This window comes from Anastrepha obliqua, chromosome 2 (assembly GCF_027943255.1).
Source record: "Anastrepha obliqua isolate idAnaObli1 chromosome 2, idAnaObli1_1.0, whole genome shotgun sequence".
Classification (NCBI taxonomy): domain Eukaryota; kingdom Metazoa; phylum Arthropoda; class Insecta; order Diptera; family Tephritidae; genus Anastrepha; species Anastrepha obliqua.
Window position 1 is genome coordinate 58,050,394 of NC_072893.1, and position 144,179 is coordinate 58,194,572.

At 35.7% G+C, this 144,179-nt stretch overlaps 5 protein-coding genes across 5 annotated transcripts; 2 read left to right on the forward strand and 3 right to left on the reverse strand.

Moving 5' to 3' along the window:
• Nucleotides 1-3,890: 3,890 nt before the first annotated feature.
• On the forward strand, nt 3,891-42,252 carry LOC129239464 (dynein regulatory complex subunit 4). The gene is made up of 5 exons (XM_054874966.1): nt 3,891-4,319; nt 27,284-27,326; nt 38,261-38,425; nt 38,579-38,882; nt 41,162-42,252. The coding sequence occupies exons 1-5, from the start codon at nt 4,317-4,319 to the stop codon at nt 42,078-42,080; spliced, it is 1,434 nt and encodes a 477-aa protein (XP_054730941.1). The 5' UTR covers nt 3,891-4,316; the 3' UTR covers nt 42,081-42,252.
• A 5,008-nt stretch (nt 42,253-47,260) lies between these two features.
• On the reverse strand, nt 47,261-53,405 carry LOC129237248 (RNA-binding protein Ro60). Its single transcript, XM_054871841.1, has 7 exons — nt 53,124-53,405; nt 52,780-53,010; nt 51,873-52,709; nt 51,681-51,813; nt 51,343-51,530; nt 51,096-51,274; nt 47,261-50,901 (listed from the first exon to the last, which is right to left on the reverse strand). The coding sequence occupies exons 2-7, from the start codon at nt 52,981-52,983 to the stop codon at nt 50,760-50,762; spliced, it is 1,683 nt and encodes a 560-aa protein (XP_054727816.1). The 5' UTR covers nt 52,984-53,010; nt 53,124-53,405; the 3' UTR covers nt 47,261-50,759.
• A 5,015-nt stretch (nt 53,406-58,420) lies between these two features.
• On the forward strand, nt 58,421-59,673 carry LOC129239407 (uncharacterized). The gene is made up of 3 exons (XM_054874874.1): nt 58,421-58,530; nt 58,591-58,668; nt 58,743-59,673. Exons 1-3 carry the CDS (start codon nt 58,525-58,527, stop codon nt 59,400-59,402), a joined length of 744 nt encoding a protein of 247 aa, XP_054730849.1. The 5' UTR covers nt 58,421-58,524; the 3' UTR covers nt 59,403-59,673.
• An 18,018-nt stretch (nt 59,674-77,691) lies between these two features.
• Nucleotides 77,692-79,573, reverse strand: LOC129237348 (probable serine/threonine-protein kinase dyrk1). Its single transcript, XM_054872033.1, has one exon. The coding sequence runs from the start codon at nt 79,563-79,565 to the stop codon at nt 78,348-78,350; it is 1,218 nt and encodes a 405-aa protein (XP_054728008.1). The 5' UTR covers nt 79,566-79,573; the 3' UTR covers nt 77,692-78,347.
• Nucleotides 79,574-79,769: 196 nt separating this feature from the next.
• Nucleotides 79,770-95,071, reverse strand: LOC129237347 (voltage-gated potassium channel subunit beta-2). Its single transcript, XM_054872032.1, has 7 exons — nt 94,151-95,071; nt 83,830-83,900; nt 82,661-82,979; nt 80,779-80,906; nt 80,327-80,673; nt 79,953-80,171; nt 79,770-79,886 (listed from the first exon to the last, which is right to left on the reverse strand). The coding sequence occupies exons 1-7, from the start codon at nt 94,858-94,860 to the stop codon at nt 79,785-79,787; spliced, it is 1,896 nt and encodes a 631-aa protein (XP_054728007.1). The 5' UTR covers nt 94,861-95,071; the 3' UTR covers nt 79,770-79,784.
• Between the last annotated feature and the right edge of the window lie 49,108 nt (nt 95,072-144,179).

Genomic DNA, 144,179 nt, shown 5'->3' on the forward strand with positions numbered 1-144,179 from the left:
AAGATACAAAATATTTAATAACTTGTAAGTTAAAACAAAATGAATTTCAATACTAAGGAAAAGTTACTAGACATCAGATAATATACGTACTTGAGAGCTCGTCTAGAGACATTGTACGACACATCATTAATATACTAATACTATTGTTTATTGTAGTACTTAATAATATTAATTGATAATAAATAAACAAATATAAAAAAAAAAAAGCAGTTTGTTTACCAAATGCCTAAGCTTGTTTTATGACGTTTAGGTAAAAAAAAACTCAAACATTTTAAACTTTTATGAGAAATGTTTAGTCAGAAATTTTTCTACAATTTCTATACATTTTTCCTTACGTACATCTTTAAAAATTAAATTTCACAAAACAAAAACAAAAAGCTTTACTTCAACGTAGCAGAAAAAGTATTCGTACATTGTATTCGTATTTATATTTAACAAAAAAAGTAAGGTGTTAGTAATTTGTGGGATAACCTTTCCATTTGAAAGCCTCCGCAAGTCGATGTGGTATGGAATGGACCAATTTAGAAGTATCCTCTTTGGTAATTTTGCTCCATTCATTAATTATTACGTTTTTAAGCATTTCCTTCAAAGTTATGCTGTGCTGACGGATCCTGCTCTCCAGTAAATCCCACAAATACTCAATGGAATTGAGGTCTGGGGATTGGGGCGGTGCGCGAAATTGGTGATTTGTGTTACACAGCAACCAGAGCTTAACATTATATGCCGTTTCCAAATTTCTGGATGTTTGTTAACATATTCGTTTGCAAAATCAATGCGTTTTTTGCTGTTGATTTCGGATATGTACGGTTTTCTATATGCTACACGTCCGCGATACCCATATTTTTTAATTCTTTTAATTACAGTATCGTCTGCCTTTGCTTGCCAAAGGAATTGGAAATATTTTTACGTATTTGAGAAGCCGTAATTCAAGGATTATTTTCCAGTCATTGCAATATGGTTCGTTAGCTTGCTAGGTCGACCGGAACGTGGTTTTGACACAATTGAACTAGTTATATTGTATGTTTGCACGACATACTGCACAGAAGAGTGATTTCTTCCTATGATTTGCCCAATTTCGCGGAAAGATTTGCCTTCTCTCGCCAACACTAATTTCCTTAGTTTTTAGGGCTATCGCTATTTCTTGTACACAAAATCTTTAAAATAACTCCAAAGTAATGTAGGCACAGCAAAATCAATTACAAACTAAAAAAATCCCGTTATTGGGTATGAATATGCCACTACATACTGCGGGGAATCTCTGTTTTCATGTGTACGGAAACTTTTTCTGCTTCGTTGAAATGAAGTTTTTTATTTTTGTTTTGTAAAATTTAATTTTTAAATATGTACTTAGGAAAAAATTTATAGAAAACATAGAAAACTTACTGACTAAACATTTCTCATAAAAGTTTAAAATGTTTTAGTTTTTTTAGTTTAGTTTTGCTTTCATTTCTTTGTGACGGATACTTTTTCTGGCAAGTGTATGGGATATTATGCTGGGGAATAAGCTCGTACCATTTATTTAAACAACCAACAATAATTATATCAATAAGTTAATCAATTATAAAGGATTTTCTGATAAGAGGTGTTATTTTGATATTCAAAGAAAAATGCTATTTTTTAATATAAATGATCGGATGTTTATTTCATTCTAAAAAGGAAGGTATGCCGTTAATAGTGGAAAATAACAACAGGCAAATAACCATCACGACCACGCTTACAGGACAATATCCTTTTCAAGAAATTTTCCATAACCGAATTGCAAAGTGGCTGCCCCATATCCTCGATAGCCTCACGAATTCCGTCTTTGAGGTCTTGAATCGACCCTGGGTTGTTGGTGTAGGCCTTCTCTTTCACGTGGCTCCGAAGAAAAAAGTCACAAGGTGTTGAATCACAAGATCTCGGTGGCCAATTGTGATCACCTCTTCGAGAGATAACATGGTCTGGAAACGTTTCCCGTAAATGATCAATGGTTTCGTTGCTTGTGTGGCACGTAGCGCCGTCTTGTTGAAAATAAACGTTGTCCAGATCAATACCATCCAATTCCGACCATAAACAATCGTTAATCATCTCTCGATAGCGCAATCCATTCACCTGAAACACCTGTTATTGGAAAACCCTTTATATTCCCACTTCTCGACCAATTTGTTAATGTCGTTCCGCCAAAAATCGCCTGATCTGGTGTCAAAAAAGTTGTTGAGCCAGTTTTTAAGCACCTCTTTGTTATCGAAAGTAACGCCCTTCATATGGTTTGACAGAGAGCGGAAAAGATGGTAATCGGTTGGTGCACGGTCCGGAGAGTACGGCGGATGCTGAAGGGCCTCCCATTCGAGCTCTTGGAGTGCGGCTTTGACGACTTGTACGACGTGGAGGCGTATGTTTTGACCATGTCGATCAGGCCTTTTCAGTCGAATAGTCTCATTCTTTTGGAGCATTTTCCAGTCTCCCTCCCAGTCCCACCAAACACATGGCGTCTTTGGATGAAGATCCGGCTTGACTCTCGGCTTTGGTGTATCTCCTGAAGCCTATCACTTTTTTCTTTGCTTCATATTAATGTATAGGCACCATTTCTCATCTTCCTTCACGATTCGGTGCAATAAGCGTTGTTTATGACCACGTGTTGCTCGATGGCGAGATGCTGAGAAGCAATTTGAAGTCTACTTTCTGTGCTTTTTTCGTTGAGTTCGTGAGGCACCAAAGCTTCCAATTTTCTGGTAAATCTCATTGAATGACAGTGATTGAGAATCGTTTTATGACCACAGTTTATTTTTTCCGCCATATCGCGACTGGTTTGGCGACCATTCACCTCCAAAAGTGATTGCAGATGTTCTTCATCGAATTCAGAAAGCTTTCTGGTTTGGCAACTGTTCTCCTTCAAAAGTGATTTGAGACGTTCTTCATCAAATTCAGAAGGCCTTCTGCTGTGAGTCGTGTCATCGACATTAAAGTTGCCATTTTTGAACTTTGCACACCATTTCCGTGCTGTAGACTCGCCTGTGACACCTTCTCCATACGCGTCGCAAATGTCTTGGGCCACTTCAACAGCTTTTTGACCTCGCTGAAAAGCAAAGAAGAGCAGGTGTCGAAAATGTTGATTTTTGTCTCCTGGGTATTCCATTTCTAAGCCTCACAACAAATAAAAAATTAAATAACTTAAAAATACAATTAACATAATTTTGTAGAGCAGAACGAGTTCTATAGAATGAATATTTACCCTTTGCCAAACAGCAAGTAAATCGTTGTAAAATAAAAAAAATATATATAAGAACGCTATGAACTTATTACTCAACCCAATATATTAATAATTATATATACACGAGTACACCAATAATACTCTGTTAGATTTTTCCCGAAACTCTACTTCAATTTGTGTTGTTCTATAAACGGATAGACCTACAACTTTATGACTTCTCCGAATGACAAATGTTTTTTAGATGCTTAGAAATATATTTCATACTACCTGAGTGAAAAATCAGACTAATTCGCGATTTGTTGAACTCAGCCTAAATCGGCCTCTACAAGTCACTTAAGAAAAGTAAGAAGAAAATATCAAGTTTTAAAAAATATATCAATCAATTAAAAAACTTTAGCCATCGTAAAAGTGATAAAAGTTAAATTGCCTTTTTTCATATATTACTTACTTGCAATTTTCTTAGATAATGATTTCTCTTAAAATTAGATATTTTGTGATTTCGGTAATCTACTTTTATTCCAATTGATTCGTGTCTTAGTCTTCAGCAATAGAAGCATTCCAACCCAGTATTTAATATTCAACTATGAAATCATTGTTTTAATTATTTTGCAAATTATTGCATTCAAATCACCCTGTTCAGAAAACTTGGTTTGCTGCCCTGCATTAACGATCTAACAAATAATTTATTCCACAAATAAACAAAAGTCAAATCGAACAGCTGCGATGAAATATTGAAAAATAAACAACAACTGCTTGGATACCAATTTGTTTACCACTGTTAACTTCCACAAACAATTACAGAAAAGTCAAATAGTGGGAAAAAATGTATTTTCTATTTTGATAAACCATTTTTGAAGCTTCGAAAAATTTGTAAAAATATGATAAATAATTTCTAAAGAAAGCTGCTTTGTAAACATATATAAATACAACGATTGTTAGAAAGTGTCTGCGAAATATTCGAATACGAATCAGCAAAAAATAAAATTACATACTAAAAAATTTCACATAAATCGAAAAAGACAGTTTTAGCGAAATCGAGGAAGGATTTGGAAAATTTTCAATACAAAAAATAAAGCTTGAAGACAGTAAAAAAAAAACAGTAAACGTACAAAGAAAGTGATACAAAATGGTAAGCCCGATTTCAAATATATAAACATTTGCAAGTATGATTATAAAATTGTTAGGGATAAATTGAATAAAGTTACAAAAAATGGCAACATTTAGTAGTATTAATTAATTGATAGCTGATAATACTGGATCACAAATTTCAACTTTTTTTCTGCACCAGAGACGCCGTTATGAAATTCCTATGTAAAATCACCGTTTGATTCCGAAAATCAAGGTTATTTTTTATTCTATGGTAACGTTTTTGAGATATTTACGAATTACCGTTATTTCAAAAAAAAAAAAAATTGGGCCCACTTAATCATATATATCTCGAAAACGAATTGAGCGATTCCAAAACCGTTTAAAGCTTTTAAAAGGTAATAAAATTTCCTATAAACTGTGTGTAAAACACTTTTTGCTAGGCCCTGCAGATTCAAAGATAACGAACTATCATAACGGATTTTTTAAATTTTTTTAGTAAAAATATAAAAAAAATTGTACTTTGAGAGAAAGGATCTCGAAAACTTTTTACTTTTTCGTGTATTTTTTGTTTTCACTCTAAGCTCTGTTTTATTACAAAAAAAATAAACTTTGATTAAACAAAATCGATGAACTAATACAAAAGTTACAAGCATTCAAGTAAATATATCCATATAGTAAAACTTAAGTACCCTACAAATAGTAGCATATGTACATATGATTCTGTCATATGTACATATGATTCTTAAACTATCTATTTAGGCGACATATGAAATTTATTACACCAATGAAGAGGAGGGAACCAACTTGCCATTCAACGGACTGCTATATTTGTACTACAAAAGTATTTGGGGTTGGAAAGTCAAGAAAAGTAACCTATGCGAGCGTATCTACAGTGTCATTACCAGAACTAAATTCAACGGAAGCTACATTGCCAGAATCAAATTTAACTTTAGTTTCGGCTCCAGTTTCATTGTCAACAGCAGTATCTGATTACGCGGCATCATGTTGTACTGAATTGCAAACGGAAAACGAAAGAAACCCTTTGTCACAAGCACAACTCAATGATTGGATAAGGGATTTGGAATTGTCAAAAGAAAAGGCCAAACTACACGCCTCTCGTATGCAACAATTTAAATTTGTTTCATCCGGTGTTAAGGTAACATATTATATGACTCGTCACGAACAATTCTCCCAGTACTATACGAAGAAGGACAGTGTTTGTTATTGCAAAAACATTGCTGGTCTATTTAAACAGTTTGGTGAACCATATGATTCAAAAGAGTGGCGATTGTTCATAGACGGCAATTAATTAAGTTTAAAGGCCGTATTATTGCATATTGGCAATCAAAAGCCATCTATCCCGATCGCGCATGCAGTAAATGCGAAGGAAACATATGAGACAATGCAAAAATTGCTTGAATTAATTAAATACGAAGAACATGATTGGAAAATATGTACCGATCTAAAAGTCGTTGGAAAGCTATGTGGTCTACAACCTGGATACACAAAATACTGTTGCTTTCTATGCAAATGAGATAGCCGAGCACGTCAAGACCACTACATCATAAAGGATTGGCCAGAACGAATCGCGTTTCAAGTTGGGGTGCATAACATAAAATACTCATACTCCGCTCCACATCAAGCTCGGCCTTATCAAAAACTTTGTCAAGGCTTTGGACAAAGAAGGCGAAGCTTTTCATTATTTGAAAACAATCTTTCCACAGATTTCAGAAGCAAAAATAAAGGAAGGGATTTTTGTGGGGCCGCAAATAAGGAAAATAATGGTCAATACCCATTTCAAAGAACTATTGTCACCAGTGGAGGCAGCGGCGTGGGACTCTTTTGAAAAGGTCGTTACTTCTTTTTTAGGCAAACACAAAAGTCCTTCGAGCTGATAGAGAACGATTTAATCAAAAACAATGCGGAAATGGGTAAATAAAAAACACATATAAGACCGTTATATATACAATATATATATATATGTATATAAGACCGTTTTCTCAGTTAACTTTAAAACTAAACAAAAAATTTTAAAGCAAATTTTTAAATTTACATGAGAATATATAGCTCTTAATCTAAATTTATTGCCCTGCTCCGAACAAACAAGAACGACCAAAATTTGTTCTGAATTGGAAGATTAACCCAGCCTAAGAAAATTATATGCTAATGTGTCACTTACGTATTTATCTAATTCCTTTTTTAATTTTCTTTCAGGAGTAAATATGTCTTTAAAAATTCATTTTATGCACTCCCATTTAAATTTTTTCCCGCAAAATCTTGGCGACGAAAGTGACGAGCATGGCGAAAGGTTTCACCAGCAAATGAAAATGATTGAAAGTCGGTATCAAGGATTCTGGGATGTCGCTATGATGGGTGACTACTGTTGGTTTCTCATAAGAGAAACCGATCCTTATATAAATAAGCGTCAAAACAAGACACATAACTTTTTCAATTATAAAATAAGATCATAGAGTTAAGACAGAATACATACAGTACATATGCTATTATTTGTAGGATACTTAAGTTTTACTATATGGATATATTTACTTGAATGCTTGTAACTTTTGTATTAGTTCATCGATTTTGTTTAATCAAAGTTTATTTTTTTTGTAATAAAACAGAGCTTAGAGTGAAAACAAAAAATACACGAAAAAGTAAAAAGTTTTCGAGATCCTTTCTCTCAAAGTACAATTTTTTTTATATTTTTACTAAAAAAATTTAAAAAATCCGTTATGATAGTTCGTTATCTTTGAATCTGCAGGGCCTAGCAAAAAGTGTTTTACACATAGTTTATAGGAAATTTTATTACCTTTTAAAAGCTTTAAACGGTTTTGGAATCGCTCAATTCGTTTTCGAGATATATATGATTAAGTGGGCCGAATTTTTTTTTTTTTTGAAATAACGGTAATTCGTAAATATCTCAAAAACGTTACCATAGAATAAAAAATAACCTTGATTTTCGGAATCAGACGGTGATTTTACATAGGAATTTCATAACGGTGTCTCTGGTGCATTTTGGCTGTAAACCAGTGTAACCAACGATGGTAAATAATGTCATAAAAAATAGATTTTCTTCCTTTTTGGTGTGTACATTTACATAGAAGTGAACGGCTGAGCATGATTCAATAATAAAAGGTTTGCTCAGTAAGCAGCCTTCTCATTCCCTCTTGACAAATCGGCTCCCTTAGCAAGACACTGGGTTGTTAACTCTAGACATTTTTAGCAAAAGTGGAAGAAATGTAAAATTTGTAGGAAAAACATTTCGTTTTCAAAAGGGTGTATAAGCACTTGCTCGGTATGTGAATAACCAAGACGGTATGGAAAACATACTGACATACAGTTTAAATCAGGATATCACAAAGCATCGTTTTGGGGCAATGAACGTGAAAGATGGACGTTTTAACAATTTGAGTCCAATGCCTTTCAAATACAGGTGGGGAAAGTACTTACTGCGTTGCTTTAAAGATACATAAGTTACCAACAAGAGCTCATTTAGCAATATGTAACTAATCATAGCCTCCTGATGGCAGATGGCTTTCTATGAGGAGTTTTTTCATGGCAGAAATACACTCGGAGGTGTGCCATTGCCTGTCGAGGAGCCTCTGCTATTACGAGTACAAACAACATTTTCTATCATTTGGTGTTTCATGCCCGTGGTAGTTTGTCAAGTAGTTAGGAATGAATAATCGCGACTTGGGGGTCAAAACTCCAAACTTACATGGGCATAGCATAGTAAAGCAAGGCGCAAGGAATTCATTAGGGCTATACTGCTTAGGTAATATAATAGCTTCATATTGGTAAAACTTCCCAACTTCGTAATCAGTTTTCAATTTAAAAATTAATTCACAAAATATCAATCTGGGTTTAACCAACTTTTGCTAACCTTTTTGTGAATTATTATTCCTGGCAATTTCCGTTTGTATCCTTTATAATTTAGGTAAAAATAAAACGTTTTTTGCTACCATTTTTACCAAAAAGGTATTTAATTTTTCCACCATCTACGCCCTTCTTAAATGCGACCTTTTGTAAGGGAGTGTCAAAATTCTAATGTCACAAGTGATCAAACCTTTAATAATTGAATCATGCGGCTGAGTGCGAAAACTTGATGAAAAATTGTGACTTAAAAAATGAATATTGTACATATACATATGTATATACAACAATTTTGTTGGATATAGAATAGAGCTATTTTTTTTTATGTAAAATTACCAATAAGATGCTAAGCAGATTTTAGAAAATCATAGAAAACTATTATTGTTATTGTCATCAATAGTCATCCTTTCTTTTATCTTCCATTGGAGTATAGGGCCTCATTGTTATTGTTAAAGCATAAAATCCCAAAACACTTATATCTCAATCAAAATTAGTGTCACTCTTGAACTCAGGTATGCATTCTGTCAAAAGAGTAACGATAATTGATAATTTGAAAAGCTTATTTAAAGATATTGTCAAAATTCCTTTCGCAGCTAAGACTGCGATGCTCTCCTCTTTACTAACAAGTTCAAGCACGATCTGTGGTAAAGTTTGTTTACTGTTCGCATTTTACAAAGAAGAAAAATATCGAAATGGAATTTCGTTAACCTTAACATCCTTAATAATCAGGTCTCGCTGATTTGGGTACCAGGACATGAAGGACACGAAGTAAACGAGAAGACAGACTTTAATGCCAAAAAAGTGGCAGAAGGGCTATTTATTGGATCAACCCCATTTTTCGGCTTTAACAAAAATAATATAAAACAGGAAACCAAAAAATGGATCCAAACAAAAATCATAAAACACTAGAACGGCACAAGCGGACTTAAGCACTCCAAAAAGTTGTTCAACTTGAATGCCAATAGAGCAAAATCGGCTCTAACCCTAGATAAAAAGGGCTCAGATTACTCCGTGGAGCGCTTACAGGTCACTTTGCCTGTAATAAACACTTTAACACAATAGGGTTATGTAGTAAAAGATCATGCAGGTTCTGTTGTGATGAAGAGGAGCTTATGAAACACTTAATCACCTACTGTGAGGCATTATACCACAGGAGACACAGAATCCTAGGCTCGTAACTACTAGAGGAGGAAGACTTTCAATTGATCCCTCCTAAGGAGCTGGTTCGATTCCTTGGTATACTAAATAAATAATTATAATTAAGTAATTAGGGGCGCGCAATAGATCAATCTGGTTGCAGTGCATAAAGGCCTTAGCCTAACCCGTACAACCATTACCATTACCATTAAGTTAACATCTATAAAGTATAAGAAATGTTGTTAAATCATCATTTAAGTTTAAGAGAGATACCCGCATAATTTTTTGTGCCTCTTGAATCATTTCGTGCCATGTTACATGTTTTTTTATTGGGCATGAAACTCATTGACACTCGACTAGTTCCGAAATACCTAAGAATTGAAAAGCGTAAAGATCGTTGAAGATGTAATAAAACAAGTCACTACCAATCCAACATACATAAAACGCATTATATGGTAACTTGCTAATTCCAAAGTTATATCAATAACTTGTTATTATATAAGTTAATTAAAATTTAAAAAATATATGGTAACTGGTGATGGCGACAACGCCGAATTGATTTTGCTCGAGAGCACATAACCTAAACTCAAAATCAGTGACGTTATATTGTATTCAGCGATGAAATGAAAATAAATAGCATTGGTGCAGGTGGTAGAAAGTACGTGCGGCGGTCGAAACTTCTAGCATTCCCCCAAGTTCGTCTCACCAAACATAAAGCACGGGGAGGCTCAATAATGGTGTGGGACTGCTTTTCTTGGAACGGTGTTAGGCCAATTCATTATATTGAAGGTAATCTGAATGCGGCCAAGTACATTCAGTTGCATCAAAATGTAATGCTACTATATGCGGAAGAGAATTTACTTGTGATTACCAACAAGACAATTATTCGAAGCACACTTCTCGTATGGCAAAACAGTTTTTCGAAGACACAATCACTGTTCTGGATTGGGCAGCTTCGAGTGCCGACTTAAATCCAATACAACATCTTTGCAAACATGCAAACCAGTTAAAAAGCTTTGGAATGGCATTTTTCAATTCAGACGAAACTAAAAACACGACGACAAAGTCGACCAAAATTGAATGTAACGTTTATTGTCTTAGTTTACAAATAATGAATAATTTGGCCAGACCATCCAATTCATATCTAAACTAGTTTTCACGATATCGACCTTTGGATCAAAGTTAAAAAGTTAAATTATAAAACTTTCTAATATTTGGGGAATGCGTAAACCGATCCGGTGCTAATATAAAGATTCATAACGCAAACTTATTATACTAAACAATTTGTTAGGAGGAAAATCAACAAAATCACAAAATTCGATTCTGTGGTGGGAGTGATTTACTGGAGGATTTTTTTTTTTCATTTATACGAGTATCTTCCATTTTTTCTAGAAATCTATTAACACTCGAAAATCACTCTTATTCTTTTTTTAGAATAATAACCGAAAATTTTCATAGTTTTGGAAAAAGTATTGTTTTTTTAATTAAATTGTATATCTTGAAAGAATTTATTTTCAATGCAAAAAAAGAGGCAAACACAGAAATAAGGAATTTTCATTACCTCTAATTTGATATATCATTTTTTAGAAAATAAAAATTTTCTTTTTCCTTTATTCCTTAATCGTTATAAGGTGATATCTCGAAAACTGCATGACAAATAAAAAAATTTGTAGATTCTCGGACTCAATTCCCGATTTTGGATGGTGTGATTCTTGAGTTTTTTCTTTTGGCTGCAAACTAGTGTCATCGCGTTGTTGCTCATCCAGAATTCTTGTCAGAGATAAATAAAAAGTGATAAACAAAGATTATCTGATGAGCAAAATTTTCTGAGGAAGCAAAATCGTCGAAAAAAGTATGAGTTTTGAGAAAATAATTCACGAATTTTGCACCATCGTAACGCATCAACCCACAGGGCCCCCGACATGAACAATTTTTTCCTCAAGAACTGGAAAAGTACATGGAACAACCAAAATAAAGCACCAACAGATTTTTGTCTTTTCCGAAAATTCAAATGAATACTTTTGAACTACTCATTTTCAGTCGATACAAGGCATAAAATGATGCAATGACTGACAGGCAATTGACCTCCTTGAGCACCGCTCCATGTTTTCACAGACAACGGAAATGTTCCCAGCCAATCTGGCGTTACTTTGACGTAAGAGCCAGTCGCCTTGTATTTGACCACTAAACGTTGTAGAGGCACTTTGAAGGGCGGCAACGTTTCTCGTAAAATGTATGCAACAGAAGCAATGGCAGTAACGGGAAGTTCATCTAAACGATCCCTAATTTTGATAATGAAATTTTTTCAGTTGCACGTCCTACTCAATTTCGTAACTTGCCATGGTGATTTAGCGTCAGTGAGTGAACAATAAATACCAAATACCACAACTACATGGGCGCCACAGGTTAGATCGACCCGTCTCTATTGAGAAACCCCCTTATACTCATGTTACCACACAGATTACCAGTCGCTGCGCAAATGGTTAAAGGCGATTATCTGCTGCAACAATGCATCATTAGCACAACAACTGCGTAGCGACATTTCACCAAAAAAAGCAAATGCTGCACGCGATAAGCACTTCGACGACAAGCAACGTGCGATGCGCCAATGCGACGATATATCGACCATCACTTTATCATCCGCCACCGTCTTGCCTTGTTGCATAAGGCGCGCCATAGCGATTGTAGCAATTTTTCAACAGCAGCCGCCTTCACCACTACATACAAACATACATTATACTAGTGTATGTAAATATATACACATACACATGCAAAAGCACAAGCCCAAGCATAGTCGGCGTTTTAAGTCGAAAATATGCAACCAATGCGTTACAACAACAACAGCAGCAACAACAAAATTTATAACCAAAAATATGAAAATATTTATGAAATCAAGCCAACGAGTGCCGCACACTCAAACACACTTTGCTGGCGCTAGCGTTGCGATTTTGTTGTTTTGGTTTTATTTATGAAATTTTCACTGCTTTCGCCGTTATTTTCGCCGGCTAACGAAAGCAACTCCTGCACCAACAGCAGCACACAATTTTTGTGGATTATGAAAAGGAAAGGATTGTGGAAAAAGGCTGCACGGGTGGCGAGCTTGTTGCTTGAACGCAGATTTTTTGAATAATTTGCACTCATAAAATATACAATAAGCCAACAGCTGTTGCGAAATTGTTTTGAAAGCCGCGTCATCATATTATATAAATACTTTAAATACGCGAACACAATGAGTAAATATGAAGGAGTCCATGGTCCAGTTAAAGAACTTTTGGTAATACGCTTTAACAGCCAAATACTCATATACAACGAATAAAAGAAGGGATTTGGTTATGGAAGAGATAAAGAGGCTAACACCAGGGAATGGTCATACTATTCCAAAAAATGTTGCTAGTGAATTGCTTTATATTGGCAGAATATGAGAGGGGTGTAGAGAGTTGCTTAAACACCAAGTCTGACATTCTTGAAGGACTCCAGCTGCTGTTGATACAGTGCTTTAGCAAGAATTATAAGTTCCCATTGTTCTACGTTTTACAAAGTAAAATTTTTTGGCAAGCTATTTTGTGCTAAGGATCAGAATTGGTCACACATTTGGATTTTAAAGTGCGACGCCTTAAGCTCAAATAAATATAAGATATTTTAAACAATAAAAGCCAACCATGTTCCAATCATTTTAACACATAACAAATTTTTTTTTGCTGAAGGTGTTGGTGTTTTCTTTCACATAAAAAACATGTTGAGCATTCGTTATATGATTACCAGCAAAACAAAAACAAATTATCAAAAATCAAGGCGATTACTATTATTATTGATTGACTGTTTGTGCACTGCGACCTGAAGAGATCTATTGTGCAACCATGTAGCCTAGTCAAATAGTTCTAGGCTGTTAATAAATCCTAAAATATATACATATGCATATATAATTGGCCCGTACACCCTTATTGGGTGTTTGGCCGAGCTCCTCCTCCTATTTGTGGTGTGCGTCTTGATATTGTTCCACAAATGGAGGGACCTACAGTTTCAAGCCGACTCCGAACAGCAGATATTTTTATGAGGAGCTTTTTCATGGCAGATATACAATCGGAGATTTGCCATTGCCTGCCGAGGGGCGACCGCTATTAGAAAAATGTTTTTATTAATTTTGGTTTCACCGAGATTCGAACCAACGTTCTCTCTGTGAATTCCGAATGGTAATCACGCACCAACCCATTCGGCTATGGCAGCCGCCTAAAATGCTGTAGGCTTAATTTCTACCAGGAGGTTTGGATCTATAGCCCCATTTCCCACGAAATTTAGTCTGTGTCGTGCCACTGCTGAGCAGTCGCATAGAACGTGTTCTGCTGTGTCTTGTGCCTCTTTGCAGAGTTTACAGGAATCGTTTTCTATCGCACCTATGTATTTCATGTGATAATTAAGTTTACAGTGTCCTGTTAGTAGTTCAGTGTAAAGTTGTATATCCTTTCTGCTTAGGCTAAGGATTGCTTCTGCCTTTATCCCTTCCAAATCTATGAGTCTTTTCGATTTCCGCATGCCCAATTGGGCTCTCCAGTAATCGATTAGGCCTCGTTGTTCCTGCTCATGCAGAAACGCATTTTTGAAGCTGTTATTTACCCCGCAGAAAGGTTCAGGACCTATGAAGGGAGTGTTTGCCACCATTTTCGCTAAAGAGTCCGCAATTTCATTCTCTTCGTGCCCCTCATGACCCGGAACCCACATCAAGGCAACAAAATTTCTTGATGCTAGCGTGTTGAGGATTTTAAAACATTTCCAGACCAACCTTGATTGGAAAGCGATTTTAGAGTTGCTTGACTGTCAGAGAGAATGCTAATGTTGGCACCGCGCGTGCCTCTCCGTAGACATTCTCTGGCACACAGCTCTAAGGCGTGGACCTCCGCCTGGAAAATGGAAGTGGATTTTCCTATTGCAATTGGCGCTTGGCTCTACCGTTTTCCTTTTTGGACTCATCAGTAAACCAGAACTCTGCGCTTTGTTTTAAGGATATTTTATTGTTTCTCCACGCTGAACGCTCACTAATGACCACTTTGAATTTCCTGGAGAATTCTTATTTCCTTTCCCTCTTTTCGTGGACTATCAGGCACGGAGAGTTCAGGATTGAGCCCAGAATTTTTACATGTCCTGTAAATTGCCTTCTTTGAGATGGAAAAAATTAGGAAGCCTTAGAGCTGCACTGAGCTGACTGCCGTCCCTTTGGCTACAAGATATAGTGGAATGATTCCAGTGATCATTCCTAAAGCCGCGGAGGGGCAGATTCACATCCCTTTATGCTCAGATAGTATATTCTGTATACCTTGTTAAGTGTTATCTGAGTCTTAGTTTAGTCTAGTTTTGGCCACCTTACGATAGAGGCATAGGTGATCATTGGCACTATTATTGTCTTATAAGACCATGCCATCATCTTTGGCCGCAGACCCAATGTTTCCCCGTAAAGCCTTTGGCATCCGTATATTGCTCTCAAGGCTTTATTTGTAATGTGCGATAAGAGATTTTTCCAGGTCAAGGCAATTGAAAAGTGTCAAATTTTGATGGAAATTTGTTGAATTTTTTAGAGGGGCCAGCATACATTTATTGTAATATTGCATGAATATTTGGTCATCAAATGTGTGCTCGTTGGGTACCGCATAATTTGACTGTTGCCCAAAAACTGACTTGTGTCGATTGGTGTAACGAATTGTTAAAGAAATCAGCCGCGGAGTTTTGAACCTATGCACTTCCAAATGGTAGTCACACACAAACCCATTCGGCTAAGGCGGCGCGCCGATAAAAATAAAATACAATCTTATTATAAATTTGCGTACTTTAAATACTTTTAAATATATTAGGAGGTTGAATTAGTTTTAAAGGTGACACACAGATGGCGCTATTTATCACTTTATCGCGTTGGCAATACTGAATATATATTCATGACAAAGCCTCATCCCTAGGCTTTGTTTATCAGTATCTGTCATTTCGCTGAAGTATAAACAACGCAGTGTTTTCATGCTCCGAGTATGTCAACTTTCGTGCCGTCGAAACGCAATTTGCGGGAAGCTTTGCTTTTCTGCTTCAATTTGAAAAAAAATACAGCCCAAGCCCGTGAATTGCTGCAGGAGGCCTACCCAGACCATACTCCGTCGATTTCAACATGTGAGTACTGGTTTCGACGATTCAAAAGTGGTGATTTTCACACCGAAGACAAGGAGCGTCTTGGCCAGCCCAAAAAGTTCGAGGACGCGGAATTGGGGGAATTGGTAAACGAGGACTCGTGCCAAACCCAAGAAGAGCTTGCTGAATCATTGGGCGTTGATAAATCAACCGTTTGCAAGCGTCTAAAAGCGATGGGAATGATCCAAAAGCAAGGACATTGGGTCCCGTACGAGTTGAAGCTGCGCGACGTCGAACGGCGATTTTTTACGTGCGAATTGCTGATCGAGCGACAAAATCGGAAGGGTTTTTTGCATCGGGTGGTGACTGGCGACGAAAAATGGATCCACTACGATAACCCAAAACGCAAAAAATCATGGGGTTTGCCCGGCCACGCATCAACGTCGACGGCCAAGCAGAATATTCACGGCAAGAAAATCATGCTCTGCATTTGGTGGGATCAGGTCGGCGTCGTATATTTTGAGCTGCTCCAACCGGGCGAAACAATCACGGGGGATCGTTACCGACTGCAATTGATGCGTTTAAGCCGGGCATTGAAAGAAAAACGGCCGGAAACGGTAAAAAGGCACGACAAGGTTATTTTGCAACATGACAACGCTCGGCCGCATGTTGCTCAACCTGTCAAAAAATACCTTGGAACGCTTGGCTGGGAAGTGTTACCCCACCCGCCGTATAGTCCAGACACAGCTCCCTCCGATTATCATTTGTTTCGGCATATTAGTCTCGATTTGGCGGACCAGCGGTTCTCATCGTACGAGGCTACCAAAATATGGGTTGAGTCATGGATAGCCAAGCAGCGGCCAGAATTTTGGAGAAACGGCATCCGGAAATTGCCCGAAAGATGGACGAAAGTTGTAGCTAGCGATGGCCAATACTTCGAATAAAATATTTTGTACCGTTTTTTCACAATAAAGCCCCAAATCTTCGAAAAAAACCTTTAAAACTAATTCAACCTCCCAATAAATCACTAGAATCTTTATCCAAAATTAACAACATTATGTCCATTGGGCAGGCGCCTCGGCGGCGTATGTTATCTTTCTAAGATTAACACATGCATTACGATTCGCGGCTTAAGTTGATTAATCTGATTAATCTAGAAAAGCGGAGAACAATTCTTTAAATTTCATTCATTTTCAGTGTTATTAATAGTACAATACCATTGACTGTCCGGCTCACAAAGAAGTCTTTGCATTTTTTACGCTTTTTATGAGGCAAAGTTTGATACAGGATTTGCGAATTGTCACGTTTCGCTCGTGCACTTTGTCTAATTCGAAACTGCTGTTTTTTTAAATAGCTCAAATTTTGTAAATGTTTTCCAGAAAAGCGAGGCTGAGCAGTCTCAACCGTCTTCTATACAGAGCCTTGCACCTGCATAGAAGGTCTTCGCCTGTCTCTTCCTCTTCTATATCCTTATCCTGACAACTTCTACAATAATCATTGGATGGTGCCCCTAATCTACTGGCATACCTTCCGATTAGACAATGTCCAGATGGGACACCTGCTGCGGTTCTTAGATCTCTTCTACTTAATTTAAGTAAACTATTTGTGCGACCCATGTTCTGTTCGGGTCACGTTTGTCTACTGATAACTGTTTCCAGTTGGAATTAGCAACAATAATGGTGTGTCTGTCCTTTTACTGACTAATCTGGAGCCAAGAGCCCAATTTAGTTAACTCATCTGCCTTACAGTTATTTTTAATGATACTGTGTCCAGACAACCAGAGTAGATTAATACATAAAAAAATACTGTGCAAGTATTCTTAATAATTTGTAACACTCTTTTAATGTGTTAGACGAGTGTTCACATGATAGGAGTGATTTCAGAGCTGTCTGACTTTCGGAGTAAATGAAGATCTCTCTAACTGTGAACACGCCTTTATTTAGCACTTAAGACTGCCAAGACTGACTTGGAATACTATGCAATAATCAGGCAAGTGAAAGTATATATTTGTGCCTATAGTTTCCGAATATGCGCCACCTCCCATTCGATCATAGAGTTTTGAGCCGTAAAACGGAGACTTTTCTATTGTCTTCTACACCATTTTTGCAGTTCTCTCTAGACGGCAAATGGATTGTATATATAAGACCTGTTGAGGTACCGAACTCAAAGCTTTATAACACAGCGAAAGTGCCCAGAATTGATTGTCATATTATTAATTTAATAAGAAAACATATCCAGCGTTGCCTACACAATACCAAAAACATATTAATAAGAGCGTTTTACTACGAAAGCGACGATTATTTCTCACTAGCTATTTCTAATGGATTTGCACCTGCCGAATCCTTCCTATACCTCGACAAAAATGGCTTTATACAAAACGAAAACCACACGCCAATAATATATCACATATTCAGAAGAGCGAACAATAAAATAATCACATCAAAAACACTTAATGCAAATAATAAACGTTTTGATACATATATTTCAAGCTGCGACAAAATCGAATCCACCCTTACTATTAAAAACTGTTGGTGGTTAACAAATGACACGCAACACTAATTCATACCACCTTTCTAGTCTGACTACCTTCTTTTACTACTTTTAAGCCTTTTATTATAAAAAATAATCTATGCATCGTTTTTGTTCCCTTTTTCCCTGCATCAAAGATACAAAATATTTAATAACTTGTAAGTTAAAACAAAATGAATTTCAATACTAAGGAAAAGTTACTAGACATCAGATAATATACGTACTTGAGAGCTCGTCTAGAGACATTGTACGACACATCATTAATATACTAATACTATTGTTTATTGTAGTACTTAATAATATTAATTGATAATAAATAAACAAATATAAAAAAAAAAAAAACCTGTTGAGGTACGTATTCACGGTGTCACAAAAATTAGTGGTATTGGGAATACCAGAAAATCCGAAGTATACGCCAGTGTCTCTGGTTGTTTGTCTTGGTTCCTCCCAACAGATGATTCCCTCTATCTTAGCACCGCTTTGGTGGCTAGTTCTCTGCAATATATGTATGTAGGTCAATTGGTAATAAATGCAACACCACATTTAAAGCCGCAATTGGCGTTATTTTGAGCGCTCCAGTATTACTTAAACTTGTCGCCCTTTGAATACTATCTAGCCTCTTGATTGAAGTTTTCTTATCTAGGGTTGGCCACCAGACTAGAAATCGAAAGGTAGTAATTGGTCTAACAATGGCTGTATATAGCCAGTGACCTCTTTTGGGAGCTAAACCCCATTTCAAACCTTCAGCTTCCTTACATAAGTGGGGCGCCGTAGCAGCTTTCTTTACTTCGTTAGGAACATTCAGCTTCCATGAAAGTTTCCTATCAAGAGTTAAACCTAGGTTGCTTACCTTGCCACCTACCGGCAGAATAGTTCCGTTGAGCGTCGGAACCCGAAGGGCGAGAATTTTATGTTTCCTTATAAGCAACACTGGTTCCGTTTTTTTTTTTGTTTTAGGCTTAAACTACACGTTTTGGTCCAGGTATCTGTGTATTTCAAGGTTATTCGCATTATAGTACGAGTGTAGGAGATTTATGGAGGATGGTTCCATATGCAGAAGTGTCCAGGACGATTCTTCTACATATGATACAAGCAGCTTGGGATTAGCACAAGTATCCTGGGTAGCTACCGAAAACCCGATACTTGTCGTCCGAATGGATACAAACGCTCCGAGTCTGAAATAATTCGATGCGGTACCAGGTAGTGGTAGCAGAGGAAGAAGAAAGCCTCCTCTGCGTTGGAAAGATCAGGTGGAGAAGGACTTGGCTTCACTTGGTATGTCGAACTAGCGCACGAGAAAAACACGACTGGCACGCTTTGTTAAACTCGCCCAAAATCACGTAAGCGGTTATCGCGGCAGTTAAGAAGAAGAAGTAGGAGATTTATAAAATTCATATTATGAGACTACAGGAATTTGATACAAGAAAAAAATTAGTTTTCGTTTGATGCTAGCCTACAACCTTAAAAGATCAAATTAAGGCAGGAAGTGAAATTTCTTGCTCGTTTGAAGCGCCGAAGCATCTACGATTGGGTTCTGCAAAGTTTTTATGTTCGTATTGAAAATTCCCATACTTTCAGTAGGCTTGCATGCGAGTCTCAATGCATTGTTTGTTTTTGAACGGGGCTTACTTTTCAAGTTATGGAACTGAAAATAGTTGGCGCAATGCCCAAAATGCTCCTACTAAAGCTATATGACAACATATTGTCTACCATTCCATCGCCATATGCAATCCGTATTCGCCATTATACTTACGTATGTACTCATTCGCTTTCGCCTCGGACCTGCAAGCGAGCGATTCAACAATTTAAAAGAAATGAAAGTGAGCTTTCCGTACTTTTCCAGCAATAACAAAAATTTTATTTTATTAATTTTACTGTTTATTTCCTTCCTCATAAGTAGAAGCTTACCTTTACTTACATACTTACACATACATACGTATTTTCCCTTTACATATTTTCTCATTCGCCGAAAGTTAAGTGCTTTATACACTCCGTCGTTTTTGTTCATACCTCTTAAGGCTGCTAGCCGTTTATGGTGCATGCAACACGTGCATACATGTATTATATAATATTAGTGAATTCGTAGCAGAAAGAGCATGTCAACCTCTCATAAAGGTAAAGGCTAGAGCCTGTCCTCTGATGCATTTCAATTATTGCATTTCTCATAATCGATGGCTGGTGGCGTAAACGGCGGTGAAAGTTCCTTCTTCGCATACAGTCGACTACATACAGTGCGTCAAATAACTATAGCACCAGGGCTTATTAACGACTTTCGACTTTTCGATGAAAATGTTATTTTTTTTCTATAAAAACCATGTGAATAATCTAAGCTTCAAACTTTGCGCAAATAAAAACCCAAATCTACAAGATTTCAACATAATTTTAACCTTTTTATTAATAATTAAAAAAATTTAGGTACGCATTTTTATAGCTCATTGAATTTTATTCCAATAAATATAGAGCGGCTCAAAATTCTCATTGATTTATGGTAATTTTTCCCCCCAATTAAAATATTATATTAATAAAAAATGTTGAATTCGTTGAATTTTCTTGAATTTTTCTGAAAGTTTGAAACTTTAATGTATATGGTTTTTATTCATGCCCATCTATGTTTTTGTGATACAATAACGAAAATGATTTAACATAAAAATAATTCCGAATATTTCAATAATAATCATTGTACGCAGACTTCCACTACAGGGTGTATGTACTCATATACTAGTGCTTTTGTGTGGGTGTATATTAGGGCGGGTCGATTTAAAAATCGCTCATTGCTCTGTGAAAATCGTATTCTAGGGATCAAAATAAGAAACTTCGCCGAAGGAACCATACCTCTAAAACGAATTCTGATGTCCCCCAATTTGGACGAACGAAAAATCCCACTTTGACCCATTTAGAGTGCTCCAATCGAGTCCAAATGTATGACCGACCCCTACTAACTTTTGGATGGCCGATCCACCCATGCCAGTGGCACACCCCCTGGAACTCCCCTGGGGGGTTCCCCATACAATCATTTCAAAATATCACCATTTTTGGCCTTTACATGAGAAAAGAAACTAAAAAGTTCGACCCAAATTGGGGGACATCAGAATTCGTTTTAGAGGTATGGTTCCTTCGGCAAAGTTTCTTATTTTGATCCTAGAATATGATTTTCACAGAGCAATGGGCGATTTTTTTGCCTCCCCACAAATCGACCCGGCCTAGTGTATATGTATTAATGGAAAAGTGCATGAAATATCTGGCTACGGCTATCGTATTATGGAATCGCCGCGGTTATGGTTGTCATCGCATTGGTTCGCAAGCTGTCATATGAAAAGAAAAGAATGGAAGCAGTTGTTGTGGATAATTTCGAATGCAACAACAACAAATACATTGGCAATTAATTCGATCTCTTGTTTTTTCGCTGCACGCTTTATTTATTTAAAGTACTTTCTGTCTGCCTTTATGTAAATATATACCAGCACAAACATACTTGAAAGTATCATACATACATTGAAGAAGGAAAATTGTTTTATTTCAGCTCGATCATATTAACTGAAGTAAAAAGTCTCGCAGTTTTATTAATTATCATCTACAATTTTAAACGAAAGAGACAATTAAATTGAGTCCATCACTGCGTGTTCCTTATGCTCTTGTTTATAGAAAGTTGCTATTTTCCGCTAAGAGAAGGTTAGTATTAGCTACCAATTTGGAATTAAAAAAAATCATAACAAATATTTTAGCAAGCTTGGATCTTTCTTAAGTATTAAAGAGCTCTACAAGAACTGCACGCGTTTTTGGAAAATCTTTTCTGAAAAACTATAAATTCCTAGCCAGGTTGGTTCGATTTCTTCTTCTAACATAAAAGACTGCTTCTTATTTTTTTGTTAGTTTTTGTTTTTCCTTGTTCACTCCTCTCGGGAGCATAGGACCTCGACAAGACTCTTTCATCGTACACGGTTCTGTGCTGTTGTTTTTGCACCGTCCCATGAGATGTCGACATCTGCTAGTACCAGTTCAGTGCCATTCTCATGATGCTATCTGGTGGTTTTCTCACGTGTGACTATCCATCGCCACTTTCTACGTTTGATTTGGGTTCCTCATTCGTTATTCTCCACAGTGGATCGTCACTGATGGTGTTTGGCCAGAATATTCTGCAAATGATTCGGAGGCATTTGTTGACGAAATATTGTAGTCTCTGTGTAATGGTGTTAGAGGCCAGCTATGTTTCGCTTCCGTACAACAATACGGACTTCACGCATGAGCCGAATATTCGTAATTTAGTGCGCCTGGAGATTTGCGAGCTCCGCCATACTGTATGCATTCGCCCGTATGCCACCCTTGCTTTGCTTAGCCGGCAGTTGGCATCTTCATCTGCTCCACCACCTGCTGTGATGATGCAGCCAAGGTAGCAGAAGCTTTCGATAAATTCCACCGGGCACTCGTCAACCAATAATGTGCTATACCTGCTATATTGTGGTGGACTTTCATAGCCTTGGTCTTGGCGATGTTGACCTCCAGTTCGACATTGCGTGCCAACGCGACTAGTTTGTCCGCCTTCGCTTGCACGTCAGAGAGTTTGTGAGAGAGGAGGCAGATGTCGTCGGCAAAGTCCAGGTCCTCAAGATATGTGGTGAAACTCCATACGATGCCTTTTTTGTGCAGGGTCAGTTAGCTCATGATATCATCAAAGGCGATGGCGAAGAGAAGGGGCGTTGGTAAAGAATGGATCGCTGATATCGTCTTTGTGAAGCACTGTCAGTTCCGAGTTCTCGTAGAGCGTTTTGATGAGGTTGAATATCTTGGTGGGAACTCGCTTTCTACTCAGTGCCAGCCATATTGTGTTTCGTTTGATAGTGTCGAACGCCTTCTTAAATGCTGTTCGTAGGCATATAGAGCGGGGAGCGCCACTCAACTAATTGTTCTATTTATTATAATCCGAAGTGTGTTGGCTTCGTCAACACAGCTTCGGTGTGGGCAAAAATTAGCTTGCTCATCTTTTAAGGAGCATTCGATATCTTTGAGCCTGCTTTATATAATCGCTGCTACAATATTGTAGATGATGTTAAGTAGGTCAGTTGTTGCAGTCACGCAGGTCGCCTTGCTCTTATACAGCAAACGAAAAAATATATTATATATAGCACCCAACATTTTCATAAGATTTGGCTGTTTATTATATTTCACTTTCATTTTCATTTATACAAACATAGGGCATTCTAAAACAAATGCCAAATTAATTAATACCAAAATTCTAAAAATTTCAATCAAAATTTTTAAAAGAAAAGGTACACAGTTTCACAATTCAATTTTTAAACAAAGTGCAAATTTGAAGTGACCCAAGATACTCAATTTTTCCCCATAAAAAAAATGGCAAGCATTTATTATATAGTATGGAGAAAGAGCGTCTAGGAAAAACAAAATCTGTTTAAATCAACGATGTTTTCTAGTACTTCAAATTTGCACTTTATTCTACTAAAATTGAATAAGCTATATTAGAATTGTTGGAGCTAGAAGCGTTTTTCTAGTTCTGAATATTAGAAGCTTTATTAGCAATTTTTTATATTTATTTGTAGCTTGTCAAAATCTTTACAATGAATTGTAATTAAAAGCACAGAATAAATATATATAAAAACTATTAGCAGGCGATGACGAGGAATGGTGAGTGACGAAAACGAAAAACAAAACGGTGATATATGGTGGTGTGATTTTTCGCTGCAGCTTACAGCGAGTGGTGGCGTGATGTTTGTCGTGCCGAAATTACAATTTTTAATGCACGCATTTTTGTATTGGCTCCTGATTAGCAGGACATCTAGCCGAACAAAGAAACTGACCTACCGCTAAGTATAATACACTCAGTGCGCAGCTATCGTTCTGTGACTGCACCGCTAATGTGCTGCGTTATTCCAGTAGTAATTTATGTATTGCGTTATCCCAGTAAAGAGTTCTGTATCTCTCCACTGAGTATGAAAAATGTTGCTAGAAACACTAATTAAAAGCTTTGGAATTGTGCTGTAGGTATAGTTTTTGGAGCTTTTTAATATTTTTCAAAGCTTGAAATTTGGATTTACATGATTTTTTTCATTGCCTAAGTTATACTTTAAAAAAGTAGTAATTAACATTCAAAAAAATAAATAGTTGGTCAAATTGTTGAGATGATATAATTTTTGTGCGGACGGTATGTCATACAACCGCCGTCGGTTTGGGACCTATAACAAAAAACTTCGTCTACTTACTTTCTCCTTCGCGAAGTTGCGTCAAGTATTCACTTGAAATGCAGGCAGATTCTTATAATCTAGTTCGTCCCTTGCACTGTGCGTCAGAAAACTCAAGGGAATGGCCAAAACTCTGCAATCTAGGAGAAGGTCGCAAAATTATTTAAAATTACATTTATAATAATGACATTTACAATAATTTTCTATTGAGTCTCGGAATCTGAAGTTGAATGAATAAATAAAATATAAGGTTTGCACTTCGACCTTATGGCCTTTAGTGCACTCTACTCATTACAGTACCTCATCCAAACCTAGTTGCTCTAATCGAATTAAGATAGAGCTGGGCTAGGCTGAGCGTAATGCCTTTCTTCTGGCTGCATCTGGTCGAGATATCTCAACCTTTTCCACTCTATAGCGTCACGTTCAAGAGGAAGTTGGAGTCTCTGGGGAGGGGTCGCAGAAGCGGAAGGAGTGATTAGTCCATATCTCTCATCATCTTCATTCTGTGCAGATGGCTGCGCAATTTGCAAAGGTCTATGAGAAGGCCCATGAAATCGATATCCCCAGTAAGGACTATGTCCTGGGACCCATATGAGACGGATGCGATTGTGGGTTCCTAACAAGTTCAATTTCTCAATGCACTCAACGATCTGGCAGGACTTAGCCTCACAGGATGACAATACCGTGAGTGCCGCCTGACTGTTGTTTAGAATGGCAAATTACTCATTCCGGAAATTTCTGTCTAAGTTGATCTCTCTACCAGACAGATGTTTTGTTTTGGGGCCAAATATTCTAGCATCTACGCCATAAGTATTTCAGTGCAGGGTACACTCATAGAGTTTCTTACAAATGCAGATTTACTACTGCTTACTTTGCTACAGTTCAATTCTGAACTCCTTAAATTTAATGGCTTTAGTGATATCATCCCAGGGTAGTTGGGCCAATGGGAGCTACACGCCCAGCGATTGCATGTTCTTGAAAGGCATCACTTTTCCTTTACCCAAACCTTCCCTAGTAATGTACAGCAGGCAGGATGATTACTGAATAACTATGTGAAACGGTGTCAGCTCGAAGATCAACTCCATTGCAGTTATAAAGCAGGTTGGCATCGCCCTCATGATGCATACGCATGCTAGTCACTGAAACTTAGTCAGTGCTGCTAATTTCCCTCATACTTGGTAAGACCCTTTTCCTGGTAAAAAAATGATGGCTGACCGGACCCCCCTACCAGCACACCATCTCTTCGTAAGGTTTAAAGCTCTTCGCATTAGTCGCAAGTTCTCAAACTTGCCTCTTGGTATAATTACAACGTCATCAAAAATGGCAGGAGGGGTGCTACGTGCTTCCTTTACTTCTTTGTAATCAGATAGTTATGTCCTCCGTTGCGGCTTCAGCTATCCTTGTCTCTCTGTCACTGCACGTTCCCCTTCTCTAGTGCGCGAAGTTCTCCCGAGTATGAGGCGTTGTCGAAAACTTCCTGCCCTGTATGCATGCTGGTTAGAATCTGAACGCTGCTGGAATCTGCAGTTAAAATTTAAAAAATTAAAATGGCGAACCCAAAATGGCAGGCATAAATTAAAATAAAATCTGTATTTTTGCTTTAAGCTGGAAATGTAGTGACTTCAAACAATTCCAAATATGGGACCAAATTTAAGACATACATTTTAAAAATTAAGTAGGTAGGCCGGTTAAATGGTTGATGTGCCAGTCTGGCACCCCTCAAGTAGCACTGAAGCGCCGTTTTGATATCATTATAAGACCTCCAACAGGCAGATATTTACATCCAGCCAGAGCTGTTGATATAATGGAGAAGATTGATGAGATTTAGGTTGACGCACTGCCCTAGGCTATCGAAGAAAGGAGCGCCCCTTAATCGTCTAGTTGCCAAACCCGGATATTTACAGAGAAAGTGCTCCACAGTCTCCTTCTTTAAAAGATTCCCACAGCTTCTGCATTGCGGGTTAAATGGTAACCCTAGCTTTTCGACGTGTGTGCCCATCGCCCAGTGACCGGTAAATACAGCTACGAGTTTGAATGGAGAGGAGTCCAAAGGACATTCTGAGTCCTCCGTATATTGTACTGGGGCCAAAGGGTTTTCGAAATGGCACATGAAGAAATAGAGCTCCATCTTTTCTGCGCTTTTCTGAGAAATAATTTGTACAGTTCCCCTTTAACCACTGTGAGAGGGATGCCAATGACCGGGTAGGAGGTCGTTGAGGCCAATTCAGTCTCCTATCCGGCAAGCTCAACAGCAATTTCATTTCCCTCTATGTTCCTATGTCCTGGAACCCAGATCAGAGAAATGTTACCTGCACACCCAAGAGATTTGATCTCTTCTTTACAGGAGTTTACTAATTTCGTTCTGCACCATGGCGTCGTCAGAGCCTTAATCGCGGCTTGACTATCGGAGCAAATGCTAATATCTCCCTCGCTCCCGCGTTCCCTAAGCATTTTGCATGCCTGCAGGATCGCAAAGACTTCGGCTTGAAGAACACTAGCGGTATTCGGCAGTTTAAAGGAGATAGATAAATTGGCTGATTTAGAGAAAACCCCTGCAGATTTTCCCCTCGATCCAATCCTGTCTATTTAGAAAGATTGTCCTAGCACGACTCTCAAACTCTAGCTTGCGGATAAAGAGGTCTGTTCGAAGTTCGGATGTTATACTCGATAAATGTGCAAAGATTTTTGTAACAAAAAAATAAAACATGAAGTCAAAAATCTGTCTAGAATTAGCTGTACTAAACAACCAGAGTACACCGCGAAGAGAGTTCTAGTATTCCATTATTTTCTTATTTTTGCTCTTTATTTTAATTTTTCTGCAATTTTTAAGATTTTTTAAATTGTTCTTGAGTAATATTTAATTGCACACAAAAAACTTAATATTAGCAAAATGTAATCAAGAATAATAGATTACAAGGTTCGGCCACCCGAAGCAAAATTGTGAGAGGTACTGAGCTGTTTTGGCATAAGCGATGTGACGTAGAGAGAGGCGAATGAAATGAAAACACAATATATAAAGTGAGCTTAGTTGAGCTTATCTCTAAGTCGTGGTTTGTAATATGAAGTTTCGTCTCCAGATTTTAATGTATCAGTTTGAGCATTTAGCTACGTAAATTATTAATCCCATTAAAATGAGACACAAATTTAGTGATTTTTTCGTTCTCTGTTTCAGCCGCCAAAAAAAGGAAAAGGGAAGAAGGGCAAGAAGGCGCCAAGTAAGTATTAACATAAATGTACTTATGGATGTATACACAAATAATATTCACAACATTATTTAAATAAAAAAAAAAACGTATTACAAATAATATTAAATATGCATTGAATCTGTAGACACGTCACAAAAAATTTAAAAGAGCAACTTGCCAACGGCACAGACACAACCTCGACTTCGGCAAGATACTTTTTACAGAAATTTTCGCTCGCATATGTGTGTATGTATGGATGTGAAAGCGCAAAAGCACAAGACCTCGAAAAAATATTAGCGCTTTAAAAATGTATTGTCTGACAGGCAACGGCATTGCTGCATTGGCGCCATTGACACTTAAAACAGCAGTTGGGCTCAAGCATTATTGCATGCTTTTAGGAGCGTTGAATGCATAAATATACGGTCTCCCATTAGGACCGCCCATTTCCGAACTTCAGAGAAATGCGGATTTTTTTAAAATGTTGTCGTTTTTGTTATAATCAAGGGTTTAGCATTATGTATATTAGTGCTTTGCATTATGTATATTAGTGCTTTGCCGAATGAACCATACCTCTAAAACGAATTCTGATGTCCCCCAATTTGGATCGAACGAAAAATCCCACTTTGACCCATTTAGAGTGCTCCAATCGAGTCCAAATGTATGACCGACCCCCACTAACTTTGGACGGCCGATCCACCCATGCCAGTGGTACACCCCCTGGAACTCCCCTGGGGGGTTCCCCATACAATCATTTCAAAATATCACCTTTTTTGGCCTTTATATGAGAAAAGAAACTAAAAAGTTCGACCCAAATTGGGGGACATCAGAATTCGTTTTAGAGGTATGGTTCCTTTGGCAAAGTTTGTTATTTTGATCCCTAGAATACGATTTTTTTGCCTCCCCACAAAAGACACTAAAAGTTGGACCCAAATTGAGGGACATCAGAATTCGTTTTAGAGGTATGGTTCCTTTGGCAAAGTTTCTTATTTTGATCCTAAGAATATGATTTTCACAGAGCAATGGGCAATTTTTTTGCCTCCCCACAAATCGACCCGGCTTAATGTATATGTATACAATATATGCACATACGTTAAACGAGTGAGTGATTTTGATCTTCAGCTACTCTCATTCCATTAATGCCATAATCATAGACCCATCGCTTACTGCAGACAAAGAGGTCCTACTGACTCGTGAGGCTTACATTATGTTGGCACAATTACGTTCTAGATATTCTAGTAGGGTAAAAACCTTCCTATATAAAGTTGAAAGTAATATTTCACTTTTGAAGAAATCCCGCATTGAACTTATTACACCGTGCGACAGTAAAAGTTATCTTGAAAAAATTGCATATGCACTTGAATACGCTGCACTCATACAGCTGATTATTCCATCGCCTACAATACTCGCCGTCGCCAAATTTCAAGGGTCCAAAACAGACAGTCAACATTGTTATTGCCACAAATTTATTATTTCTGTCTTTGTGTATGTAATTATGTATATTATTATATTATGAGTCCAAAAATCTTCAGCAGGATCTTTATCTCAAATACTCCAAGGGACGCCTCATCGGATATTCTCATCGTCCAAGCTTCTGCCTTGAAATGCGATATAAAAGTTCCACCTTTTACCTGCCCGTTTATTAGAAAATTTGCAGTCATGTCCGTCAGCGTTTCCGCAGTAAAAATACTTCAGATGCTGCAGGGCAAGAAAAAGTTTTCTATTGTTTTGAAGAAGGGCATGCACACTCCGTGCCCAGCAAAGACCACAGTTAAGGTAACATTTAAGTCTGTACACAAAAAAAAAATGCTAGGAAAAATAAATAATCTTTTGGTAGGTATTAAGTTCGGCAAAGATCTGACACAGACTGCTCTGCATCGCTCACCCACTGACGCAGCATCACAGAAGGCGAAGATTCAAACTTGCGAATTAAATTTTTGGTTAGAAAGTGTGAATAATTAAATCTTGGAGATTATAAAAAAACATGTACAATATATCAAAAAATAGTATTTTGCAAATGGTATACTGCATACCAACACATTATCCGCCAGAAAGAATTTTCTTAATCATACTCTACTTTGCAAGCTCTCACTTAAAATATAGATTTAGAGTTGGGCTTCGGAAGAAGACACCACCGCTCACCCTGTCGTAAGACTTAAAGTCATACTACACTCCCAGATGGAGTGCATAAGTTGCTCCCGCCTTCCTTCCCTCTTGGAATTTTTGTATTGATTTTGTTCTCAGTAACCGAATTCAGAGCATAGCGATCTGTGCTGCTCGGATGAAAACAACAATAACTACAACTAATCGAAAAAAGTATTGTCAACTAACTATAAACTCAAAACGAGCGGTCCAAATGTGATATCCTTTACAAGTAAAACAAAAACGTATCAGTGTATACGCGTGAAAATATGCCGGATTAACGCTTTCAAATATGGAACTACCAAATTTTGTGCATTTGTGTGTATTTAGCCAGGCTGTGGAGAACTGCTGTCTATTTTATTGGTTTGAACGTAAGAGTTCTTTTTTCACTTTGCCGCAACGCGCCTAAAAATATTCTATCAAAAGCAATACAATAGTAGCGAGTTGCCATGATGTGATTTACGAGCATATTTTCAGGCGCATTGACATGAACAAAAGCCTTGATTTGCGCTATTCTTTTCATACTAAATGAAATGCGCTTCCGGGCGGCGAAGAAGTCAATTGTATGCAATTTAGCGGCGCTTAGACATATAACTTTGATAAAACAATCAGGCAGGACAATGGCATGTCGCAACTAATGGAGAGAAATGTCGATGCTCGATTGGCGGCTAATTTTTTCTCTTAGTTTTTTTATTTATTAATTTTTTTTTCTTTGCAAAAGTCGATAATTTTTTGACGTCAACGTATTCAAAGTACGCTTTTTTATAAGCGTGTAAATAAAATATACATACACACATACATACATATGTGTATGTAATAAAGGAAATGAGTATATTCACTGCTGCATTACTTCGACAGACAATGTCAAACAACATATTGCGACAGTCAACGTTTCGAATTGCCGGCAATGTGTGTGCATTAGGCGTGCATCAATGCACTCAGTGGCATGCTGGTGCACATATTGCTGCAATTGCAGTGCTCACAATGTAAAGCAATGAAATAAAAGCAAAATATTTTGCCATTCATAAAATGTGTCCAAACATTTCGGCTCACTACCCTGTCATTTACTCAGCAATTTAAGTACCGAGTGGCGCATATACAGTTCCTACATACAACCGTCTGCGTTTCTAGCAGAAAATTCATATGACAGTCATGGCAAATGTTGCGTGCAACATGGCTGCAATGAGGTTGCAGGACATGCAAAGCTGTAACTGCGGCAAATATTACTTAATTGCTGGTCATGTGCGTTGTGCGTTAGGTGGCAGTACAGCCGCAATGGACTTACTTAACTACGTCCAACTACTGCAAGAAGCAAGGAAGAAGAGGCTGTGCCGCTTTTACATTTCTTTTAGGCTTACAAAATTTTATTAACTTCATTTGCGTTCAACGAAGCGACGAACGCACAGCTAGAGATGGCACTGGGTCGGCGCACTGGGTGTCGCAAGAAGTCACCAACATGAGCTGGTGGCATCAAAGACTGCTTGCCGCATATGTGTAATTGTCTGTTTGTATTCATTAATGCTCTTATGAAGGTATGTTTGTAGCACCGCGCTGCACTTAGAACCATGCATCGAGTGCGGCTGCTGTCTCTTTACTTAATTTTCACGACTGAGCGGATAATTGCTTTTGCCACAAACTGCCCGGCCATAGACAGGCACTTGGTCACTCATACGCCACCTCCTTGTTGAAGAACTTGCAGGCAGTATAGAGCTGCACACCGAAATGGTGCAAATTGTCCAACACTGGCAAGAGGTAAGCAATATGTAGCACTGAGAGTTGTTGGCTGAAAAAATTCATTAATTCTTTATGTAAAAAAAATTCACTATTCTCAAAAAGTAATATTCTCTTTGAGATATTCTCGTGATTATCGATCGATTTCAAGTATGTGTATAGGCAATATTGATCTGAAGCCTGAAATGCGAAATGGAAAAAAAGATATTGCGCAGCCTTCATAAAACTGAGCTTGACCTCCGGGTTGAAGTGTGAGAGCTTAGCTCAAATTAAAAACATAAACAACAATAAACAATCAAATATAAATAAATAAACGAACAAAAAAATGAATAACTGCAGCTTCACTTCTTTGTGGTGTGCGTCTTTATGAGGAGATTTTTCATGGCAGATGGATGTTTGCCAACGCCTGTCGCAGGGCGTCTGCTATTGAAAAAAACTTCTACCATTTGTATAAATTATTATTATTATTGTCTTAAACAAAAGCCATATCCATTCTGTCAAAAAAGTACAGGGAATTGTTCAATAAAACGCAAAATAATTGTTTATCATCAAAATTTATTTTGTCGCCTTCAAAATAGGCTCTATTGGAAGCAATACGCATATGCTAACGATGATATGCACCTTTTCAACGCGTTTGAAGAGAAGGTCCTTCGGCGAATTCTCCTTAATGGCCCCTATCGACTCAAAGCGGCGTCCGCGAAGTGGCAATTTAACTTTTGGGAAAAGGAAAAAGTCACAGGGGGCTAAATCCGGTAACTGTTCAATGATATTTGTCGAGTTTTTGGTCAATATGAGCTTTGTGAGACGGTGCGTTATCACGGTGCAAGATCCATGAGTTTTCTCTCCACAAATTGAGCCGTTTCCTACGCACACTCTCTCAAACGTCGCATAACTTCCAAATATATTCTTTATTTACCGTAGAACCATTTGAAATGAACTCCGAGTGCACAACACTATGATAGTCAAAGAAAACGAGTAGAATGACTTTCAATTTTGACTGACATTGGCGTGGTTTTTTGGGTTTCAGCTCTTAGTTGACTAGTTTACATGTCTCATCACCTTTTATGATGCGCTGGATAAACGTTGGGTCCGAACTCACATGCTCAAGCATGTCTTCAGCCACCTTCCTCCGGTGAATTTTTCGAAAGAAATTCAACTCTCTTCAACTCACAACGAGTCGAACAGCCACACGTTGTTGCGAATTGATACGTGAAACACGCTAAGGTCACGAGCTACCTCCCTCAAACTTAATTGATGGTTTGGTGGTTTTCCAGCACAATTTACTTGACTTTGTCGACGTTTTCATCCATTGAAGGCGTTGATGGGCGCCAGATCGGGGCAAATCTTCCACGACTTCTCGGCCCTCTGCAAAAACCTTTTACCACTCGTAGACCCGTGTTTTTGATACGCTTTCTGCAACATTTTGAACGATTCGGCACACGAAATAATTAAATGTCAAAAAACAGCTAACTGACAGATCACACTCAAACTCTGCGACACTATAGAGTACAGTTGTACCAACATTCCAGCAAAAAAATTAAGACATACAGTGTGTGTCAGAAAAACGGAACCGCAATTATTCATGAAGTATAAAAGATACATATTTAAATTTTTTTAGATGAAAGTATGTACAAAACTACGATACGCAATTACTCAATAAGCCATGTATTCTCAATCGTTGTCGGTATAGCCTGGCATCTTCTCGGCATGCCTTGAACCCGCTTTTCTGCGTAGCTTGTCGACAAAGAGGAAGATTTTGCGAACTTGACGCACGAGTGGCTTTAAATCGAGGACTAGCTTTCCGTAAAGATGCGTTTTCATAAACCTACACACATTTGCAATGGGGTGGGGATCTGAAGGCTGGGAAGGCTACTTCAGTGACGCCATTTTCTTGTTTTGTTGTTTCTCAATGTTTTTCTGAGAGCAGTGGTTTTGATGATATGGGACGGTAGGATATGTTCCCCTCCTTCAGTCGAAGTTCGATGGTGTTGATACTCACATCTATTCCTTTTTTAGCAAGAACTGCTCGTGCCTGTCGTAGTCACAAAGAAGGGTCCCGCTTAAAAAGTTGGACGATCACTTTATCCTGCTTTTTTGTCGTCACTCGCTTCAAGCCGCGCTCGGAAAAGTCTTCAACATTTTTGTACACCTTATAGAGCTGATTCCACATCACAAAAAACTTTTTTGATTTTTTAATCACTTTTTAATCACTTTTGATTTTTTAATCACAGCGTAAGATAATTTCGGCCCTTTCGAATGCGTGCCTGAAAATACCGCCTCGAAACGCTTCACGCACTTCTCACTCAGTTTTGTTTAGTTGCTTTTACGGGAAAGTTTCGAACGACACTAACCTGAGTTAGCACTAACGTCGTAGCCCTTGAGTGGAACTATTACGCAGTAAAAAGCAGGACGAAATATATCTTGAAGTTACAAGAAAAAAACCGGTTATTTTCATCAAAATGTCCAACGTCTTATTGAAATTAAAAAACTTAGTATGAATCTAAATAGCTTAAGAAAAGCTTAAGCTTAAGCTAAGAGAATTAAGTAAAATATTGAGCCACTTCAAATTTGCACTTTATTATAATAAAATTTAATGGGCTATAAAACACCACTTTTAATTTTTTTTAGTTCGGACTCAAAAATTTTAATTTTTTTAAAACTCTCATAGTGTTTGAAACCTGGATTAGTATGGTCTTAACTTTATTATTACAATTATAAAGAAATTAATAGTCAAAATTTGTCCAAATGTTGAGGTGCTATATTTGTTTCACGGACTGTATGCAGTATAATATTATAATATTTGCATATTTACCAATCTTAAGCATTTCCTTCTAAATTGAAAATCCATTATAAATAAAATTTAATTCTCTGCATTTTGTATTGGTTTTAAAATTTGCTCACTATCTGCTAAATTTTTCTCTACCATTACCTTCTAACTATTCTCGTTACCTTCCTACATTTGAAGACAGAAGATCCATTTTGCGTGCTCATTAGTCATTAACATCATAAATGGCTCTATTGACTGCCTTCCTCTTTTAAAAAGGATTGCCTTTAATATTTCCTCTAGAATTCTTCGCCATTCGGAAATCTTTAAAATTGCTTTTTCTAGAAATAGCTATGGTGTCAACGTTCCCATTTCAAGAATCTTGAAATAAATATAAGTCTGTAAAGTTCTTGTGATCATAGACTTAAATAAATAAATACACATTTTTTGCGTATACGCTTTTATATCCTAGAGTGGCCAGACTGTAGATACGACTCAGTACAGAAATTAATAAAAACATTCATTGAAATAAATAAAACAAAACTAAGCCTAAAGCTTACTGTGCAGCCCATGCTTCGTCACCTTACTCTGTTTTATACATAAATATCCTCCTGTGCCATATGACTTTCTCAGCGCCACAAGCAGCGTAATTGCCCAAATGCACATTTCGCGACGAGACGCACTCAACTTCACTTTGCGGTGTCGACAGAGCGATAGTGGTTGGGTGTAAGTGGTTTTTGGTCAGCGATTGTCGGGTGCCAAGGCACCATTACAAATGCCAGCCCATTCACCCTCACGGTCCATTAGCAACTTAGATGCTAAAAACTGTCTCCCGGGGGCGCCGCTGCACAATAATTGCATACAAACTCATATGTGTAGACAAACGAGGCAATAGCAACAAAAAAAGTACAAAAAAACAAAGCCAACAAAGGAAGAGCAAAAATTAAAATAGAAAATAATTGCACAAGTAGAAAATCATATAAAAATATTGCCCCCGCTGGCGTGGCTTACAAGAGGGCTCAACAGCAGTGCGTCAGCGATCTGTATGAACTGAAGAAGAAATAGGCTATTCGCTTCATAGGTATCTATGGTATATAGGTGCAGTGGAGCAACTAGAAAAGGCGTCTCACCATTTTTCAATTATGAGAGTTGGTCAGTTGGCAGAATGCCATATATTCATTTAAATGTAAATTGTGTATTTTGAGAGAGTTTTTTTTTTTGCTAATAACCCGACATTACATTAAAAAAGTTAAAAAATTGCTACTAGCTTGTTCAAAGCTTTATTGCTTAGCCCGTACTAGTTTTTCGCTTCGATGGCCTCTATGAAGTTGGGAAATTGTCTGCTGAAAAGTTCTGTAGAACAATTTAACCCTCTAACTGCCTTTTTAATGAGCTTTCATTGTACCTGTTTTGAGAGATGGTCACAAAGGCTCAAGTAGATAGGTGATGGCGGATTGAAATGTACCACAAAAAATGTCTCGTTAAATTCTACTGTAGAAGTCCAATTACGGGAATTATATTTGAAATCATTTTATATATAATATTTTCGATAATCTATCCGTGCTTTCGCCCAAAATTTAATCATTCGTAACAAAAATACTCAGACACTCTGAATAGTACTGCTTGAGCAAAGTTGAACCGGGAGGCCATCGCACCATCGCACCGAGCCCAAATTGTGCTGGATTATTTGACAAAAAACCAAGTAAATACCATCGTGCAAGCACCGTATTCACCTGATATGGCCCCGTGCGACTTCTTTTTGTTTCCCAAGTTAAAGTTACCACTTCGTGGAAGGAGATTTCAGTCGATGGAGGAGATCAAAGAGAATGCGACGAAAGAGCTGAAGGACCCGGTCACATCGCTCAAAAAGAGCCGAAAATATTGTTGTTGTAGCCGAAAGTGTCGAAGATAACCCAGGTTTGTCCATTTCTCGTCGTTCTTTGGAATTAGGCATTCCACAAACGTCATTCCACCGTATTATACATAAATATTTGGGTCTTAAGGCTTATAAAGTCCAGTTAACACAAGAACTCAAGCCGGGCGATCATCAACAACGTCGTGTCTTTGCTGATTGGGTCATTGAAATGCATGAAAATGATCCAGAATTCCATCAAAAAACCATCTTGAGTGATGAGGCCCAAAATTGTCGGCTCTGGGGCTCAGAAAATCCAAGAGTTATTGTTGAAAAGTCTCTCTATCCTCAACGTGTGATTGTTTGGTGCGGTTTATGGTCCGGCCGAGTCATTCGACCTTACTTTTTCGAAAATGAAGCTGAGCAACAGTTACTGTGAATGGATTGCGCTATCGAGAGATGACTAACGATTTTTTATGTCCGGAATTGGATGGTATTGATCTGGACAACGTTTACTTTCAACAAGACGGCACTACGTGCCACACAAGCAACGAAACCATTGATCTTTTTCAGGAATAACACCTTTTATTGTAAAACCCTCTGTCCCTCTGTTAACTCTGTTTTGTTTTATTTAAACATTCCCGGTACTTTCTGATCATAGGGTATTAAATGAAGTAGAAAACTCCAAAAATTGTTTCGCTAGGATTATTCGATAGCCTTTGAAAAAGCAATTTCATGACTCTGCGGTGGAATAAGTTCTCAACTTGACAAACTAATTTTCAATTGTCGCCCTTAAGAGCAGTTTTGTACCATCAAAACTATGCTGCTTAAAAAGCTGATAGAGGAGTAATTTGTTTCCAATCCAACCCAACCCTCAGCAAAATTTTCCTTGCTAATAATCCGGTCTTGGTCAACTTTTCGGCCAGCTCACCACAGCTTGGCCACCACCTATAGTGTACTGGCTATATATAATAGTTATTCTCGCTGTGAACCATTTTCCATCGAAATGCGGATGCTGAGGTGGGCCAGCGGCGTTACACTGGTGGACAAGATTCAAAACACCTTTATTTTTGGTAGCAATAAAGTTGCTCCAATCGCCGCCTACGCTGGTATGGTCATGTAGTGAGAAGGCCAGGGGACACCCAGTGAGACAATTTTACAGATGGAGGTCGCGAAAAGAAGGCCAGGCAGACCACCAAAAACCTGAAAATACCATTGAAAATTGCATGCACTGCAGAAACGCCAGCAAAGGAACGACTCAGAACTGCGTGACCTGGAGACTTTGCACATGGAGAGCAGATCTGAAATCGGATAAGGCTAGGTTAAATAAGAGGAGAGGAGTTACTATGTGCCCCTAAAGAAGATATATAAATTGAATATTTGAGAGTCCAATGAGAGTAACTAATACTGGCTGATGCTCTTCCAATCCAAACAAAAACACACAGCAAAACTTTACTTTGTATGATATTAATCCAGTCATGGCGATCTTCTGGCCAGCTGAAAAACCAACTATTTTTCCTCGGCAGTTATTATCTGATCCGAAAACGGCTCAATTTCTTTACGCTCCAGCAAAGAATCGCAGATGTCAATTCAGTCCTAAAAGTTATTTTGTTTGGTGGGACACTCATATACCTAGCTTCTTCTTGAAAAGAGACTTTTGCAAATGGTTCCAAATGGTTTTTTTGGCTAATTTTCAGTTTCTAAGGAATGGAATAAGTATTCGCATGCCGGTGATTGTATGATTTTGGCAAGCTTTTCATCGATTGGCCTACCAGAGAGTGTCTCACTTTCGACGACCTTATTACAAGGACGGAATCCTTGGAACCACCGCTTTGATATTACATTCGATACGGTGCTGCATATAAACTGCATACATTTTTTTGGGTGCCAGTTCGGCTTTTCCATTTTTATCATAATGAAGGATGCATTGAATTTTCTGTTTTTTACCTCTATTTTGGAAGATTGTAACACACAACTGGCTTCTCAAAACAGAAAACTGTCAAAGAACTCATCGACAGGTTCCCATCTGTCAATACCAAGGTCAACATCAAAGTCGAATATAAAATCACCCGCATCGCTTGGCACAACTAACTTAAAAGTTGGAATAAATCTCAATTATTGGCAATTATTGCAGAGCTTTACTGACTTTGAATGCAACACCTTTTAGTTAATAGAGAAGTAATTTAAAACACTTGAATTTTAAAGCTCTCTAAGCGTCATTCCAACCCACTCTTCTAATAGAGCTCTCTCTCCCTGATGTAAGATACAAAACTACATATTTGGCCACCTATAAACGTCCTTGTCATCACCGTAAATTCGGACGCCCAGCAACCAATGCACTTACATAAAACCACTACAAACACAAACTCAAAAAAACTTCAACACGTATCCTAATTCGACAAAAGCAATTGAATTGCGATTCCTTGCTATTTGATTTGATTTCGATTAGCTTCAATTTAATTCACTTACTGCTTTCAGTGTTAATTGATGGCGTGGACACGTCCACCATGACGCGAGACCAGCTGGAGCAATTTGCGCTCAAACTAAAAGAGGAGATGGAACGCGAACGTGAAGAGAGAAACTTCTTTCAACTGGAACGCGATAAAATACGTACATTCTGGGAAATTACGAGAGGACAATTGGGTATGTATGGCATATATATATATACATCTCGTATACGAGTATGTGAACCACCCACATTTGACTCGCATGCACACAACTCGTGCTTTTGCTTTACTACCTGTTTTCCATGCAAATTAATGTTTCTGCTTCTTCCAAACTTGCCACACAAAATAGAGGAAACTCGCTTTGAAGTGCGTAACAAGGATCATGAGGTGGAAATGGCACAGGAGTTGGCTGATGTTGATACCAAACACATTATGCAACAAATGAAACACCTGCAATATGAGAATCAGAACAAAATTGGCGAAATACGCGCTGAGGCGATGACACAATTGAAGTTATCACAAGAGTATCATGATGTACAGGAGCAAGAGTTGCTTAAGGATAAACGCGAATTGCGGCGATTGCTACGCGAACGGGAGGAAACGCATGAACTACAAACACAACAGCTGAAAATGAAGCATAACGATGAAATGGCGTAAGTAGATTTTAGAATAAAGGACATAGTCCGAAAATAAACCCAATTTATATATATATATATGTATATATATATAATTGGCGCGTACACCTTTTTGGTGTTTGGCCGAGCTCCTCCTCCTATTTGTGGTGTGCATCTTGATGTTGTTCCACAGATGGAATCCAATTGATATTCAGGAATAATAGGATATAAGATTTGGCCATAAGAAGCAAAATTGTGATAGTAACTTTCGCTGCTATGTTATGGAGGCTTAGCAGAACAATTATCTCCCTCATTCCACACTTATTCTTGAGCTCTTTCAATCAGTCGTTGTTCAGATAGCAACGAGGTAACATGGGCAATGGCTGTATAGACTTTTTCATACATCACCAACACAATCTCAGTTTTTGCCGCTCTCTGTTGTAAACAAACCGCTATCAAGCCGTTGTCAGGAAATCAGCTGATTCCTTGGGATTCACTGAAGGCTTATTAACGGCCTATTATTGGCTTCTCCTTTAGATCACATCATGATTGATATTGAGCTCGGAGTTTTCATTTTTTATTTACATATCTTCCTTCTACTTCAATCGTAGTGAGACATAAGTAGCCATGCAGGGCCTATGCAGTTTTTTGATATTAATTTCAAATCCAGCGGAGTCCGAATTGAGTTGTTACCACTTTCACGATGTTTTCTTCAATAGAGTGTCGAAATATAGCGAATAATGTCATGGAGTTCCATTCCTATGCTTCCTGTTTGAATCTATAATAGCTCTTTGAGTAACTTATTTCACTTCAAATATAGGTGCCGGTACTAGGAAAAACTGTTCTACATGTACGAGGAAGTTTTTTAATTGACCAATTGAAACAGTCTTGAAATGCCTTCTCTCTAGTGTAATGAGCAGGGGTGGCAGTTCTCAATTAAAGTGTTTCCTGCTCCTTGTTTTTCTTATAAGACTTTATTGATTTTATAAGACATTTCATTGAAGGACATCTGCGATTATTTATCGCGTCATAATCTTGCAGTAGACTAGACGAGACTGAAATGTAAAAGTATTCAAGGCAATTTAGGTTGAGCAAATAAGTCTGTACCTGTCTAAAATTGTTCACTTATTTTTCTTTGTATAATTTAATCGCGCGTATTTTATAGTTATTCGGCTGTATCAGCAGGGCACAGAGTGATTTCTAGTGGTTTCTTTTTTAAAATTCCAAAAGATTAACAAAATTATAATTCGGTATATTATTAGTTTATTCGAAAGAAAAACATTGCCTTTATCTATGGGGTACGGCTGGCTTCGCAGTATCGCATCCTGTTAACTCAACTTTCCAAGGGCTGAGTGATGGTTTCTGGCTCTATCTCACGATTGGTTTTGTAGATATTCAACTTAAGGGTCTGCATTGTTACTGGAGTGTTCGTATAATATCGGTTCTTCATCTCACAAAAAAGAAATCTAATCGCAGCTCCAAAAAAGAAATCAAATCGCAGCCTTGACGAGACGGCTGATAACACGATTACCGGGGTTTACAAAAATTCAAAAAATCGATTGTGGTATGGGCTATATGGTATGGCGCACCAAGATAGTCAAACCAAAGATTATCCAATTTCACGTCTTAAATTTTCGACCAAGAGACTTCGGCATTTCCAAAAAAAAATGCCACCGCTCCAAACTCTTAACCAAATTGTCTGAAGATACAAATGCCTGTCGACAATCACGTGAATCAATCATAAGATCTTCTGATGCCCAGATGCGACAGTTTTGTTTGTTAATATAGAAAATGGACTTCGTCAGAAACGATGATTTTTCGTTTCTCAATGTTTAAGCTACACAACATTGACTTTTGAAATAAGTTTGCAATATTTCCCAACATTGTTCAAGCGATTCCACGAAAATACGATACTTTTTCTTTCTGTCAAGATTTCCAACAGGAAAGAGCGCTGTCACTGTCAAAATAACATTTAATTTAATTTTAATATTAATATGGACCACACTGTATATGACATACATATATGTTATCTTGAGAATACGAAACCAACCTTAGTAATCCGCTTTTGACCCAGTGGTCCCATCCTCATTCATTAATTGGGCTCACCGATCTTGATTTTACTTTTAAGAAAATAAACCGAATCAGATTTGAGTTGTGGAATTTCAAAAGCAGACGATTGTTTAACTCTAGGTTTTAGTAAATAACGGTGTTCTCCGTGATTCGGTAAAACTACTAAATTTTGTACTTCTTACTTAGCCTAAATTTATTCCACTGAATAAAAAACTGAGACAACTATTTTCACTTCTTTCTCTTACCAGCGAAGCGCGCATTCAATTCCAACGAGAAGCAAAAGACATGGAACTTTTGCATGAAGAGAAGATGAAGGCACTGAGAAACGAGATAGAGCTGGTCTATCGCATGCAAATGTTCGAAGTGGAGGAGCGTAAAAACACACAGATTCAACGATTGATTGATAGTCACGACACCGCATTTAACGACATGAAGAACTACTACAACGACATCACACTAAACAATTTGGGTTTGATTAGCAGCTTGAAGGATCAACTTGAAGTGTTGCGCAAACAATCGGAGCGCAGTGAGCGCACCGCTACCGAAGTACTCGCAGAGAATCGCAAACTTAAAGAACCACTAGATGCAGCTCAAGCCGAACTTGCCGACTTGCGTCGCAAAATGGAGCACTTTGAACGCGATCGCAATCAGTTGGCACGACTTAAATCACGCAACACTTACATTGAGAAACAATTAAAGTCGCTAACGTGGGAAACAGAGACACTGCTGCTGCGAAATGATACGCTGAAAACGGAACGCGAAGATCTCAAAGCGAAATTCGATGAAGTTGTTATGGAGTTGCAACAAAAGACGGGTCTGAAGAATGTGCTGCTCGAGCGCAAGATCAGCATGATGGAGCGCGAAAGTGAGAAACGTGATATCTTGCTAAAGAAGACACAATCCATATGCGGTGCTACCGGAGATGCAAAACAAAGTCTGGAGAAGCAAATCAATTCGGTACTTGATGAGAAGAACCAATTAATCGATGATCTACGATACGAGCTGGTGCGCGTCGTTAAAGCGCACGACGATCTGCTCGCCACGTACGAATCGAAGCTGCTGCAATTTGGCATACCGCAAGACGAATTGGGCTTCGAGCCGTTGCGCTTGTCGGAGAAGCATCGTTATTTATGCGGCCCAGCTGGCCTGGTGACCAAGAATCAATGAAAAATGCCTGCCAACATGCTGACGGTGTAGACGCGCTTATCGGTTTGGTTATTGTGATTTTCCCCCTTTTCTTTTTTTTGCTTTTTACTACATTCACTTCTTTAAGTTGGCATTAATACAAGAGGCTAATGGACTGTATGCCATTTTTGCTGTTCACTTTAAAATACATGCAAGCATACTTTTAAAAATATATTTATGTATGTACTCACGTGTGTGTGGGTGTGCGTATCTGTGCGATATTTTTTTGCATGTTCGTAATTTTTTTTTATATTTAGTATTTTGCTCAGCCCAGCGCATGAATGGAAACTTTCGCTTTATATGCGATGATTTACTGGCACATTGATGCGGATGCAGGCAGAGCACCGTTACGGATAGTGTGAAGCCGGTGGCAGCACGGTGGGGATGGTGGAGATGGCATGTCCGCGTCAGTTGCATGCAAGCAAGTCCATTATTCAAAAATTTCACTCTGTATTGGTTGTGGTAATGGTGTTGGCGTTTGCTTTAACTATGTTTTGGCTGCTGCATATCTTGGCCATTGGCCAACTAACGGTAAGCTGGAAAGTATCTAGTATACTCACACACACAAGTATAAGAAGAGTTTATGATCGAAGCCAACTGCAGCTGAACTTGAAAATGGCCGGAAAGAAGAATGATAAATTAAAGCGTAGGTGAGAAGATAAGAAGCTGGAAGGTAAACGAAATTTTGGGAAACCCATTTATTTCAGCTAGGATTTTTTAAGTTTTTTGGTTACCCATTTACCTGCAACTATATGCAGGGAGAGAGAGAGATATACCCGGCCGGTTATATCGTAATCCGGAATGTTTTGGGAAGCGTATTCCACATTGATCAAAAAGTTCCCGGCATATATTCAGAAAATTCAAAATACAAGTTTATTCCTCGAAAGTAATATTGAGTACTCACCATCAACTGCAACAGCCGTAGCTGAATGGGTTGGTGTGTGAATACCATTCGGAGAAAGTAGGTTCGAAACTTCGTGAAACACCAAAATTAAGAAAAACATTTTTCTAATAGCGGTCGCCCCTCGGCAGGCAATGGCAAACCTCCGAGTGTATTTCTGCCATGTAAAAGCTCCTCATAAAAATATCTGCCGTTCGGAGTCGGCTTAAAATTGTAGGTCCCTCCATTTGTAGAACAACATCACACTCCACAAATAGAAAGAGAAGCTCGGCCAAACAGCCAAAAAGGGTGTACGCGCCAATTGCATTTATATATATCAACTGCAACGCACTTATGTCAGCGTTTGATTCAGCTCTCCAAACATTTCGGGAGCTCTATTTTTGGCACAGCCTCAGTGCCGTCTACTTCCACTGCTTTCTTTCAGCTGTTAAAACGCATCCCCGGAATAGTTCTTTGACTCGATCAAACGGAAAAAAATCACAGTGAGCCATATCAGGTGAATTCGATGACTATTGGATGGTATTCGTTCCGTTCTTGATTGAAAATTCACGGATAGTGATGACATTGTGCGACGATACGTTAACAGGGTGGAAAAATCCACCAGTTGTTTCTCCGTAAATCCTTTCCTTTTTGGCGAATTAATTTTTACTTCACGTAAACATCACACAATGCTCGAGTAATAGTCCTCATTAACTGTCGGACCTTCTGGCAAAAATTCATGGTGTACAATACTGTTGTAGTCCATAAAAACCGTGAGCATCGCTTTCTTTTTTTACTGAAAACGACGCGGTTTTTTGGTCTTAATTTATTCAGAGCTCTCCACTCACTCGCATGATGTCTAGTTTGCGTGTCATACCTATAAACCTACGTCTCGTCTCCAGTAATGACGAATGTTGGATCGGGTTCAGCCTTGGAAATCATGTATTTGGCGATATCAACGAGGTCCATTTTTTGCATGAAATTCAGATCCTTTGGGACCAGCTTTGCATCTTTGAATCAACAGCTCCCTGATGGTTAATTTGCTCCTTTGTCGTTTTCGCCAGTATTCGAACTTCAACATTATTATTTATGACATTTCTGATTAATTTCGTTATATCACATGGTGTCCAAACTTAATCGTTTTGAAGATATTTGATTTTAAAGATTATTTTATTTTGTTTTTTGCTTCTGTGTCCACTTTTTTTAAATGTCAGTTCAAGAGCCCGATTTTTGTTTTGCGTTTTAAGTAAGTTTTCAGCTTTCTCTGTTTTTTATTCATTTTATTGTTAGGTTAGCTCTCGCGAAGGGGACATAAATAGGCCATCCACCAGACTTTTTCTTCTGAAGTGTTTTGAATTCAAAGGTCTATGTGTTTAAGATGCATTCGGCCTTTGCGCTCAAAGTCAACATTGCCCAAGCCATTGCTCAAATTCTGCCGTTTATATGCAGAGGACTCATTGAAAATTGTACTTGTCTGTGCGAAGGTTCGATCAGCTTGTAGCGGTTGTCCACTATGGGACACACTGAGGTTCATAGCCCGTTGTGTCGCAGCATGGGGAACTTGCCCCGATACGTTCCGACTTTTTTGGAAAACCTAACATATTCCGCTTGCATGGAAATATAGACTTATTTTCGCTGACGTATTTTGATTTAGCTTTATTAACTAGAACTAATCCTGAAGGCTTCATTCAATTTTAAGTAACTTGATTAATGTTTATCTCAATCAAGACGACAGAGCTTCCTTTTCGCCCGCTATTTCTGTCACCTCAATACGAAACTAAACCGCTAGTTTACCCAAAAACCATCTGCTCGAATACTGATGTAAAAATCGAAAACGTTTGATCTCAAGATTTAGGCTTAGGTTGGTGTCCTCGGTGTGGCTGTTGCTGATGTCCTTGTGGAGTAACAGTCCTTTTGCTCCAAGTGAGGTTTTAATGAGTTTTTCAATAAATTTAGGAGTGAATAACTTGGAAATCCGTAACAGTGGCTTATTTGTTACGAAAATATAAAAATTCAAGAAGTCAAAGTTTTCTGCGAAAAAACGTGGCTTATGATCGAAATTAAAAACAAGGAATAAAGCATCTGACGAGCATCTTGTCATGAAGATCTTATAAAATGTTTCGCTGATTTGCTCTAACGCTAAACATTTGCAAAACTTACATTGAAAATTAGACAATATTGCCGCATAGATTCAGAGCGCCTTATTTTCGAAATAAACGTGCACAATTTGGAAGCGTTGCTATGACGTAAGTGAATTGATGGTGAACGGTAAAATGGCAAGAAATACAGAGTTCAATTTACTGTCACTAACAAGGATGATAGATTATCACGATGAAAAGCTTTTTGGAGGGGTCTGCACCACGTCTAATTAGATTTTTTTTCGTATATCACCAACACACTCTCAGTTTTTTCATAAACAAATCGTTTTCATTACCCCAGCTACGTCAGTTCATCAGCAGATTCTTTCAAATTCGCCGGTTTACGATTTGATCTTAGCGCCACTTTTAAAAATAGTTTCACCAGGTGTTACTAGATATGCTTTTAGGTGAAAAACAAAAACTTTCGTATGATTTCTTCATGTGGGTTTTAGCCGAATCCAAAATAGCCCGCCATCTGTTTTTATCCTGCGCTCGTTGATGCCAGTTACAAATCCCGAGCGCTGACAGGTCTTACAGCAACGAAGATGTGGTTTTCCCTCTTCTTTATCTTCCTTTTTGGGGTACCGTTTCACAGGTTTGTCTTGCTGGAACGTCTTCGTTCATACGGTTGACATGGCCAAGCCAGCGTAGCCGCTGTATCCACGCTTTATGTCCATGCCCCTATATAGCTCATACAGCTCGCTGTTCCACCGTGCAAGATACTCCTCACCAACGCAGAGGAGGCCAAAGCCCTTACGGATGATTTTTCTCACGAAAGCTTTCAAAACTTCCTCATCTGCTGTGTATATCGTCTATACTTCTGCGTCGTATAGCGTTATGTAGAGTGTCTGTTTGATCCTTCGAGAGAGAGCTCTACTTCTCAATTGCCTACTGACCCCAAAATAACACCTGTTGGCAAGAGTTATTCCCCGCTTGATTATGATGCTCCATATGATTTGTTTCTGCATGTTTTTTTTTTCTCATAAATAAAACACTGTTTTTGCTTTTCAGCTGTTTAAATGGGAATTGGAATTTGTTTTTATTTATTTTCAACGGTTTTATCAACTCTACTTGACAACATTTAGAGGAAAACTGAAAAAGTATAAACGAAAAAATTTTGCAATAAATTAAAATAAATCACATTGGTAGCCACTGTAGGAAAAAAATTAATTGAGATATGTTGTATGATAAAATTCATTTGTTTTTCTAAATTGAAATATTTTTGTTTTTATATGTAAACTAAATTCGATTTTTGCGAAATAATTTCGATTAAAAATAAAATCTATGCAAATGTGAAGTAATTCCGTGACAAACTAATGAGAAGTCACGTACAGCGCTAATTTATATGTAATTTTTTTTTTTTTTTTTTTGTTTAAGATAACGTAAAAAAACGATGCTAATGCATGTACAACTCGAATTTTTGTATATAAAATTATTCAGGCTGTTTTATGGAAAAATTGTGTCATGTGTCATATTCGTTTTTGTTTTTGTTTTTGCTTTCGTCTTATTTTTCAAAGTTTGCTTAAGTTTTCTTAATTTCGTTTCTTTTATGTATCTTCTTCTTGTTTTAAATGCTAATATCTATGCAGATACAATATGCTTAATTTTATGCTTTTTTGCTTTTTCTCATAAGTTTTGTTTTGTTTTACTAATCTCCTTCCTTGAAGAGCTTCGCCACAATTACTTTTTTTTTTTCGTATTTTCACACATATTTCAGAGGTCAAAATGTATATTTTTTAAATCTGTGTCATATTGCCTTAAAATACTCGACTTCGTTTTACTCTAATTTCTCACGCGGTTTTCTACTTATTTTGCCGCCGGCCTTGCTCACTCATGCGATAAGCTTAACAATTTCTAATATGTAGAAAAAAATTAAATAATAGTAATATATGTATGTTTGCATGTATAGACTAATTTTTATACAGAATTTTATTTTTCTTTAACATTTCGCTTTATAATTTAGCATAAGGAAAATGAAACTATATTCTCGCGCATAACTTAATTACTTGCGGCGATGTAAGTATGTATGTATGAATGCATTAAATATATGTATGTATATTCAATTGAATCAATTTACTGTGTTTTGGGTGTACACTTGCGAATATGTATGTATGTTTTCGATTTCCTTTTGCTATTTGCCTTTGTTTTTTGTTTTACATAATTCATTTTTAATACTCGTACATTGTTTTTGAAAATATCACAACAGTTTGCAACGGTTCTATTTTATTTTTTTTTTTTTTTTTTTTGAAGAAGTTGTTCCATTTACATATGGGTGCGTGTGTGTTTATCTAAGGAAGGGGCCGTTTAATGTGTACGTGTGTGTGTATGTGTGTGTGTGTGTCTCTGTTTATAAGACTGTTTATATTCTAACAGCTATGCACATTTTCGATTGTAACAATTTTATTATTTCTCAACGAATTGCTTAAAATAAGAATAGTAAAAATTAAATTTAATTTAATTTTAATTAAACTCTTACATTAAAAATTGATTTATTTTCTTGGTTTTTTCTGTTGATTTTTTGTTTCGAGTTTAACGAGGCAAACGATACGAAGGCAAAAAAAACTGAGGTTTTAATTTTTAATTCGTTTACTCTACTTTTCATTCTGCTATTTCGTTTTAAGACTTTTATTTGTTTTGCGTAAATTTTGAGGATTTATCGGAGTTTTGAAAGGTACTTTTCGGTTGCGCTTGATTTGTTTTCTATGTTATCTATCGTCGTCTGCATTCATGTTTGCCTAACCTTGAATTTTGCTTATTTTTAGTTGCTTATATGTATGTATGTATCTGTGAGTATCTGTGAAATTCTTCATTTTACTTTTATTGCAATTTCGTTCAACGCGGTAACAAAAATTGGTTTTGCTTTATTTTGTTTGTATGTTTTTCTTTTCTCGGTTTTCGTTTTTGTTTCCTATTCAGAGTCATTTTAATACTTCATAATTTCATTTCTATATCGTTCGTTTTACATTTAATTAATATTTGCTTTAAATTTCTTAGCGATCACAACGGTTTATTTCACAGATGTATGTTTTGGAAATTTTGCAAAATTTCTATGTTCTTGTGGTATTTGTTGTTTTTTTTTTTGTTTTTGTGAATATGCTTACGACTTAAATTAATAAAGGAAATAAACGTACGTACAAATAATAATTAAATTTTAATTTTAATTATAAACACCTCATTTCTCACACATTCAATTTGGTAGTTGTTGGTTGTAGATAAATTAAAAGCTACATTTTCAAATATAATATTATTAAATTCATTTTTTTTGTTTTATTGTTTACCGTTTCTTTCTACTAATTTTATAATTTTTTTTACAACAATACAACCAGCTGACTTGCCGATTTTTTGAATATCAATAATAAAATAAGCAAATTTTGAATATTCAAATATTTTCCGGCTCTTTATTAGTATTTTTTCCTGGAATGGCACGTAGTCTTCGAAATTTTCATTGTTCTATGTATGCATTTGCTTTATCAAGTAACTGTAATTTTATTTATATTCTTTTTTTCTATTATTTGCTTGTGGCTACTTTTGTTGCGGTTTAACCAGTTTTTTAAAGGCAGTCGTAGATTTCAGTTGTTTGTCAATACAAAAATTTCACTATTTACTTTAAGTAATTAAATTTATTTAGTTTATTGTTCACTCAGTTGCAGTTTCATATATGTATGTATGTATGTGTGTAATTTGCATAATTTTCATGTAATATAAACTACTAACTTTCTAATGCGTTTGCAGTGTTGTTTTATATTTAGTCGAGTGTTCCACTTAGAATTCGGGACTATATTGCGTGTTACAATTTGGAATTTGGCAGCATTGTTTATGATATAAATATTTCTTTTATTTAAACTCTGTCGTTACTTCACTAGGTACCCTTCATACTGAATTTATTGTTTCGCGTACATTTCTATGATTATTTATTTATTTTAACACAATTTAATGAGATTCCTTTTTTGTTGTTTTGTTGTTACAATTAGATGCTGCTAATTGGAATTTCGACGTTGGGCGTTCGATTCGCAGCATTCGCTAAGAGGCGGCGTGAAAATTTCCGGCTGTGCATATTTTTAGGAATTTTTTTACAAACGAGCAGGCAGCATAAAAGTATTTAATATTTAGCAAACTACACTATTTCTTAATTAAGATTTTTCCTTATTAAAAACTTATGCTTAAGTAATATAAGGTCCAGAAATAAATTGTTAAGATAATAAGTCTTAATTTGGGTTGTATCACCGCGCCGCGCTCCGTGCGAGAATATTGAAACGTCTCACTGCATTTTGAATTCCAATTAGCACAGCTGCTACATTTTACAAATTACTTTAAGTGTGTGTCGGTGTGTGTAAAGGTGAATTTGTTTCGTAATGTATATGTATGTATGCATGTATGTGTATGTATTTATAGTATAAATAAGATTCGATACTAAAACTAAATTGTTTGTTAAATTAAAAATCACTTGTAAATACCAAACAAATTTTGTTTTGTCAGTTCTGTTTTCTATTTCGAATCAGTTCAGTTTTTCAGTATCAGTTTTAATATTATTTTTTTGTTTTGTTTTCGTTTTTGTTTTTTTTTGTTTCGTTTTCGTTTTTTGAGTACTAATTTTATACATATGTATGTATGTATATGCATTTTATGTAGGTATGTTCATCACGCATTTTGGTGCCAATTACACGCGTTTACCTAAATAATTTCATTAGTCAATTTTTATCGTTTGTTTACGCACACAAAGTATAATTGAAATTTACAATAATTCAGTTTAATTAGGTTTAACTTAAGTGGTAGTTTGCATTTCGAATTGTTTGCGATTTTGCATTTTCTTAAGGCATTTCAGTTTAGCATCCATATGGGTACGTTTCGTGTATGATTTCGATCAATTTTGATTTGATTGTATATATTCAATAGTATTGTGTTCAAAATTCTCAATTGCGTTATTTTTTGCTTGTTTGGCTTTTCAGTTATTCATTACTTTTAAAGTACGTTTTGAACGGCTGTATTTTAACTAGTATCATATGTATAACAGAAAATGTATAAAACAATTGCGTCAAGCATAAATATATTTGCATTTAATTTGAATCAACTTGTAATTAAAAATAAATAAGAAATCATAAATCATACCACTTGGGTATATTTTCTCAAAGAGGAGGTATACACGTGAGTAACAAAATATAATAAGCAAGACTTAAATTAATGAATTAAAAACAAAGAAAAATGCAATATTTCACCAAATAATATAAAACCAAACAAGAACATTTACCACTAAATTTTAGAATAAAGAAAAAATGTCCAATAGAATTATCTCTGATAATTATGAACACTACAATCTATGCTAATATTGATAATGCAGTTAGTTATACATATTCTTCATATGGTAAATATATAAGTAGAACATTTATATGTTATCATTAGCGTATGTGTGTGTGTACTAGGTAAGTGGTGTAATTGTAAAACGCGCACTCACAATATTACACTATGTTGATGTTAAACGTTCTTTGCTTTTTTTTATTTTTGTGCTCACACAGGAAGGATAAACGGAAAGATGTATTTTATTTTCTACCTGCCCGCTGAGCATACTTAGTCAATTGGTTCTGCTTGCTTACTGTTGAGGCGTTTTCCAGCATTTTATGTGGTTGATAAAAGATTCGAGTTATCGGTTTAGCCAAAACGATTCAAAGCAAAGTTATTTATCAAATTTGTGGTATTCTCATCTAGGCCACAAATTTCAAGTATATTTTCATTGCGTGTTTCCGAATAACGCATTGATTTGCGAAACTTGAGTAACTCAAGTATGACGAACCTAAGAGAGAAGCAATTGTAATCAATGAGTTCAAGTAGACGTGTATGGAGCGCCAGCCAGGTAATCTAATAAGTCACTGTTGTGCTATAGATTCACCGGCATTTCGGCATTATGGATTAATTTTACAAATGTTAATATCAATTCATCATAATACCCTACTTTTCCAATAAATATTCACATACACAGACACTCACTTTGCTTTCGGGTTCCTCTTTTCGCGATATTTGTCCAAAAATTTGCAAAGAAATTCAGAGCTTTGTTTGGGATTACCACGACCAGCTGTGGGCACAATAACCAAGAAGACATCATACACTTGCTTACTTTCCATAGCGCGTAAAATTGGCACTATTAAACGCTGCGTGGTTTTGGTTACCTGCATACATTAAAATATAGAAAATACGTGAAATAAATACAAGTCGAAAACAGGTTATTGAAACTTACATCAAACACATTGCACACGTCAAGCGCATCTTCTACGGTAATCTCTCGCTTCCAAAGCATTTTTCCCAAACTAAGTTTTTCATCGCACCAATAGAATACATCAACTTCCTTTTCTTGTTTATAGTAACCGAAGGCCAATGCTACAGCGGCCTCAAGAAATCCCAATTTTTTGTGGTTCTTTAAATTTTCTGCAATTAGTGAATAAATTACGTTAATCGACTTGGTATTCGTGATTATAACAATTGAAAATATTTGTACGTATGTAAGAAAAAGTAATTCTCCGGTAACACAAAAATTTTTATTGGTACAGTGCACGAAAGTTTATGTGTTCCACTTACTTTTCCTGTAATTCTTTTGTATATTGATGGTGATGTGCATACGCAAGCCATTGCTTTGGTTGTTACCAAATGACTGCTGGTACAGCTGCTTCAACAGTGGCATCTTCATCGCTTCAACCCTTTTGGGCGCCAACTAGAAAAAATATAGACAGCTATTGAATCTGCATTATAGCGATTTTTTTGTGATACTACCTTTGCTAAGTCATTGTGAATACCCAAGTCGCGCATCTGCATAAGAAACACAATTGGATGAATATTGTCCTTGCGCAAGAGCTTCTTATTCTCGAATAATGTTTGACATAGTTTCATTATCTTTGGATTATCAAAGTGATTGTAACGTGCCAAATTGCGCCAACTTTTTAACAGCTGCAAATACGACATTGTTGGTATTAATGCCTCCATGACAGGGCCAAATCGTAACAAGTGTCCCGGCACTTGATTGTAACGTAACTTAAATTTACGTATGATTTTCAACGCCTCTGCCTTATTCTTGGTTGTGCGAAGTTTGCTTACGGACAAGACAGCTGATGGTGATATTTCAGTGTTACTTTTGGTATTTTCATTGTCTGCGACAGTGGATTTAGCCGCTTGTTGCTCTTCATCGGCAAGTGCGCTCGCATCTGTACGATTTTCAATAGTTGCAGCGTCGTCACTTGATTCAGAAGCTTTAAGTAATTCAGTACAGGTTTTGAAAAATGGGGTAACCACACCCACAGCACCGATGGTTTCGTCATTAATGTGGCATAACTTTATAAGTGATTTGTGCGTAAAACCATGTGCACCACGATGCGTAAGCCACATTTGGCATAGCTCTTCCGGCGTTTGATTCTCATACCAGGATGTTATGGCTTTACGTACTGTATTGGTGAATCCCTTATGTTTTTGCTCGCGTTGTATGAGTGTAGCATATTTGCAGAATAAGAAAAGATCTTTATCATTTAGTATTAACGCCGGAAAGGCTTTCCTCAACGATGTCTTCCATTTGATGTCGACATCGCTAGCTAAGTAAACCGCGTACACGAACAGCGACTATAAGATTGGCATTGAAAGTAACAAAATTAGTCATAATTTGCAATATGTTCAAGTAGTTAATATTCACCTCATCACGTCGCACGAGCGTGGTCTCCTGTAGAGCTTGCTTCAAAATCAAAAGCATTGCGGCATCGTCCAAAGCTTGGCAGAGAACCTGTAACTGCGGCCAATAATTACCCACATCGATTGAGCCACGCAGATGTATATAGACGGGCTCAAATCTGCCAAGATAGCAAAAGCGTTGTAACTTGACCTTTGCGTCAAACTCCATCAAAAGGCTTGGTCGTTTAACACAGAACTATAAAGTTAGCACAGAAGATGAAGACGCAAACAGATTGGAATTAGAAAAGCAGGTTTAATTTATTTTTTAAATACTTCACACGCCTAAACATTTAACTAGACTCCACTTACGTTTTCGAAGCTATAGCGAGGGTCTGATTTCTACTCAGCAAATTTCACTATCTACTCTCCGCTTTGCTGCCAACTGCGACCACAGCCCTAAATTGGAGACGCAAAAACAATTTTCAATACTTTACCAATTTGGTTACACGTTGACGGGTTTTTTCGTTTGTTTTTTTGTAAACTTTCAGATTATTTAAATGCAAAAATGGACAAACTCAAGAATGAAATGAAGAAGTGCGCAAAACGCACAAACCGTAGTGAAATGTAAATTGCAGGAATTTTGCTATAATTTGAGATGAGAGAAGTGTTGGAACTTTTAATCGATATACGGGAAACGAATAATTTATCGAAGACGATTTACCGACATGTGTGATTTCTTCACAACAGTAAAATAATAACAGTGATACGAATACTAATAGTAATAATAGCAACAGCAAGAATAATGGTTTTAAAAATACATATATACAAATATAAACTTTTATATGGGGTGTATTTAGCTGCATGAGAGCTTCAGATATCGTTAACTATGGTTTGACACTTGATAATGGCAAACTATCTTGACATATCTGTTCAATAAGGTTTAGCCAAGGCCAAGGTGGATTTATTATAGGTGACAGCATTCACCCAGCTGAATTTTTCGCCGTAGGTATGGCTTACGTCAAAATGATATGCTTTGTTTGTATGTATTGGCATGTTTACATTTGCTCCTGATTTTGACGTGATGCTTGAACCAAACGCAACAACAAATACATGTAGGGTTTTACTTATATGTGTTTGCTGTCACCTGTAATAAATTCGCCTTGGCCAAGTCAAACCTATTAAAGGTGGTATCGGTAAATCAGCTGATTTACTTTTTTTCGCCGTGTCCATGTGGCTGTCAGTCCAGAGTGAAACAAGGCGAATTCATTATTTGTTCCCCCTTAGCAAATACTTTTCTTTGGCAATCAAACGTGAAAATTTTGTTGTTGGTCTAGTGTCACCACCTTTAATGAAGGCCTCTTGGGTTTGGCAAGTCCAAATTGTACCAACTTAATTAAAAAAAACTTCATCCGGTTAAAAAAACATAAATAAATAATTCACGCTTACACTTCTGTTAGTTGTTTGGCTGAGCTCCTCATCCTATTTGGGGCGTCCGTCTGCCGAGGGCCAACCGCTACTAGAAAAAACACTTTTTCCATCATCCAGTTTAAAGTCAATATAATCGGCCTAGTGCATGAGCATGAGCATTCTTATCGAAGAATTGTGTTGAGTGATGATTTTGGTAAACGACTAAGTCAATAAGAAAAATTGGTGTATATGGAGCGAAGACAACCCTCAAGCCGTTAACGATTCACCAATTTCATGTATTAAAATTGACTTTTTGGTTCGGTTTACACGCTAGCGGCATCATCGGTGCTTAATTCTTACAAATTGAAGAAGGAGCCACTAACAGGATGACGCAACTTGCCATACGGTGCGCTTGACAATCAATTTATTCCCAAATCAATTTGGTGACAACTTTCTTCACAGAAGTGGTTCTTTTCACTGGTTCCCTCGTTCATGCGACTTAACGCCTGAACGCTTAAGCCATTTACTTATGGCGACAAATCAAAAACTCCTGAAGCATTGGAAGCCAATAATCAATCCTCCATTGACGTCATACGGCATCTGTTTCATATTATCATTTTAAATTCTGAAGCCTTATAAAATTTATTTATATTTTTCGTAGCTGCATGCGTAACATATCTAAATGCTAATCATTTAATCCAGCTACCCCAACTCTAAACCTTCAACTAGATGTGGCTTAACATCTGTCAAATTTCTGCTTTAACTTTGTCCCGTTTTCTCACGTGGGCACCTTCTTGCTGTCTTAATATTTAAATGGCATCAAGCAAATCGGATCGCTGCAAGGTGGATTTATTATAGGTGACAGCATTCACCCAGCGGAATTTTTCGCCATAGATATGGCTTACGTCAAAATGATATGCTTTGTTTGTATGTATTGGTATGTTTACATTCGTATTGTATTGTATTTTGATTTGATGCTTGTACCAAAGGCAACAACAAATACATGTAGGATTTTACTTATATGTGGTTGCTGTCACCTATAATAAATTCGCCTTGGATCGCTGTATTCGCGTATGCAAATGTGGCGGTAAAATGAAAATTGAGTTGCCAAACTACAAGAATTGCGATAGGTCAGATATGTTTCACTAGTAAAATTTGCGGGCTCCACTAGGCGTTTTGTTTTAAATGCAAAATGGAGATGTGCGAGTAGGATCAATAACCTGATATTCCTCCTACCTTAATATTATATTCCCACGGCATATAATTCGCTCTCTTATTCGTAATTCACTCCCCAATTACCGTTCGAATTATGTAATTCGTCATACAACATTTTGTGAGCGAATGACGTCATTTGTAAGCAGTTCAGTCTCAATTAAATACCTTGCGAGGGTTTCTTCAGAGCAATCTTGCATTCTACCATATCTTGAGGTTTGTCCATCCGAAGCAAAATTGTGAGAGTAACTTTGACTGTTAGTTCAGGAATGCTTTGTCAGCAGAACTGCGCATGCGGCCACGTCACCATGTACTCGACAGTCGAATTCTGCTGGCTCATTTCCCACGTATTCACACACTTGTCGATCTTGGTCATGCCTTCTGAATTCTTTTCACCATAAGTCATTGGTCACATCGCTTCATACCACGGCACATTATCAAAGTAGTAACAGTAAGGCAACCGAATAGACTTTTTTATAATTTGATCTCACCTCTAAAATGTCAAACTCTGTTGTTTTCTTCATTAGCATGTTCAAATGGTGCATACGTGCTTAAGAAAGAGAGCTCAGTGAGCTATAGTCTGCCGATCAGTTTGAGTTTGACAGTCTAGAAGTTTCAAGCAACAACAATATTCATGTCATTTTTGTTTTTGCTCGACTGCTGCTACCATCCAGATGTGCCTTTGCCTCATGTAAATTCAGTTTAAGGATTCTACCTAACGTTAAGTGCTGTACACACTGGCGATCATATTCGACAGTTCACAATATTCAGTTTTTCGTATATTTTATTTTCGTAAATCCAACGAAAGCACTTAAGCAGAAAGTAACGAAGCGTTGCGGTGGCAAGCTAGGCAATTTAATCCGTAGTTGGTAAAACAACTATCAACTGCTTGAAAACTGGCATTTGATGGTCTGGCACGAATTTTAAGTCTGAAATATTAAAAACTGAAGGGAAAAAGTAAAAAAATAATTTTTTCAAAATTCTGTGTGGTTGAATAGAAAATATTCACTGATACATGAATTTTAAATAATTTATTGAGATATTCAAATTTCTTTCTTTCAATTAAGTAACTTTATCCGCAGCACTTTTTATTTATTGATTAATCCTAAACGTTAAACCTCTGTCTCTAATTCCTCTGAGTTCGATCACCGGGTTGCTAAATAAAACTCATAAACATAACTTTCTGGCTTTATTTAAATTCAATGCTTAATCACTTTATATATCTTTGTGCGTCTACAGGTTCAACATAAGACTCAACACCTTGTGGGCACCTCTGGCTACTTACATGTATTTAACAACTACCAAAATTTCGTGTCGTCTGGAATTCATGTTTTTTTAGTTCCTCATTCGTTTCGCATTGTTGCCAGATGTGTTCCGAATGTTCATGACTCACCACAATATAGACGATGGAGTTGCAAACAACATACAAGAATCAGGGATCTTGCGAAATCGTTTTTATAGTACAGTTTGAACAACCATCCCTTCAAAGTTACTTGATGCATACCCTAGATTATTGCCAAAGAGATATTTATGAATATAACAATAATAATAGAAATTTATCAAAATAAATATTCTGAAATCTTCAGTTGTTTTAATGTAGTAATGTTATGAAGTATGTACTGCTTCCTTAGATCTGAATTACCCATGTTTTCTATAAAAACTCGTGTATTAGTTTACATTTAAAAATCTTTATTTTTGTTTTTGTAATGAATTATGCCTATGTATTTATAATATAAATACATATATAATTGGCACGTTCACCGTTTTTTGATATTTGGCCCAGCTCCTCCTTCTCTTTATGGTGTGCGTCTTGATGTTGTCCCACAAAAGGAGGGACTTACAGTTTCAAGCCGACTCCGAACGGCAGATATTTTTATGAGGGGCTTTTTCATGGCAGAAATACACTCGGAGATTTGCCATTGCCTGCCGAGGGGCGACCGCTATTCGAATAATGTTTTTTTTATTAATTTTGGTTTCACCGAGATTCGAACCAACGTTCTCTCTGTGAATTCCGAATGGTAATCACGCACCAATCATTCGGCTACGGCGGCCATATAATACGTGTTATTAATTAACGTTGATAATATTATAAACTGTTTTGTTAAAGTTAAATATGAAATAAATGTAAATTATTAAATTAACACACTTCAATTACCTGAGCACTGCAATAAGTGCGTAAAAGAGAAATTTCACCAAAACTAACAAATTTATTCGTTGGTGTGTATAGCATTTATAGGCACTGTGTGGGTAAAAGCTTGGTAGCACTGGTTAATTTAAGGCGAATCTACAATGGGTGACTTCACTATAGCAACAAGAATGATGGAGACGATTTCACCTTCCGAATTCGCTGTGTCGTAAGAGTCCATCAATAAACAAACAAAAGGAAGGGGAATTACTTGTTTGTGGAGAAGTGGAGTAGGCGAAAGCAATGGAAACAGTCAAACACAAGAAATTATGCGCACACACTCACACTTTCCTGCCACGGCGTAAACGCAAACAAACAACATCTGGAAGCTTTATATTAATTTGTGCCTTTACAATATAACAAGCCGCACTTTGTTTTCATTAGTGTATTTGCTGCGAATAGAGAAACAAAAGGAAGAAGAAAAGTTAACACAAGCAATGGAAACAAAAAAAAAAAACGCAAGAAATATAATAAACCCAGTGACATAGTTTTTTGCCTTATGCATAAAAACTGCATTTGGACGTTTTGTTATAAGTTGTGCAGAATTTAACTCGTACCCCTACATTTTTAATAGCTTGTTTAATTTAAAAATCGCAATATAACAAAGCTATTCACTGAATATTTAAAAACCAGTAATTTCTTTTCCTTTTGTTTGAAGAAATGACGCTAACTGGTCTTCAAATGCTCGAAAAATGAAATAGCGGTTTTCGGAAGGCGTTCTCTTCCGTATTTTGTCACCGTGAATGGGAGTAAATGGTGTTATTGCTCTAGTGAAGTCACCTTCAATGAATTCGCCTTGGGTAGATCACATGATGAAAGCTAAAGCGAATTCTCGAATGAATTAATTTGCCCTGGAGAAACCGTTACAAAGACAAATTTTCATTCATAAAAAATATTTGTTCGTTTCACATCGAGTGCCGTATTTTGACAAAAGCTATTTAAAGCTGTTTCGATATCAATAACACAATGCGAGTGAGTATCAGTTCTTAAATATTGAAATTTTAATAACTGTATTATGAGTTTCCTGAACAGATTCTACGTTCACAGTATCTGAAATATAACGCACAGCAGGCACTGGATGCCTCAACTGCAACTAAAACTACAGCAACGGTAAGCAGCTATTTGATAAGCTTATCTAAGCAAATGCTATATATTTGAACTTACCTACATTTGTACGTCCCCAGCTAACTGCTCAGACAAGACAAGATGTGAAATCTATACAAACACTTACACAGACAACGCACACTACGGTATGCCGCAGTTCGATACTACCACTCAAGGATAATTTGAAAGCAACGCTTCAGGGACGCAATTCCAGTATTCCATTTAATAACGCATCGGAGTTGACACCGGTTTTTCAAACGCCTTTGTCGGCTATTGAAAAGGATAAAAACGGCAATTACCTAGATGGATCTGGAGGGCCATTATCTATAAAGCAACGACGTCAGACGGTTGCTTGTGCCAGTGGTGACGAGCTTTTAAAAGAACAGGTGTTAAAAGGATTAAAAATTAGATTGATTAACACACCTTGCGATCGATATACGCGCATTAATCTAGTCGTAAGATTCTATGATGAAGGTGATATATGGTATACACAATTCTATCGTGGTTATCAGAATGTTTTGTGGTTGAAAATACCACGTGAAAACGGCCACAAAAAGCAGCGGTGGTATTTTAAGTGTGAGGTTTGCCAGAAAAAGTTGTGCTCTTTTTCTACGCTAAAGTCGCATCTTAATATACACATGGGCTTTTTTCCACATCGCTGTGAAGAGTGTCCTAAACAATATCCTGCCAGGAGTACATTACAGCGACATAAGAAAACAAAACACGTAGACGTAGTTTAGATGCAGTGACAAAGACAATTGCTTAGTAAGCTGCTATAACAAAGACAATAATAATTGCTTACAATTTGGACGAAATAACTAGCTGATTTAAGAATAGGAATGAGAGTGAATAGTTTGGTTTTGTAAGTTTTAAGTTTACAGCGTAGTTTCTTTTGTATGACAATCACCAAGTGAACTAAAATAAAACAAAAGTTAACATATTTTAATACATCACGAAACTGAACTTTTTCTTACAGAAAATAATGAATAAAAAATGATTGTTTGTTAATAATGGCTTGACTTTGATTTGAATTTATACACATACACACATCCATACATATGTATCTGTAATTAGGAGATGCGACAATTCCAACGACAGTCGGTTCTACGTTACCGGAAGGACCCGGATTTATATCCGGTCAAGGACCGTCACTCCAGCAGCATTCCCCAAACTTGTATGGGGAATGTTTATGCTCCTCAAACAATTAGAAAATAGATGAGTTCAACCGGCGCTAATTATTTCGATGCGTATTGATAATGAGATTTGGGAATCAAATGTAATTCACAAAAACCTGTCTTAGTTTGTTCTCACTATCTTCGGTTTCATATACTGGACTCTTGGCTTTAGCTATTTGTTTTCCGTCGAAAAAAAAAATCAAAACGGCCATATTGACTAAGGCAACATATAGAAAATTCCCAAATGACGTTTCATAACTCGCGACGCCATATTTTGCATTTCTAAACCCATAAAAGAAGCATTGGTTGTGAAGTGAAAGATAATAAGTTTATTATTTTATATTAGATTTTAGTTAGTTTCGTTTTCGGCTTTATAATAATCATATTAGTGATTAAATTATTTTATATTATACATACATATGTATTTTTGACGAGATTTTTGTTGCTCATTGCGTGGCGTTTTAAAGCTTTGAAAATATTAAATACATAATTGTAAAAATCAGTGTAATTATTTAGATATAAAAAAATACATGCACATTTCGCTATTCTGCATCTGCGGCGCTTAAGAAAATTGTTCAAATGAAGTGTTAATTTTGTGATGTTAATCGATTTTAAGAGAAAATTCTTCGGTGTAACTTCTGCCAATTAGCCTTGCAGGTGTAAACCTAACGGAAAAGGTTGAGCAAATTTCTTATTTTATCAAGCTCAAAGCTTTGCTTTTCAACTCGGATTTATTTCTTAATATCTAAGTCATTAATTTTGTAAATTATTTCTGCTATTCGCGTACAACTATTTTCTATGCTTGCTTATGTGTAGGCATGCTCCGTATTACATTTGTTGTATTTTGAAGTAATTTGAAGTTTTGTAGCAGAGTTTGTGTTTTATTTTACGCAGCACGATTTTCGTGATTACAGTACTCAACGCATTTTAGTGTGAATTTTAATTTGAATTATATGTGTTTGTTATTTTTCGCTTTAACGTTGATTTATATTTAAGTTTGGAGTTTGTATAAGGTAAAAATTTCGCTAAAATGTTAAAGAATTTTTCATATTTCACTATTTGTTAGTTGTTCAAATTTTCAATATTTTTATTTTTATATATTTTTTTGTTTTTTCTTTTTAACTTTTATTTTTACTTTTATTTCTGTTTACCAACTACAATTATTGCCACCTCTAATAAGAAAATATTCTTTGGTTGTTGCCGGTTATTTGGTTTTGTTTTTTCTTCATCTATTCTTGATTCGCAAATTTAATGTTTTGCACAGCTAAACCATTTTATGAGTTACTTACGAAACTAACGTAAATTTGCTATTTTGGTTCTATCCTTATTTCTCAGCTTTGCCCCTTATTTGTCGAATAATCGAAAGGGTTGACGTCACAACTGCTAGATTCTTACTACTTATAGATTTTCTGTAATCATTTTGTAAATAATTTTATCGCTCAGCTGGCACTTGCGCAAATTTGAATTTTTATCGCTTTATAATTTTTTTTTTGTTTTGGTTTTTGTATTTGACTTAATTTATTTTCTAGTGGTTTACTAATTCAAAGACTTAAGCTTCTTATTGCACTTAGTTTATAAAGTAAAATGTAATGCTTTGCATTTGTTCTCTAGATATCAATAGTTCATTTCAAGTTTTTATTCATCTTTATGTTGAAAATTGCTTGTATTTTATTTTATTAATATTTCTGCATTTTACTACGCATCCACTCTTTGACCGCTTTTCCAATTTGCTAGTGGTAGCGTTTTTAGTGTATGTATGTATGTATGTGTGTATATATTTTTTTTCAATGTGCGCATGTGATTAAACATTGCACTAATTATTGGTGTTTTGACGACCTATGTACACGTTCTTCCAGATTGCGAATTCATTGTGAATTTTGTTTATAAATACGTAAAAATGAAAAAAATAAAAAAAGGTGTCACAAAACCGAAAAAAATCAAAAAGATGCTAAAGAATAAAAATAAAACAAAATAAAAGAGATTTTACAGAAAATGAAAAAAAGGTGTTATAAAAAAAAATATATTTAATCAAAAGATGTTAAAACATTTTTTTTAAATCAAAAAGATATCAATAAATGTTTTCTTTGACCAAGATGTTAAAAAACAAAAAATCAAAAAGATGTTAGAAAAAACGAAAAAGAAATCAAAAAGATTAAAACAAAACGAAAAAAATCAAAAAAATATTAAATAAAAAGAAAGTTAAAAACTAAAAAATAAGACAAAAAAAAGAAGAAATGTAAATTATTAACTTATGTGTGTTTACAAAAAAACTCAATCGGCACGAAAAAAGCTGCACATTTGTTTGTGCCTCTATGGATATCTATATAGCGCCTCATTTACTATTCTCAAAGGGTTCTATGTATTAAATATTTCGTATTTACTTAGCAAAGTTTTTTAGAATTTGAAAGTCACAATTAACCAATTAGCGAAAAATTACTATTTTGCGAAGAGAGTTAAAGTAATTAACCAAAGTATTCTCTTCGCCTCTCCAAGGCGAATCTATTAAAGGTGGTGTTGGTAAATCAGCTTATTTGTTTTTTTTTTTCTTTCGCGGTGTCCATGTGGCTGACAGCTCAGAATGAAACAAGGCGAATTCATTATTTGTTTTCTAGTTTCCCAATACTTTGCTTTGACAATCAAATGTACAGAACATTGTTGTTGGTCTAGTGCCACCACCTTTAATGAATGCGCCTTGGAGTATCCGTAAACTTCCTTTGTTTACTTGACGCTGTACCACACTTTCCTTAAGGGGTTATATACAGTTAGAATTTTCAAAAAATCTACTTTTTTTTATTTTATTTCCTTAATGTAAATAAATTTAAGATACACACAGAAAATTTAGTTCCGTTCCCATGAATATTTTCGAAGTTACACGCAAATTTGAAAAGCCATTTTAGAGTGCTTGAAAGTGCTTTTCAAACTTTCTCAAAATGGTGTTTTCAAAGTCGGTGACCAACATTACTCGAAAACGGCTAAACCGATTAGTCTCAAATTTTAACACGAGCTTCTAAATATATTTTTTAGTAATTAATCGAAGATTTTTGCTCACTGAAAAATATTTTTTAATTTCAGAGGATCCAGTTCAGTGATATAGTGGTCTGTTTTGAGAGGAGCTCCCGGAGATCAGCTGTAACTCCTTGCCAAATAAATAGTTTTACTAATACTAAGGCTTAAAATACAGTTAAAAGATAACATAATATGTTGAAAATTTTTATATCAATCAATTTAAAAGTTTTTTTCAGAAAAAATTCTGGAAATTTTCGTTTTTTTCGGCCTTCTAACTGTATATAACGCCTTAAATTTTCTTCTAATTACAATGGCAGAGAAGGGCATGGATCTTTTGACGCGTTCTCTTTAGCTATTATATATATCAGCGTTCTTATTTTGTCGGAATTCAAAGAAGCAATATTGGGTTATGTGCGGATTAGGAGTTTAACCTTTTTATGCACATCAAGATGGAAATGTGTTCGTTATAGCAGGTCCGCTTTAAATGCATTTCACAGGCTGATGCGGTAAATCGCCGTTTGAACTATTTCCAAAAAATCAGCCATTAAGCTCGGCCCCCATATATATTTTTTAACGGATATCTGATAAGTGTTTAGTTTCACATATTGTCTTATAAATTAGGCGAGAACAACTGCGGTTGGCTTAACTTATATATAATTTGATTACTCATGTTCAAATGAAAAGTAAGAGAAAATTAGATCCTTAAGCAAATATTTTTAAGTTTTCATTAATATATACTATTTTTTTTTAATTGGTTCTGTTCTAATTTATCTTTTTTCAATCTTTTATCATTGCAGAATTTTTAAATATATAAACCGATTTTACCATCCTGGAAACTTTAAAACTCATTAAGAACCTGAACAAGCGCTAAAAATTTGTTTGAATTTGGAGAACGTGAAATCTCTGACAAATTTTAATTCTACCTATCCAGGATAGATGCTGACAGTCCAAACATAATATATATGTGTGAAAAAAATGCGCCCATTCATCCAACTTCTTTTCCTGCTACTGGCCCGATCAAGTCGCTGCAGCACATTTATTGTATCCACCTGTAAATGGTTTCGTCGGGGCACTGATCCAGGCTAGACTTAGCAAGACTACTACGACAAACACACCAACTTGAATCTTGGAAAGTATCTCTAGCGCTTTGAGAAGCTATAGAAGGTAATTCAAAAATCGCGATAGCGCGGTTTCCTAAAGAAGCGACCAAAATCGTGAACATGTCTCATCATTTATTGTGGAGTTTCTCTCCGTCGGCAATTGGTTGATTTAATTTAATAATTACTAAACGTTCCCAAATTATAAGTCACTTTTTGGTCTAAAAACACTTTTGGTAGAGAAAATGTGAAGAACAAAAAAAATTGAGTTTTTTCAAATATATGTATGTATGTATGTATATATAGGGTGGCGCAAAATTAATCGGGTGGCGCAATATTAACCATTCAACTTTTTACTAAAAAAAAATTATTTTGAATGACGGAAATTTTTATTTTACCCTCACGTGCTCCATTGCTTGTCTGTTTGTATGCTTCAGCTGTCTAGCCAAGGCGAATTTATTACAGGTGACAGCAAACACATATAAGTAAAACCAAGCATCATGTCAAAATCAGCAAGCAAATGTAAACATACCAATACATACAAACAAAGCATATAATTTTGACGTAAGCCATACCTACGGCGAAAAATTCAGCTGGGTGAATGCCTTCACCTTATTAAATCCACCTTGTGTCTAGCTCACAAGTGTCAAATATGTTTGCCGTAGGGCGATATTTCCAAATATTATAAATCTTTCCATAATTGATTAATTTTGCGCCACCTGTTACATATGTATAACCTATTTGGTTTGTCCACATTTGGTTTATATTAAAATATTGGAAAAAAGGTTGTAATGGAGGGATAAAGGGATGTATCAGCATCTTAAAACCGCACCCTTCGGAGACTTATAGTTTTTAAGTAAGTTATTATTAAAATTGTGTAATTTCGCCAAAAGTTGTTTGTAAATCAGCAATATTTTTGACGTGATAACGTCTTATAATTCGATTTAGCCGGCTGCACGCACGAAAAAATGTGTCGTTACCTTACTCATTAGTGTTACCTTGCTCATTTGTCGTTACCTTGCCGTTACCTTGAATGAACTGCAAGCGAAAGCGCGGAACGAACAAAGCAAACGAACGGCAACGTTCGACATCTTGCTCGCTCCTACTTAAGTGAGCGTACATATGTATGTATATGCGCATATGTACATATATAAATTCACGTATTTGTATTTGCATATGCCTTCTTATTGATTATTATTAATTTGATTTACTTGAAGAATTTAAAATAAAACCAAGTTTGTTAATAATACCTGTTGTTTTAATGTTATTATTATTAATTTTTTTATTATATATGAAGGAAAAAATGTATGGTAATATTTACCATATACCTTATAAGATATGTTGTATACTAATATATGTATATAAAAATGCATATACATATACAATTTCGCGCAATTTTCAAAAAGAACAAATCTATATGTAAAGATACATACAAGTCATATGGACATATCAAATATACGAATCTATTCCGTACGCAAGCAAATGTAAGCTAATGTGCTTGAACTGCAAGCGAGAGCGCGGAACGAACGACAAAGAGCACAATCGGTCCCCGCGTTCGGCAACGTTCGACATCTGGCTCTGTCCTACTTGAGTGAGCATATATATGTATGTATATGCGCATTTGTATATAAATTCACATACTTATATTTGCATATGCCTTCTTCCTGTGTGCATGGTAATGAACAATTTCTCTGTTGAGAATAGGACGATGTTAGAAAAAGTAGGAAATGAAAGGGAGTGTTTCGAGTGTAAAGTGTTTTGAAAAAGGCAAATCGATGATGGTGCCTCTTAGTGTTGTTGACTTATTAACGTCTGATGCACAATCGAAATTGAACATATCTTTCATGAATTTGATAAATGTTTCGTCATTTTGCACGTTTGTGTAAATGTAACTTGACCTATTCCATTGCAATTCCATTTACCTCCTCCTTTATATCCATACAAAATATCTATCAAACAAATAAAATTAAAATTTTGTTTTGAAAATTGCAACCATTCCATCAATATTTTCTTATGACGTTGTCACGTTAAACTATCGTCAGTAAACCGACTTTACAGACAACCTCTTTTTACTTTAGTTTAGAATTGAGAAATATTTTCGAAAATATAAACATATAAAATTGAATTTTACCATACAGGAGCGTTGCCTAGAAGGGTTTTTTGTAAATTTGTAGAATTTTTGCATTCAACTTTCTTCTGCGTGCGCGACTTCGGCCGCGCTTCAAAAAAATAACCATCATCAGTCCAACTACGCTTATGCCATCCACAGTGTTTTTACGTTGAACTCCTTTCTGCGCTAAAACCAATAAACTAAAAATTAAAACGTCAAATGCGTGTGGGTAGTAAGGATGCACAATAATTCATCTCCATCATCAACACTGAACTGAAATACTTCGTTTTTGCTCATATTTGTATGCATCCGGCAACACTATACTGTTGTCAGTTCCCATTAATTGTTATTCTCGTTTAAAATTGGAAAGTGGTGATATTGGTAAATGCATTTGCATTTAATTGTCATTGAAATACTTCGCGTATAAGTAAAAAAATAAGTAAAAAAAACGCGCGTATGAGTGTATATTTTGTGAATTTAAGTGAAGTTTAGAAAAATATATATTGCAATGTGCCAAAGTATAGTGAAGTTTCCGCGGGCACTTTGAAGAGAAATGATGACGAAACTGTTATTCCCGGAACGATTGGGAGTTATAAAGGTTGTTCCTGAACTTATACTCGTGCTTTGTCTAAAAGTACCCATGTTACATTATACCATCCCCGAACGAAATATTGTTTCATAAAACCAAAAAATTACAAAAAATACGAGTTACATGGTCAATTCGATTAGTCCAATTTTTGACCACTTTTTTCAATAAATCTGACCGTATGGCGTGAATGGGGGTTTGAATATTGCAATAAATGGATTGTTAAGCGCCATATACCAGGCAAGTTGCGTGTTCCTAATTAAGAAAAAAATAAGGAACGATGATGCCGCCAGTGCTCTATGAGCTTCGCGAGCAGATTTATGTTTTACTTAAATTTCCACGTTCTGGAAGCGTTGTTCTGGCGTTAAACGATTCATGATGACTTGCCTTTATGAATAGAAATGCCAGCACAGTTTGCCAGTCTCGGCCATCAAACCATAGTTATAGATGTCGATACTTCTCATGCAGCTAAAAACAGCCAATATAATGCGTTAATTTTTTTGTGAATATAAAATCCTTGATTAAAAGGCTGCTTTAAGGCAGAATTAGAGAAATTAATGTATGCTTTTTCCGAATCCTACAAAAAACAAAAAAAAAAAACAAATGCAATTTTAAAACCAAGTTTATTAATAAATTTGTGTACAGAAACTTTGTTTAAATTTTGGTTTTAAATTCAAACTTAGACTATTGTCAACAAGTTTATGTTAAAATTATTTGCGTCGCCCCACCCTCATAGTCAGAAAACCCGAAATCACTGGGCAATTAACTAATCTGTACCCGAAAACGCCCTAAACATATTTAGATATGTTTTCATTTGAAATTCATGAAATGAGAAAAGTTATTATCTAGTTTACGGCCCGGCTATCATAATATGGCTTCTTTAATCTCAGGTAAATAAATTTGAATATCTCAATTATTTGTATAAAATACATCTAACAGGCCATATTTCCTACTCAGTCCAAGATTTTTTTTTATTATTTAATAGACGGGATGAAAATCCCCAAAACTCAAGCGTATTCAACCTCTGTGAGATCACTGGTGTGTGGCGGAATGCTAAAATTCAATGTTAGATTCTTTAAGGGGTTAGGGGTAGTCAGAATTTTCAAAAGAATGGATTTTTTTTTTACATTTTCTTAAAGTATAATATCTTAAAAATTTGTGTGAAAATTTGAAGTGAATCCGACAAATACTTTTCGAGTTATTCAACAATTAACAAAGTACGCTCGGGCGCTCCGGAGCGTTCGCAAAACTTTAAATGCGTTTTTCTCAAAACTATGTTTTTTGAACTGGTGATCACTGTAATTTAAAAACCGCTTGATAGATTTCAATAAAATTGATACTGCTTTTGAAAAACATAAAAAACTCGTTCCTTATCGAAGGATTTTTTTCCTAAATGTCAATTTTTTTAAACATTTAATTGTCGATTTTTTTATTGAAAATCTGAAAAATATTTTCTGAGGCCGCCATATTATTAATTTTGAAAAAGAGCTTCGATGAGGCACAAGATTATCTATTAATACAACTAATTTCTCTTGTTCAATTGATTTTAGATGAATCTCCAAGGGCTTGTGATGATCACGGACTCCACACAAACAGCGATAACTTTTACAATTATTTTTTTTTTTTTTGAAAATTTGCTGAAGTGAAGTCGAAACATAATGTATTAATGCTATGTTTTTATTTTATCGTATTTATTATTTTTCGAAAAAAATTATTGAAAATCATCATTTTTTCGGGCCTCTGACTACCCCTAACCCCTTAATAAACGAAAGATAATTTACTGCGTACTTTTCATTTGCACACTTGCAGACAACACTCACAGAATTTTTACTATAAAAAAACTTAAATTGTCAAACAGCTGATGGTTGTTTTGCCAATTACCGATCAAATTGTCAAGCTTGCCATCGCGGCGCTTTGTTACAAGTATTTGGTGCTTAGGCGCTTTCAATGGATTTACAAAAACAAAGTATACGTAAAACAGTCAAGTGACGAAACAGGGAGCTCGGTGTGAAGCCTTCTAATATTTAGCAAAATATCTTGCTGAAAATGTGAATAAAGTGTAATACGGCAATTTTATGCGTTACTGGATGGAAAATGAGTGTCACAAACTACTACTTTCGCGGTATTGTTTTTTGTTAGTAACTTTAAACTTTTAACTTGAGCACTACTTCTTGACATCTTTAGCAACAATTTATTTCGCTAACAAAAATGTAGGCAAAAATTGAATGATGAAAATAAAACTTGGCAAATAGTGTCTGGTATTTCCACCTTATTGGAATAAAATGTGAATTCAATATTGCTTATAAAGTATCTCCAATATTAGATTTTTGAGTTATATAAATACAAATTTTGAGGTGAAATATGTATATACAGTCACTCTCACCTTATTTGATACAAATACGAATTTTTTGTAAAGTGTTCATAATATTTTGCGAAAATGCAAAAACAAAGTATGCAGATATTTCATTAATTTTGTTTCATTTCATTTTTAAACATAAAATACAACAAAGTGACCACTCGTTTTATTGTAATGTAAAAAAACACAGAAAATTCACGCCGCAGCTTAAGGGCTGATATACAGTTAGAATTTTCAAAAAAATGGATTTATGTTTATTTTTTTTTAATGTACATATATTTAAGATTATACATAGAAGATATAATATCATTCCGGGGAAAAATTTCCAAGTTACACGCAAATTTGAAAAGACGTTTCAGAGTGCTTATAAAGTGCTCTTCAAACTTTAAACTTGTTTTTCTCAAAATTGTGTTTTCAAAGTCGGTGACCAACATTACTCGAAAACGGCCAAACCGATTAGTCTCAAGTAGTAACACGAGCTTTTGAAATATATTTGTAGTAATTAATCGAAGATTTTTTCTCACCGACAAATATTTTTTTTTATAAACAATTTAAGGCCGAAATGTTAGTCAAAAATCGATTTTTTTTTTTAGAAACCGCCATATTGTCAAACAAATTTATTTTGCTTATTCCTTCGATTAATTACTAGATTTAATATTATTTTAACGAAATCTGTTTGGTTTTTTAATTTCAGAGGATCCAGTTCAGAGACATAGTGGTCGCCGAAAAATCTCGTTTTTGAGAGGACCTCCGGAGATCAGCTGTAGCTCCTTTCCAAATAAATATTTTTACTAATACTAGTCTTAAAATACAGTTAAAATATAACATAATATGTGTAAAAATTTTTAGATCAATAAATTTAAAAGTTTTCTCAGAAAAAATTCTGGAAAATTCGCTTTTTTCGGCCTTCTAACGGCATATAACCCATTAAATGATACCGTTAAAAATTAAAATAAATTTTTTAAATTTTAAGTTATTTAGTTCTCTGTCGGATATAGTTTATTAGCAATTACAGCTTGAAGTATACCTGGCATATTTTTTCGCGTATTCTGGACTAATTTGATCCCACTCATCAAGTATCGTCTTTTAAGATCAGATTAGTGATAGATGTCATACTTTCTTATACCGACCACACATTTTCGATGACGTGCAAATCCTGTGACCGCAGGAGTGTCAACAATGTGGGGACATTTATATACATACATATATTGGCCCGGTATTGTATTATTTGTGACTTGCGCTTAGGGTCGTTGTCCTGATAAAAGCGAAAATTATCTTCAATTTGTAATTTTCTAGCGCTTTGAACCAAATTTTCTTGCACAAGTTTTAAACAAACAAACATATTTTTTCATTGTTTCTTCCATTGAGGTTAACTTCCCAACTCCATTTGATGGCATGCATGCCTAAAACATAACGTTGCCAGCGTCGTTTTTTATAGTAGCTCGCAAATTTTGGAGTTTGAGCTCCATATTAGCCTCGTGCTATATAAAGTATCTGCAATCTGGTCCAAATAAGTTTATTTTTACCTCGTCTGTAAAAAGTATGATCCTCCAAAATGCTGGGGTCTTTTTTAGATAGTCACGCGCAAACCGCAATCTCTTATTTCTATTTTTTCACTTACGAAAAGTTTATAACCGGCTATTCTACCATATACATACATTTGCTTCCTTCAGCATTTTACGAACAGCTTATGGATGGCAAGTCTTGCCTAAATCCCTTTTGACCATTTCAATTAATTTCGGAATTTTGTTCAGTTGGCGCGCTAACCGCTGATACTCTTTCTTTGTTTTAAATTTTAAATTAATTTTTATTTGAAGCCTGTCGTCCCATATTTACCACACGATTTTCATCCATAAAGCATTCAGTGATGTGCTGAAATGTTGACGAACTGTAATTTAAATTTTTGCTTTTTTATGATGCCATATTCCTTTTTTGGAATGCTCCAAGACTAACTCAAGCTTTGCTATCGAAAGACGCGGTACCATAATTAAAAAAATAAGTGAACATAAAATTTAATATTGTTTTACAGTGCCGCTCAACTGAATAGGTTTGACTTCTTTTTTAGACTTAGAACATAATATCTTCATAACGAGCACTCGGATTTAAACCAAATAAATTTTGTTAAGTAAAACGATCAATTATTTATAATGTACCAAAGTTTTTTTTTTTTGGTTTGGTTTTTATATATTTTTGGTTATATTTTCAAAAACATAGCTGAAAATCTACATTATTTTTGGCTCAAGTGAATAGGTTTGACCAACAAAACTATAAAAAAAATTATATACAGCAATATTTCATGGCACTTGGTAACTGAAATTATAAAAGACACTATTTCTGCATTATTTAATATTTGGTATGACCACCCTTATTCTTAATTATTTCAAACATTCGAGTTGATAAGGAATCGTAATATTTTTCAATTTCACTCAGTGAAATAGTTGACCAGGCTTTTCTAATCGCTTCAACCAGGGTCGCCGAGTCTTGAAATTGTCTTCCTTCTTCATACACTCTCCCGGATAAAAGTCCCCAAATGTTCTCTTTAATATTTATGTCTGGGGAGTATGGCGGCCACTCGAGCAAGTTGACATTCTGGTCCTTAATCCACTGTTTTGTAACCCGGGCTGTATGGATGGGGGCGTTGTCTTGTTGGTACGCCCATTGAATAGGTCCAAAAAGTTTGGAAAACTGGGAAAAGCCTTTTGGAGCAAAGTCTTGTAGACATTTGCATTCATCTTTGATGAAACAAACTGCAGCTCGCAAGTTCCATAACGCGATATGGCTCCCCAAACCATTACGCCTCCTGTACAGTAGTGATGACGACTCAAAAAGCATTCCTCTTTTCGCATATCGTGAAAATAATAGTTGTAGCCATCCGGTCCGTCGAGATTGAACTTTTTTTCGTCGGAGAAGACCGAAGCCTTCCACCCCTTGTTCCATGTCATGTGATCCCGCGCAAATCGAGGTCGCGCTTCCTTCCGTGCATCATTGAGAGTAGGTTTTTCTATATTTTTAATCTCTTTAAGTGTTTAGCACTCCGAATAACTCGTTTTACCGTTGCCAAACTAGCATTTACACCGCATTCATCCCTGATTTTACTGGCAGAGAGGTGGGAATTCGAAGTAGTTCGAAGGATTAGTCGCCTCTCTGATGCCGTTGTAGCATACTTTTTTCCTCCTTTCATTTTTTTCCGTAATCGGCTTCATTACGAAGAAAACTGCTTACCACGTTTTGGCTTCGACCAATCTTTTTTGCTATTTCATTATGTTTTAGGCCAGATTCAATATAGCCTTTAATTTGACCTTTTTCAAAATCGGTGAAAGATTTTCCCCGACCCATATTAAAAAAAATGGTAGCAATTACTTTAAATTTAAGTAGACCAAAGAAATTATATGTTTTCAATCACGCAGTCAATCAAAAAATGAAGTCAAAGTTGTCAAACCTAATCAAATGAGCCAAAAATAGACCACACATTTTGCGAATTTCACGACGAAAGCAAAATTCTGATTTACCGTTGCATAGAACTCGTTACATTTTTTTGACATATTATGAGTAAACAAATGAATGTTCAGAACAAAAAAGAAAGAAGGAAAAAATGCAAAAAAAAAGAAAGAAGCAACAAAGAGAGAAGAAAAAATAGACGAAATAATTTTCAAACCTATTCAGTTGAGTGGCACTGTACCTATGTCAAACTTACGCTACAAACTCTCGCATACTAAAAATACAATTTCGTTTGTTGAACCTTGCGCCGGGAATAGCGGTACTTTTAAATGTATTATTTAAGCTGCGTTGTGAATTCCCTGTGAGTTTATTTTTTGTGTCGCATTACCATGAAATGAGTGGACACTTTTTTGTATTTCATGTTGATAAATGAAATAAATAAGATGCCTGCATACTCTGTTTTTCTATTTTCCCAAAATATTGTGAAATAGAGAACACTTTACAAAAAAAAAATCGTTACTGTATCAAATGAGGTGTGAGTGACTGTATGTACATAAAGAGAAATAAATAAGATGCCTGCATACTCTGTTTTTCTATTTTCCCAAAATATTGTGAAATAGAAAACACTTTACAAAAAAAAAAATCGTTACTGTATCAAATGAGGTGTGAGTGACTGTATGTGCATATAAGAAAATGGTAAATTCTGCTGTCATCAAACGTCCATGTTTGGTTTATTAACATTCTCGAATTTCATTTGCTTGACGCTTTAGAACGGAATTGTTGACACACCAAACAAAACCAAAAAAAAACAAAAAACAAAAAAGGCTTCATAAGATAAACATTGGGCGCAATTACTCTTGCTATCCATTCATAACAAATTTTGATTTCTAATACTATGTTTTTTACATAACTACCATTACTGTAATAAAAGTCAAACATAATCAAGATTTGTTTAACGACACAATTCTGTTTTTGCTAAATTTTATTAATTGAACAACTTTGCTGCTTTTATTTTAGCTGATATCATTTCGTTTTCTAAAACGCACATTTTACCGTTATTAATGTTACGTTACATTTTTAACTACTAATTTTAGCACTGAAGGCGTTATGAGTTTCCAATAATATGAACTTCAACTTTATGAAAATGACATTTTATAAAGTATTTTAACCTACATTAATACATTACTTTTATGAATTAGGCTTTTGGAGCCAATTTCTTGGTCTTGTAACAATTATGTCACGATTTTCGATTTTATTTTTCAACTGTTACTATTTTACATGAAATCACAGTCCGTATGTGAGAAAGAACTTTTATCTATGTATATATTCTATATATGTATGTATATGTTTTAATATTTGTAATAATTTACTTTTTTATTTTTTATTAAATTTTTTGTATTATTTTGATGTTAACAATACGAATAGAAAACAAATTATTTGCTCTTGATGTGTACGCGTTGACGTGTGTGAGTATGTTTGTTTCTATTGTAATACTATTTGGGTTTAAATAATTCATTAACTAGTTACTCTATTTGTGTTAAAATTTTAGCAAAATTTCGTTATTCGTTTGAAATTTTATTTTTTTTGTTTTTTTGTTGTACTACTATGTACAATATTTGTTGCTGTCCAATTATTATTAGTATTTTTTTTTTTTTTAATTCTGTCAGAATTTTTTTATTGCTTATTTCTTTGAATTTTAATGTTTGTGTAGTTAGCTTTTTTTTTTAATATTGTTGATGAAATAACTGTGGGTACGGCAAGTGGCTGTGGCCGCAACAAAACTAGGCGTGACTTTTCGCACTATAATTTTCGAAATTGTAATAAGTGTAATAACGCAACCAAAATTTCCTTTCTAACGATTTATTTATTTAGTTATTTTTGCAATTTTGCACGAGCGATAGCAATGCAATTTTTTTAAAAACGCCATCTTCAAGAATTGCTAAGAAAATAGAATTAGTTTGCTTAGAAAAATTAACATTTTTTCTGTCTAAGTAGCATCTTGCTAAAAAAAAGCGGATGTAGCCTATTTTTAAGCGAATAATTCAGCTTTAAATTTTTGCCGAAAGAAAACATGCTTTATGATCAAGTCCGTTTGTTTATGATCAAGTTTGGTAATTTTTAATTTGTTGTTGTTATTTATGCACTTAGACTATTTCTTTTTGGCTTTCTTCGCGAGTACTTACATTTTTTGTATATGGATGAATGTTAGGAATAATTCAGTATATGTAATTATGGCATTCAATATGTCTTAAAAACACAGAGCATTGGTAAATACATGAATGTATATATGTATGCATCTATTTATGTAGTTTATTAGTTTGTGAAAAAAATTACGAAAACAGTAGCTGCTGTTTACAATAGCATAGGTTTTTTATATTGTCTTCAAAGCAGTTGTAAGTGTGTGCATATATGTAGGTATGTATAATTAAATTAGTAGTGGTCGTTTTTGGAAAAGTTAATGTTAATTTTTTTTAAATAATATTTGAAACAATATTTAGGTAAAATAAAATAAAAACTCAATGCATGCAAAACTAAATAAATTTGTCTTCGAATTTCATAATTGATTACATAAAATACTAAATACAAAATACTAAAACACATACAAAAATAGAAAACCCAAGCTCTAAACTAATCTAATCTAAAAATCAAGAACTTCTAATCTCTGCTCTGCACTAAGGCACAACTCACGATTAAAACAAAGCGGAGTTCACAAATCTCAATGTGGTTAGAGCGCTGAAACAAGAGTCCTTGGTGAAAATACATTACTTATCAATACCTGAATGTTATAGTCGGAAGGGTAGCGACCGCCCATCGCATACGCAAATATTGTGTCGCCTCGTGAGACTTGTGTGACACTGGCACATGTATGTTCTCGTTTAGTAAGAGATTACTTCATATGCCTACTTAAACCAACTCATCTAATATCCAGCTGTGCCTCTCTGTGTCTCTGTAGAAGCAGAAAGCTTTCTGGAGCAACCTTTGGATGCCCTTGCGTATTTGAGTTCTTTTTTTACTATCTTCTTTTTAACCATCCTCTCTCCTTTCTTCCTCCGATTTCCCTGTTTTTGGAGTAGCGGTACAAATATTAATTGTCATCACTTTTTATGTTTGTTTCTTCCGACTTTTTGCTAAGAGCTGAGAATAGTTTGCGTGATAGAGCCGGACTAACGGTGCATTTATACAATACGTTCATGCGTTGTCTTTCAATTTGCTTCGACATACGACTAGTCAAAAATCGCTTTTGATAGGAAATTTCATATTTGGACGCCATAGTCAAGACAACACCTAAATATTGTCGCTCTGCTGCAAGTGTTGCTTGTCGATGGTGTGCTGAGCTGTTAAAATTTAACGAAAAAGTGTTTGCACTTTCGTCAGTTTTTAGAAATTTGAGCTTATTGATAAAAAGTATGAATGCGTTGGAAATTGAAAGGCGAATTGCTTGAAAACTTGCACATGTGAAACTCAAGTAAAGGCCAGTTTTTGCTTTTTATCAAGTAGAAGTCATTATGTCGCCGCGGGTACATGTAAAGACAGTCCTCAGCATTTAAATTTGAAAATGACCAAATTTTTGTGATTTTGTCCAAACCATTTCAATGATTTTTATTTTAAGTCCTTCGACTACGTCGATCCATGTACACAAATTAGTTAGTTTAATTAGTTTATTTTGCCTTAATACAGATTATGACGATACGTTCACACACATTTCATTACTTACTAAATATTAAAATATAATGTCGCCATTCCCCTTAACTAATTGACCAAATCTATTTATTCATTTCATCCAATTAAAGAACTTCGTAGATTACTTGTGTAGTAAACGGTATATAAATCTAACTAAAATCCATTGTTTTGCCAGTGTAATCGTAGTATAAGAGTTATTCATTCACAACATGTGTGTGCGTCCCAAATCTCGGTCGAGCCAACTGGAAACAGCGAATATATCAATGATCGACAACGGAAATACATACACATATATTGATAATTTTTAAATCTGTATGAAACCATCAAATACAACTCACAATGTTTTATTAAGGGGTTAGGGATAGTCTGAATTAGAAAAAATTGTTTTTTTTTTGCATAATCTTAAAGTATAATATCTTAAAAATACTGTGTAAAAATTTGAAGTGAAATACTTTTCTAGTTATTCAACAATTAATAAAGGGCACTCGGGCGCTCCGGAGCGTACGCAAAACTTTAAATGCGTTTGATTTTAGAAGAATCGTCAAGGACTTGTGATGATTACCGCAAGGGACTTCTGAAGAAACGGGCTCCACACAAACAACGATAACTTTTACAATCAATATTTTTTTTTTTAATTTTGCTAAAGTCAAGTCGAAACATGATATATTAATACTATGTTTTTATTTTTGTAAAATAAAGCAATTGACTAGCAAAAAAAAATTATTGAAAATCATAATTTTTTTGGGCTCTAACTATCCCTAACCCCTTAAATTTGAATCGGCCGAATATTTAAAAAAAGTCGATAGACTTTGTTGCTATTTGCCTTTCTTTCGTTATATAATTATTATATTTAATGTAAATAAATAAAAAATAAAATAAAAAATAAATAAATCGAAAGCTAATAAAAAATTATGCATAAATTTTCCCATAAAATAATGTAAACATCCCCTCAATATACAAAAATTTCAATAATAACAAAAATTGCAGATGTAGTAGATGCATAGTTTAACTATTTTAGAAATTTCATAATGAATGTTGTTGTTGCCGCTTAAATGTAACACATTTTGCTGAGGTTTTAGCTGTTACCTGTTTGTTCCTGGCATTCCAGGGGCTTTGTATTTCGGCGGTTTATTCAGTTTTAAAATTTGCTAAAAAGCCATTTCGCTGAAAGCCATATCGCCTGGAACGCTTGGTATGGAGTTCTAGCTTTACACAGTTTTTGTTTATCCCCAAAACCAATTAAAAGGGGGATGAGAAAAATAAAGTCGTACATTTTTCATAACTTGAATTACTGAACTGAAGTATACTGAGAACTGAATTGTTTTGGCAACCTTCTTGACAGCTGTGTGATCGAGTAGTCAAAACTCAACCGTGAAAAACTGAAGAGCGTGTCGATTTTAGATTGCTAAACGGTCTAACGTAAATTGAGAGGGGTGCTTTCACCAGCATGGATGCAACAGTTGTTTGTTTATAAGTCTCAAAAAACTTATGAAAAAATATCAATATCAAACGAATTTATTTCACACTAAATCATCGACGGCGAGCTGTCAAACAGCTAATTCCTTACGGTAAGTTAAGTTCAGTTACGTTAATTAAGTTATATCTAACTGGGTCTTTAGTTCAAAACTGTGCTGGCAGAGAGTATTTTTCAATGTCTAGGATGAAAGAGATTTAAATGAATCTTTATATTAAAAAAATAATTAAGTAAAATAATATAAAATCAAAAATGTGAAATGTGAATAAGATGCAAATGTAATGAAGTGATTCGACTAAGAAAATATATTCCAAATCTTGATTCCAAGGTATTTACTATATCTTTAGTTATGCCAGATTTTTAATGAAATATCTGTCCTTCATACTTTTTATATTTTATCTGTTCTTTATTATATTTATTTATTTTTTTCGTTAATGTAGTTTCGTTATTAATTCATTCAAGCCTCAATTTTTATTTAATAAATATGTAAGCTATTTTTATAAATACTTGACTATTTACCAGTTTCGATAATATTAAATTTTCTAATTAAATTTTTAAAAATTCATAAGCACTTAATTGCATAACGATGTAGAGCATCAACAATACATACATATAACTCGATTTGATCAACCTTACTTGAGAGCACATCCAATTGTAATTTCTGTGTTCTTTTAATTTATTTATTCATTTTTTTATATAATCTTTGACCCTCATTCTTAATTTTTCCCCCTCTAAGTTCTCTTCATGCTCTATCTTCCGTTCTTAAAATGCCATACTCGTACGCCGACCACCGCCGCCGCCGCCACCCGATCCTAATCGCGGCCCACCCCGCGGCAGTCCACTATGCGAAACGCTGCGACCCATTCGCGCCTCACTACCACGCCGTTCACGCGCTTTCCGCAGCAGATCGCTCGTGCTCGGCCGGCGGCTATCGCTCGCGCTGGACGTACCGCTGCGCTTGCACGACATAATGTCCGACGTAGAGGAGCGTCGCATGTTGCCTGAATCGACGGCATACGGCGACAGGTAGTACGGCGACGGCGAACTGGCTTGCGAACGCGAACACATATCGTAGCGATTGATGTGCAACAGCTGTGAGCTAGAGCGATTATCCTCTTCGTGTGAGCTATTACGACGCGACGAGTATGGTGATTGTGGATAGTCGAGCAGCAGATTTTCCGCTTCTTCAGCATCGACCGATTCGATCTTGAGATAGGGTGGCATACGATTGTTGACAGCGGTGCCACCTCGGTTACCGGGCGGTGTGTCGGCGAGTAGACCGCTGCCATTGGCATTATCCGTAGTGCCGTCAATGCGTATTCCCCCTCCACCGCTTCTGCTACCGCCACCGCCGCCGCCACCAAGCGAAGATGATTGTGAGTGCGAGTGTTTATTGCCGTTACGCAAGCCCGAGTAAAGCGATTTGATGTGGAAATCGAAGGATTTGAAGTTGAGTAGGGAGCGACGCTTTTGAGTTTTTGGCTCTGAATCGGTCGAGTCGCTGGCGATTATCACCGTACCGTTGTTGTTGGTCGGCGTTGTGGCCGTTGCGGGGGCACTTAAACTAGTTGGGTTGTTGTTGTTTATCGAATCTATTTGTATAATTGCGGTTGCACTATCTAAGTGAGTAGTTGTTTTTGCTTCTGCTGTTGTTGTTGTCATTGTGGTGTTTGCTGACGCTGCTGTCACGGCTAACGTCGCGGCGTCTAAATCGTAAATATTTATGGTGTTATCTACTAAACTATTAACGGTAATATTGAATAACAAACTTTTATTGGTTGTAGGTTTTGATAAAATTGAAGAAAGCTGTTGTTGTTGTGGTGTTTGTTGTTGGTCTGTATAATGCACATGCAGTTGCTGCTGTGGATGCTCTTGCTGATGTAGTAGTAACACTTGCTGTTGTTGTTGTTGTTGATGCTGTTGTTGCAGCTGCAACTGCTGTTGTAGTTGTAAATCATGTTTGCTTATTGTTGTTGTCATTGTTGTACTACTTAAACTAGTTTTACTACTAATCGCTTTCAAAAATTTATTATCGTTATCTAAGGACCCCTTTTGTCACTGAATAACACAGAAACCCTGCTTCGACGCATCCTTCGCATCGGCCTCCTCACAGAATGTCTCCTCCTCATTCTTCGGTGATTCTGCCCCGCAAGGACCGGCGCCACTGAGGCTAGGCGGACCCTGAGGGCAGGCTGATTGTCACCGAAGTGCGAGCGTCGATATCATTGGCGGCCGCACCGGTTTGTTTTCTAATATGCGCTCCAGCTCCATCATGACGCTGGTTGAGAGACGTGGCAGTAGCTGAAGGTATTGCAAAAACAGAGAGAGACTGAATGAGAATACGAGTATAAACAAGAGGAAACTCACTTGCAAGGATTGCAAACTCTGATGCAATTGTTCCGCCGAGGTTGCGCCTAAAAGGAGGCATTGTACCGGCTCATGTTTTAGTGACCAAGCAATTGAGAGCTGTGTTGGGCTACAACCCAATTTCTCGGCCAGCGCTGCCAAATCGCGTAAACGGTCACAATGTCGCCGTCCCTCATCTACGCGGTCTTTACCCCAGCTGCCTTGTGGCGATAAGGCCGCCTAAAATCATACAAAAGACAATTCGTGTTGGAAGTAATATTTTAAATATTCACACAAGTGATGTAAATAACAATATGCAAAGACCTTTCAATATGTTGGTAGCTAAAAAATAGTTGTATATTTTTAAACCTATTTTTTTAAATTTGTGTACTTACATTTCGGTTTATTTCGTCCTCTGTCCACGAGTAACTTTGGCTTTTCGTCTTGAATGATCCCTTTGGCAAGAAGAGCTTTTCACCATTTTGCGTATCGGCCAATGCCATCGAAAGCGGACCCCAAGCCATCAGGCCCACGCCAATTTTGTTATACATTTCGGGTAAATAAAGTTCACATTTCTCACGACAAAACATATGATACTCGGATTGCTCGACTATGGGTGTAATACAGTTGAACTGCCGGCAGTTAGTGTAGGCTTCCATAATTTCGACTTGTGACCAACGTGCGGTGCCCCAATACATAGCCCAGCCTTGTTGTATGACGTAGTTCATGGCGCGTACAACTTCTATGCGGAAGAGTAAAATGAAAAGAAGACGGAGACGTGAAAATTATTGTTTTCCTTTGAAATAGTAGGAATTAAGGGAGCCTTGTGTATGCTCATATATCTCACCTTCCATAGGGCACATAGCGTCCGCCTTGTGTATAATCACAATATCTATGTATTGTAATTGCAAGCGTTGCAAACTAGCCTTGACACATTCGATAATGTGCTTGCGTGAAAGGCCACGTTCCTCGGATCTACAGACGAAATTTAAAACAAAAAACGTGTAGAAATATTTAGCAACAAAAGTAGTTTTATTGTTCTTAGATAAATCATTTGGCGAATTTGTATTTCAGAATATTTTTCTAGGAAAAATGTATTACTGGGTCTATGTTTGTGCGAGAACTTGAATTTACGTACGCACGATCCGAGGGTTAAACATCAACTCAGGTTTCAGCAAAAATCTGTACATGTTTCTGTACAGAAAAGCTGCGATCGCAAAATACAGTCAGCAGATTCGCCACACGACTCTTACTTCTGCTCTCAGAGAGCACTGCTCAACAAAACAATGCAACCACATGTGCCAATTCCAGCTGAATGTGTACCACCGTCGAAGAAGAATTGAGGTTTCGACTAAATCGAAAAAACAAATGGCACAGTGCAGGATTTCATACTACCATCGGGCACAGACCGAGTCGTGAGTTAGGAGAAATGAGAACACATATTATCGATAATTATAGACCGAAGTACATGAGTGCGAAGAACGTGAGATGCTTATCGATAAGACCAACACCCAAAAATACAAAACGTTGGGCGATTTGAAGGCGACCTGGTGACTGGCGGCATATTTAAGTTATGGTGGAAATATTTCTGTCATCTGCTTAATTGTGATTGCAGTGGGAGCCAAAGAGAATATGAGAATCCCTAACTCCCTGTAGATGACAACTGTAGTTCCTTTACCCTACTGGAGTACGAATAGGAATAGCGCGGAAGCCGTTGGGCCATCGGCTGAGCTATGCGAGTACGTCGGCGATCAGCTGGTAAGCTGAATGCATCAGCTCCTATGCAAAATATAATTGGACGAATATATGCCTATAGATTGGAATATAAGGATAATCCCCACTCTGTGCCAATTATTATGGAGTTAGTCTTTAAACATTGTATAGAAGGTCCTATCGAGCATATTATCCGTCAATTTAGCTTATCAACGTGGGCTCAGGTCTAGTAAATTCGTCGTCCACCGTATATTTCCAATACTCCGAATCTTGTAAAAGAAATGGGGAAGAGACTCGACAAGCGTCATCCTGTTGTTTAAAAGCCCCCTTTAACAACGAAAATGAGTTGTTTATATGCCGCGATGTATAAATTTAGATGAGGCGTTCTAATACTTATATTCGTGTGTGGTACACTACAGCTCGCTCAGAACTTTTCTATATTCGTCATTCTTTTGGGCGGCAAAAGCGGTTCTCCTCTTTTAAAATTTTGGTTACCGTAGGATGATGCAGGGCATCAAGCTCAGCTTGAAAGTATAATAATAGAGCTTTCTTTATCTTGTAAAAGGATCTTCAATCGGAAGTGCAAATGAACTCAAAATTTGGGATGTGGATGTGGATGTACATCCATACCTCCATCGGCAAACTAGGTATCGTACAAATATGCATAAAATATGATCTTATGCAACAGAGGTATATATTACACCTTACTCCCTCGATCGATCATACGTAACATACAGACAAGAGACAGACCGGTAACTACGCCCAGTATATCACCCGATGGAAGGCTTCAGATTCCTCTCTTCTGAGCTTCCGGTCATGGGAACAATGAAAAAAATTACTCGTATACAACGGATTTGCTGGCTAAGATAAGAGTCTGAAGGGATGATTCTGTACCAGTGACACTGAGATGAACTTTTGATCTGATTCAAATTCAATAGTATTTTCTTGATCTAGCGAGGAGGGGGCGGACAGACATCAAAGTTCGTTATTAGTTTTTTAAATTATTCAATACTCACTTAGTGCTCCAGTAGACTTTTGTGGTAATCACATATGCGGTTCTCTTCCAACCGGTGCGCTGTAAAATCTTTCCAATTTCCGTCTCTGAATGCGCCTCAGAGATATCAAACAAATTAATGCCACTCTCGATGGCCAAACGCAATATGGCCTCGGCTTGTTCGTCACTAACGCCGGGCGAAAAGACGGGCCACGTGCCCAGACCGACATTGGAGACGCGCAAGCCGCTCTTGCCAAGATTCTTGTAGCGCAAGCCGGGCGTTGGTGTGGAGCCATGACGTAGCGGCAGTGCCGGATTCGAGCCCAAACTTATCGAACGGCCTTCACAGGGCGCGCAGAGAAGGGGAAAGAAAACATTATTAAATTGGGTCAAAGCAAGAGATATAACAGGTAATTAATTAAACTAAGCGACATTGACGTGCAAAACAAATGAGATAACGACCAATTGCGAGCAGCGAGTACAGTGGCGTGCAAATACGAGTATGTTTTTTTTCATTTTTGATAAATTTGGTGTGGAAAAATTTGTGCACGGCATACGGATTGGAATGTTTATATGTATAGTAGGTGTGTGTAAGCAAACTTTAATTAATTAATTACAAAAAACGATACTCAGCCTCGTCGACAACATTGAATTTGAGTTGGCATTTTGACATACTTATGTGCATATTTCAATTTTCATGTGCGTGTTGCACTGAGTTCGGAAAATTTTCATAACCTCAATTGGCAGGACATGAATTTCATATACCTAGTAAATTATATGTGAATTGAAAACTTTACCTAGTTTTGCGTTAGATTGTCGATGTTTGGATTGATAGACATTTACAATAAATGAAATCTATTTAAACAACAACAATACTGATTAATTGATGAGTAGATGGACTAATGAGTTGAACGAATGAATGAATACATGACTTGTTATTGAAAACAAAAATCAACAAACATATTTTACAAAAACACAAATGCAAAAAATTGTTCAAATATTTTCTTTTTTATGCAATAATACTGAGTCTAAAAATTATCCATGTAATTTTATTCGTTTTTAATATTTGAAGAAAAAAAAATACTTGAACAAATACGTTTGCACACGAGAAAAACATGAGAACAAAATGAGAACACTAATCATTAGAACACGAGTACAAGCGGCAGAAATTGGTAGTGAGAAATTTGATACCGAAATCAAGATGACCTCCCGTACCACTGAACTCCTCCATGCAGTCAAGTGACGCTATTGGGGCCCGGCACCTGTAATTGAAATTTAGAAGGAAAACAAAAATTAAGAACAGGGCGAAATTGTGTTTTAAAAATTCAGTGTTGTACTTATTAATTTGACACATACATATGTACATTAAGGTGCATCACTCTTCATATAAAAACAAAAAATAAAAAAAAATCGATGCCGTTTTTTCAACGAAATTATAAAGTATATTATATTTTAAGACTTTGCCCACAATATTTCGGAAAAGTATTGAGATTTACGCGAGCTGGACCGATTTGAAAAATACTACCAAAATCGTATTATCATGACTTCGTCGATAAATTTTTTATACCGACCTTTTAAGCTTAATGATAGCAGAGCATTTGAGGTGATTGTTGGAATAATATTTTTATGGCAAACCTCCGAACGTATTTCTGCCATGAAAAAGGTCCTCATAAAAAATATTTGCCGTTCGGAGTCGGCTTGAAACTGTAGGTCCCTCCATTTATGGAACAACATCAAGACACACGCCACAAATAGGAAGAGGAGCTCGGCCAAACATCCAAAAAGGCTGTACGCGCCAAGAAAGAAAGAAAAGAAAATCGATTTTTGGAGGTATTTTCAAATCGGTCGAACTCATGCAAATCTTAATATTTTTTCAAATTATAGTAGTGAAAGTGATAAATTATAATAGATTTTGCAACTCCGTTGGAGAAACCGCATTTTTTTTCGTGAGACACTCCAAAGCATCTATCGCTCATTTATTTCTATAGTGGCATAATTCAAAAAACCGAAATGTTGAGAAAAACGGCTTCGAAGTTTTCAATTAACTATGGCACCCTAAGTAAAATTAAAGACATATCTTCATATATTAACCATGAATTTTTAACACAACATAAACAAGAGCTTGTAAAAAAAAAAATTGTATTGTAACACTATTGAAGTAAATGGGCGGGTATGTAAATATGTCATGTACGTATACGATTTTTTTACAGAAGTGGATTTTAGTTGACCTATTTACACCTACAAAAAATACATATTTTTTTAAATAAAATAAAAAGGAGCATTAGCGAACATTTACACCTGAGCTTAGTAGATAGGATTTTGTTGGCGTCAATTTGCACGCAAAAAGTTTCCAACACTCATTGCTTGCCCATCAAGCGATTAAAATTTCAACTAATTTCAGGTGACCTGCTTGCTGTGCGTTGATTGCCGCAGCTATTTCGTTCGAGTGCTTATTTGATATTTTATTTGTTTTTGTAAACTTTATTTCAATCTCACAGGCACTCAATTTTGCCTCCGCTGCACTCCATTCCATTCCGCTTTCGCTTATTTTTGCTTCATAAACCACCTGGTCTGAGGTCGCTACTTTGCTCGGCTTAAAATTGTAATCCTTCAATTGACTTTTTACGCTCGTAAGTGGTTTGCAAATACAATTTCCTCTCGCTTACTTAATATTTAATATTATTATTGGCTTAAACTGACCAGCTAGTAGTCTGATTGCTCAGTTGATTGGTGTTGCGTTAATGTTGCAATCAATCGCAATCCACGATGAGATACTTCGTGCTCGAAATTTGTGGGCAGCTTGTAAGTTCAAGGGTCATTGTAGTTGCAATATATATTGCGACTTTAATTGCGTCCGGCACAATCCTATAGTATTCAGTATTAATACTGGTAGCTGGGTGGTTTTTTCGGCATAGGAATAAACGAAAAATTCTGAATTTCACTTTGCTTTTATTTAGAGAAATATTTTTGAAGAGTAAGAATAAATGCATTTATAAGGTAAATATTTCTTCAAAAAATTAAGAAATCCATTTTCTCATCTCACAAATAAAGTTAACTTCACTAAAACGGCAGATAAAGTATTTCCAAAAGGTCGATAACTGTGTTGGCTAGTACCTTTCTAATTGTTTAGTGTATATTTTTCATTATTTTTACATCTAAATAAAAATAAATAAACGATTTCTACTTTCAATGTGATGCTTTCCATTTCAATTCAACCGGGCTATTCGGGTCATGTTCTCCGATTTCGATGTAACTCAAATATGTTGCTCTCTGGTCAAAATAATGAGACACGTATTTTTTTGTTCGCCCGAAAACAATTTTTTTCAAGAGTTATCGGCAATTTTATTTTTCGGCTCAAAATCGATTTTTTTTAATTATATAAGAAAATTTTTTTTTTAAATGCCCATAACTTAGTCAAAAATGAACCGATTTTAATAATTCTGCGCTCAAAATGATCGTCATTACTTACACGAGCGACTTAATATAGAAACAATTGCAAAAAAGTAGTTGAAAATTTTTTATTTAGCAGAAAAGAAAAAAATTGAAATTTTTTCGAAATTCAATATTTCAAAAAGTGTGTTTTTTTTATAACTTTTTCCAAATCAAGAGGACACCTCAAACTTCAATTGAGCTGAATGCCCAGTAGCTAAAATGAGTTGTTTTTGAGTAATGAATTTTTGAGTAACAAACTTGTTTCGCACTTTTTGTTTTTTGGAAAATAAAAAATGTTCAATTACTTTTTTGCAATTGTTTCTACATGAAGTCATTTGTGTAAGTAATGGCGATCATTTTGAACCCAGAATGTTTAAAATCGGTTCATGTACCTTCCTCTTTCTCATCTCTACAACTTCTGCAGCATTCATGAGAAAATACTCCTAGCCTACTCATAGACGAGTGCTTGCCTAACAGCGTATGAACGGTGACACAAGCCACTACCTTCGAGATGTTCTCTCTTGAAAGTTTGAGCAATTCTGCTGAACTTTTCTTATCAATTTGCGGCCAAATTAGCCTGGTTGTAACACAAGTATTTTCTTCACTCCATGACCTATTGACCTCTTGGAGAATATTATTTTTTATCCCTAATTCGCTTGCAGCTTCCCATAGGAACTCCAATACTGCCTCTATTTTCAAGCAGTGGAACATTAGTACCCTTTCTGGCAAGCTCATCGGCCTTGCAATTTCCTTCAATATCTCTACGTCGCAGAACCCAGATAATTCTGACCTTGAAGATGGTGCTAATATAAATTAGAGCTGCCAGGCATTCCTGAGCAATCTTTGATCTTATTATAACTGCCTCCATTAATTTGATGGCCGCCTGACTGCGCAAGAAGATTTGTTGCTTAATGTAATTGAATTATTTTGGTTCTTTGTTTATGACAAATTGCCTTTGCTTTGTGAACAAAAGTTGTATTAAATTCCTTGAAAATTATTGCGGTCTATAATATTTTCTTTTTTTATAAGAATTTTAATATTCGCATAACAGTGTTAATTCACCAACAGCCTTTAATTTCCACAAACAAAATTGAAGTAAGTAATTCATGTGATGATTCCTTCCTAAAAAGTTTACTTAGCACAGTAATTTGCAAATTTTGCCGTGAATATGCACATGCACTAGCATGAAAATGTATGTGTGTTAATGTAAACAAACGCTTGCACGTGCGGATGTGTGTGAATATTGCAGCTGCAACCATAGCCAAGTTGCTGGTTGCTGCCCCAGTTTAAAGCAAGCGCACATACACATATGCACCATAAACATACACGCATGCACTAAGCTTCTGGCTGGTTTAACGAAGCATTAAAATGGTTTCTGTGGTGAACTCTGATTTTTAAATAATTTAACCACTTTAAATGCGGAGCAGTGGCATGTTGCTTCTTGCAACTTTAAATCGCAGAATATGGTATACTCGTACAATGCAGTGCATTTGCTTGACTTTACTTCAAACGGCCACTAATGCTTGCTGTTGTTATTATCTATTAACGTATACATTTTTACTTTATTTAGTCCATTTTTTGCAAACCATTTTATTTTTGCTGAATGAATTCGAGTTGGAAAAGCAATTATTGTTGCGTTGCTAATTGCACTTGGCTTAATTGCACAGGCACACACATACAAGCACGCAAACACGCAGTTTATATTGTTTTTGTATTAAAGGTGTGTTTTTTTTGTGCCCCGTTTCAGTTACTGCTATACTTCATAACTGGCAGTTTTTGTTATTGTTTTTGGTTCTGGTTCTCGAATGTTGCAATTACGGTACAATGGCGTGAGCTTAATGCAATGCTCAATGTCGCTCTCCACAACTTCATTAGTTGTGGTGAGTGAGGCCATGTGCACGAGTATATGTATACATGCTTTGATTCCTACAGCCTTTTGGCTGTGAGCGCAAAAAATAACTGCCGGCTGGCCATGTAACAGACCCACGATAATTTGTAGGCAAATTTTTGCTGTTGTCAGCAAATGTAGTTACGGAACTCATAATGTTAACAGCGTTGGCATTGGCGGCAACGTTTTAATTTACATTTTAAATGATTGTTGTAGGAAGCCCAGTCGGTGGCATTCGAACTGTGTAGGACAACTTGGTGGCTCTTACGTGTATTGTAAAGAATAACAACTTTTTTTATTATATTTATTATTTGTGCTTTTTGTCATGGAAGTTTCCATAACAACGCAATTTGTAAAAGGTTGTTACTTTACAGCTATAAATTTTAATATTTACAGACAACCCGTGGAAAAAATTCGCATAAAACTACGACTATTCATATATACCCACCACTTACATGGAGTCCAGTTGACATTACTTCTATCTCCACTGTTGAAAGGAAGGCTATACTAGGCTGAGCAGCATCTGCGAGTGTGTACCTATATGAGTATTGTGTCATTTATACTTACTTAAATGATTGGAGATATTGGTTGAGCCTACCGTTTATAGGAAAACGCTGTCATTACTTTGACATAAGCCTTAGCGAGTGCATTTCATAATACTGCCACCATCAAAAGTATGGCCAAGTGGATTATGCTGTGCTTGTCCACTGTCAATATTTTTGTAGAGTGTTGGAGAGTTTAAGGCTCAAGGCGATAATGTAATTTTTAAGTGAGTAAATATTTCAATCAGCTATAAATGAGGGAGATCGAAGGGTTCAGAACCAAGAGCAGGCGAATAATGCTCTCGATCTGCTCAGTCTAGAGTCAGGTGGCAATTTGAAAAAATTCCAACAATTGAATCTCTTTGGTCTGCAGTGCGGTTGTCTCACTTGAAATGCCTACTTGATCTTTAGAAAATATATTATACAGTGGCTCAATAAAGAACTCGGACACCCAAGTGATATGGTTTTAAATCAAAAAATATATATCAGAATGCAAATCTAATGTGCTTATGTGTCACATTTATTTTCGGTCTTCGGTCAAGCGAGTTTTCCAAAACTACAAAAAAGATAAACAAACTTCAACTCATTGGTACATAGAAAATACAAACATAAAAGCAAAAGTAAATAAAACCAAAATACATGACAAAAAGGACTCGGTCATTTATATGAAATAGGGCTAGACAAATAATATTTAAGAAAAAACAATTTAATTAATATTTAGTCGGCAAGCATTTATTTTTTCTCACAGCATTCAGTCTTCTTGGCATGGATTCGACCAGCTTCTTGCATGTTAAAGGATCTATCATATTTTCCCCCACTCTTCTTTAGTAGCATCTTCTAGTTCTTTTTTTTTCTAATAACATGCTTTTTCAGATGGTTTCAGATGAGCAAACAGATTTTGAATTACATTGATGTCTGGAGATTGTGGAGGTGTTTCCTGTACTTTAGGGCAGTTGTATATAAGCCATAGACGGACATGAAGTGCCTTATACGTGGGATCGTTGCCTTGATAGTAGTGGAAATTGTCCTTAATTCCCAACTTTTCAGCACTTTGGACCAAATTTTCTTTCATAATTGTTAGATATTGTTTATGGTCCATATTGCCGTCAATGAAGCACAAATTTCCAGTACCAGCAGCGCACTTAAAAACCCCATCCCATTACCAACCCACCCACATGTTCAACTGCTGTACGTAAGTTTTTTTCCAGCAACTCTTCGTTAGATCTTCTCCACACATATGATTGCCCATCTGACCTAAATATGTATGTTAAACTTGCTTTCATCTACAAATAAAACGTGCTGCCAGCTCGAAATCCTTATCTCCATGACGCTTTGTAAATTTTATTCTCTTATGCCGGTTAATCTCGTTAATGAAAGGTTTTTTTCTATATGTGTATACTTTTGCGGTTGCAAGTTAATATTAAAGTGTTGGGCGACTTCTGTTGCGAGTTTAGGGGCCTCAAATTTGGATTTTTCTTAACTCATTGCACCATCCCACGTTCATCTGCATCGAAAACGGGTTTAGTCGTCCCAATTTCTTTTATTTTTCATGGATTTTGTTTCTTTGAAACATTTTATCCCATCGTATTCGGTCGAACGGGGTCTATCTACTATTTATGCGATTTCTTGAACGGTTTTATCCTTTTCATGATGATTAATAACTAAATTTCTGACTTTAATTGAGCTTTGTCCAACCTGTTTACCCATGCTTATAATTTGGACTTTTATTCAACAAAACACGATTGAAACCTTACTTTAATTTATTACGTTTAGTTCTTTCTTTGCACTGTTCCACCGAGAGCAAATTAATTGTGGGATTAGCCGTTTTAAAGTGCCAAACAATCGCAGTAGTGCCAGATGTCCGACTTCTTTTTTGACACCAATTTTGAGGATGCTGCATGATACATTTTTTATATCAAGGAGATAATAGATTTGTAAATTATTATTGCTACTTGTAGAATCCTATTTGAATATCCAATAGAAAAATATAAAAATAAAAATATTTAACTTGCTTTTCTTACAAAAATTTTGAATTTGAAGCTGCATATGCTATGTAGTATATACAAGTTCTTTATTCAGCCACTGTATTTTCCTAGCTGATGCCCGCAACTTTCTTATAGATCAGATCACAAGTTATGTACATGCAGTTGCGGACAAAACTCTCCGTACGACCCCTTTCTTCTTAATTTCTCCCGATTTAAAGCATTTACAAGAAATGTAATGATGCAGTTTTGTTTAAAATTTCCCAAACATGCTCAATAATGTTTAAGTCCGGGCTTTGTAGAGGTGAACATAGTTGCCGTGAAGCATAATACTGCAGCCAGTTCTTGACGGTTTGCGCAGTATGCTTCAGGTAATTACCTTTCTGGAAGATCCAGCTCGAGCCTAGGCCTAGTTTGCCCACGGATGGCATTATGTTTTGTTCCAAAATGGTCTTCTATTGGAAGCGATCCATATTTCCTTAAATGCAAACGAAGTTTCCAACTCCTGTGGCTGCAACTGCTTCCCAAACCATGACGCTGCCACCACCATGCTTTACAGTCGGAAATAGATTCCTAAAATCCATGGCAGTGTTTGGTTTTCTCCAAACTTTGGCTTTGCCGTCGCATCCAAATATGTTGTATTTGGACTCATCACTGAATAAAAGTAGTTTCCAAAGTTCTATTCCCTTATTAAGGTGGTTTTTGTAAACTCCAGACGAAGCTTTCGGTTTTTCTCGCTTGTAAGGGGCTTCTTGCGAGGAGTTCTGCAGTTGTAACCTTCATTATTAAGGACCCTGTTTATTGTACGTGGGTGGACAACAATTTGATACCTTTCAGCTACCTCCTGGGCCAAATCAGTAGCATGTATTTTCGGATTCTGATTCACTGCTTTGCGAATAAAGGATACATCTCTCCGGTTGAGCTTCTTGGGTCAGCCACTACGCGGCTTACTCTCCAGAGAATTGGATGTTTTAAAGTTTTTACAAATAGTTTGTAAAATCAGCTATTTCACTAAAGGTTTATTTATTACTTCTGTACTCAACAACTAATTTTCTCAAATCAGTAGAGATTTCTTTGCAGAGCGACATTATTCCGATCGTACTCTTTTTCAAAAGACAGAATGCCATAAATTTTAAAAAGAATGCAAAGTAGAACCACTAAATAAAACAAACGGTACTTTACAGTTAAGTTTTCGCAGAAAAGAAAAGCAAAATAAGTTTCTTAATACCTATAACGTATGCACACTTTTGTCAGTGGATTTTTTGGTTTTGAGCTTAATCAAACTTGCACTTTATAATAAAATTCAATGGGGTGTAAAACTGAATACCCGAAATTTTTCTAAAAATTGGTATTAAAATGAGTTTTTTATGAAAATTTGTTAAGTTGTGTTTTTAGTTTGCACATAATTTGAAACTTGGATTTATAAGGTATGGTCAGTGAATACAAAAATTATTAAAGTAAAGAGAAAAAGAAATAAATTGACAAAACTTGTCAATCACTTTTTGTGTGTAGTTTTCAAAGATGATTGATTACAGGTTTGACTATCCGCTGTGATGAAAAACAAAATTGTGAGAGTAACTTCGGCTGCCACGTCACATGGGAGTCGGCAGTAGAATTCTGCCCGCTCATTTTACACCTATGCACCCACTCGTCCCATCAGACGGCAACGGAGCATAGTGAGCGGAGACTGTGTTGACTTTTTCGTATATCATATACCAAACAATCTCAGTTTTTCCCGCACTCTGTCGTAAACCAACTGCTGTCATAACATCTGTTGCATTAGCAAATCAGCTGATTCTTTCAAATTGGATGAGAGCCGGTAAACGGTCTGGTCTTGGCCACACCTCTTACATTTTTTCACCATGTACTTATATATAAATAATCAGAGCTGATGGTGTGAGAGCACTATCCATGTGAGAAACTTCTAGCCTTTAGATCCATACCAACGGCGAAGTGTAGCCCCGCACGGTTACACTTTTCTCACACTAACCTGCCTAGTGGCATTAGAGTTCAGCTTTTTCAACAGTTTTCCGCAAAATTACTTCGTATAATGAAAGAAATCGCATTATAAATACGATTTTTGTAAATATTTCGACTGCAGCGCAATCTAGCGGATGAAGTGGACATAAGTGGAATATGTGTAGTAGTTTTTGTGCAATTTACTAACAATGAATTTCGCTATTATTTTTCTCATTAAAACGAATTTGGTAGGCCAACTCAGCGTGCTTTACGAGGGCAAGATGAGAAGTTGCTATGTTTATCCAGAAGTGGTACTAGCAAGTCTGAATTTTGACTGGCATTCTGTAACACGATCACTGACTAGCTGGGCATACCAAATTTCAGGTCGATTGCTCTCTTAGTATACCTATATATATTCGCTATTGAAGAAGAGGCGGGAAGAAGTGGAGATGTGAAAATAGAAAAGTTGGAGAAATGGGTGGTCATGAAATATTTCACTTGAAAGGCCGAACATTATAGATTCAACACTGAGAGAGCCCTCTGAATTATATTAAAAAACTGTGTTGCACAAATTTAAAAAAGCTCGCACAAACACTGACGACGTCCCACAGAACGTCACCTTTTCTTTATATCATCTTTGGGATTTGTCAAGTAAACAGTTATACGATTCTATACGATAGAACAATACATTAAAATTATTGAAATTTATTATGAAAATGGTTGATCTTTAATAACAATATATAGTAAAATTTGTGATTTTTTTGGTGGAAGTAATTGTCCGAATGAGTCGACAATTCACAGGTTGGTGAAAAAATTTCAAGAAAGTGGTTCTGTCGAGAATAAAAAAAGGACTGGCAGACCAAAAATTGGACTCTCTCAACAGAGAATACTGCTGCTGTAGCGCAAAGTGATGCTGAACAACCTACAACCAACAACATCGATATCTCGACGCTCTCAACAATTAGACAATCGAACCAAAATTTGTACATATTTTATTATAAAACACAATCTAGGTATATGCGTTTTTTTGAAATACGCTTTACTTGTATGCAAACTGAATATGTAAGCAATATTTTACATTAACACTTGTAGATACATGGCGAAGTTATGTGTTAATTTGTGTTATGTTATGAAGTAAATGGATGGCGCCAGATGAACCAATCCCAAAGTAGGTAAAAGGGAGCAATTTGCTTAGCAATGAAAGGAGGCAACAACAGTCCAGAAGAATGGTGAAATAGCGTCGATTATTTGCCAACTCTCCACTAAGAACTAATGCTTGCTGGAGGTCATGTGCATGTGGAGCTCTTCGATAAACAGGTCTATGCTGATTTCAGAGGGCCACTTGAGGGTAACACGCGCTCTGCGATGAGGTATTCTAATTGAATTGGAAACGAAAATGGAATAAATGCTAATGAAAAGCCATTAACATTGTTGCAAGCTGTAATATTTACCACACATAGCAGCAATTAAGCGATTGCTGCTGAATATAAAATGACATCGAAGCATACGAGAACGGATAGTTTTTCAATCGCACACTGTTCGCTTAGCAATCGCCTCGTAATTTAGACTACGCCATACGTACAGTAAAATTCAATTACGGGAAACTATAACGGATTCCTTGCAATAACCAAAAGTGCTGGTGCTTCAACCACCCTACAACTCCCTACATCACTAACTGGGCTGCATCGTGCACGTGTGTGCGTGTTTACCTGTAAATTGTCACCGCATTCGATTCTTCGCTTGTGTTATCCATATTGTTGTTGTTGTCATTGGTATTGCCAACACCAATAGCACCGCCACCACCTCTACCAGCACTCGTTGCTGCTGCCGCCCCGCCTGCCAAACCACCCATTAAAACGGCGATGGGTGCATTGGCATTGACAGCATTCGTTGCCTGGACGTTGGTGGCGGCGAGCGCAGCTGCATTCGAGGGAATAACAGTAATATTAGCGTATGTTGGCATGCTATAGTTGTTGCCGTGCATGGCAGAGTTCGTGTTGGCATTGCCGGCGAAGGCGGCGGCGGCGGTGGCACTAGCCATGACAGCGCTCGGTGCATGGCCGTAAGTGTGCGACGCATGAGTGTGAGCGCTGGCAATGCCAATGCTACCATTCAGTATGCTCAGGTTGCCGCTGCTAAGCGCAGGCGGTGGAGGTGGTGGCGGTTGTAGCGGCGGTAGCGATGAAATGACGCCACTCAAATTGGCAGCGCTGCTGTTGTTGAGGTTAGCGGCGGCAGAGGCGACGGCAGCGTGAGCGTGTGGATTGTTTGCTGTTGCATTTGTGGTTGTGGTTGTGTTGTGGCTGCTGCTGCTGGCATGCGTTGTTGTGTTGTTGTCATCAGGCGCGGTCATGGTGTTTGCGGTTTGTTGCTGCAACTGTGAATATTGCTTTGTGGCGGTTTTGGTTGCTATTGGCATTTTATGGTATGCCACAATGAGAGATGAAAACTTTTTCGCGCTGTAGAATTTTTTCAAATTATTTTTGTGGCTTGTTGCGTGATTGTGTGATTGTATATGCCCGTTTTATTGTTTCCTGTTTTATATTATTTACACCCGTCTCGAAATTGGTTGTGCTTCCTTTTAATTTTATGCTTTTTTTGCTTTTAGTTGTGGTTTGATTTTGCTTACGGCTGTTCAACAACTGAAAAGCCGTGAAATTTGCATAGTTTTATTGGTAGCGAATTGCTGGATTCGTTAATAGGCTTATGGAGGAGAGGTTTGGGGATGAAACGTTGCGCGCAGTGTAAAAAGTTGGTTTTACAAATTCCTATTATTGCGTTATTTTCACTTTGTTTATTTTTTTTGTACTACTACTACGACTACTATTATTATTGAATTGATTCGAAGCTCTAATTTTTTGGTGGCTAAAAAAGCTTTTAGTATTTTTGTGATTATTTAGTTAGGGTTTTTGAATGAGCGAGCTCCAGTGTTTCACTCTTCATAAATAATTCTATAAACGAATTTATTTGCGAGTTACGTATGGGTGTAATAAAGGTATTATTTCTGTCGTTTTATTTTATTAGACTATTTGTTTAACATTATTTTGCATGTATATTTAATTTATTTTTGATAGCTTCATTTGGTTCATCAAATGAGGCTTTGAACGAAGTTTCTGACATTTTTTTCCAAATTATTTTTATCCATTTGTTTATATTTGTTTTTTAATATGCAATTCAGTCCATCGAAAAGAAATATTTTAGTATGCAATTTTTTTCTACATTATTTTCATGCATGGCTTATATATTTTCATATTTTAGAATGTTTATTGAAGTAAATTATTTTATAATAAATCAAAAAATTAATTTCTTGTGAACCCCTTTTCTAAATAATTTTTTATTAATTATTTTATAAAAAAAATGTATTTTTATGCATTTTTTTATTTTTCCATATTTTAATCTGTTGATGTAAATTATTTTTATTAAATGTTCTTCTAATTGAAATAAATCATTTTGTTATGAATACCTTTTCTAAATAATTTTTTATTAATTATTTTATGAAGAAAGTATTTCTTATGCATTGTTTTTATATATCTATATTTTAATCCATTTATTGAATAAAATTATTTATTTTATTAGAAATTTTATTTTCTAGTTGCAAGATATCTTTTTCTTATGAACACTTTTCTTAAATAATTTTTTAATAATTATTTTCTGAAGACATTGTTTTTTATGCATTATTTTACATATATATTATATATCAACTTGTTCACTGAAATAAATTATTTTATTATGAAATTTTTTTCTAAATTATTTTTAACCATTTCTTATATTATCAGAAATTATTTTTTTAGCACTTTAAAATTTTTCTGAGCTCTGTTTTCAAATAACTTTTTATGCATTTTTCCCATTTTCAAATAAGAATTTGTTGCCAAAAAATTATGATTTTTTTTTATTATTTTTCATCCATTGTTTTACATTTCCACACATCAATGAGTTCACTGAAAGAAATTGTTTTATAATGAAATATTTTTCAAAAGAATTTTCTATCCAGTGTTTTATGTTTTTATTTATCAATCAGTTCGCCGTAAGGAAATATTAAATTCTGAGAAGTTTTTTAAAATTAATTTTTAAGTAATTTTTATGCTGAATTTGTTTTTGATGCATTTTCTATATTTTTATTTATCAATTTAGTTAACGAAAAAAAAAACTATTTTTTCATGAAATTTTGTTTATAATTTTTTAATGTTTTAATATCTCAAGTTTGTCCAGTAAAGACAGTTTTTTACAACGAAAAGTTTTTCATAATTATTTTTTGAGCGTTTCTTATTCAGAAATTATTTTTGTTGCATTTTTTATATTTATTTAACGAATTTAGTTAACAAAAAAAAAAAAATATTTCTATGAAATTATTCTTTCAAGAATATACTTATTTTATTTGAATTTTTTATATTTTCATATCTCAGTTTTTTCTATTAAATTTTTTTCTAAATTATTGTTACTGCATTTTTTGTTAGTTTAACTTTTTCATTTAAGCTTAACACAAAAATTATGCTTATCCTGTGGCATTGCTGAATTTCTTGACTTTTTAAATTATAGTTTAATATTTGAAAAAAATTTTGTAATTTTTTGTGTTTTAAACTATAATTAACTTCACACGGTTTTCTAAAATCTGTTGTAATTTTAAATCTGTAAGTAATTTAAAATTTAAATATCTTCATTCGTTTTTTATTATTTTATTGCATGGTTTCCTGTCGTTGATTTTTTTTCACTCGCATATGAATTGTTTTGTATGCAAATTAGTATTGTTGCAGGATTTTGTTTATATTTAGCTGAGGGTTTTTTCAGTTTAATTGCATTATTTGTTGGAAAATGCCGCTAAATGTACATCTCATACAAAGCTTTCTGACAGATTGAAACATTTTTTGTATTTTTTGTTTTCATTAATTAATTTGTTTATTTGTTTTCATAAATTATTATTATTTTCTTTTTGTATCTTTTCACAAGCCCGTTATGTTTTTCTGCCGTTAATAAATAAATAGTTTTATATTGTTTCAATTGCAAGGGGGTTTTTGCTTATATTTCTGTGTATTGATTGTTTTTCTTAATGAAATTTCCAATGAGTTCACTTTTTTTGCTTTTGAAAACTTTTGCGAACAATTATAACTATTGTTTGCTTGCGCTCTATCAAAAAAATTGCAATACTAATAACAATAACGCATAATTTGAATTTAAAGTCCACTCAATGGCTCAATTCTGCAAATTTTAATTCGTTTCTTATTTAAGAGAATTTCTTTATACTACACCATTGTTTTACTGAAATATTCATAACTAATTTTTTAGCAACTGAAGCTGTTTGTGGTTCCCGATTTGCGCGCTTTCTATTTGAATTCTTTTGTTTGCTATTTGCTCAGTATTTTTCATATTTTATGTATCTTTGTCGCTATAACATTCGGAGAAATTATTTTAGTTGGTTTACTTTATTTATCTTCAATTAAATCACTTGTTTGCTTTGAAATTGTTTTTGTTCTTATGTTTACCTGTTCGAGTATTATTTATTTGCTTATCGCATACTTGCCACTAATTATTTTATTTTCAAACAATAAATTCCGTTTTATTTTATTTACCTACATATGCAAGTAATTAATTGATATTAATGTTATTTCACTACTCGTTGTTGTTGTACTATAATAGAATACTAGGTCGCTTACTCAGTTAGCATTAAATGACTAAAAGTTTGTTGCATATTTTAAGGCAGTTTCTCTTGAATTGTTTCGCTTTATTTTTTATTTTTACGTATTTTTTTTATTGCATAACGGTTGAACTTTCACTTGAACTTTGCCTGTTTGCTCTTTTACGTATTTCACGTCTTTCTTCGTGTTGCTTAATGCTCCTGCAAGAGAAGTTGTTGGCTTAGTATAACTTTCAAAGCGTTCTCCTTGGCGCTTTTCTTTCTACATTAAGCTTAGTGGGGTTTATGATTGTTGCTTGTTGTTTTTGTTGTTGTTGTGTTTTCTACGCTGTTGCTAGGTTTTACTTTTTACTTGTTTACTTTTAATATTTCATTTCGTATTTTTTGTTTGGTTCTTTCGCTGCCACAAAGATGTTGGTTGCTGCCGTGGAAGGCAAATTGTAGGGAAATGAGAAAATGTTGTTTATGTACTATGTGGCAAACAGTTGATTGCATATTTTGATTACTTGCCGCGAATGACTTTATTACTGTGTAGTGGTAAGAATTCGCATCAAAGTTAGTTTTCTAGCCACTGCCATTTTTGCAATTACATTTTTAGATAGCAGCGAATGAGTATTTAAGTAAAATCTTTGTACATATATTCCCATTCAAAAATTATACACGTATGTGTTCGGGTATACACTCGTATATGTATGTATATGCATTTGCCACCATATTATCCTATAAAATATTTCGATGATTTTCAAATTCTTTACACTTTATAGTGAGTCGGTTAATAAGTCCTTGAAAATTTAAATAAGCAACAGCCACAAAAAAAATTTAATTTCCGACAGGTTGTCAGTTTAGCTCGATATACTTCATTCAAAGTTTCTAAATTTTTTTAATGCCATCCAAATAATTAGAATTTCTTGAGATGCTCAAAATAGAAACTTTTTTATCGATGAGCGCTTAATTTGACTTAAGCGCCTTGCAGCTGAGCTATTTTCTCTATATTTTCAGATAGGAAATAGTCCCATGTGGCGCAATTTAGAAAATACTATTAGCTGAATGTGATGAATTTGCAATCTAATTCTTATAATTGTACCATTGCGTCTGTCAATTTGTATGCCCTGGTGGTGGCGGAAGAGAATTTATTCCGCGAAAAATAGTAATTTTTGCTTTAATCGATCTAACAACACGATGATCGTTTTACTAAAGTTGAAATAAAGTTCAATTCCTGATAGAGTTGAGAACTAAGCTACTAAATTAATTTCTCAAGTCATCAAATTTGATCTTCAAATGAAATTCATATATTGAGAAGGGCTGGACATAGATTTTTAAGGGCGCACTGAGAACATTTTCAAGAGCCCATGTAATAAATAAAGAAAAATTTTTTAAAATCCTGTAACTATATTTTCCTCTTGCTAGCGGCAACTGCTATCAGTATTAAGCTTTTATAAAAAAAATGTGAGCTTTGATTCCAGTATTTAAATTTTTTTTACAAAACTTAAAGCTTTATAACATTTGTGATTTTTTATGCCAAAGACGAACCGAAGCCGATCTGAGCTTTTGTGGCTGAAAATGATCGAGCCGAGACCGAAGTTTGGTCGACCGCATTAGTATTCTTAATGAAAGGGGGCAATGAATTTTTCTATACCAAGAATTGTGCTTTCTAATTTGAGCAAAAGCTAATTCTCAGATTTCTCTCACATTGGGCTCAACAAATACTTTGGAATTCTTTAAATAAATTGAAAATTTTTGAATATTTTTTTTTAATTTAACATTTTAAAAAAGCTAACAATGACAAAATTAAAATTTATTTATTTATTATTTCCCGTTAAAACTCAGTCAAAGATCATCCAATACTGGGCAACATATTTAAGCGTTTTTCTATCAAACATGAGGGGATCGATACGTGTGCCCGCGTGCAATACTAGAGCTTAATTGTAGCAAATCTGCATTTTTATTTTCTCACCAGCCTAACACTTAATGGGCTATAAAACTTGGTGCTTAAATTTGTCTAAATATTGTAAATAAAAATGTTAGCATTTTGGTGAAATTTTTTTGAATTTTTATACTTTTGGTATAAAGTTTGAAACTTGGATATACATATTATTATATTATATTATATTAAAAAAGCCCTAAATGGTCAAACTTTTTGAAGTGTCAAATATTTATATAATAGATAGATAGATCGAAAATTGGATGTAGCTAATCGTATGAAGAGTACGCCCTAAATGTTTTTTTTATCCCAGTAATACGTTTATGGACCTTGTTGTCCAAAGGTTCTTGGTAGGTGAATACCTAAAGCTTAGAAGTTGAGGTAAATAAAGGCCGAACATTTACAAGGAATATACTCGAACGTCTTAACATCCTTAAGAAAAAGTCGGTAATCTGTCTTAGTAGTCAGACCTAATCGGTACGAAGTGGATTTAATCGATTAGGTAACAGTGAAAAACCCAGTTTCAACTCTATCTAATGCCTCTATTCGCTTTCTATCGAAAGACATAATTAAACATCTTCGCCTGTCTAACGCCCCTTGTTGTTCTATAATATTTACTAAGCATTGCGTTTGCCCACTCAGTCATAGTAAATCTGTAAATCGATAAGTCGCAGTTCAGTAGTTCATGTCTTTGTAAATACTTGCCGATCCTGCTCTTGCCAGGTTGTCGACCTAATTGCCTTCCTTTCAAAAGCATTGGCAAAGCACATAGAAAAGGCGGGCATCTCAGACAACGCACTCTGCCCAGCATGTGAAGAGGAGGATGAGATGGCGGACGACTTTCTGTGTGTCTGCCCGGCCCTCGCTCGAATCAGGCTTGAGGTCTTTGGTACTGATGTGTTAAGAAGCGACCACCTTGGCTCCTTGGCACCACAAGATCCACTCAAATTTCTTTGAAGGTCGAGTAGAAAGGGAACCCGAGTGCAGGCTAGGACCCTCCAATTGGAGATAGCCCTGACGGCCACTTAGTTGTATGAAAGTAAAATTTCACATTTTTAGTGCGGTTTGATTTGGGAGCAATGGTCAACCAGACTCCTTTCGAGGAAGTATTACAATACTGAATAAATTCTTACTGATTCTGTGATTGGGGGATTGCTAGCGCGTAAAGTTGGAATAAAGTGAGTCATTAATCCTGTTGTTCAGAGACAGGTCAACCTTGAAGCTTGCTTAACTGCTCTATGGCTTATTTTATAATGTTTCCGGTTAGCAAACTAGCCAAACTAACGCCTATGTAGGTGACATTTGGATAGACCATCATACTATACAGCCATTCTATTCCTATTGAGTTTAATCTTCCTGGCAGACCAAAGATATTTCTGCAGATCCACATCTCAATTAAGTAATCATAAACATAATTACTATTCACTTCATTCAAAAGTGAAGTTCTGTTGTTTATGTCTTTTTTTCTACTCTTTTATTACTTAGAATAGAATAGAAAAATTTTAAAAGCCGACAGCCCTGGCAGGTAGTGCTAATTAATTATAATTTTAATTGTAATTAATATAAATAAATCAATAAATAATTTTGAAGTTTGCACTTCGACCTCATGGTCTTCGGTGCCGTCTATTTATCGCAGTACTTCAACCAGACTCAGTTCCCTTATTAAACTTAAGATAGAGCTGGGTTGGGCTGAGCGTATTTGCTTTTCTTCTGGCTGCATCAAGCTGAGACGTCTCAGCCTACTCTGTGCTATACGAGTAGATCCATGTTTAAGAAGAAGGGTTGTTGGAGTCTCTGACGATTGGTCGCAGAAACGAGAAAACTCAGTAAAACATATCTCAATTCTATGAAGATGTATGCACAATCTGCAGTAGCCTGTAAGAATGCCCGTGAGCATTATTCTTAGTTTATACTTAGGGAAGGTTATGAGTTTCCCAAAACTTCTTCTGATTATTCCCCTCAGTAAAGACTTCGCCTATTGTAGCCCCATAATTTGGTGTCATCTAAGATATTTTAGTCTTAGGAGGCCACAGCTTACTTAGCCAATGCACCCGCTACTTCTTTCCCAGTTATAACCCTCTATCCTGGGACCTATTTGAGAAAGATGTGATTGTCCATTCCTAACAAACTCAGTTCTCGATTCACTTAAGGACAGTGGGGACTAAACGTAACAGGATGATAATGCCTTGAGTGCCGCTCAGAATAGCAACTCGCTCATTTCGGAGGTTTCTGTCTAAGTTGATCGTCTTCAGAGATGTCTTCAGCTGTTTTTTATTACTTATACAACGGGGATCCAATAGTGTTTTTCTTAATCATATGTTATGACAGTGACATTTTCAGTGACAGTGACAGCAAATTTGCCACATCTGGAGATCGAAAACCTGAGCATGATCGTTGAGAAACCAATGAATTCTCAGAGAGTGATAGTTTGGTGCGGATCTCCGAATGGTGGCATTACTGGTGCATTTTTCTTTGAAAACGCTGCAGGAAACGTAATTTCCGTGAACAGTGAGAGTTACAGAGAAATGATTTTTGTGTCCGGAAATTGAAGACATGCACTTGGATGATTTTTGTTTTCAGCAAGATAGTTTGCGCAATAAGTTTGGTAATCGTAGCCCTCTCAGCGATCCAATTGACCATCTCGGAGCTGTATTTGACGCTGTTAAACATATTTTGGTGACGTGCCTTAAAGTATCGATATTATAGGAACAATTCAAAAATCATACAGGCACTGAAGGCGACTATCTAGAAAGCCATTTGTAAGATAGAGCCAGGAACCGTCACCGAGGTCTTGGAAAACTAATCCTGTTTAACAGAATGCGCTACTGCCTAGCCAATTGAGGTAGCTACATGAAAGAAATCGTGTTTCAAAAATAATGGGAATACTTGTTCTTTCGAATAAACTAAAATAAAATATATAAGTATATATATATTGAGGCTTACACCTATTTGGGTGCTTGACCGAGCTCCTCCTTGTGGCGTGCGTCTTGATGGGAGACCTACATTTTTCAGCCGACACTGAACGACAGATCGTTTTTTATGAGGAGCTTTTTCATGGCAGAAATACACTCGGAGGTTTACCATTGCCTGCCGAGGGGCACCCGCTATTAAAAAACACTCTTTCTAACATTTGGTGTTTCATGCACGAACGAATAAACCAACAACATACCTAACAAATTTTTACAAATTTGTTAATGTTTTTGCATTTCTTAAAATAATCTACTGTATGGACTATCCTATATAAACACAAGCTTGTTATAATTCAAGTTTTACCATCCCACAAAAGTAAGCTAAAATGACGACACTGTATTCATAGGATAATGAAAAAAATAAGTAAAAGAAATTCACAAAAAATATTTCATTTAATAAAAAATTAGTATGGCGATTTCAATATCGGCGAAATGCTCTGACTTCAGCTGGGGCAGGCAAGTTTTAAATTACAGCTCTTTTTGTAAATGTTTATTTTTATAGTATTTTCCTTAGTGGCTTCCGCAATTAAGGATTACTTTCCGAGTATTTGTACTTTAAACTTTAACATCATTCATTTTCCTATTTTTGATTTGAATAATATTTACAATTTTCCGGAAAAAATCATCATAAATTTTTACTTCTCCTCTTCCTTTCTGCTGCGCATTTTAATTTGCAAAATATGGCATATCCAAGCGTTCGGTGCGCATCAATTTTTAATTCACATTTTCTTTCGCAACACCACAGCACACCCCACTCTCACCACTCTTACCAATTTTCACATTTTCACATTTTCACTCTTCATCAAACAGATTAATTAAACTATTTGCATGGCAAAAAAATAGCTGTATATGGGAAAAAAATATTGTGTACAAACACATAGTTGAAAACTCACAAGAGTCACTCGAAAAATGGCACAAAAGGCTGCCCTGTCCAAAAATAAAAGAGCAAAGCTAAAATAACTGAAGCAATCGATGTTGGTGAGTTTTGGGGCCGCAATTTGTGTGTCGCTTTGCAACTCGCCTTACTGACCCCGCTGCTCTGCCCCACTGGCGCTCAACTTGCCACAACCTTCTGGAGCGCAGCAGCTTTGGGGAATTGCAATGAAAACTGCATGTACATATGTATATATGTATGTGTGATGCATGTGTGTGGCATCACATATACATGTATACATACATATGCAGTAGTCGACGTTCAGTGCTGAACATTTCATAAAATTTGGAATTTCAGTCAAGGCTTTTATTTTGACACATGTGCAATAATTAAATACTAAAATAAATCGTAAATACGAGCAGATAAAAATAAAATAATAAAAATAAATGCAAGAAGTGCAAGTGGGGTGTATTTTTGATACATATTTCAAATATTAAATAAATATTTATATTAATTATGGTTATGCTTTGAAATCAAAGGTATTTTTTTCACTCTCTTTTTCTAAGCTTAACTTTACTATCACCTAATATTTGAGCTATTGATTGCTTGGGCAATATTGCATAAATATTTTCAAAATAAGAGCTGTGTTGCCCGAACTGTGAAGATATTTTCCATGAAATGTAGCAGTCGTCATGCAAGCATTTTATGAGAGTCTCTTGAGTGGTTTCTTGCCAGGTGATCTAAGTATTTCGTACATTTTTCCGAAAATTCGTTTATTTGTAGGGTTGGGTGTAATAAGAAGTAAATTGGAAAATTTATGAAAAACAATTTCTTTAATTTTGAGAATTATTCAATGAGGAAAATTTTGTAATGGAGTTTTTTGAAGTGATATTTCTTCCGTTCTTTTTAACTTCTTCCTACATTTTACTTTTTAAATACAAATGTTTTTTGGCAAAAAATTATATTTGTTTGCTGGTGATTTTTGTGGAATTTCTTTTGTCATTTTGAAAACACACACTCTTAGATTTAAATTTTGCGAGTTATATTCAAATTCGTACAATGAACAAGTGAAAATCACTCTGCATCTATGTAGTACGTAGCGATGTTTCGAAAAATTTTTTGGTATGCAGTTTTATAGCATTTTTTATTTTAGTATAAAAAAGAACAAACATAAGGTTGGTAAAGAATCTGTTTCATTTAAATTTTTTTTCCTTGATGGTGTTGAGCATTTTCCTCATATAAAACAAACTACTATCTAAAAATTTTAATTCAAAAATTCCTCCTAAATGCATCATAGAAAACAAGTTATAAAAAATAAACTAGATTTTTTAGCACTTACACTTTCTTATACTAAAATATAATAAGCAATAAAGCGGCATACATAAAATTGTTTTAGAAATTCCAATTAAAAATCATAAAATTGGAATGAAAATATTCTTATATACCTAATAAAAATAAAAACATTCACAATAAAAAAATGGTCGAAACTGGTCAAATTACTGATGTGCTATCGCTTTGTCCCGGCGTGAAAACCTTTAAAGCTCTATTAGCGTCTCTCCTCCGTTCTCATATGGATTACCATATTCTGCGATTATCTAGCGATCCTCTGGTCAACCTTCTGTAAATATGTGCCAACAGTTCACAAAACTTTTCGAAACATTCTATGCCTTCATTACGATTCTATGTTCTCCTTCCCACATACGACTCACGGCTTATGCTAATTAATTTAAGTTCTTTGGAAAAGATAAGGTCTGTCCAATCTCTTTCATGTCCAATATTGTTTTAGAATAACTTTTTTAATAGAATAAAAAAATGAATTTGATTAATGGAAATTTTTAGTATGACCTTTACGCGCTCCATTCCTTGTCTGTTTGTATACTACAGCTGTCTAGTTCACAAATGTCAAATATGATTGACGTACGATGTCATTTGCAATAATTAAAAATCTTCCAATAGGGTGATTAATTTTGCATCACCTTGCATATATCTATATTGTAATTAGCGGCAGTTTTGCCTAAGTTGATAAGATTTAAAGTTCCAGAAATAACTATCCAAGATTTCTACTGTTTTTGCAAGCAATGCGTCTATTTCCCCTGCTCTTCAAGAATCCAATAACTTTTCTACATTTTAGTTGATGGTTTTTGCTTTAAAAGATCTGCTTTTGTAATGACTTTAAACCCGATTACTCAATAAGTATTTTATGTAATTTTTCGTTGAGCTGTAAAGTACGCTGCACTATAAATTTAATAATTATACATTTTAATAAAGCTCGTAGCCATTCTAATTCAGAATATTACTTTTGTAAAGTTCATGAAAGTCGAGGCCACAATTATATTCAGTGATAAAACTGATGAGCTTCAACGATTCGTTTCACTAGACAATGTCATTGACCGCATGGAAGTTGCCTGTTTATCGCCATTAAAGATCGCTGTTATACGAATAATCCAGGAATAATTCACAGGTGATTATAATCCAAGCTATTCGTGACATGAAATCATACAAAAATTTTAAGAAAATTGAGTTCGAAATGAGGGAGATACGAGCCTTATAAATTAAATCTCTTTAATGAAACGGTAATACTTGTATAAAACAAAAATAACAGGTGGCAGTAATCCTCCTATCAGAAAATGCTATAAATTTTGCGATTGTCCCCTAATGTCAGTTCTGTTTTGACATTTGTGTAGCAAACACATGTGAAATACACGTTAATAAACAATGTTACGCTACACTGCTCCAGAACGCGGAATATTGCTGACTATTTATTTGACTAATAATCAGTCGGTGACATTGGCACAACGTGAATTTCGTCGCAGATTTCCTCGCCGTCCAACGCCTACTGGTGAAACACTGCGACGTTTAGCCGCTCGCCTCGAAGATACTGGAACAACACGAGATGCTGCCAGGCGTGGCAGACCCCGGAGTAGCCGTTCTGCAGAGAATATTAGTGCTGTAGCCGAGGATGTCATGGCAGCGCCGTCGACATCGACCAGACGACGTGCCATGCAAATGGGTATCAGTCGACGGTCTTTACAGCGAATTTTGGTACAAGATTTGAAGATGTTTCCGTACAAAGTCCAGACGGTGCATCAGCTGTTAGCTGCTGACCGCCAATCGCGTCTAACATACGCTCAAGCCATCCTTAATCACCACCAAGAGGAAGATGATTTTTCATCAAAAATAATCATGAGTGATGAGGCCCATTTCCATCTTAGCGGGTACGTAAATAAGCAAAATTTACACTTTTAAACACTAAAAATACGCACTAAAAATCCGCGCGCAACCCACGAAGAGCCATTACACCCGATCAAAGTCACTGTATGGTGTGCTGTTTTCGCTGGAGGAGTCATCAGACCTTTTTTCTTCGAAGACGTCGCGGGCCAAACGGTTACTGTGACTGGTGAGCGCTACGGAGCAATGATCAACGAGTTCTTTTGCCGCAACTTGATGAATTGGGATTGGAAAACATGTGGTTCCAACAGGACGGTGCAACGGCACACACTGCACGTGCCACAACCGATATGCTGAAGGATGCATTTCCCGGGCGCCTAATCTCCCGTTTTGGCGATTTGCACTGGCCAGCAAGATCGCCTAATTTGACCGCTCCAGACTTCTTTTTGTGGGGCTTTTTGAAGTCGCGGGTTTATGTCAACAAGCCTCAGACTCTCGCAGCTCTTAAAGACAATATCTGTCAAGAATGTGAGGACCTATCGCCGGAAGTTTTGGCCAAAGTGATGGAAAATGCCATAAAAAGGGCTCAAATGGCAATCAACTGTGGCGGCGGCTATTTATATGACATCATATTCTCGAATTGATGTAAAAAAAATTAAAAGACCAAATAAAAATAATCCACAAAAAGAATCAAAGTTTTTCATTTTTTTTTAAATTACAGCCAAAAAACATCGCAAGGTTACTTTTGCGCCACCTTGTACTAATTTATATATACACATTAGTTGATACTACCCGGTTTAGTTACAAATTTTGCGTTAGCTTTTAAATATTAAATTGAACTAAAATAAGTCTTTATTGGAATATTATTATTTTAGAATTATCATAGTTAATTGCATTTCTTAAACTATTTTGAATATTGGCATATTTACACGTGCGATACAAGTAGATATCAGTTCTTGTGAAGCTGGCAGCCGCAAACCTTAAACTATGCCTTGAATATTTCATTCTGTAATGTCTATGTTAAATATTTGCAGAGGCTCTCATTGCAATGATAGTTTGCATATAAGACAAACAAATATGTACATGCATTTATAAGTAATATTTGTAAGTGTATGCCCATACCACACACATATAAGTTGGTTGAGCTGTTTAGCGGGCTGCCTGGTCCATTTCAGATAGAGCTGATCTACTATAAAATTTCGCTCTAGTTAATTTGTTCATGAGTTGGCAGCACTGTTAATAACATCTGGGCCAACTTTCATGAGAATGTCATTATCAGTAATATATTTACGCTTGTGTTTACCAAACGACCAAGAGTGCATTTTTCGATTTTTACAATGTCTGATTTGATTGAGCAGAGAAGTGCCATCAAATTTTGTTTGCGGAATGAAATTTCGGCTGCGGAAACGTTTAGCATGTATAAGGCATTTGGTGATTCGACCATGTCGCAGAAAAATGTTTATAAGTGGTACAAAGACTTCAAAGAGGGTCGAGAACGTGTTGATGACTTGGAGCGCTCCGGACGACCATCGACGTCAACAGATGACCAACACGTCAATAAAGTGAAGGAGTTAGTGCTCAAAAATCGTCGGTTGACTGTTAAAGACCTTACTGATATGATCGGAATATCAGAAGGATCTGCGAAAACCATTTTGAAAGACCATTTGGGCCTACGAAATGTCAAATCTCGTTTGGTACCGAAAACTCTCAATTTCTTGGAAAAAAGTCGTCGCGTTGATGTGTGTGAAACAATGTTTTCAGACTATCAGGACAAGCTCAAATGCATCATTACGGGAGATGAGACTTGGGTTTATGCTTACGACCCTGAAATAACCGACCAATCCAGCGAAAAGAGCACGTCAAAATCGTTCAAACATAAACAAATAAAGGTCATGATGACAGTTTTTTTTCGATTTTCGTGGTGTGGTGCACTATGAATTCCTTCCACCTGGCCAAACTGTTAATAAGGAATGTTATTTGAGCGTTATGCGTTGTTTACGTGAAGCAATTCGTTTAAAAAGATCAGAATTATGGGCCAACAACTCTTGGTTTTTGCATCACGATAATGCACCGTCTCACACTGCACTCGTTCTTCGTGACCCTTTCGCCAAAAATTCCACGCATATCGTCCCGCAACCACCGTATTCGCCTAATTTGGCTCCGTGTGACTTCTGGCTATTCCCAAAACTCAAGAGACCACTCCGGGGAACGCGTTTCGAGCCGATTGAGGAGATAAAAGCTGAATCGAAGAAGGTGCTGATGGCTATACCGGAAATGGACTATTTGGCATGTTTCGGCGGTTGGAAAAATCGTTGGCATAAGTGTATTTCATCGAGAGGGAATTATTTTGAAGGGGTTGAAATTGATTTACAAGAATAAATAAAGATTTTTCATTTTACAACTAAATTCATCTTACTTTTTGCCAGTAGTACACAGTAGTACGCTTAAACATCAGCAAATGTATTCAGTTTTCTATTTTTACATGTTGCATTGCATCCATTTTGGGGTATTTTTCTTAATTTTTTTCATTTAAAGATACGATTCTATAACTTTTGGTTTAAAAACAGAATATTGCTGTAAATCACTGGCGTGATGACGTGAATGACTTTGGGTATATCTATTCTCAAAAATGAAGAGTTTTATAGTTTTATGCTACCTTCGAAGTGCAAATTTTAAGTAATTCAAATATCGCATTGATGTTGGACCATTTTTGCTGTTTACGGTATTATATATTTTCTTCCATATAAAAAACAAAGTGGAATAGGCGTTAAATGGAGAAAATGCACAAGAATGCGAACAAAAAAAATTCGTCAAAAACAGCTCGATTTTTCAACTACATACTTAAAACTTGCATTTTATTATAGCGAAATTTAATAATCTATAACTCTGCATACCCGTTTTTAAAAATGCTGAGTTTGAAATTTTGAAAATTTGCCGAATTTTTATTATTTTATACAAAAATCGAAGCTTTGCTTTATATGGTTTTTGTTGTATATTAATAAAAGAATAATTCAAATTGAAAAGTAAATAATTAAATAACCAAAACTTGCCAATATGTAGTGTACACTTTCTTTTGACGTTGATTGATCACCATCACACCATCCCTTCATAGCGAATCAAATTGGGCAGTCATGAAATTTAGAAATCGTCCTTTTTTGAAAGCCTCTCTTCTTTTACTACCGGGTTTACTACGATAAATGTGTATGACTGTAGTTGAAGGCTGCTTTTATTTGCGTGTGATTACAAAATTACACAAAACACAAATTCATTAAATTTTCATTGAATAATGTGTCTCGAATGCCACTAACTGTATGTGCATTGAATGAGCTTTACAAATTACTATTGCTGGTGTATGTGTATATTATACATATGTGCATGTGTTTGTATATTATTGCATACAAGCTGCCACATAAAAAACCAATACACGAATTGATATTCATATTTGTGAGTTGTATTGACAGCTGCAATCACATTTTGAAGTAATTTCTCGCCTTAGCTACGCAGGTGCCTATGTTTTTCATTTCATAATATCACTTTGTTCTACTCTGCGTATGAGTAATATTTTAGTGTGGTTTTTGCTCACCGTCTGATGCACAAATTACATTTGCTTCGGCATTTGGTTGCTGTTGCTGTTGCTGTCGTTTTGAATGCTAGGCAATTTGATATGCGTTTTCGATTCTCATACGTTTCAATGGAGTTCATGTGGTGGAAATGGTATTAACGTGCGAGAAATTGAATTTCTATACCATGAAGTTGAGATTTTATTTGCTTTTGTGAACCACAAAATGAAATGTAACATATTATTGGCGAAAAAGAATCGGTAAGCTTTCGGTTTGTACAGATACTACAACTTCCTAAAAATATATGTGCTGATATTTATTTGTGGTTCCGGCTGATTAAAAATGCTGCTGTCTGACAAAGAAGTGGTATGAGAAGCGTATTTAGACATCAAACATTTTTGGGATTTGGTTTGGGAAATATTCAGTTGCTTTTAAATTTATTTGTGTGTATAACTATAGCCAAAATAGAATTTTTAAATCAAGCGGCAATTAAAACTCCTTTTATTATTATTTATTATTGTTATTGTTTGCTTAAGCGCCGATTATGAGGCGCATAGTGCCAAAGTCAATGATTTCCGCTTTCTTCTATCGTTGGCTGTTTGCTTAGCTTACGTCCAAATGAGATTATTGCTAGATAATTCCTCGTGAAGGCTCTGCCACCAGTATCCGAGTTAAAAAACTCAAAACTGTGTGGGCCGATTTCATCAAAGCTAGAAAGCTGATTTTCCTAACGATAAATTACCATCAAAACCAATATTTAGTTCCAATGTTTGCCATTTTTTAAACTTTCGTTGCAATAAAAGTTTTTAAGGAGAGAAATTATTATTATTATTATTATTCCATACTCTTTTAGCAGCCTAAGACTTCAACAGAAGTTTTATAAATATTTTTTCATGCCGCCTTAGCTTGGAACCCGCAAGGAACGATAAGAAGGCCAGACCACTGATGACTTAGCAAAGCACTATTTATTCGCAATGAAACTTGAAAATCATTTAAGGAGCTGGGACCTATTACTAAAAATAAACAAAGAAATATACACTCTGCGCTAAATACATAGCTATAGTACTAGGACTTATTGACATTTTTTATTTCTTATTTAATCCTAATAATTTTTTTATGAAAACATATTTCATTCTCCCTCAACACCATGTAAAAACTATATAAATCAAAGTTTCAAACTCTGTGAAAAATTAAAAAATTTAAAAATATGTTCATCAAAATTTTACCCTTTTTAATTGGAATTTCTAGCAAAATTGCCGGTATGCAGTTTTATAGTTTTTTGAATTTTGGTATAATAAAATAAAAATTTTCTTGGGTTCAAAAATTGCGTTTGTTTTTGAAAATTTGGGCTTACTGCCGATTTTGTACGCTTACATAATAGGTCTATGGATAAGTTCGTGCGGTTTTACAACAGATGGCGTAACTTGATTATTATTCCATCGATCCACATTTCCAAACATTCATTGGAGAGCTACTGTCGTAAGGCACAAACGTCAGTATAAGTTTTTTATTTGAAGCGTAAACAACAATATTTTTACCACACTTGAAAATGTCGAATTTCGTGCCAAATAATGTGTTTTTGCGGGGAATTCTTCTTCATTATTTTAATATGAAGAAAAAAGCAGCCGAAAGTCATCGTATCTTGGTGGAAGTTTATGGTGAGCATGCTCTAGCTGAGCGAACGTGCCAGAAGTGGTTTGCACGCTTTAAAAGTGGTGATTTTGGCCGCGCCGCCAAAGTTCATGGATACCGAATTGGAGGAATTGCTCGATCAAGATCCGGCTCAAACGCAAGAAGAGGTTGCAAAAACTTTGGGAGTTGATCAATCAACCATTTCCAAACGTTTAAAAGCCATGGGAATGATCCGAAATTCAAATTTCGAAAAAACCGCACGAACTTATTCATAGACCTATTACAATTGTAAATACATATGAAAATTTTCTAAAAATTCTAAAAATGTGAAATTTTCACGAACATTTTTTGAATTTTTTTATTTTGGACGAAGTTTGAAGCTTTGATTTACATATATGATTTTTGTAGGAGAACTATATTTTTATAGCAAAAGTATTAAAATTAAATGAAAATAAAATAAGTCGTCAAAACTTGTCTCTGTGGTATAGTTATTATATTTTCAATATATTTAACTACAGTTCGCTATCTTTTTTTATGATAAAAACTGGTCTTAATGAAAAGAAGCTTATGAAAATGAGCTGGTCTGTTTTGTTTTTTACCAAAAGGGGCAAGAACTTCTTCAATAGCTGAATTATTAAATCGGCTTAAAAATTACAAAACTTATCACATAATAATATAAATCGAATAACAGCGTTGCGCGGTTTCTTTATTCTCTCCATGAATGAATCACATCTCTCTTACAATATATATACAGGGTTGGCCATCTTAAACTGACCCATGTGATTATTAAAAAAATATGGAAAAAGAAACATTTTTTTGTGTTTCATTGTGAAAAACATTTAATTTAGTTCAAGGAGATTCGTTTACATCACTTTTTGAATATGATATCGCGCAAGTGGTCGCCCTTAGCACGTATTTGGATATGTACAGGGTTGGCCATCTTAAACTGACCCATGTGATTATTAAAAAAATATGGAAAAAGAAACATTTTTTTGTGTTTCATTGTGAAAAACATTTAATTTAGTTCAAGGAGATTCGTTTACATCACTTTTTGAATATGATATCGCGCAAGTGGTCGCCCTTAGCTCGTATAGCGTAATGTGCCCGTTTTTCGGCGTTTTCCATAGTTTTGGCCAGCGTCTCGGCCGATATGGCGGCTATTTCCCGTCGGATATTGGCCTTAAGTGCGCCTAGTGTCTTTGGCTTGTTGACGTAAACCTTAGATTTCAAATTACAGTAAAAAGTTATAGGGTTACTCAATGGGTCAGTTTAATATGGCCAACCCTGTATATTCTTATATGGAGAGAGAGTGCGCAACACGGTATGGGAGCAAAATGATCAAAAATCAATGAAAATTTTGGGTCACTTGAAACCTGCACTTTGTTATACTGAAATCTAATGACTTAATGACTAATTTTTTTCTAATTCTTAAACTTTTTTGTTGTCATTTTTGAAGAACACCCCCAGATTTTTGTTTAATTTTGTAATGGAATTCACGTAATCCTTCGAGTTATCTTCAAATTTTCAAGTAAGGGAAAAATTAGTGAAAAATTAGGGAAAAAAATTCTAAAAAAAGTTTTTTTAAATATATTTTATACTAAAAATATCTTAAAATGTTTTTTTCAAATATTAAAATGAATCGAAAATAATTTACTTGAAAAAGTTCCTATGAAAATTATTAACATTGAAAAAAAACGCAAAATAATAAAATTTGTTTCCATTCTCTTCCAGTTGACAAAGAAACTAATTTTCATGAAAATTTACATCAATGTCCCAAATACTCTGATCACTTGACCAACAATCTCTCATATGTAGCTGCAAAGCACATACAGCTTAGTGCTTCATCGTCCGCGCTTGTTACTTTTTATAGGTTTTGTCATTCATATGAAGAGTGGGACTAAAACCTTTTCATGATGCAAATGTACTCGGATGCTTACAGTTGTTTAACTCAAAATGATAGTTACGTACAATAATAAGATAGCATTCTCCCATAATCTTATGTTTCACTTCACTTTATTTTTTCCTACATCAGCCATCGGTTTAAGAGTCCATTTGTATATTATGGTCTTTTAATTGCGCACGCACTTATTTTACTTTGTTTTTGTTTGTGAGATTTTGAAAGAAAACTTATTGACAAAAAGTGTTCACACATTTTTAAAAACTGTATGTACTAATCCATAAATCATTGCTAAACCGTTAGTTTGTTCAGTCAGAACTTTGCCACATTTCATTAAGCTCAGCAAAAATGTTTTAAACATTTTTTTTAAACAATCTCAAATTAAAATAAAACCAAGACAAAAAAACCTTTGTGCCAATCAGCGCAGCCGTTAAGAAAAACTTTTTGTTTGACCACATCCCAAACTTGCAACGAACTGCTTAAAACAAAATTTTGGACAAAACATCGCGGAGGTCAGACAAAATGCAATCTCATGCCAACACGCACTTAAAAACTTTGGAAATATAAAGTAGAAAATCACTACACAAAAGGCGAAAAAAGAGGAATCACCGCTGAGCAGCGAATTAAGTAAAATAAGCAACTCAACACATCCACTGGCTAAGCGGCAAAGGCAGCAAATTAATTCAAGCTTCCCATAAGCAAAATGGATGAGAAAAAGTAAAAAACAAAATTAAAAAAAAAAAAAAAAATGTGCATAAAAGAAAGCGGAAAAGCGCATTATGTAGGAGTGCTTACATTTATTTATGTAGCATGTTTTTTGTGTGTGCCACTTGCAACTCTTTACTTCCGCATAGTTTCTTTCACTTTCTCCCTGCTCCTTGTTTAATTTTGCGTAACTCAAATGTTGCTAACAAAATGTTGCTCAGCAGGTTGCATTGCAAATGAAATTAACTGCCTCACGCAATTCAAGGACAATGCAATGCAATGTATGGGTAAATAAATTTCGGATTTTTTAGAGCTTTGTAAACAGTCGTAGAATATTGCAAGGATAGATGGTCGCATTATTACATTTGTTTGCAATTTACTCCAGACTTACGCTTTTCATTGAGTTTTTCTTTTAAATGTTTCAGTACGCGTGAAGCACTTTGTTGTTGCTATTGGTGGAAGAGTAATTAAGGGCGTCTCTGACACGCGCATCTTTTTAATAACATAAATTAGCGCTTTTATATCAAGAGATTTAAGTATTTTGGACATTTTCATAAATTTTTATGAAACTTGGTTTATTTATGAGCTGAAGTATGATAAAAAGTAAATTGAAAGAGTTTTGAAAAACATTGATAATATATAGCGTTTCTAAGAGAAATTTCTTCGATTTATTTCAATATATAAATAAAATTTAAGTTTTTATAAAATAACAAAAAATATTATTAATAAAAAAATGAAAATTGAAAATGTGCTTTTTAAAATATGCTTTGGAAAAAAATTTTGTTTTTGGAAACTTTTGGGAAAAATTTGTAAAAATAAATAAAATACTTGTAAGCTTTGCGTACTGTTGTGAGTGCTGTCGCTCACATGTATACACTAATATAAGCTTAGTAGAGAAGAGAACGATAATTGCATGGAGTGTGCAATGGAGATTGCACTTGTTTATGCGATGAGTCAAGTTTGTGAATTCAAAGCAGATGGTCGATCTACAAAAGTAATAGGAGTAAAAAACCTTTAATTGTTGATTTTTCTATTTCTAGGTTAGTCGACCGCGTGCAATTACTTGTTATGAATTAAGTTCGATAAATTAAGTTCGATATTAATAATAAAGTTTCTATTTCTAGATAAATCATATTGTGTGTTTATTACTCCCAATAAAACAACATATTACAAACTTATTAAGAAGCTCACCAAAAAGTGGCAGAGCATTACATATATATATTTAGTAATACGCCAATAAAATGGTACACAAATCTATTCTTTCCTTTTTTTCGCCTCAGTTCAGTTCGAGCTTATATCTTTTTGCTTTCTAATTTAAAATTAAAATATAAAATATTTATATAAAATATAAATTATATTACAGTTACGCTAATCCACCTCTTATTAATCGACCAATGCATGATGCTAGTCTCTATAAAACTCTTTTCCATTTAAAAAGCTTTCTTTCATGTTTGAAAAATAAAATTACAAAACAATTAAAAATAAATGGTATTAGTGAAATGTATGCATGAATATCAGTTTTAGTTATTTACGCCCATGCAACGGCAATTTTTCTCCACTTCCCTTGAATGATTGCAACTATCATACTTAAAGAAATAAACCGTTAATAAAACCGTTAATAATTATATAAACTTATAATTGTAATAAAAGCACGTTCTGTAAACATCAAAAATATATAACATTTGTTCATGGCAATCTAAAACAAATATGTGATAATATTTTATTTTATCGCACTACGTAAAATTACTCATACGCCATGCAGTTCATTTAACGCCCATAAGCAACTATTTGCACATCAAACAGTGCGGCTACCCAGCCATTATTCGCTGCATGTTCAAACAATCTGATGTCTAGTAGTCGCAAACCAATTAATGATATCTCTATTTTATCATGACAAGCACACATTTACCAACAAACATTGGCAAGCTATTTGCGTTTCGGTATTACAAGACAAAAAGAGAAAATTTGCCATCAGACGAAGAAAACCTTTCTGAAATTAGCCAACACAAGTTAAATGACGGGCGTTATACACCTACATTACACTCATGTAAATGAAATTATTCTCTGCTCATATACACATTCATACATACTCGCATACTAATGCACGCAGCACAATGCAGACGAAAATAGGAAAGTCAAAGTTAAGGCGAGGAAAAAGATAATGAAAACGCCTCGAAGGAAAATGATTTCGAAAAGCGCTTGGAGGAAAGCGACACAGGGCAGGGAAGGAAAACAGTTGAATAGAAGGCAAATGAAAATGAAATGCTTGGCAAAGCGCGCGACATTCAAGATAGTCAGACAAAAGCCAAAATAGCGTATGCATGCATGTATTGTATATATACATATATATGTGTGTATGAAAGCATATTGCAAGATTGCGCAAAATGACTGAATCATCAACAATGGCGCCGAAAAAAGCAGTAACGATAATAAAAGTGTTGCCGTTGGTGGCAAGGATGTTGGCGACAGCAAGAGGGCAACTCAATTCATACATATACATAAATGCATATGTATGTGTAAAAGCCGCGTTAACTTTGCTTGTGTGTGCGCCAGCTGTGTGCGACAATAACTATCGCTGATGCAGGGCCATGTAAGTTTTTATATACTGAACAAGAAAACTTAGCACGCACACATTCATATACTCGTATATGTATATGGATATATACTTCTCATATTGCAACTGCAATGTAGAGCGCAGCAAAAATTTCACTTCAAAGTGCAAATGACAATCGCACATCAGCAGCAGTCGCAGCTACAGAAAGGGCCACGAAGTTGGCAATGGCACAAGTTTAACTTGGGGAGCTGTGTAGCTGTTGAAAATGTGACAATTTGCAGTTTTTCGCAAACGCAAAAATTGTCGGCTCTGCTGCAGTTTGTGCCCTTACATGCTGACTACTATTGAAACAGTGCCAGGACAAAAGAAGCTGCTTCGAAAAAGTAAATAAAAAAGATAAAAGCGTGTTGGGTCGCAGGAAAATACATTCACTGTTGTAAAACAATGAAATACAGGAAAAAAGTGGGCTTGTAAAAATAGGGGCGAGGCGTGGTAGTGGAAATGAAAGTTGAAGGGACAAGGGCGAATATGCAACGATTACCCTGCTGACCGATTGACTCATAAATTTACTTGACAACTGCATGTAACAATAAAATATAACAAAAGCAAAACAAACAATAAGAGATGTGCAATAACGGCAAAGACAGCAAAAAATGGAGAATAAATGAAAAAATGGGGAAACAAGAAAAATCATAAAAACATTTGCAGGATGCATAGTGTGGCAAAAGCAATTGACTGTTATAAATTAGAAGCGAATCAAAGCAAAAAAACATAACAAAACTAATGTGAATGCGGTAGAAAACACTTGATGCTTGAAATATTTTCACCACAGACTAAAATGTGATTTTTTGTCCAAACGATTGATGGAATAACGGCGAATAATAAATTGGCTGCAGAGTAAAAATACAGCTTGGATGTGTTAGCTTCGTTTTTTCGAAAGAATGCAGCAAAAAATGAGAAAAAATATTCAATATTACCATAATGGAATATCTACGAATGTCTACGCTCGCTAGGCGTATGAAGAAATTGGTATCATAGATTCCAAGTGAGTTTGAAATCATCGAGCTTAGCTGTCACAATGTAAATAATCGGATCGTGAGTAAGCAAAGTTATGTGATTTTGGATAATGTTAAATTACAATTTTGTAAGAAGAAAAAATTTCGACGACTTCGGAAAAGAAATTCAGCGATAAATGTTGAGCAGTGCATGCAATCCTACACTAAATGGGCAAAACAGTGTAATTAATTCTTCGATTCAAGTTTATAAAATAACTTTGCCCAAACTAACTTCAAAATAACTGCCATAACCATGATTCGTTCGTACTCTTTCGCTTCCTTGTCATAATCAACCCGTTGCAAAATTATAAGCACACCATAAAGATATAGTTCATACTACAACAAAAACCATCTAAAGCCAAATTTAAAATTTTTCACATAATTTTCCAAAATTTCATCAAAATTTCCACTTTGCAACCAGAATTTTTAAAATTTTTCTGTGTATGCAATTTTATCTTTGATTGTATTTTGAAACTTTCAAGTGACGCAAAAATCACATTGGTTTTTTGAAATTTTTTTTTTGCTGACGGTCCTGTGCATTTTCCTCATAAAGTGGCGGCAAATATGATATGAAGGACTAAAATAGAATTTATTGAAGGTATAAGTTTCACGTTGTAATTTTGGGCTTGCAGTTTTTATATATTTTTTATATAGATTTCGTCATTTTATCGCTTCTCTGCCAACGTTAAAAATTTGTACGACACGACTTTACATTCCGATTGGATTCAATGACATTTGCCTCTATGCATTTCGAATTTAAGTTCTTAGCTGTACGAGTTTAGTGATGCAATTTTCGTAGTTTTTTTTAATCGTCTACGATACAAGTAGATTTAGTGATAGAACACTAGTTTACATAAAAAATACCCATCAAAATCGCTAATTCTGAAAATCTACGTCATTTTTTCTGTCACGTAGTTGTCAAGATATCTCCAAATATGGGTTTTGAATTGAAGATCAAAAGCTAGGTCATACAAATTTGTAATATCAAATTAATTAAGTAGTTATGTATTATCAACCACGAAACGTTTTTTTCTAATAGCGATCGCTCCTCGGAAGGCAATGGCAAACCTACAAGTGCATTTCTGCTATGAAAAAAAGACTTTGCATGCAAATCATCCACATTTCGGATGGGCATTCGGAGGCGGCATAAAGCGAAAGGTCCCTTCATTTGTGGAAAAAACAGCAACACGCACACCACAAATCCGAGGAGAAGCTCGGCCAAATACCTAGGCCAAGGGTGTAAGCGCCAATTGTAGTATATATAGCCGTATGTTAAATTAAGGCTGAATAAGTTTGCTATATTTCGTTTTTGCTAAATTTTTCTTTATATATATTTTTATAATTTTTTTTTTTAAAGAAAACGCTTTTCCAAAATTATATTTTAGCTCATTTCTTTGATAAAAGTGTTAAAAAATATTAAAAGTGTTAAACCAAGCTTCGCCCAAGATCCATTTGTTTAATCTACCTACAGCTTCACACAGGAAACAGTCACCAATTCTGCTGCACTGCAACGCTATCGATTCGGCGTCTCATTGACTTCCATGTCCAACTTATCCGTTGTAGATACATTTTCTGCTTGCTTTAGCAAACTTCGTCCTTTATCAAACCTCACTTCGGGACCACTCACTGAACAAATCCAAAAAAGTTTACTCAGTTAAAAAAAAATTTACTTTAGAGTAATGATGAATTTAAAAGTTTTATTCAGTTTTATATTTATTTTTTCTTAGTAAATATTTTCTTGTAATATGCATTTTATCTTTTGCCTTAAAACCTTCCTCCATTATTTCTTCTCCGCTCGCAATAGCTTAGTACACTAACAATTCAAATATTTTATGAAAATATGCATTCTCCCCCATTTTACTATTGCTGCATTCAGTAAACTTTGCAGTTATGCAGATTGCTAGTGACAGCAGAGCTAGCCAGCATATGCCTTTTATAGCATTCAGCTTCGAAAAAAAAAAAATTGCACTCAAACTAAACTTGCGGCAAAATTGTGGTGCTCACAATGTCAAACGCTAAACGTCGACCGCCGCCAGCCGCCTGCAGCTCATCATGCACTGCTTGCAATACTTCGGGGTCATTCGGTGGCCCAACTAAACGCGTTGCAGATTTTTTTATTCCCCCTCTTTGGTTTTACGCCTCCTTGCGCCTACTTTCATTTGGCGATTTGTTTTTTTTTGCTTTTTTGCCCCAAACACTTTGGCTTTTTTGCTTAGTTTACATTTTTTATGTTGCCTATCTGTATAAATTGGCACCTCTCGTAACCATACTGACACTACGATCCACTAGTATGCGTGTATTTGTTATCTATGTATGTGTATGTGTGCTTGTGACAGATTGTAGCTGTTGGAATTGAAACTCATTTGCAATGCAGTAGCAGCAGCAGCACAACAACAATTCAGCTTTTGCCAGCTGTTGCCACTCTCGCTTTTTGCAAAGCCTCATTCGCCTTTTACTCTTTACCTTTCTAAAATGTGCATTATAACGATTTCAGTCATTTACGCGCAAATTGTTGGTGTAGTAGTGTTCGTGATCAGCGCGCTCAAGCGCATACTTTATCGTCCTTCGTAGTTTCTTGCGAGCGTTCAACCAAGAGTATTTTGCATGGAATTTATTTTTAATTTTTCTTACTTATACTATTCCCACATAGTACAGTGACTGTCAATGAAAATCGTACAAGCAGTTTTTTGCGTTGTTTTCATTGTTTGCCTTTTCTGTGGTTAATTTCTTATAAAAATCTAATTCATGTTATAATAAAAACAGCACAAATTCAAGTGCCACTCGCTTTAAAGACTTGCAAAAAATGTATAACATTTTAGGAAAATTTATAAAATTTTAATACAACTTTTCAGAATTTTTTTAAGCATGCAGTTTTGTACCTCATGTATATGTAAGTTTATTGTGATATAGTGCAAGTTTGTATTCGCTGCTATAATAGCTTAGAAGGTTGGGCTAGGTTGAAGTGGTTGTCCTGGGGGACACACTCAGGCTTATCACACATTGAGATGCCGCTTGGTGAGTCTCTCCAAATTCCAGTGTGTGCTATTCAAAAATTTTAGAATATCCTTGATTTCTGCAGAACTGAGATCTTCCAATTAATTAAAAAATTGTCTACCTTGAATAGTAAACCTATGTCTGCATAGAGCAGGACCATGGCACAGAAGGTGCGAGATTGTCTCTTCCTCCTCCTCATCTAGGCAACTTCTACAGAAGTCATGTGGTTGCTTAGAGGCTAGGAGTTTTTTCTCTGAGAGTGTTACGTTTTTTCTCCTTGGCACACTTGCATATAATTTTAGTTTCTAAGCTACAAATAGAAGAAAATCCAACTTGCTCCATATTATAATAAAATTCAAAGGACTACAAAACTGCATACCTGAAATATTTTAAAAACTTAAATTAAAATTTTTGAAATCTTGATAATTTTTTATGTTTTTTTTTTGAGTTTTTTGTTTTTGTATCACAGCTTTGCACTTTTTGTTTCTGTTGTTGTTTTGTTGTATATATATATATACATATATAATTAGCGCGTACACCCTTTTTGGGTGTTTGGCCAAGCTCCTCCTCCTATTTGTGATGTGCGTCTTGAGTTTGCTTTTTCATGACAGAAATACACTCGGAGGTTTGCCATTGCCTGCCGAGAGGCGACCGCTATTAGAAAAATGATTTTCTTTATTTCGGTGTTTCAGCGAGACTCGACCCTGCATTTTCTCTGTGAATTCCGAATGGTAGTCACGCGCCAACCCATTCGGCTACGGCGGCCGCATAACATAACTTAAATTTTAATAAGAAACTATTAAAAAATTTAAAAATTCTATTAAAATTTTTGAAATCTCGATAAACACAAATAACATAAGAAATTCGAAAAAAATGTGAAATCTTGAAAATTTTTATAATTGTTTTGTTAGTTTTGAGATTTTGTTCTGTTGTTGTTTTGTTGTAACACAACTTAAATTTTAATAAGAAACTTATTAAAAATTCTAAAATTTTATTTAAATGAAAAATTTTATACGTTTTTTGTAAGTTTTTTTATATTACAGCTTTAACATTTTTTGTTTCTGTTGTTGCGTTGTTGTAATAAAGGGTTTTCCAATCAGAGATGTCATTTTGATATTCAAAGAAAAAATGCTATTTTTTAATATAAATGATCGGACGTTTATTTCATTATAAAGAGGAAGGGATGCCGTTAAAAATGGGAAATAACATCAGGCAAATGACCACCACGACAACGCTTATAGGACAATATTCTTTTCATAGGCTGCCCTATTTCCTCGATAGCCTCACGAATTCCATCTTTGAGGTCTTGAATCGACCCTGGGCTGTTGGCGTAGACCTCCTCTTTCACGTGGCCCCAAAGAAAAAAGGCACACGGTTTTAAATCACAAGATCTCGGTGGCCAATTGTGATCACCTCTTCGAGAGATAACACGGTCCGGAAACTGTTCCCGTAAAAGTTCAATGGTTTCGTTGCTTGTGTGGCACGTAGCGCCGTCTTGTTGAGAATAAACGTTGTCCAGATTAATACCATAGAATTCTGGGCATAAAAAATCATTAATCATCTCTCGATAGCCTTTTATATATTTAAATAACAACTGTTATTGGAAAACCCTTTATGACTTAATAAGAAACTTTTAAAATATTTCAATCCTTCAAATATACAAATTCATCAAAACTTTATTAAAACTTTTGAAACCTTGAAAAATTTTATAATTTTTTGCAATTTTGTTTTTATCAGAGCTTTGCAATTTTATTTCTGCTGTTTTGTTGGAATATAAATAAGATTTTGATAAGAAATTTTTAAGATATATTATTTTTGTTTTCTTTTTTGTAATTTTTTCAAAAGTATAAATTATATTTTTATAAAAAATAAAAAATTGTTTGGTCTGATTTTCTGTGGCAACCACTGTTTATGCACGTACAATTTTATATTTTATTTTTGTTTTGTGCGAAATTTCATAACCTCAGCCTGGGTTCGTAAGCTGAAGCTGAAGCTCTTTACGTGCACTGTCTGCCACTCTAAGCTAAAAGCGTGTGAGTACCATTTCAAGTACCGGAAAATTGCAAGCAAATTTGCGCATCTCACCAGAGTAGCATCAAATGCAAATAACAACAATATCATCTCTCCCTTACGACTACTAACAACGTCGCTTTTAATAAAAGCGGTGAACTTTTTTTAAGGAGCTGCTGCTGTTGCATCTTCACTAATACGCTGACATCAAAAGCTGTCGATGGAAAAGCAGCAGCGCGAATTCACGCTTGCCAACTAACTAATCGACTTTTTTCCACTTTCTCATAAAACACTTTCCCTCATGCACAGTGCGAATTTATATAATCTGGCAAATTAGAGTTGAGCTGCACAGTGAGTAAAGTGATTCCAATGGCGCATTTTCTCGCTCACACGCAGATTATCGGCATATGTGTGTGTGTGTGTGTGTGTATTTACGCCATGGGGAAAAAATGGTATAACAAAAAATCGTTTTGGCGCCATGCCAACCTCTCGTCGAAGTTCACTAATAAACGGAACAGCTGCAGTGGCAATGACAGCGGCGGAGGACAGTGGTGGCTGTGTCAGGAAATAGCAAAAGTAGGTCTCAAGTTGCAAAGGAAGACATTGAGTGGCATAGACAGTAGAAAATCTAAATGGTTTTACAAAGATATGTTCATGTGTACATACATACATAAGCCACATGCACAGATAAGCATATATTTTCATGAAATTAAAATACTCTAGAAGCTTTTGCCGTTATTTATGATAGTGCTTCGATTTTATTTTTACAGAAGGTTGAAACGAAGTGTCAGATGGAAAGATACGCGCAATTAAATTGCTTCAATGTGAACCTCAAAAATCCCTTCAGATGGGAAGAGGTGACTTTTTTCAGAATTTTATTTCCTTTACTTTACCAAAAAAATCGTTTATTCAACAAATAAGAACAATTTTATAATAAAATTTTTGGTTTGTGAAATGCAAAAAGCGAACTAAAGTAAAGATTGTGGAAGATGAAAAGAGTTCTGGTGGCCTTTAAAAGATGGTATAAATACAGATTATAAAGTGGATGCCTGCAATTGGTTAGAAGTCTAAAGAACCAAAATTTGTAGCTTGGAGGTTGGAAATTAAGATCACCCAGATGGATGAAAATAAGATTAGCCCCATTCAAAAATAGAATGAGAAGACCTTCGCTGAAAATGTATCGGCGTGCGTATTATTAATGGCGAATATAATGGAAATGGAACGATGAGCAGTTCTGAAAGTATGTAGCGCGGTACCCGCTGGAGGTGGTATAAGAAATGGAAAGGAATTTAGCCGATAATGAAAAAGCGATTGGAGCGCATTTTTGAAGTCAACCAAATGGCAAAAGACAAAAAACCAAAATAAAAATTTTTGCATTTGAGTAAATACCAATTCTTCAATCAGTTGGAAATGAATACAGTCAATAAGTCATTCGTCGGTGTGACTTTTTGCTTAGTGGGTGCTTGGCGCGTTTCTGCATCCAAAATAAAGTTTGATGTTTTCAATTTCCTTGCCAATAAATTTATTTCGATAATTCTTCTAGTTCATTTTTGAAGAAGAAGAGTTCAAAACTCTGTGTGAGCGCTTTAATCGGCAAGAAAATTCGAGGTAAATACATGGGCTGTTGCCTGCAGCTACCGCGGCAAGTAGAAATCGAAAATATATCTTAGCAAAGGTAAAGGCGGCAGCATCATTGTCTTCCTGCAACAGCACATGGGAAAGACACATTTATTTACTTTGGTGTCATTTGGCATTGCATTACAACATAAATTTGTTTATTTACACAAAATATAGATAAAATTGAGAGAAGAAGGTAGAGCACTCGATGCAGTAGCAGATACTATATCATGAGAAACCGTCAAGGACATAGAAGGCAAATACTTGTATAATAATAGAAAAGTGTCTTGTGAATAAACTTGCAAACTCTTGTATGTATATATAAATACAGGGTGTGTCAAATATGCATAGCCAATGTTAAACACGTATAATTTTTTCGTTTTCTAATATAATTGTTTTTGCTTCCACAGCCTTTTTGATTGGTAGTTTGGTGGGCCGTTTTGAGGCACTGGGTTCAGTGGACGGCAGTAATGGATGAAGCGCTCATCGAAATATTTGCTTTGAAAATTACGTGGAAACCGTAGAGCGGAGTGTTGAAAATGATTGATTTGTCTCAACTAGGGGTTCGGTTGTATTAGTACCGGGATCCCGAAAAATTTAAATATGAAATTGAAAGAAGTAAAAACTTGTTAACTACAAAATTTGTTTACAATAAAACCTTTGTACTTTTCAGGAAATTTGTCTCAATTTACTTACACGATATAGTTTGAATTGATATGAATTGCAAACTATATCATTAACTACAGGATTTTCTTTGGTAGGATTAATTAAAAGCTAAATTAAAAAAATTTTTACTAATGATAAAATTTCAATAAACATTACAAAGACGACAAGTGCGAATTTTTTTTTTATTATTTCCTCGAAATCTTTGAATCTGGCCACTCTGCTTCATACCATTCGCTGGAGAAGTGATGTCGGGATGCCATTAACCTCGCGAACGATATTTTCTTTTAGTGCTGAGCTGGTCGCTGGATTTATTTCAAAACCTTTACTTTTGAGGTAAAGCCCATACGGGACAGATCGAGCGCCTGGGATGCCTAAGATATGTTACCGCAACGCTTATCAGTTTGTTAGGGAAGAAATCACTCAGCATCGCCATGGTAGCTCTGGCCGTATGCAGCTTGGCGCCGTTCTGCTGAATTATATATATATATATAATTCTCACGTACACCCTTTTTTTGTGTGTTTGGCCGAGCTCCTAATACTAACTAAACTAATTTTTTTTTATTATCGAGTTTGAACATATACATTTAAGTATGAAATTCGATTTCTTTTGCATGACCACCGCGTGCACGTTTTACGAAGTCCAATCGTTGAACCCAATTTTCGACCACTAGGCCGAAATTCCAGCAATTTCGCGTTCAATATTGGCTCTGAGCTCACAAATCGTCGCCGGCTTGTTACTGTAGACCAATGACTTCACATAACTCCAAAACGGGACGGCTTGTTAAATCGATCGTAAAATGGCCGTAATGCTCTTAAAGTAGCAGCAACAGAACGATTATTTTCATAAAAAATTTGCACGACTTGCAATCGTTGCTCAAGTGTGTAGCGTTCCATGATGAAATGTATACTAATGAAGTTTACAAATGACAAGCGAAAAATAAAAAATATTGCGTCGTTCGCCCTCCCTGTCGGAAAAAAGTTGAAGCGCACCTATTGAAAAACCCTATGTATATGTGTCTGTGTAGTAAAGTAAAGTTGTTCACTCCACCGTCCACAGAAATTGCGATTTTTTTTGATGGTTTTCAAAAAAATTTGGTACAATTCTTCACTGCTTGACAACGCACACCAAATCGTCACTTTCAGACCGTGAAATAGCGTGTTTTGTCCTGTAGGTGACAAATAACGGCAATTCTGCATATTTATACTTCTTTTTAAATGAAATAGGGCTCAACACTCCGAAAGATAGCATTTGCCGTACGAAATCTTTTCAATATTTTCTCGCAGAAATTTGTAAGAAAATTGTAATCGTTAGGTTTAAGCGCGTACACGATTTGAAGTTCGAAGGGGTGTAGTCTAAGATCATCCTTCAATATTTCATGTACAATAGTTTTGGAAGTCCCAGGTGTTCGCTCTCTTGCGCAAGGACTGACGCGGATTATCGTGTAATTTTGCAGCGACGAGTTCAATATTTTCATTTGTTCTCGATGTCCGGTCTAGCTCTAGCAGTAGCGCACGAATAACGAAGTTAATGCAGCCCCCTCTTCGCTCATTCGCTCAGCGTTTATGGAGAAAATTTATATTTAAAACCTAATTCTGCCACCGGGCATCGTATTCATATATTTTTACAAATAGCTCAAAAGCGTCGATGTGTGGAAGTCTCGTTTTTATATAGTTTTGTTAATTTTTGTTTAAACTATTATTTTTATATTAATTTCAATTAAATTTTAAATTTATTTCATTTTATTTTATTTCCGCTAATATGGTCTCAACTCGCCGTCGTCGTTTCGGCAAATTTGGAGTTTCTAGAACAACAATGCGGAGAATTTTATATTCGATCTTAAGCTATTAGATCATTCATGACAAAAATACACTTGGCTATCGAGGGAGGCGCTATTAGAAAATACTTTTTCTATCATTTGTTTCGTACCTATAGGGGATTACAAATCCGAGCCCCACCGCATAGGACACGCCTTTGGCTGCCATGGCCAAACCATGTTACAACAATACCACCAACAGGGTCTTATTTGGCTCACCCTATATGTGTACATTGGGCATGCCTTCAAGTAGGTAATGAAATTAAAATTTCTTGAAGTTCTGCTTTTCCTTCGTTTCTCTTGCTTTGCTGTGCTTCTTTTTCATTACAAATATTTACGAGACAACTTGACATGACAGCCTATAAATTAGTTTGGGTTGTATGCATGTAGGATTTGTTTTTTTATATTATTGCTCTTGAGTAAATTTATTTTGAATTTTCTTGTGCGAAATAAATTTTACAGAAGAAAAGACAAATTTTAGAAATAGATAACAAAAGACAACACCCAAAGAAATAAAAATAATAACAATTTTATTCAAAATTAGGATGGAGGTAAGAACTTAGCAATATCGCCAAAATGGCTATGTCCCTACCCAGCACTACCTGTAATTGTACTCGCACGCTTACTCCCACTTAATTATTCGCTATCACGCATATGGTATGCTGTTGTAATTAAATTGAAAGCTGACATTTAAACTTCGCGTGTGTATCTATTTGGAATTTTTTTGTTTAGATTGGCAATACTGACATTGACGTCTATCTGAAATTTTATTGCCATTATATTCATTGGTTTTACAGTTGGGCTTGTATTTCTGAACAATTAAAATTGTATTTGGTCTGATTGAAATTAGGAAAAAAAATATATAAAATTTGGTTTTGTGGAATCTCGTTTCTAGTATAAAAATATTTATCAAAAGTGTTACAGAAGGCTTTTTTGAGCCCATTTTGAGAAAATTGAGTTGTCGATTAGCCTTTACAAATATCGTTAATATGTTTGGCACAAGGCGCATTCAATAAAGATGATGGCACTAGGCCAACAACAATATTTTATACGTTTAATTGTCAACGAATAGTGTTGGCAAAATAGAAAACAAGGAATGAATTCGCCTAATTTCATTTGGGGCTGACAGCAACATGGACTCGGCGAAAAAAAAACCAACTAACTTACCTATACCACCTTTAAAAGACTCGCCATAGTTTGGCATATTAAATGGATAAATTTAAACGCTGTTGCACGGCTATTTTGGCCTGAGACGTGTCTCTCTTCTCATTTGGTTTCAAAAACTCGAAATTTATGTTTAACATTTTATTTACATGTTGTTCACATTTATTTTATGTTGCTTTATCAGCTATAGAGAAGTCATTTAGTATTTAGAAGCAGTAATAAAACATACAAAACTGTAGATCAAACCTGGATTTATGCAAACATACCCAACCAATCGAGCAAATATCGTTTCAAATCCTAGCAAACACCACAAAATCAAAGGTATATTAATTGTTTTCTTCGATTATCATGGAGTTTGGCACTATGTATTTCTTCTATCTTCCCAAACTATTAAAAAGGAATAACATATTATATAATTAAAAGTATTATGCCGCCTCTTTTGCCTCATGTGAATCTACTCGCAAAAAAGCGCCATATTCGTAGCTAGGCAAATATTGATTTTTGAACTACAATGCACGGCCACTCTGTTGACCGCATTTAGCCTCGTGTGATTCTGGTTTTTCAATAAAATTAAATATGCATTTGATTTAACGCCAACCACTAAACTGGAGTCGGTTTCATAAACAGAATTTAATAACCATTTCGTTGACAATAGTGTATTTTATCCTAGGATGTCAAAGGAGACGAAATATTTTATATTTGGGAGAATAAACTAAAGTAGCTAAAGTTTGGAACAAAAACGCTTTCTATTGGCCGCACCAGAAGTCTTCAAACTTTATATTCGTAATAGAGCAATGTTCCCTACCGATCACAAGGAAGTTGTAAAATGGATTACGGAAGATGGTTGAACTGCTGATGATCAACATATTTCTCTTAAACTCTTGCTGCCCATACAGAAAATGTTACGTGAACAGCGATTGCCGTATTAAAAATGTAAGTAATTGTGAGACTTTCAGGCGCAAGTGAGCGATATGTCTAACAGAAAATGTTATTCTAATATGTAGAGATTGCAGAGAAATGATGGATGTACTGGTCTGACAGAAAATGTTATAGTAAAACTTGTATTAACTATGTACAAAGTTTTTACAAGACACTGTCAAGCGTAACCAGAGCTTTAACTATGAAAACATATCGCACCCTAAATACAAAAGGGGCACAACTCAAAATTTTCCACACTCGAGCTTGACTTGTTTACAGTAGCACAGAAAACAAACTATGTGACATATCACGCTGAAATTTGCCATGTAAGCTTATAACAGTCCTACCAAAAAACAAAAAAATTTATTTTTGCCATATGTCATCCGCGGACCGTTTTATTGATAACGTCTCGTTCATATTTGAGCAGAAGTACATTTTGAGTTGTGACCCTTTTGTATTTAGGGTGCGATATGATGGATATACAGAGAATGTTATACTAACAGGGATTGCGGTATTAAGAATGTAAACTGTTGTTACAAGAGGCTTCCAGGGCCAGTCAGAGCCTTAACTTTACAAACGAAAGAAAGCTTACATGTTGGACTAATGGAAAGTGTTAAGCTAAGATTTCTTCGCGTATTAAAAATATAAACAATTGTTACAAGAGACAGACATAACTTGAGCCTTAACGAGTATGTAAACGAAAAAGTGAAACTAGAAAAATTATTTGTTCCTTAATTTTTAGCATAAGCATATATTTTCGTCAATAAACGAAGTAATTATCCCATTAACTCGGATGACAAGTGATAAAAAGCAAACTAAAAACATCAAATTTGCAGATGACTCCGTTTTTATAAAAATACCGAAAATAGTCGAAACTATCTGCTGTCATTAAAATTCAAATGTAAACAAAAATCAGCCACTTGAGTTAACTTCTCTGCGGTGGAAGCATTTGATATTTGTGAAGTTTTAGAGAGAAGAACTTTAACAGTATTTAAGTTCATGAAAATATACTTTTAGTCTGCCTTTTGTTCCAATCTAGATTGAAAGGGAACGAACTATTTTTTTACTTTTAATTTAACTACTTTAATTACTTTTAAATTCATTTCTGCGGACTTTTGCTTTTAGGGCAACAAGCCCTGATCTCTCGTAGACAAATTTAAAATTTAAACTTTTCTTGATTGGCCAATAGTTACACTAAGCAACTGAGTGCAAAAGAGAATTGTTTGAGTTGTTTTGGCTAAAGTCCACAAACACGGAAACTGAGGCAAATAAATTTCGAAATCAGATAGCCTTCAAATATGTATATTAAATTGTCTTAAATTAAAAATACACTCTTATTCTCTATGCCGAATTTTCAGCCTTTTTCATGTGATGCTAAAAGCTACTATCTATCGCTTAATTGGCTTCACCAAAAGTGGCTGGCCAGCAAAGTAAATACATAAAGTGAAATATTGGTAATAAAATTAAGATTCATGCCTCGTGTCTCGTCGTCAACAGTCTGATAAATTTCGATTCAAAAAATATTATCAACGTAAAACTGTCAATGGTGCTGCAGGTTTTTAGACTGCTCGGCTGCTGCCGATACCCAATGGCGACTTGATGTGAAGGCCAAACCAGCAAGTAGCTGCAAATGAAATATAGTGGGGTCAACCCACCGCACACTACGCCTACTTGTGTGAGATTTTAGGTATGATTTTTGTGGGTGTATGTGTGGGGTGTAAGGCAAATAGATATTTCGCTTGAAAGGACACACATATGGGCGCCGGATGCTAATGCATGTAGAGACCGTGAAGTGTTTGCTAACTTTCATACCCACAGCCATACACAAGTTATATATCCATGTAAAGAAATATATAAATACACAAGTAATAAATGTAAGACACACACAAGTACAGCAGCTTACCCAAGCACAAACACTTTTAATTTATATATCAACGCCCAGGTAAAATGTCCCTGTACATGGGTATGAATGTGTGTTTTTGGATATGAGTTTATGTATGTGTTCGCTATTACTATGTAGCTACTGGCAGCATAGATGCTATTTTATGCATGAGTGTCACTGTTGCCTCTTCGTCAAGCTTTTAAACCATTCCAAGTAGGCATTTTTCACATTGTTCTTCTCTACCTCTACAGATTTGTGTGTAAATATATATGTGCAAGTGTATTTTGCTACCCTACAAGGCATATGTGCAAAATATTTGCTCGCTATTTTACGATGCCGCCTATTATATTTATTATTTTGCCTTTGCTTTTAAAGCAGTTTCGCTCGCTAGTGGCATCTTGTTGAGATTTGTAACACTTTTTCGTCAGCACTGTCGCTTGCCCACTCTACGTTTTATCTCAACAGTTTGCTTCGCGAAGTGTACTTGAACTTATTATTATTTTTACTTTACAAGCATTACTTTTGCTTAGAGAGGTGATGTTGGCTGTAGATTGCCAGGTGGTGGTGACCATGTGCCGGTGCAATTTTAGTGGGTCGTTGAAGGTCACAACCACTGAAAATAATTACACTGGTAATTTTTGGAATTTTACCACATTTCTTGCTTTATTGTGCGCTTGTTTTATTGCTATTTTTCGTTATTGTTGTTGTTACTGCTAATTTTAAATAAAAGGTTGCATTATCGGAAAGGCCACTTGTTCAACGAATTGAAGTGCAATAATGTTTAGTTTTATTGTTGTTGTTTTTGTTTTTGTTTTTCAATAGATGTGAGGGGGCCGAGAGATTAATCTACTTGAACTGCTTACGATTTTGTTAAGCACTTAAGTGGGTGGTTGATATTTTGCGATGGGTTTCTTTTTCAATGGTATTTGATGCTAAGAGGCTATTTATTAGAGAATTTAAGTAGAGACAGTATGCGGATACATAAATAAATTTTGTTGAAAGCTGTGCTACTAAAACTGAGGGCCGTAAAAGCATGAAATGTAAAAAAAAAATTATATTTTTCCTTAGTTCTTTTTCTGCGTGGACTTCGCGTCAAGGGTCTGCCTTGATTTGTCTAATCAATCTCCATTTTTTTTGTGATTTGTTCTTTATATTAGTAATTTATCAGCTCGATATTTTTTGATTTTATGAAAAATTTCACTCCTCTAAGCTTTGCTTTGTTCATTTACTACTCAAGACATGATCTGCATAGCTTTTTTATAAACTTTCAATTGGCGTAGGTTATTTTGAACACTTTTTTTCTGCAAAATGAAAAATATATTTCAACGCTTTCCACCTTTGGCCACGTTTTTTATAATTTGTTTTTTGTTTTGGTATTTTGTATCATTAGTCTATCCTAATATTATAAAGAGGAAAACTTTGTTTGTTTGTTTGTTTGTAATGAATAGGCTCAAAAACTACTGGACCGATTTTAAAAATTCTTTCACCATTCGAAAGCTACATCATCCACACGTAATATGGATTATATTTTATTTTGGAAATAGGGCTCGAGATATAGGTCAAAACGTGGACCCGGGTAACCTTCGGATGTGTATGTACAATATGGGTATCAAATGGAAGCTATTGGTGAATGCTTTAGTCCAGAGTATTTTTCATGCCGCTCCGTGACTAGGGTCTCGAGATAGAGACCAAAACGTAGACCCTGGAATTGTTTGTACAATATGGATATCAAATTGAAGCAGTTGGTGAATGCTTTAGGACAGAGTATTTTTCATGCCGCTCCGTGACTGGGGTTTCGAGATATAGGTCAAAACGTGGACCCGGGTAACCTCTGGTTGTGTATGTACAATATGGGTATCAAATGAAAGCTGTTGATAAGTGCTTTAATACGGGGTAATTTTCATACCTATTGATGACTAGGGTCTCGAAATATATGCCAAAACGTGGATCCGCCGTGTCTTTCCACCGAATTAAACCAAACTTACACACATTGTTAAGTAGGTATTGAAGATGGTTTCTGTATAGTTTGGATACCTATTGGTAGATAGGGTCTCGAGATATGGGTCAAAACGTGGACCCGGGTAACCTTCGGATGTGTATGTACAATATGGGTATCAAATGGAAGCTGTTGGTGAATGCTTTAGTTCAGAGTATTTCCATCCGCTCCGTGACTAGGGTCTCGAGATAGAGACCAAAACGTGGACCGTAGAATGTGGTTGTACAATAGGGATATCAAATGAAAGCTGTTGATAAGTGCTTTAATACGGGGTAATTTTCATACCTATTGATGACTAGGGTCTCGAAATATATGCCAAAACGTGGACCCGCCGTGTCTTTGAACCGAATTAAACCAAACTTACACACATTGTTAAGTAGGTATTGAAGATGATTTCCGTATAGTTTGAATACCTATTGGTAGATAGGGTCTCGAGATATAGGTCAAAACGTGGACCCGGGTAACCTTCGGACGTGTATGTACAATATGGGTATCAAATGAAAGCTGTTGATAAGTACTTTAATACGGGGTAATTTTCATACCTATTGATGACTAGGGTCTCGAAATATATGCCAAAACGTGGACCCGCCGTGTCTTTGCTCCGAATTAAACCAAACTTACGCACATTGTTAAGTAAGTATTGAAAATGGGTTTCGTAAAGTTTGGTTGTAATTCGGAGCACTGGCAACGGGTACAGCGTTCTTTTGAACCAGCCATAATGTCGCTTACTTTTTTAACGCTTGGGGCGGACCTGAACTGATTTGGATATATTTACTCAAAAACAAATAGAAAAACAAAAAATATTGTTTATGCCAAAGCGCTTGAATAAAGAATAAAGAAATAAATAATATGAAAATCATATATTTTCTGTTCTAAACCATATCTATTCTATTTTAGTGTGCCCAGCGAAGGGGGCCGGGTTTGCTAGTTTTATTATATATTTATTTTAGTTTTATACGAAAGCTTAGATTTTACCCTACGAAATACTTATATTTCGCAAAATTAAGCACAATACTCTGAAAAGTTGAAACGTCCATGGTCTGCCCCCGAAATGTTTGTCTGCCCACGGCTTAAAAGCAACCTCTAGAATACTTTCTCTATAATATTTCGCATTTACCTTGATGCCAGGCTCGATGAAAGCGATTGGAGAGTGCCAATCTGCAGTGGCCCAAACTATTACCTGTGGCGGGTGCTGGCACCTGGTGGCCAATTGGTGAATCAAATTCACGTATGAACGGTCGGTCAAATAAATCCTATCGTTTTGGGAGTTTACGAATTGCTCAATTTGAAAATTTTTCTCGTCAGAAAACATAATGTTCGGAAATTGACCGCTTTTGGCTTGGGCCAAGCGAAGCAATTCCTTCGCTCTCTCAAGTCTGACTCGTTGCGCCTTTTGAATCTTGTAATGCTTGACTTTGAGATCATTTTTCAGTATGCATCGAATGCTATGGGCAGATATTTTCAGTTCTTTCGCCATTTGATTGGCACTTCGTCGAGGGTTTCGCGCATTTACAGATTGCTAAACCTCTCATTATTTATGAGCAGCAAGAAGAATTAGCTGATTCCTCTCATTTCTCTGTCTGCCCCCCACTGAGTCTAAGGGGAAGTTAGCAGCACTCCACTGAATTTTATGGAGAATTTTTTATTATGTTTGCATCAAAAATAGATTGGGTCTGCGATCACAATATCAATAACCAATTAAAGTAGGGCAGCTATTTCGCACGCCGATCCCTTTTATATGAAACCAAATTACAATAGCTTACCCACCCATGACTTTGCCTTTCGCTGCGAATCCATTTTTCAAACCATTCTTTACTCTAACCAAAACTAACTGCCTAATTATCATACATAGCAGATTAGTCCCAATTACAAGCACTAAAAGAAGCCCTATTAAGAATTTCACAGAATCGCAAAGGTAAAAAAATGGCCACCAGCAACAGCTGGCAGTTTTCATGAATCGATAGCTGAAGTCCCTGTAGATTTCCAGTTTCTCTTATCCAAATGTAATTTGCAACCCACTTTTCATTCCCAACTAAATGACCAAAAATAACAAAAGCTCCCTTACTGAAAAAAAAAAAAAATTATAAAAATTGCTCGTGTACAGCGCCATATCAAATCCTTTGTGACACATTGACACAGGAAGCGCATAGTCACAGCAATACACACGCAGTATCAAATGCATCAGTATAGAGGCTGGGTGTGTAAAGTTGCCATATTCGCAGCAGCACAAGTATTAATATTCACAAACATCAGCGCGGGGAAACCAATAACACATTAGCTCACAGCTGTTAACGGACGCACATTGCATGCATGAAATCAGAAATGGAACATATGGCTACGTGGTTCCCGCTGGACAAATGCTATAAACACCAATGAGTGGTAATGATTATGAATTTGCTATAAATTAATAGCAATGAGTAAACGTGAGAAAGTGTTGAGAAAAGTTAGAGAATGGAAAATGCTTTGCATGGGCGTATATGCCTGTGCATTAGGCCGGGTCGATTTGTGGGGAGGCAAAAAAATCGCCCATTGCTCTGTGAAAATCATATTCTAGGGATCAAAATAAGAAACTTTGCCGAAGGAACCATACCTCTAAAACGAATTCTGATGTCCCCCAATTTGGGTAGAACTTTTTAGTTTCTTTTCTCATGTAAGGGCCAAAAATGGTGATATTTTGAAATGATTGTATGGGGAACCCCCCAGGGGAGTTCCAGGGGGTGTGCCACTGGCATGGGTGAATCGACCGTCCACAGTTAGTCGGGGTTGGTCATACATTTGGACTCGATTGGAGCACTCTAAATGGGTAAAAGTGGGATTTTTCGTTCGACCCAAATTGGATCGTTGTATAGCTATTGCGCTGAAATTCCGCACTGGACTGATTTTTAATATAGCCTCAGCTATATTTGATAATCTTTAAACTAAATTGATTTTTCAAATCTGAGGTATTTTCAAATATCATTATCTCAAAAAGTAGAGCCCATCTGACAAAACGGGTCCGACATTGGATTTAGAAGGGCTCAATTAAGTACGATCAACTGTCACAACCATTGCCAAATTTTGAATATGCACAGTTTTATTACAATAAAAAGTTAGAGATTTCCTATAAATACTTTTATATACAGGGTGGGCCATAAAGCGTTTGCTTTTTGAATCACCTATTTTTTTGAGAATGGTAACACAAATGGCAAGTCAAATGTGTTCATAATTTACTTAAAGGTTTGACATTTACGGAATGGGACGCTATACGCTTGAACAAAATTGGGAAATATTGAAAACGTATTTCCAAAGTGGTGAGTCTTCTTCTTCTTTTCTGATTTTCACATCGATGGCTACGTCAATAAGCAAAATTGTCGGATTTGGGCCTCAGAAAATCCACACGTTACTGTAGAGAAGCAAATGCATCCACAAGGAGTCACTGTTTGGTGCGGTTTTTTAAATGGCGAGCGTTACCGTGACATGCTCAACGAGTTGTTTCCAAAAATTGAAGAAGATGACATGGACGATATTTGGTTTCAACAGGACGGTGCAACTTGTCACACTGTCAAAGTTACACTCGAACTTTTGGCTACCGTTTTCGAATTCCAATGTCAATTGGCCGCCTGAGCTGTGATTTAAGCCTGTTGGACTATTTTTTGTGGGGAGCCGTTAAGAAGAAATGCTATGCGAACCATCCAGAGACGATTGATGCTTTAAAACACGTAATCGAAGTTGCCATTCATGAAATTGGAGCCCAAACAATCGAAAATGTGCTTAAAAATTGGGTTGATTGAATGGCCTACTGTAAAGCCAGTCGTGGCAGTCATTTGAACGATATTATTTTTCATTCATAAATGACAATATTCAATATTCAAAATAAAAACAAAGTTTGGAAAAATATTGATTAGCTTTTTTTTATAGGCGATTCAAAAAGCAAATTTTACATGGCCCACCCAATATTTTTTTTTATTTGTTAGTAAGCTAGTCAAGCATATATAGTACATGTAACTCAATCCTTTGTTAAACGACTTAGGCGGATATTGCTTGTATACAAAAATATGAGGGCATGTGCCATAGACGTGCCACCTTCCGCTTGAGCAAAATAGTTTGGTTCACAGCGATGAGCCTTCTGTGGCTAAGATAGCACAAGCGTATGTACATTGTTTAAATGTAGTTGTTAAATTGTTATCTTAAAGCGAATCGATGAATCAAATGAGCCACGTGCTCGAGGCTGGATAAAAGGACGTGTGTTTGTAAAGAAGTTGAAGCCTGTTCAGATACTCGTATCTTTCTATATAACCGGAGTGCCATACACCACTTTCACAGTAGTACGAGGAAAAACACTGAATGGGTTTGAATGGACTTTGCACCTTTCTCTCATTTCACCAACACAGGGAGCTTTATTAAATGAACCGATAAACGTTTTGTTAAATTAAAGTGACCTTTAAGCCCCTTAAACCCCTTAAACTTTCGCAACCGCCTAAAAAATATAAATTTGCTAGTTATGAAACTACGGTAAGGCGGGAGTAAAAATCTGTTATTTTATTCATCTAATTTTGAGGCTGGTACTATCGGCGGACAAAACTAGCAGAATTAATTTCACTTTAATTTACTTTATCACAAACACAACTACAAATTGTACCGGCTCATGAATTTGACAATCTTTTGCGGAAAGGAAAATAGGTTTTCGGCATAATGAAGTGAACTCTGATGCTAAAGATTTGTTGCGAAAACTGTCAAAAAACCATGTGTGTTTGAATAAAAGCTTCTAATAGACATTGCTAAGCTGGTTAAAACCAGGAACAAACACGACACGACAAAGTAAAACTGTAATATTAGAGTTTTGAAAATTACGTCATTGTTTAGGCCAATTTCAAAAAAGCACCACATAAATTAAAGGTAGTTAGCAAGACGGGTGGAGGAAAACACTTCACTTCAACCGTCTACTCCATCACAGATTGATCCAAGTTTTTCATCTACAATTTATTCATAGATTGCTCTGTATTTTGTTGGAAGTTTGATCTTGGGGGTGAGCTTTGAATTGTCAGGTGAGCTTCAAAGTTCTTTCAGCATTTTCCGAACGGAAATCTACACTAGAATTAAATCAGCTGACTTTATGGGCATATCTTCATAACCATTAAGTCAACAATTGCTGCTATGAACAGTTTACTTTTAGATAGACAGGTGAGACCTTTTCCAGGGGGGAACTAGGACAGATATTTAAGAAATCTCTGGAGAATACCAGAAACCAGTTTTGATTTATATGGGGTCGATCTTAATCAGCCAACCTAATCAAACTTCTTCAAAATCAGAAAACAAGTTTGGTCTGTGTATCAGCAATAATCTCTAATTTTCTAAGACTGCTTAAGCGTAAAAAATTTAGTAAGATCGAAACAGAGACAAGAAGTTATAATTTCTTAGGGTCAAGAATATAAATAAGCATCAATATCGGGCAAAAACGTGGGATTTTATTCTTCTGTTTACATCAGAATAGGATAGAGTATTAGGCAAAGCTTCTATAGGGAGGAAAAAATTATTAATACCGACACATTTAAGCCTGGATAATGGTAAGACTTCCTGCTCTCGTAACTCATTTTTGGTGGTGCTCTTGTTATACTTTCTCTGAGAACTAATTAGATAAAAGATAATAAGATGAAGGTCAATATCCAACATTTGGTAATTTTAGGTGTGATAGTCCGGAACGTACATATTACCATTTAATAAAGTTGTCACTCATAAGTTGAAATGATTCCCGCCCCTAATTCAAGCGCCGCGATAGAACATGCAAATGAGAGGATTAAAAATGAAGACGTTGGCTCTACTAGACAGCTCAGAACACCTTCGAGTGTATGCTTAATCATGTGTTATTTTTTGTCAATAGCACCAAAAAGGTAATGTTGAAATTTATCGAAGTTTGTCGGATGCTTACAGTAAATTAAAAACATGCGAAAACCTAGGAGAAGCTACACAAGTGCCATTTTTCACACCCAAATGTTGTTTTTGCTTCGAGATGTAATGCGTGATGTTATGGCTGACAAATGAATGTTATAACAACCCCAAACGCAAAAAATTGTATGTGAAATCTGTCCAGCCCGACACATCGCATCTGAAGTCAAAGTCCTTGTAATTTTCCACTAAGTCTACACTCGATGTTATGTTGATAAGGTAGTTAAAAACTATTTAAAAAAACCACCTTAGTTTCCCATCATGTCGTACTATAATATGGTGCAGAAGCATGAACGAAGGTAGCATCCGTTGATACGCCCCTTAGAATGTTTGAGAGAAAGATTCTGTGGACGATTTTTGGACATTTACACGTTGGTGACGGCTGTACTAGAGTTCAGCTGAGATTTACGGCAATATATACGTGCAGCAAATAAATATCCGAATACAAACGCTCCGGCTCTGAAAGTATTCGATGCGATTCCAGCTGTTAGTAGCAGAGGAAGAGGAGGTTTCCTTCGAGTTGGAGAGATCTGGTGGAGAAAAACGGTTTGCACGAGAAAGAAGCGACTAGTGGGATTTGTTAAACTCGGCCGAAACCTTGTAAGCGGTTTTCACGCCGCATTTCTGTAAACGAGAAATCCCAGATCCAATTTCATTGAAACAGTATAGCGAAGTATTTATATAGATATACATATATATAAGTACGGTGGGTACCATGAGCTTAGATAAATATCTCGTTGCTAGCCCCATCCAGCGAGCCTCTTTTCAGGCGATATTTCTTTCTATGTAGCTAACATATTTTGAGTTCGAATTAAAAAGGGTTCAATATACAGCTTTTTATATTATCCCGACGTGAGTGCCACCTAGCATGTCATAGAAAAACTGATTTATTATACACTGTATTGGAGTGTACGTGTTTTTTTTGTTTGTAAAATGTAAGGCAATAGGAAATAATCGATGGGCCTGATTAATGCAGAGTCACAGCAAACATGCCAAAGTTTTATAGCAAACAAACAAAAAAAAAAAACGATAGTATAATCGGTTGAGCCATTTTTAATTTGTTGCAGTTTGAAAATTAATTTTATGATTTTTTGACACATTTTAGCTTTTGATATTCCAGATTTGTAAGTTTATGCATTTTGTATAAAAAAGAAGATTCGCTTCAAAATACAAGAATCCCTGTGCCCTTTGGTACTTTTTTCCATTCCTTTCTTTTACTTTTACTTTTACTTTTACTTTTACATAAATAGTTAAATCAATTAATTTAAAATGTGGCAACTCTTGCTGCACAATTAATTTATTGCAATTAGCAGTAATGAAAATCCCATGCTAACAGACGACCAAAAAGTTCAGAATATAAAAGTGACATTGGCGAATAGCAGCCAACCGCGGTAATTCGAGCAATCACAAGTCGCATTCACCATTGATGCCAAAAACAACCACGTGCAATTATTAGCATTGGTAATTGAAATTTTCAACTAAGTTTGGCTTTACTTTTCCGTTGCCGTCAAGCTCCAATTAGCTGCGAAAGTGTGATGAAAGTTGCCAACTTACACCTTCTATTTGTCTATTCCTCTCAGTTCTTTAGGGTTTTTATTATGGTTTTATTCTCATGCAGCAGCAACAGCTCAGTGGCAGCTTAGTGTTGCAAATGGCAGTTTTGAATTTTCATTTTTGCAGGAATTTTTATTTTTTGCTGGCGTTGCATGCCTGCCAGGTGCCAGCGTTCTTCGTGTACTAGATAGAATAATATTTATGAGCTGCTGTTGCATGTATTTTTTGTTGTGGCATACAGATTATACTCCTGATATTGGATTGTCAGAAGATGTTATTCTTTTTATAGGAATAGAATAAAATGGGTATGTTTATATATTTATGTTTTTTTAAATATTGTTCCTACTTTTATTTACAATGTAAATGTTTCCGATATTATGGAAAAATTTAACTGCTTTCAGGAGAGATATTGAAGTACTTAAATATCTAAAAAAATTGCTTAACTACTATACACAAGTCAAGATCTATCACTTATAGGAAGGGAACATATTTGTATTTAGTTAGAAATAAAATTCTCATTATGGTGTTTTAATTCAAAAAGTCGCTCCAGACCCGATTTGGTATTTTTGGGCGGATATTTACCGTTTATCGCCCAAAAGTCATCTAAAATACCGCCTTATATTTCTACAACTCAACTACAGTGCGAGCGTCCGCCGAATGGCGAGCGGTTGCCGAATGGGTTTGTGCATGACCACCATTCAGTCGTCGTCATCATTTCAGGCAGGCGTCTGCCGTTTTTGCGAACTGGATAATGAATGCTAATGTGCAGCTCTAGCAATACGAGAACTCCTATATGGTGAGTCTCTAAATCCAGTAGTGATATAGATCGCCTGCGGAGGTACTGCAATTCCTCAGAAGCCTCTGAGTTTAGTTTTTCGGCCAAGCGCAATATACCACATAAGAGATGGTAGTGCATTATGGCCTAATACTATTAATCATAATGATTACTATAGAGTCCGGGCTTGAAACGCACTGTGGGCATGAAACATCAAATAATGAGAAGGTTTTTCCTAATAACGGTTGCCCCTCTGCAGGCAATGGCAAGGCTAGTGAAAAAGTTCCTCATGAAAAACCATCTTCCGTTCAATGCTACCGATTTACAAAAATTGAGATGATCTTTTTCGGGTAAATTACATAGCCAGGACAACCGTTGTTAAGGAACTAGAAAAAATACTCTTCGTCCTTGAACGAAATATTCAAGGTAGGGGCTTAATATATTTATTTTATTTATGGGTGCAAAAATCAGCTGCAAAGGTGATTTGTCTGATTTACTCTACGCTTTATATATCTTGGTCACTTATGGCTTCAGTTCAAATATAAAAGATTCTAAATAATAAATTATAGATGAAAGAATATTAGATGTCTATATGGGTACTATTCTATACGAAATGTGAAAAATAGACTGATGAACTGTAGCAGTTTTAAAATAACATGGAAATAGTGAAACGTCTTGCCCGGACCAACCAGCCATTATTGAATAAACAATGGAAGAACTAAGTATTGAAGGATGTGTCTTGAGGTTAATATGAAAAGAGGGAGTTGGTAAAATAATATACCGAACTAGACCAGATGCATTGATGATATTGACCATCGTTCTACTTATGCGTTGTGATTGTTCTACCAGGTCTTTCCCATAGATTGACTTTTTTTTGTTGAAGGATGTTGCGGAAAATCTGCTGATTCGATTTTGATACCGACAGCGCAAAGGCTTGCCCCCATATTACCAAATTATAAAAGATTCCTGCGAGTTGACTTGCTGTACATACTCCGCAATGCCTAATATTTTCTCAGTTCCTTAGTCTGTGCATCAATTCAAATACTTACTTCGAAATGGACCTTCTAAGGGATTTCGTGATCTGTAAAAAGTTGTTTGTGGTTGATATAATCTCTCTTACAGGTCTTAGAATAGTTTGCCAAGAGCTAGTAGTCTATTTAATTTTTAAATGTACCTTAACCTTATAATGCCTTAAAATTGTATTGCTTTCATAAATCCTAAAGAATGACATCATCACTTATTTCTCATTCTCTTTTCTTATCTTTTTCTCTCTAAACTTTCCAAAAATAGTTTCGCAGCCTCACGGCGAGCTTTAGACAGCCTTTTTTTATGCGGAAGAGCTTCGAAACTTCTAGTCATATCCATTTTTCTTTGAAACTTATGTAATTTAATAATTTTCCGAAGAGAAGTATGAAGATTGTGCAAAAATTAAAAGAGTTTGTTCGCACATGTCGGGACTTTGAAATGCCTGAGAGTGCGAAGTTAACTGTAAGTGAAACATCCAGATTTTGACGGCATTGGTTTGGGGTTTCCGTAGCTATTTTCAAAACTCTGCCTAGTATTGTAAAGCCATCAGTTGTCGTCGTCTGTCTCATTGAAGTGTAGGTCCAGACAGCAGGCTGTTTCGACAGGGTGGGACTAAAGGGAGAGGAGTGGGTGCATGTGGGCGTGTGAAGAGGTGGTTAGTGCTATTCGGTGTATTCTCAGATGCTGTTATGCTTTCGTAAATTCTGAATGAGTAGAAGTTTAACTTGCTACAGTATCAAGAACGCAATTGTGCCAGGGTAACACAAGTCTCACGATACAGTTGAAGCTCTTCATCAGACAGTGATTGAACTCCGATAACGGCCTGGGGGAGGGAGAGGTGAGAGTTAGGGAGGTGTTTAGTGATTCTCGGTGAATCATGTATATATCCAGTAGATGTTTGATGTCGCCAGTCAGTTCGTGGAGATGTCTTATGAGGTCTCTGAGAGGACTGAGAGCTTTCAGCAAGGGCTCAGAACTGCTTTTTAGTTTCAAATATCACTTCAATTTTCCTTCGTTCGGTCACTCACTTTTTCTATCTCTGGTACTTTAAATTTATTTATTTAAACAAGTTTTTCCGGCGTTCACAATTTGAGTGGTTTACCACATATCTTTGCAACTATTGACCTGCTTATGATACAATTAATTCCAGTTTCTTATTATAAGTGGGCTCGCCATACTTTTCCATTTCATCCAACTTACTGGTCACTGGCCAAAGATCTACGATGACTAAAATCTCCGACATATGATCCTTTTCGATATGAATCCTTTCGATAGCAGTTCTAGTTCTTCATTAGAGCCAGGATTTTGACCATTGATAGGTTCATGCCAGCCTGAGCTTCAAGTCACCTATGGCCTTTTGTAACTGTCATCAAGCTCATGGAACCAATGACAGACTTTGTGTGTGCTAACAAGCCACATTTATCAGTTTCAGATCT

Excerpts from the sequence above, each read along its gene's own strand:
- LOC129237248 (XM_054871841.1), bottom strand. The coding sequence starts at position 52,983 with ATGGAGTTTGACGCAAAGGTCAAGTTACAACGCTTTTGCTATCTTGGC. Across the intron at positions 52,710-52,779 it reads CGCTCGTGCGACGTGATGAG|TCGCTGTTCGTGTACGCGGT; the intron begins GTGAATATTAAC and ends CCAATCTTATAG. Across the intron at positions 50,902-51,095 it reads AAGAGGAACCCGAAAGCAAA|GTTCGTCATACTTGAGTTAC; the intron begins GTGAGTGTCTGT and ends CTTCTCTCTTAG.
- LOC129237348 (XM_054872033.1), bottom strand. The coding sequence starts at position 79,565 with ATGACAACAACAATAAGCAAACATGATTTACAACTACAACAGCAGTTG.
- LOC129239464 (XM_054874966.1), top strand. Across the intron at positions 38,426-38,578 it reads AATTACGAGAGGACAATTGG|AGGAAACTCGCTTTGAAGTG; the intron begins GTATGTATGGCA and ends CACACAAAATAG. Across the intron at positions 38,883-41,161 it reads AAGCATAACGATGAAATGGC|CGAAGCGCGCATTCAATTCC; the intron begins GTAAGTAGATTT and ends TTCTCTTACCAG.
- LOC129239407 (XM_054874874.1), top strand. Across the intron at positions 58,669-58,742 it reads CAACTAAAACTACAGCAACG|CTAACTGCTCAGACAAGACA; the intron begins GTAAGCAGCTAT and ends GTACGTCCCCAG.
- LOC129237347 (XM_054872032.1), bottom strand. The coding sequence starts at position 94,860 with ATGCCAATAGCAACCAAAACCGCCACAAAGCAATATTCACAGTTGCAG. Across the intron at positions 80,907-82,660 it reads AAAGTCTACTGGAGCACTAA|ATCCGAGGAACGTGGCCTTT; the intron begins GTGAGTATTGAA and ends TTTCGTCTGTAG. Across the intron at positions 80,674-80,778 it reads CGCTATGTGCCCTATGGAAG|AAGTTGTACGCGCCATGAAC; the intron begins GTGAGATATATG and ends TCTTCCGCATAG.